The sequence below is a fragment of the Plecotus auritus genome, assembly GCF_963455305.1.
Source record: "Plecotus auritus genome assembly, chromosome: 7".
Taxonomy (NCBI): Eukaryota; Metazoa; Chordata; class Mammalia; order Chiroptera; family Vespertilionidae; genus Plecotus; species Plecotus auritus.
This window is the reverse complement of record NC_137774.1, coordinates 59,571,133-59,689,646: the sequence shown is the minus strand read 5'-3', so window position 1 is coordinate 59,689,646 and position 118,514 is coordinate 59,571,133. Positions and strand designations below refer to the sequence as shown.

Here is a 118,514-nt window from a genome sequence, read left to right as displayed (position 1 = left end):
GAGAGAAAAACAAACAAACAGCTATGACTTGTAGTATTTGCCAATTTCTGTGGTATAAATACTACTATCGTGGCTGATTTCATGCTGAGTTTTCACCCATTAGGGCCATGTCACTGAACACAGCTGGAAGAGATGTGTACATGTGACTCTGGTGAGCTGTCAGAGCCCACTTGCGCACACCACTGCCAGGAATCTCCCTTCTTATCATGAAAGGACACTCTTGACATGCTGCAGTGCACATACCTATGTTTTACATCTTGGTGTGCTGTCGGGCCTCCTTGAGTTTGAATGCAGTGGGCTTGGCAATAGTCTGACACAATATGATCCCAATTATGTAAAACAACGTGCAGATGAATAAAAAAACACGTGACCAGGCACAGGATCTAAGACAAATACAAACCAGTTACCTAGAAAATTCCCACTTTTTTCTGATATTTAGACCAGAGGGAAATCTTTCTCCTGCATCTTACCATCACCAATAGCCTTTCAGCAAGGCATGATGTGATGGAAGCAAGTTCAGTGGAGGTTTGGGAGCAGAGAAGCAGAGCGCAGCGCTAAGTGCAAAGCTTTGTGGAGGTGGGCGTGGGATGGACACCTTTACCAGACAAGGACCACATCCTCTCCACGTAAAAACAGGCCAGGGAAGCACAAAACCGCTGGACACCACCATCCTCAGGCCCTGCACGAGGACCTGTCACAGAGGGGAGGGCCTGGCGCCTGCCCAGGAGGCTTTGCACCTGGCTGGGGACAGAGAGTGAAGAAGGTGGTGCCCTGAAGTGTTGTGTGGGACGGTGGGACACGTGAAAGGCTCAGGAGGGAGCGGTTGATTATGGTCTGGTCCTGGGCGGGAAGTCAGGAAATGCTTTATAGATGAGAGGCATTTTAGGATGGCCACTCTGGTGATGTAGGAGGTGTGCAGGAAGTGAAAATTCCAGGGAAACATGAGAGTTGGGAGGTGTCCAGAGGTGAACTAGAAAGATTGGTTGGATACTCACATCTGTTTCTGGCCCACATGTACCTGAGGAACCAATACTATATTGTGCAAGACGCTTTTGGTGTACATGTCAGAGTTCTAATCGATACAGCTTAAGGGAGGGGGAGGGAGGAGCTTACCAGTTTGCTGAAGCAATAATGTGTTGCTCAGCCAAACCATAAGGGGATTAGAGTGCAGCTGGTCCTTAGGAAAACCAGGGACCGAAACATCATTGTTGTGGCTGTTTCTCTGTGTGTGTTGAATGCATTTTCTTTCCCTGGAAATTGGTTTTCTCCACATGGTAGAAAACATGGGCCTTTGTTAATTCCTAGGTTTTTCATCTTAAAACCCCTGCCACTCAAGAGCTTGACTATTTTTTTAAAAATATATTTTATTGATTTTTTACAGAGAGGAAGGGAGAGGGATAGAGAGTTAGAAACATCGATGAAAGAGAAACATCAATCAGCTGCCTCCTGCACACTCCCTACTGGGGATGTGCCCACAACCAAGGCACATGCCCTTGACCGGAATCGAACCTGGGACCCTTCAGTCCACAGGCCGACGCTCTATCCACTGAACCAAACTGGTTAGGGCTTGACTATTTTATCTGTACTCTGGAAAATTCTTGAGATGAGCTTTGGGTTGGTTTAAGGACCAATTAACAGAAGCCAGAGTAGGGGTGGTGGTTGGGAAGGAACCTGGAAGTGACCATGAAGCCATTTGGTTGAGAGGATAGGCTATTCTGAGAATGGCCTGCTGGGCAGACAGTTCCAGGTAGCAGCCTCACTTATTAAATGCTTGTTGTATACCTGTATCAGGTTCAGGAAGTGAGACAGTCCTCAATCTTCCCTTTCCGGGATGTTGTGAACGAGAAAAGCCACGAATTCCTGGACAACCTACTCCTGAATCACACTTCTCAGTGGTTCTCTCTAGTGCCTTCACCGACATTTGGGGCAGAGTCTCCCAGCCATGGTCATTTGGGATCCGGTTGGCTTTTGGAGCCTCTCCGAGGTCTTTGGATTGTGAGAGCTGACCTGTCCCGCCGGCAAGGAGCAATAGTGTTGTTTTCTGACTTGGTTCCACAGGTGCCCATGGGAGCTCTTGCTTACACTAGGAAGACAAGAAAATACATCACCACCATCGGATTGTCACCAGGTCGCTAAGGTCCCTTTGGAAGGGCCGAGATTTCTTGCAGGGATGACAAGCACCAGGGGCCTTATTATGCAGGAGACACAAGGGGCACAGGGACATGCAGATGGGACCATTAGCTGGGCCTCTAGGGAGCCTGCTCCATCCCTAGTGAGAGAGAAACTACAATAATTAGAGCTCAGCTTAGGTTCCAAAGGGGAGCGTGTGAATCATATTAACAGGGGTGGGCAAACTTTTTGACTCGAGGGCCACAATGGGTTCTTAAACTGGACCGGAGGGCCGGAACAAAAGCATGGATGGAGTGTTTGTGTGAACTAATATAAATTCAAAGTAAAGGAGCGGAGGGGAGAGCAAGAGAACCCTCTGCTCTTTCGGCTCTGCGGGCCGGATAGAACAGCCGAAAGGGCCGGATCTGGCCCGCGGGCCATAGTTTGCCCACGGCTGCATTAGAATCTACACTTAAAGCTGCTTGGTCCAAGGCGGAGAATGTTGAATCACTCCTTGGGGTCTTATGTACACACCAATCTGGAAGCTGGGAGTTAAATCCCCAGAGCCCTGTGCACTTGGAGCCAGTCCACACGATAATCACAGCTATCCTTTACAAGCACACAGTCTTCTGTAATTTCCTGGATCCCATGTGCTATTATTTTATGTAATCCTCACAAAAATCCTATGAAGTAGGCACTAGTATCATTATTTTATAAACAAGGCAATTTGAATCCCCTGAGAGTTGGATAGTTGCCTGGGGCCAAGTCCTGTTTTAATGCTCAATTCTTTCATGTACATTTTAAAGTATGTATGTATTCACACACCCATGCACACAGTGTATGCAATGAAGCCGTTTTATTTATAGCTCAGTTTGTCACAAAGGGACTCAGGGGAGCCTCTTCTGAGGGCTTCTATGTCCTGGAAGGGACATGCTGGCTCTTGGGTCCTTTGACATGACCCTGTCGGTTTCTGAAAGCTTGCTTGCTTTCCGGTGCAATCAGATGCCCCAAGCTCATCTTGCACATTTCCTGCCTAGTTTCTCCCATCAGCCTTTTCTTGTTTGAGTCCTGGTTTCCTTTAGTGAGGAACGGCATTTGGTAACCAGTTAACCAGCCACCGTTTGTGGTTGAGCTTTGCTGACATTAGGCCGACTAGTCAAGTTTGGCCTCAGTGCCGTATTAACTGGCACTTGGCCAACGGTGTGCTCTACGGAGCAACGTGCTGCACCACACCGTGAGGCGGGATGGGGTTGAACTGACCTCCCTGCTTTCGGTGAGCAGCAGCAGCAGCCGGGATCTGTCTGCATTTGGTGGAAGCTATGGTTGCTGAGGTTGCTCTGCCAGGGTCCTGGAGACACACAACCCCTCCTGGTGACTGGGTAAAGTAAAGGGTGCGGCTGCCACTGTCTTGGTTCCCCTGGGAACTGATGGCCCAGGAGCCAAGAGCTGACCATGAGTTGCAGTATTTTCCATGTGAACATTCAAGTTAAGAGTTCAGGCTGGTGTTACCACGGACTACATGCTCTGCCCCCTGGGCTGCTGGCCTGCGTGGATAACTGCCCTGGGGAGAGTCTTAGCTGCGGGCTCCCAGGGGATAAGGAAACCTTAGCTGCCAGGTGTAGTGATCAAAACAGCGACTCCACTTCTGTCTCCAGGCCAGCAGGCGGGCCTCCAGGTGCAGCCCGAAGAAGAGGAGCTGTTGTCTCCTATGAAGAGAAATAGAAAACCAGTGTTTAAGAGCTTAAGCCAGATTACTGACTAGGAGGGTAGCACCCGGATGCTGCAGGTTAGGTTGCCACACAGATGGCTTCAGACTTTACCCTAAATATGAGGCAAAAGGTAGGTTGCTGGCTTGCCAGATGTCTCACTTACTCAGCTGGGTGTTGAGCAGGAGGCGTGGAGAGTTTATACTGGTACAATGAAATGCTTTTGGAGTCATCATTATTTTCCCTCAGTGCATTGGGATATAAGCTCACAAAAGGACAAAGTTCTGTCTGTCTGTTTACTACTTTAGCTCTGGCATTTTGGGTAATGCCCGGACCAGGATAGTTTTCTCGATGTTTGTTAACTAAGTCACTGTGCTGCTCCCACGGAAACGTCCCTAGGGGAGGCTCTTCGGTGGGGGCCTTCCTTTTACCCTTGACTTGCTCACATGAGCATTTTCCTCCCAAGAGGTAACTGTGGTCTGAATGCAGGTATTCTTTAGTCTTCCATTCATCAACTGCCTTGTCAGACCCTTTATACCGAGAAAAAGTATCTGGAGGCATATTTTCCACTGACAGACTCAGAGTTTTTAATTTTTAATAGATGTATTAGCAACAAAACAAAGCACACACATGCACGCTTCGGGGCACGCGTCTTGCATGAATAGAGCTGGTGTTGTGTCATTCGTAGGAAACTCAGGGAGGGAAGGTGCCATTTGTGTCAAGATGAACGACGAACTGTGTCGGCTGTATAACCACACAGCCTTGTGATGGGTAAGCACCAGGAGTTTGCTGACCTTTTGCTCTTACCACTTGTGAGGCGGCCAACAGAGCATTGTGCGAAGGTCTGCCAGCTATGCGGAAGAGAGACCAATTCTATGCAGCTGCCTAGAAGTGACGGACACTGTTCCCACGTGGGAGTCCCCACAGATTGGCAGGACTTGCACTGGCCCCGTGCGGCTTCCAGCACTATTGAGGGTGGGAAGCTGGTAATCCCCGCACAGTTGTCACTTCACCCAGAAGTCTTAGACTCGTTCTGTGTCTGGAAGCCTTTTAACAGGACCCAGAATTTCCCTGGAGGAGTAACACCTTAAATAAAGGAATAAAATTCAGCCTGGCCGTTTAGTGACTGCAGCAGACTGGACCTTTCATGCGGCCTAGTGGGGACAGTCGGAGGCTTTTGGGATCAGAGAGCCCTGAGTTTAACTCAGGCCTGCACCTAACAGCTGTGTGGCATTATGTAGGCACTGAATCTCTCCAAGACTCGATTTTCATCTCTAAAATGGGTCTACTTCGCAGTTAGGATGAAATGGCTGCGAAGATACACGAGCTCCTGCGGGGAGGCGCCGAGCGCGGGGTGGCCCGCGGTGCAGACTCCTGGCTGGCCAGCCGGAAGATGGGCAGTCTGACGCGTCACTGACGTTACCTCCTCCCCTGGCTGTCTTGGCAGGCAATGCTGTGGTGTTCCCGGGAGGCCTGGCCATCAAGACTGCTCACAGTTTTCTGCGGGCGAATGCTCTCGAAAGAGCAGCTCTTTTGAGACGATTCCTCAGCCACCAGGTGTAGCTCTCACTGATTTTCTGTTCTGCCACAGTCTCCCACACAGAGTCTCCCACACAGTCTCCTGATGCCAGGCTCTCTGGAAGTCTTGATAGGATGGAGTCTGAACCTTGGATTCCACTGGAATCTCCAGGGAGCTTTTCAGAACACCTGTGCCGGGGGCCCACCTCGGACAACGAAGGCAGTTTCTCTGGGAGAGAGGAACCGTCATGTGGATTTTTGAAAAGCTTCTCTAGTGATGTGCCCACCCCTCCAGCTCCTCTGCCCCCACGCTTCCACCCCGGGCCCACCACACACCCGCCCCTGCCCCCCACGCGCCCGCCCCCCTGTCCCGCACATGCCTGCCCCCTGCCCCCTGCCCCCCATGCTTCTACCCCGTGCCCCCCATGCTTCCACCCTGTGCCCCCCACGTGCCCTCCCCGTGCTTCCCATGCTCCCGCTGTCTTGTGTTCCCTCAGCCTGGAGGCATCACCTCAGAGTTTTCATGTAACTGATTCTTGCTCATCAGTCTCAACTCAAATGTCACTTCTTCTAAATGTCTCTTGACCACCCCGTTCTAAACTGCTCCTCTCATCCGGCTCGATTTCCTTTCTCACACTCCCTGCTGCGTGCACTGTCTGGTTACCTTGCTTATACTGCCTGCTCCCACTCTAAAATGCACGCTACGAAAGCAGAGCTTGGTCCCATTCATTCGCTCTTGTATGCTCAGGGTTAGAATAGTGCCTGGCATGTGACAGGTATGAATAAACATTTGTTGAAGAAATTGCCAGTCACTGATATAATATATAACATAATTCTAACGCTCGTTTCTTACGATAAATTCACAAAACAATCCTTTCCTGAGAAGCCAGCCTTATGCTTCCTATTGTCTCATGTCCCTTTACAGTTTATATTGTTGTTAATCGTGAGAGGAACGAGAGGAAGCTTTATGGGTGAGTATTCACTGCTGGGACTAGCGCTGTGTCCTGTGGCTTCGCCCTCCCTGGCCTCCCTTCCCACAGACTTCCTGCTGCTGGCGGCCATTCTGAAGGTTCTCGGGTTTGGGAACGCTGAGGTTTCTTTTCCTTGAACTGCCCCCTCTCTCTGGTGATTATTAAGAAGAAGAACGTATATGGGGCTTAAAGTCCAATGTTTGGATTTGAATTCTTGAACAAGTTACAAGGGCAAACCATTTAACCGCCGAGCCTCAGTTTCCTCGTTAGTGAAGGGGGGCACTAGTAGTTCCTATCCTAAAAACTGTTGTGAAAATAAAATCAGTATGAAGGTAAACTTGCCTTGTGCTGGTGGGGATTCGGCAGGTACGCTTTAAAAGAATCGGCCATGAAAATGCCATGTGGCTTGCCATGTCCCTTGTCCCTCTTGCCATTTTTGAAGGCAGGGGCCTTCTTCCCAGTCTCCCTGCCTCCACCTCCCTCTTCTGGGCCATAGACACACTCTGGCACACTGCATGGTGGGGCAGCTGTCGTCATTGTATTTCTGCCCTTCTTAGGAACCTGGTGCCTCTGTTACTTACCATTCCAAAACCTCTTTGACTGTTTCTTAAATTCCCTTAAAGCTTCACACCTGCTTCCTTGTGGCTTATAGCACACTAGAGGCCCAGTGCATGAAATTCTTACACAGGCAGGGTCCCTAGCAGCTGCTGGCTGCCAGCCAGGGCCTTCCTTCATTCGGCACCACCCCCTGGTGGTCAGCGCATGTCATAGCAAGCGATCAAACTCCTGCCCTCCTGGTGGAACTCCCGAGGGGACACTTTGCATAGTAACCTTTTATATATATAGATGATTGCTGCCATAGCTTAGAAATAACTGGGCCTTTTCGTGTTGGATCACCTGGACTGCTGAGCTTCTGGTGAAAGAGTGTCACTGCTTTTACGGAGATGGTTCTAGGAGAGCCCCATCAGCCAAGCAAAGCCATTCTGTGCCTTCTGCTTCATCGCCCTCATCCCCACTGGAGTGGGATGCTTGCCCCTACAAGCCCCCAGTCCCTTACAGGCTGGGTCCTCTCCCATCCACTTTTGGGCTGGTCTGACTCCCACCCCGTTGTCCCTGTCTCTCCTTTTATAAGCCAGCCGAGGCTCCTGAGGCAGCAGCAACATCTAAGCAGAGCGGAACACTATTGTTCTGTTGCCCTTGTTTTGTTTTGCTGTTTTTTATGATGTCCATTTATTAATGTTAAAGACATTGACGTTCCTGATAATAGTGATAGAATGTGTCCTGTTTGCTACAATTTCTGTAATAATTTATATTTAAAGCAATGACGCTAAGCTGCCATGAGCCTGAAGGAGCTGGGGACACCATGCCAATCATGCAGGCAGCTCAGCGCAGGCCAGGGACCAGGAGAGGTGAGTTCAGTGGGGTCTGTCCCAGTCGTCCGGCCATCTCTGCTGTTGTCATCCCTGACCCCCCTGGAGAGAGGCTGATGAACTTCCTCTCTTAAATGCTCATGAGAGCCTGGCCGGCGTGGCTCAGTGGTTGAGCGTTGACCTATGGACCAGGAGGTCACGGTTCAACACTCTGAAATAAATCAATACAAATATATTTTAAAAAGTAAAAATAAAATGCTCCTGAGAGGCAACTTGGATATTCCCCCTCATAGTTCTTAAAGCCCATGCTAACAGGTAGAAGGGTGACATAGGTGAGTGACATATCCACCTCTGTTTTAGACGTTAAAAGTCTAGGTCACGAGGGATGGTTTGAGCTCATACAATCTTGAAACACAAAGTGGGATTCCAGGCCAGAAGGAGACATGAATTATTACCATTTTATCATGATCACATCATTCAGTCAAATATAGCCTCTTTTTCCTGGGATTTTCTTTATGCCTATTTGATTTATAATGCTAGTTCTCTATTTCTAAACATATGGGGATTTCTAGTTAGCTTTCTCTCGGTAACTTCTACCGTGATTACATGGCCCGAAATATGCTCTGTAATTTCATTCCTCTGAAATGTATTGAAATTTGCTTTATGGCCAAAGTAAACAGCGTTAATTGTTATAACTGTATCACGTATGCCTAAAATTAATGTGTTCCCTACAGTTAGGTAGGCGCATGGATGTAGCTATATGACTAAGATGGCTTTACACCTGCGGGTGCTCTGTGTGCTTGCTGGATGCGTTGCTGTGAGAGGTGTGAGACCTCCCCCTCTGCTGTGTTTGGTTCTTCTTGAGGTCCGGCTATCCTTTGCTCTGTATACTTCCCGGCCATCGCGCAGGGGAAACCCTGGGAGTTCAGAAGTGAAGGAGGGCCACACAGAAGTGGGGGCTGGGGGCCGGGCTGGGAAGGCCTGGAAAGCAGGGGCCTGAATGGTTCCAGGGAGGACCTGTCAGTTGGGATTGATGGGCATCGATCTAAGAATGAGATCTCGTGGAGTGTCCCCTGTGATGGACCACAGGCAAAGCCAGGCATTGGCTGAGAGGGAGTATAAAGAGCCGGGTTGCCAAGGCAGTGCCAAACAGGAGCCTCCCACTGCTTATAAGAGCCACTTCACCTGCTACTTGTCTTGCTCACCTGATGACTTTCTAACTTACTGACCTATTCACCTGCCCAAACCTTCCTCCCTCCCCTTAGGACTTGACCTGCCCCTATACTGTCCGGAACCGTTTCTCTTCTCCTCCCATCTTCCCTGCACCCCTTCCTGCCTCACCCCTCCCTAACCCATCCCCATCCCTGACCCACCCCACCCTGCCCTCTCCACCTTGTGCTGTGTCCTGCTGGTGGCCTCAGGGACCCTGGGGTGCCCAGGGCAGGGGGTGCCAAGGATCCTGCTCTGGGTCCTTCTGCCCATGTTCCTGTTACTCTGACACAAATGAGTAACATGGGCATCAGTGGTTTGTTCCCTTTTAATGGGCTCGTTCACACTGTGGTTAACAGCAGCATTTTGGGGGGCCTCAATGGGCGCTAGTCCTTCCTAAAGCCCGAGGCGGATGGCAGGTGTTCTCACTGCGGAAGGGCGCAGGCACAGGGGCGCAGCGAGGCTGGTCCTGTCGGTTCCGCCAGCCGTGGGCAAACTACGGCCCACGGGCCAAATCCGGCCCGTTTGGCTGTTCTACCCGGCCCGCGGAGCCGAAAGAGCAGAGGGTTCTCTTGCTCTCCCCTCCGCTCCTTTACTTTGAATTTATATTAGTTCACACAAACACTCCATTCATGCTTTTGTTCCGGCCCTCTGATCCAGTTTAAGAACCCATTGTGGCCCTCGAGTCAAAAAGTTTGCCCACCCCTGCGCTAGACCCAACTCAGGAGAGAAGCCTGAAACTGGCCAACTTTACAGAATCAATAGGGAAAGATTTGCTTTATTTTAATTGAAGTATAATTGACATTCAATGTTGCATTAGTTTCAGGCATACAGCATAGTGATTGGACATTTATTTACATTTATCTACATTGAGACGGCCACCATGATAGGCCCAGTCATCATCTGACCCCATGCACAGTTATTATGATATTATGGTGTTTCTGGCTGACTTATTTCACCTAGCATAATATCCTCTCGATCCATCCATATTGTCAGAGATTTTATTCATATATATATATATATATATACACATACATACATACACACACATACTGGAGGCCCAGTGCATGAAATTCATGCATGGGTGGGGTCCCTAGGCCTGGCCAGTGATCAGGGCCAATCAGGTTCCCCACCTCTCCACCTCCCCCCTCCTCCTTTCCTCACCATTGATCGACGGGGGGGGGGGGGGGGGGGGGGCTGGTGGCTCGGGGGAGGGACCATGGGAGGTTTCCATCCCCAGTTTGGAACGTGTAGGCGGCAGCCGATCAATGATTCTCCCTCATCATTGATGTTTCTCTCTTTTTCCCTCTCCGAAATCAATCAAATATACATTTTTAAAATGCAAGGTTTTTAGAGGAAGAAAGGTAGGGCAAGGGAGCTATTGCCAGGGGGGCATTTGAGAACTTGCTCACATTTCAGATAAGATAACATAAGGTGGTCCTCAGGGGGTGACAGGTGAGGAGTGGCAGTGGGTGGAGCAGGGCACTTCGGGCTGAGGAATGGGCTGTCATGACTGGGAATGTCTGTGACAGTGACACTGAGTGTGTGTTGGGGCCATTATTGGGATAATTCATCCCCAAGAGGTTTTGATTCTGGATGGGAGGAGAAACACGGAGATCAGTGGGCCTTTCTTAGCCTAGAATGTGATGCAGGTCTGTTTCCCTACAAATGTAAACACCAAGTGTTCCTTCCTCTTCATTTTTTTTTCGAGGGGTGGGGCTGGCCGGGGGGAGGGATCACAGGCAGTTGGCCAGCCTGCCCTGTGCCGATCGGGGGCAGGGCCCACCAGGGGTAGGAGCCTCAGGCAGTTGGCCAGCAGCCCCACTCCCAGTCGAACTCCCGGTCGAGGGGACAATTTGCATATTAGGCTTTTATTATGGACTAGAGGCCTGGTGCATGAAATTCATGCACTGGGGGGGGGGGGTGTCCCTCAGCCCAGCCTGCACCCTCTCCAATCTGGCACCCCTCGGACATCCCTCTCACAATCCAGGACTGCTGGCTCCCAACCGCTTGACTGTCTGCCTGCCTAACCACCCCCTAACCACTCCCCTGCCAGCCTGATTGATGCCTAACTGCTCCCCTGCAGACCTGATCACCCCCAACTGCCCTCCCCTGCTGGCCCAGTCGCCCCCGAGTGCCCTCCTCTGCCAGCCTGGTCGCCCCTAACTGCCCTCCCCTGCTGACCTGATTGCCCCCAACTGCCCTCCCCAGCAGTCTGGGTGCCCCCCAACTGCCCTCCCCTGATGGCATTCTTGTGGTGGCCATCTTTGACCACATGGGGGCGGCCATCTTGTGTGAGAGCATGAGGGTCAATTTGCATATCACTTCTTTATTATCTCTATATATAAAAGCCTAAGCGACCATCGCAACTGAATGGATGACCGAACAGGCTGTGTAGGGCGACCAGGCCAGTAGGGGGGTTAGTGAGGGGCGACCAAACGACTGAGCCCCAGGCTGCGTGGGGCAACCAGGCTGGCAGGGGGGTTAGTGAGGGGCGACCAAACGACTGAGCAGCAGGCTGCATGGAGCAACCAGGTCGGCAGGGGGCTTAGTGAAGGGCGACCAAATGACTGAGCAGCAGGCTGAGTGGGGCGACCAGGCCCACAGAGGGGACAGTTGGGGGTGACCAGGCTGGCATGGGGGGCAGTGAGGGGATACCAGGCTGGCGGGGGGAGGGGCTGTTGGGGGTGACCAGGCTGGCAGGGGGGCAGTAAGGGGCAACCAGGCCAGTGGGGTGGTGGGCAGTTAGGGGCAACCAGGCCAGCAGTGGGGGCAGTTGAGGGTGACCAGGCCAGCAAGGGGGGCAATTAGGGGCGATCAGGCAGGGAAGCAGGTGAGCAGTTAGGAGCCAGTGGTCCCGGATTGTGAGAGGAATGTCTGACTGCCAGTTTAGGTCTGATCCCCAGGATCGGTCCTAAACCAGCAGTCGGACATCCCCCAAGGGGTCCCGGATTGGAGAGGGTGCAGGCTGGGCTGAGGGGACTCCCCCCCCATGCTCAAATTTCGTGCACTGTGCCTCTAGTATAAGATAATAAAAGCCTAATGTGCAAATTGACCGAACAGTGGAAAGACCAGTCGCTATGATGCACACTGACCACCTGGGGGCAGACACTCAGTGCAGGAGCTACCCCCAGCCCGCAGGTCCCAGGCCAGCCAAGGCGGGTGCCAGCGGGGACCCCCCCCCCCCCCAATAACCCCAGCGGTTGCCCTACAGATTGGCCCTGATCTCTGGCCAGGCCTAGGGACCTTACCCATGCATGAATTTTGTGCACCGGACCTCTAGTATAGAATAGTTTTTCAGTGGTATCAGTTGTAACTTTATTTCATTTCTGATTTTATTTATTTGGACTCTTTCTCTTTTTTTGATGAGCCTGTCTAAAGGGTTTTCAAATGTGTGTATCTCTTTTAAAAAAACCACTCTTAATTTAATTGATCTTTTAAAAAATTATAGCCTCTATTTTATTTATTTCTGCTCTGATCTTTATTTTTTTCCTTGTACTAACATCAGGCTTTGTTCTCCTTTCTATGTTTTTGTCTGGTTTTCTTCTTAGTTGACTTCTAGTTTCATACTGTTGTGGCTGGAAAAGATGCCTGATATGATTTCAATCTTCTTATATTTATTGAGACTTGTTTTCTGGCCTCACATGCAGCCTGTCCTGGAGAATGTTCCATGTGCACTTGAGAAGAGTGTGTATTCTGCTGTTTTTGGATAGAATGTTCTGCATATTATCTATTAAGTCAATCTGCACTAGTATGTCATTGAAGGCCAATGATACCTTATTGATTTTCTATAGCAGTGGTTCTCAACCTTCCTAATGCCGTGACCCTTTAATACAGTTCCTCATGTTGTGGTGACCCCCAACCATAAAATTATTTTGGTTGCTACTTCATAACTGTAATTTTGCTACTGTTATGAGTCGTAATGTAAATATCTGATATGCAGGATGTCTTAGGCGACCCCTGTGAAAGGGTCGTTCGACCCCCAAAGGGGTCGCGACCCACAGGTTAAGAACCGCTGTTCTGAGCACACACTCACCCTTTCCTTCACTTGTTCTTACTCCATAGCCATGTGGCCTTAACAGTCCCATGGCCGAGGGAGGATCCAAGATGACGGCATAGATAAACACCTAAACTGCTGCCTCGCACAACAATTTCAAAACTACAACTAAAAGACAAAACGTCTATCACCCAGAACCATGGGAAAGCTGGCTGAGTGGAAGTTCTACAACTAGAAGGAAAGAGCAAACAGCATTGAGGGGTGCACAAGCGCTGAAAAGCTGAGGTACGGAGTCGCGAGAATCAGGCTGGCGACGGGCATCTGGGAGCGCTGCTTTTTTCAACCCGAAGGGAGACAAGCTCCCGATTACTCTGAACTCCAGTTTCTGGGGAGATGCGGGGGACCCAAACTCCTACAGGGAGAAGCTGGACTGTCTGCTGTGGGGTCGGAAAGTGAGGGTGGCTTGCTTGCAGGGCTGCATGCAGGAATAATTGTTTACTGTGCTGGGGCACGGGACGCGGGGTCGCGGTCGGAGATGCAGAGCTGGCTAACTGGCAGCCATCGCTGTTTGCCACGCCCTAGTCTAGTCACACCCTGAGACCCTGCCCCACACAATCTACAAACCCACCCAAGCTCCAAGCAGCGGCTTTAGCATATGAATGACCTGCCCTATCGCAGCTTAACATAGCAAACTTGCAGCCCAGGTCAGACAGCTCCAAAACCTCCAAACCCCAAGCAAAGAGGAGAAAACTGTAGTTCTCCCTGTAGCGCCTGCTGAGTGGCCTCAGACAGTAGCTGACCTGCACCCCATTGGAGATCCAGAAGCCAGTGTACCTAGTGGTCAGCGTGAGACACCAGATTTCAACTCCTCACATCCATAAGTGACACATTCAAGAGGCAGACTCAGTGAGCACCAAAGTCCCACTGAAACAAGTCCTGCACCATAAGCATGTCTCCAGCACAGCAGTTCTTCCATTATAGACACAGCGGGTCCTCACAGCCAATTGGCCTGGAGGTCAATTCCTCCCAGTGTACCAACAGCAATCAAGGCTTAACTACACCAAGACTTTGCACTCAGCCCACAAAGGGGTGTACCAAAGGCGTCCACCTCAGGTGATTGGGGAGGCTGAGCTACTGGCCCCTATAGGTCACCTACCACACAAAGCCACTCCATCAACACAGGGAAGCAGCAAAATGCGGAGACAAAGAAACATGTCACGAATGAAAGAAATGGAGGAAAGCAAACTACTGGACGACATAGCATTCAGAACCACATTTATAAGGTTACTCAAGAATCTTCTAAAAACACTGAGGAACTTAGTGAGACCTTTAAGGATCTTAATGAGAATGCCAAAAAAATGGAAAAGGACCAGTCAGAAATTAAGCATACACTGTCTGAAATAAAGAATATACAGAAACTCAACTGTAGATCAACGTACCCCAAGAATCAAACCAAAGATCTGAAATATGAGGAAACAAAAAACACCCAACCAGAAAAACAAAAAGAAAAAAGAATACAAAAATATGAAGATGGTGTAAGGAGCCTCTGGGACTTTAAGCGTACCAACATCCGAATTTTTGGGGTGCCAGAAGAGAGAGAGCAAAATATTGAAAACCTATTAGAAGAAATAATGACAGAAAACTTTCCCTACCTGGTGAAAGAAATAGACTTACAAGTTCAGGAAGCTCACAGAACCCCATACAAGAGGAATCCAAAGAGGACCACACCAAGACACATCATAATTAAAATGCCAAGGGCGGGGGAGAAACCAAGATGGCGGCATAGGTAAGCACCTAAACTGCTGCCTCACACAACAATTTCAAAACTACAACTAAAAGACAGAACGGACACCATCCAGAACCACAGGAAAGCTGGCTGAGTGAAAATTCTACAACTAGAAGGAAAGAGAAAAGCTCACAGAGAATTGGAGGTACGGCAAAGGGTCTTTGTGCGCGCAGAGAGGAAGGGCGGCTGAGAGCCTGGCTGACTTTCTCTGGCGGAAGGGGGAAGGAAGCCCCCGACCGCACTGAACCCCAGTTCTGACTGCACTGAACCCCAGTTCCGGGCGAGCCCCTGGGGACCCACGCTCTTACTGGGGGAGTCTGGACTCTCGGGCGGAGACTCGGGAGCTGGGAAAGGCAGAAATCTGAAGGCGCGCGCATGCCAGTGCGCACAAAGGCTGCGGAGGTTGCCACAGGCTTTCCCTAGTGGAAGGGAGTCAGAGGCTCCTGACTGCACTGGGCCCCAGTTCTGACTGCACTGAACCCTGGTTCCAGGGGAGCCCCTGGGGACCCACGCTCTTGTGGGGGGAATCTGGACTCTCGGGTGGAGACTCGGGAGCCGGGGAAGGCGAAGGTCTGAAGGTGCGCACGTGCCAGTGCGCACAAAGGCTGAGGAGGTTGCCACAGGCTTTCCCTAGTGGAAGGGAGTCAGAGGCTCCTGACTGCACTGAACCCCAGTTCTGACTGCACGGAACCCCAGTTCCAGGCGAGCCCCTGGGGACCCATGCTCTTGTGGGGGGGAGTCTGGACTCTCGGGCGGAGACTCGGGAGCCGGGGAAGTCAGAGGACTGAAAGTGCGCGTGTGCGCGCAAGGGCAAGGCTGACGGGAAGCCAAGACTGTCTGCTCCGCCCTGAGACTCCACCCCATCCAAGCTGAGCACAGAGGCTATTGCAATTTGGCAAGTCTAATCCTATAAGGCTGTCTCCAGCACCAAACCTCTCCCAGCATAGACACAGCTGATCCTTACAGCCAACTGGCCTGGAGGTCAATTCTTCCCAGTGATACCAACAACAATAAAGACTTAATTACAACAAGGCTGTACACACAGTCCACAAAGGGGTGCACCAAGAGTGTCCACCTCAGGTTAACTGGGGAGGCCAACCCACTGGGCCATATTGGAAACCTAGCACACAAATCTACCTTACCAACTCAGGGAAGCAGTGAAAATGTGGTGTCAAAGAATCAGATCACAAACAAAAGAAATGGAGGAAAACAAACGACTGGATATAGAATTCAAAACCACGGTTATAAGGCTTTTTAAGAATATCCTAGAAAAGGCCAGTAAATATAACGAGACCCTCGAAGATATGAAAAAGGACCAACTAGAAATTAAACATACACTGACTGAAATAAAAAACATTATACAGAGACCCAAAAACAGACAAGAGGAACACAAAAATCAAGTCAATGAATTGAAATACAAAGAAGCAAAAAACACTCAACCGAAAAAGCAAAAAGCAAAAAGCAAAAAAAAAAATCCAAAAAGTTGAAGATAGTGTAAGAAGACTCTGGGACAACTTCAAGCGTACCAACATCAGAATTATGGGGGTGCCAGAAGAAGAGAGAGAGCAAGATACTGAAAACCTATTTGAAGAAATAATGACCGAAAACTTCCCCCACCTGGTGAAAGAAATAGACTTACAAGTCCAGGAAGCGCACAGAACCCCAAACAAAAGGAATCCAAAGAAGACCACACCAAGACACGTCATAATTAAAATGCCAAGAGCAAAAGACAAAGAGAGAATATTAAAAGCAGCAAGAGAAAAACAGTTAGTTACCTACAAGGGAGCACCCATACGACTGTCAGCTGATTTCTCAACAGAAACTATGCAGGCCAGATGGGAGTGGCAAGAAATTTTCAATGTAATGAAAAGCAAGAACCTACAACCAAGATTACTCTATCCAGCAAAGCTATCATTCAGAATTGAAGGGCAGATAAAGAGCTTCACAGATAAGAAAAAGCTGAAGGAGTTCATCACCACCAAACCAGTACTATATGAAATGCTGAAAGGTATTCTTAAAGAAGAGGAAGAAGAAAAAATTAAAGAGAAAAATTATGAACAACAAATACATATCTATCAACAAGTGAACCTAAAAATCAAGTGAATTAAAAACCTGAGGAACAGAATAATCTGGTGAATATAATAGAATCAGGGGCATAGAAAGGGAGTGGACTGATAATTCTCAGGGGGGAAGGGGTTCATGAAGAGACTGGACAAAAATCATACACCTATGGATGAGGACAGTGGTGGGGAGGTAAGGGCAGAAGGTGGGGTGGGAACTGGGTGGAGGGGAGCTATGGGGGGGAAAAGGAGAAATTATTGTAATAATCTGAATAAAGATTTATTTTTAAAAAAATGCAAAGGGCAGAAGACAAAGAGAGAATCTTGAAAGCAGCAAGAGAAAAACGGTTAGTTACTTACAAGGGAGCACCCATATGACTGTCAGCTGATTTCTCAACAGAAACTATGCAGGCCAGAAGGGAGTGGCAAGAAATATTCAAAGTGATGAACACCAAGAACCTACAACCAGCAAAGCTATCATTCAGAGTTGAAGGTCAGATAAAGAGCTTCACAGACAAGGAAAAGCTAAAGGAGTTCATCACCACCAAACCAGGATTACATGAAATGCTGAAGGGTATTCTTTAAGAAGAGGAAGAAGAAGAAAAAGGTAAAGATAAAAATTATGAATAACAAAATGACATCAAATACATACCTACCAACAAGTGAATCTAAAAATCAAGTGAATAAAAAATCTGAAGAACAGAATGGACTGGTGAATATAATAGAATCAGGGACATAGAAAGGGAGTGGGCTGACAATTCTCAGGGGGAAGGGGGTGTGAGGGGTGCAGGAAGAGATTGGACAAAAATCTTACACCTATGGATGAAGACAGTAGCGGGGGGTAAGGGCATGGGGTGGGGTGGGGAATCAGGTGGAGGGGAGCTAGGGCGGGGGTGGGGGGAAAGAGGAACAACTGTAATAATCTGAACAATAAAGATTTATTTAAAAAAAAAAAAGAACCACTGTTCTATAGGATGATCTCTCCATTGCTGTATATGGGATATTAAAGTCCTCTAGTATTATTGTATGACTGCCAATTTATCTCTTTTTTAAAAATATGTTTTTATTGATTTTTAGAGAGAGAGGAAGTGAGAGGGAAAGTGAGAAAAACATCGATATGAGAGAGATACATCAATTGGCTGCCTTCTGCAGGCCCCCTACTAGGGATTGAGCCCACAACCTGAGCTTGTGCCCTGACTGGGAATTCAACCAGTGACCTCTTGGTGCACAGGAGGACACTCAATCCACTGAGCCACACCAGTCGGGCCAATTTATCTCTATATGTTTGTTAATATTTGCTTTATATATATATAGGTGTTTTATGTTGGGTACATAAATATTTGCTAGTATTATGTCCTTTTGTTGGATTGATTCGTTTATCATTACGTAGTGCCCTTGTCTCTTTTTACAATCTTTGGAAGTTAATTTTGTCTGTTATAAGTATTTCTACCCCAGCTTTCTTTTCTTTTTTTAAATATATACATATTTTTATTTTTGTTAATTCTCACCCAAGGATATATTTCCACTGATTTTTAGAGAGAGTGGAAGGGAGAAGGAGAGACAGAGAGAAACACTGATGTAAGAGAGACACATTGGTAAGTTGCCTCCTGCATGCATCCTGACCAGGGCCTAGGAACCTGCAACCTCATTACGTGCCCTTGACCTGAATCAAACCCAGGACCCTTCAGTCTGTGGGCCAACACTCTATCCACTAAGTCAAACTGGCTAGGCCTCCCCATGTCCTTTTCCCATCAGTTCTGAAATTGGAAGAGGACCAGGTGTTGTTTGAGCCCTGTCCCAAGCCAACCTAGGATGTGGGGCCATTGCAGCAAGGTGGCAAGATATAGCACCAAGGAGAAAAGCTAAGGGACTGCACACATAGGTTGCTGTATTTGTGAATATAGAACATGTGCATATAAAGGCAAGAGGGCTAATGACCTGTCCCAGGGAATTAATACCAGCTTATAGCTGGAGAGCAGAATTAGGAGTGGGCTCTGTTCTATGTTCAGGAAGATCTACGTGATGTCACTATTGTGTATTCAAGGGCAAGTTCTACATGATGTCACTATTGTGTGTTCAGGGAGAAGATCTATGTGATGTCACTATTGTGTGTTCAGGGAGAAGGCTACGTGATGTCACTATTGTGTGTTCAGGTAGAAGATCTATGTGATGTCACTACTGTGTGTTCAGGGTGAAGATCTACGTGATGTCACTATTGTGTGTTCAGGGAGAAGACTACGTGATGTCACTATTGTGTGTGCAGGAGGGAGTTCTACGTGGTATCACTGTTGTGATCACATGGAGACCACACAGCTCTGTAGCAGGTGTTAACCTGTCAATGTCAGAGCAAGGCCGGCGGGGCAAGGACCTGGGGGACAGGACAGAGCTGGCCGCTGGGCAGTGGCCGGAAGAGGGCGGCCACCCCATGGTGGCCCTGAGTTGGGCCCTGGGACCCACGAAAAGGAGCTTCTTGAGCCAACCTCTCACCCATCACAGCTGTGGGGCAGCTGTGTTGTCCAGGCTGACATTTCGCATCCCTCTTGCTGTTTGGATTTCTCTTGCCTGCCCCTCAGCTGACACTGTGAGGCAGATGCCCCAGGAGTGGTCTTGGCCTCAGTGCCAGGTGGAGAACTATGGGGACAGGAGCAGGGCTTTGCCTCTGACAGGCTGGCTCGTGTCAGCTCAGTGCCCACCACTGCATACACGATGCCTGGCATGACTCCCTCCTAACCCTGTAGCCCAGTCCTGATGGCTCCTGCCCACACTGTGTCCTCTGCATGGACAACGCACCAGCAGACATGACACAGCCCCACATCCCTGCTGGCCTGTGGTGTGTGGTTCTTGACCTCGTGTAGGAAAGTTTTCACAACGCAAGTCCAGGTGGCTTTTGAAGTGTTTACTAAAGCTGGGACAGTGAACCAAAGGGAGGGCTTAAGGTAGGAGAAGCAGAGGGAGAGGAAAAGTCAGAGGAAAGGGGGCCTTGGAGACAGGGTCAGGGGGTAGCCTGGATCGAGCTGCTCCCCTGGTTGCAAGTCTCGTGGGGTCCCTTAGAGCAGCAGTCACCAACCTTTTGGACCTCACGGACCACCAGTGGTCCACGGACCACCAGTTGGCAAGTGCTGCCTTATACAAGGCATGGGTGTGGCTCTTTTGTCTTGAGGCTTTTTATTTCTTGTGGATCTGCCAGAATCCTAGGGGAGATCTCAGGGGAGGGTCTTCATAGAATATTCATTAGCTTTTCAGGTGTGTCCTTCAATATGTTGATCCATCAAAATGGGTGTTTAGAGGGGCCAGGGGTGTTTTCTGGTTAGTTTTCATTTCAAAGCATGTCCTTGAAGAGGGACCAGCACCGAGGGCCTCCCGTCAGGGCCGTCTGGAGTGTGTAAACCATTTGCTCCTCAGTGTCCAGGACTCTCTCTAGCTTCTTACTATCCTGCCTCAAGGTCCAATCCCCAGTGTCCCGAGAGGGTCCTGCCGCTTGGGCTGAGGGCACAGCAGAGACCTGCCTGCACTGCCTTTCGGGGAGGCTCTGACCCTGGGAGGTACCCAGGGGTCCAGGAGATGGCCATGTAGGCTCAAGGCTGTAGGGTGGGTGTAGAGGTCCCTGCAGCCAGAGGGGCCTGGAAGAAGGAGAGAACAGCCTCCCCACCACAAACCCAGGGCCTCCCCAACTTGGGAGCCTCAGGGATATGAATGGTGTGGCCAGGCTGGCCCAGCTCCTGCCTCCCTGGAGACCTGATGGTCTGCTTATGCCTTGGGCCAACTGGTGGCTCTGGGCAAGGTGGGCACCTCTGTGAGCCAGAATATCCTCCTCGACAAAGTGAGGGTCCTGGCCCGGACCCACTGGCTTCAGAGGTCCCTGTGCGACTCTCCATGAATGGGCCTGGGCCATGGGGTGGAGCCCACGGCTGGCCATGGCCCAGGTCTTGTGTCTCAGACATGTCACATGTAGAGGGAAGGGCTGCTGGACTCCCTGAACCCCAGTGCCAACTTCCTAGGAAAGGTGCCTTGTGCCTGAGGGGCCTGGGCCAGATGAAGTCCCGCCTCCCCAGGGGGTCTCAGGCCACTTCCCCTTCTGGTCCTGGGCATGCCTTCCCTCTGGCTGCACAGACCCTCACACTAGGGGGACTTGCCCTGTCATCACTGTTCCTCACCTGCAATGCCCTTCCCCGTCTGACCACTACACCCCAAAGGCTTCTCCCAGTGCTGGGAGCTCTCACACCCTCTGCAGATTATCTCCCCCACCCCCTCCCCACCGCCACCATCTGATGCTTCTCACTCAGCCCCCTCCCCCAAGCCTGCACATCCCAGGGACCAGGGGCAACCGCTTGAGCTGGTAGCTGGGTGACTTTGTGATGGAAGACAGGCCAACTAACCTCACCCCCAGCACATGCCCTCCAGGTCAGCCTGCGCACACCTGGCCCTCTACGGCCCACCCTGTACTTTCCTGTCCTGCGACGTCTCTCTCTGCTGCCAGGAGCCCTGCGTGGCCTCGGCTGAGTTACAAGCATGTGGTTATGCGTGGGGGCTGCCCAGCCCCTTTGCTGCTGCAGCATCTGTCCTGCAAACAAAGTGCACTGGGTTAGCCACAGGCGATTGAAAGATCTGCTTCTTAGACTTTCCCTAACAACCTAACAATCATGCTGACAGAGGTGTTGACCCTCTGGACATTCTCGCCAGGCCACCTGGGAGCTCTGGGCCTCTGCGGGCAGTGGGGTGGCGGTGGGGTCATAAGAGGCAGCTGCCACCGCCCTCACGCCCAGCTCTGTGGCTGGACATGTGCTCTTGGGTCGCCAGGTCTACCTGGGCTGAACTCGGGGACGGACCAGACTCCAGGAGAAGGTGGAGGCGAGGTGGAGGGAACAAGGCCCACCAAGGACCCCCTTCTAGAGGGATGGCTGCGTGCAGCCAGGTGTGGGGGTGCAGACCAGGCCTCCCTGCACCCAGCCTGGCCCCCCGGGCGTGTCCACATGTCCACACAGCACCAAGGACACAGCGACACGGAGGGTGGCTATGGTGGGCAGGTGACACTTCAGGCTTCACCATGCCAGGCACATGGCCCCACTGCAGTCACCCACGATGCACATTCCTGTGCACACACACACACACACACACACACACACACACACACACGTGTGTCCCTCTTAGGTCTCCAAAGGACACTCCATTTACAAGCTCTTCCTCGCAGCTGTCTTTTCGGGCCCGTCCTCTGAAGTCCCGAGTAACAGGTTTGGCTCCTCCGATCCATCTTGGACTGGCTGCTCCCTATTCTAGGTGGACATTTTTCTCTTTTTTTGAGTGTTTTTACTTTTTTTCTTCTAAAAAAAATGCCCCTTAAACCTCACTGACTTGACATGGCTTGCCGCCTAGCCCTGGGAGAGGGGAGGCAGCCTTTATGGTCAGGGCCTGGCCAGGTGGAGTCTTCGATGCTGCCTCCATGTGAACTCTAATGTGAAAGACCCTGCGAGCGATTTTCGGGACCAGAGTACGGTGGACTCATTCTGCCTCGTGCTGTTTCCTTTGTCACTCCTCCCATGGCCCTTCCTTGGGACATTTGGGGAGAGGGTCTCAGGATGAGGGTGCGGTTGTGCGTGTACGTGCATGTGGGGGTGCAGAGGGCAGGCTGGGCTGAGGGCAGGGCCTTGGCCATAAGAACAAAGGGCAGCAGGGAGCATGTCTACGTGTCCGCCTGTCTGCCTGTCCACCCGCCCACCCGCTTACCTCACCTGCCTGACTTTACGTGCCTGCCCACACCCCACCACCCTGTAGTCCGCCACGCTGGGCTTGGCCATGGTCTGAGCACCTTCAGCCACTCCAGGAAGTGAGTCCCTGCTCTTGGCCACTGTGTGGCTGGAGGTAGAGGCGTGACTCTAGGCTGCAGCTCAGGTTCCCACCACGGGTTAGCTGAGGCAGGGACCAGATGATGTCTCGGAGCCCTATGGTAGCCATGGCAACCAGCCCCTTCAGCTACCGCCACCCCCAAGCCACTCCTGACAGCTGAGGGGGCAGGCAGCACCGCTGATGGGTCCAGACGAGGGTCCCCTCAGAGGGTCAGATAGGCCTGGCTGGATGGTGGCTGTTCCTGCACTAGCTGTTAAATGTTTTCATGTGTGTGAGAGCTTCATGGATGTCCAGATCCCTGTCCCTCTCTCGGGACATGGCACAGGCTGCTCCATGCCCTGTCTGACTCCCCCCACCCACCCCAGTGGAGGCAGAAACAGTGTCCTTACAGCCCCTGCTAAGCGGAGGACTTCAGGTTAGGCTTGCCCCAGGGGCTGAAGGCCAGACCCAGGCTCCTGAGAAAATAATGGGTGAGAGCAACAGGAGGAAGAGCAGAAGGAGCTGCCCAGCCCAGGTGGACAGAGCCAGGCTTTTGATCCACCTCTGACCCCAAAGAGCCTGCCAGCGCTATCTCTGCCTGCTAACCTCTCCCCTGACTCTCATTGGTCTGTTGATCACACAAACACAATGACACAGCCCCTCAGCCTTCAAAGGCCCCAGCATAGCTCCGTTGCCCACAGACCTTGCACTACACCTGCAGGACTCTGGGGCTTGGGCCACACTAAGCGGACACCCTCCAACCCTGTGGAAATGTGCCACACACCTGTGACCTTGCACCTGCGCTTCCCTTGACCTGCACCCTTGGTGAGGCCTCCCCAGATGTCTCAAGACCAGGACTTCTCAGCAGGGGCACTACACAGCACCCTCCTGGGTGCTGCAGGGCATGGAGCACCCAAGAGCCATCCATACCTATCTCTGAAGTCCCTGGCCGGTCCAAAGGTTCCTGGATGCACACCACCCAGTCAGGCCCCATGAAGGCCACCTGAGCGCCCAGCTTCCTGGCCCAGGCCCAGCCCACACCTGCTGAACAGAAGGTTGTGTACGGAACAGCACAGGGCTGAGGCTCAGGGGGTCATCTGGCACAGGGCTCCAGCTTGGGGGCGGTTGGCGGGTGAGAAGAGGGGTTGGAAGGGAGTCTGGAGCCAGCAAAAGGTTCAAGGGAGTGAAGGTGGAGATGGGGTCCACACACAGGCCCAGGGAAGGGCAGACGGTGCACATGGGTGGCTCCTCTGAGATCCCAGCACCTGATAGGATGCAGGGCAGGGACCAAGGTGCCCAGGCCTCACCTGCTTTCTCCACATGCACTGCCAGGCAGCCAGGGCACACCAGAGCAGGACTCGAGCGCCACCCTCAGGATGCAGAGAGGAATAGAGCCTGGACTGGCCCCACCTTCCTGGGACTCAGACACCAGAATGAGACAGTGGACATAACACGGTCCTATGGCCACTCTTTGTAAGAGGCCTCTACTGGCCCAGTCCCGCGGGACCCCTCCCCAGTCCACAGCCAGTGATGGTCCTTCCTGTGTGCACAGCTGAGCCATGGCCCTTGACAGGAAGCTCACTGGTTGGGCTGTTGTCACGTAAGCACAGGGGCTCAGCCACTCCCTGGGACACGTGGGGATCAAGAGGGCTCTGAGCCGGCTGAGGGTCTGGTGCAGCTGCTGCAGGGATAGAGGTGGGGGCAGCACAGGGCAAGTCTGGCTTCTGCAGCTTTGACCTTGGTCAGTGCAAATGACCCCCCAATCCAGGGGCCTGAGGAGCTGCAAGGCCCCCTGTAGGGGGAACTGGAGGCTCTCAGAAGAGATCCACAGAGCCTGGTGGAGGTGTGGTTGATGGGGAAGAAATGAGGAAGGCAGCTTAGGGGCCCGACCAGGGCTGGAGGGAGGAATATATGGGGTAGGGGCATGTGGCCAGATGGGCCCCCCATGGCTCAGCTCTGGGTTCCATGTGAGCACAGACAGTCCATGCCCCCTCCCCAGCCCCACTCCCGGAAGGTGGAAGAGTATGACGGGTCCAGCCTGCCAGTTGTTGTTTTATTTGTGGTGGGGGGTGACCCTGTCAATCACTGAGGGCTTCTTAACTTGACTTGACTCTTGGCTGAGTCAAGGGTATTATGAGATTTGAGGAGACAGATGGATGCTGCCCCCTCCAAGAGAGCTCATGTTTTACAGATTCAGGGCCCAGGCCACACTCAGGTGCCGCCTCAGCCCAGCCTAGGTCACGGGGGACTGAGCCACCTACCGAAGCCACGGAGCGCCACCCGCTGGCCCACAGCACAGAACCAGGGGAGCAGGCCAGACAGGACTTGGACCTCTACCCTGGCCCCCAGTGCCGACAGGGAGCCTGATGCCCACGTTCACCCCCACCCCACCAGCCCCAGGTCCCTAGCAGGAGCCCCCTCTACCTGTGGTCTTCATTAAGGTGGAAAGCAGGTTAGTGAGGGGTGACTGAGAGCCAAGGTCAATGAACTGGGACACCAGGGGTGCACACCCCTGGGGGGACCCAGGTGACAGGCTGAGGGGCTGGAAAGGCATCAGCTTGATTCAGTTCAGGGCTGATGGGGATGGTGCTGTGGACATGAGCATGGGGGGCTGGCCCATCCAGACCACCACCAATCAGGGGCTGTAACTCAGACAACTGGGCTGGGCCACCAGAGCTGGGAGGGGCAGGGGCAGGCTGGGAATTGTCAGCTTTTGGTAAAAATTTTTAAATATTAAAAACTGCTCACGAAGTAGGGACATTACATGAGAGATCACTGATGTATGGGAGGCATGAGGACACGTGGAAGAGTATGGGACTGGGACAGTGACCCCAGCTATGAACAGAGATCTCAGGGACACATCCCGGGCTCTGACCCAGGCAGGCCCTGACGCTCGATGACCTCATGAGCCGTGGGATCTCCAGAGTGACCAGCCATGCCTACTGGCCAGTGCATGCCCCGCTGGCCCCACCACCAGAACACAACCCAGCTGTCGTCGCTTCCACATCACCCTTCAGGGGAGCCCAGCAGCCCTCAGCCAGTTGTCACGACCACATCAGGGGCACCCACTGTGCTCCTAGGGACCTGAATGGGTCTCAAGGCTGGACTTCCAGATAAGGGCCAGGGAAGAGGGCCAGGGCACCCCCAAATCTCAGAGAAGGAAAGGCCTCAAGGTGGCTGGCCCCAAATCAAGTTGTGAGTCAGCTGAGGGGACATAGATCACCGGCCCTGGGGCTGTGCTGACAGCTCTGGGAGAGGCTCTGCCATCCGCAGAGCCCTGAGGGCCCCCACCTCCGAGCTGGTGGGGGTGCCCACCACACCGAAGGGCATGCCAGCAAGGACACTGGTCCCTCCCAGAGCCAGGCCATGTTCCAGACCAGCAGGAAGTGAGTGGAGAGCCAAGCGCCACCTGCAGGATCGCAGGACTCTCTCAGGTGCTCAGGGTCCTCTCCAAGAGGAGAGAAAAACACCAAGCAAGCTGCTCCACTGCTCGCCTGGGGACCACCCTCCCCGCCATGCACAGCCTCTGGGCGGGGAAGGGGGGGAAGAGGGGGAGGCACAGAACATGCAGGAGAGCTCCGGTCCTCCAAGCAAAGCAGCACCTACATGGCCTGGCTCGGACTTCACTCGTCTGCCCCCCAAATGTGGTGAACCTGCCTCAACTGGGCCTCCGCAGGCGGAGGGGGTCCCTCAGAGGCAGCAAGAAGGCCCAGGCCTCCACAGAGTCCCCCCACCCACCCAGAAGCTTCCCAGCCAGACACACAAGAATGGCTCATCCACTGCCCACAAGTGGCTCCTCCACCGCCCAGACCATGCCCACAGTGCCAGGTCCATGGTGGGCTGGAGGACACAGGGACACTGAGCCTGGCTGCTAGGCTGGGGTTGGTCCCTCTGTGGTCGCCTCCAGGGCTCTCTCTGCACCGCTGACAGCTCAGCTCTTCCACGGAGACCTTGAACAGAGGGATGGGGCCCCAGGGGGCACTCTTGGGAGGGCAGAAACCCAGCTGCCTTTGGCCAAACATCAAGAGGAACTGAGGACTGGGCCCCTCAGGTTTGGCCACAGGGTCAAGTGAGGCTGCCTGCCCCTCCGCCCCGGTCAGAAGTAGTGGCCTGTCTATGAGAGGAGCCGCTTCCCCTGGGGATGGAGAGGGAACAGGGCTGCCCGCTGCTGAGCCATGGGTGGGGCTCTCTGCCCAGCAGTTGCCACAGGCTCCACAGCCTCCTATGGCACAGACACAGGAGGTCTCAACTGGGAAGACGGGGGGGTGGAGGGGTGGTGCTAAGCGGCTAAGTAAACATTGGTGTGGAGTCCAGCCCTCATCAGCGAGTCTTTCTGTTCCTGAGCCCATGAGATGGCCGGGGTGCAGGAGAGGGCCAGGACTGAGGGAGGGAATGTGCCATGTGGGACCCACCGGACTGTGGCTGTGCTGGGAGCTGGGCAGAGGCAGCCCTTTCCCAAGCCCACCTGGCGTGCAGCCCCCTGTCCGAGGCAGTGCACTCCCCACATCCATCTGCTATCTGTTGTGCCCCAAGAGGGTAGAGCCGCTGGCACTCACAGCTCACCTCGCAGCCTCCGGATGACAAGCCCCGGGCAGGCAGACAGGGGCAGGTGGGTAGGCCAGGTCAGTCCTGGGGCCCCGGAGGAGCACAAGTTCAAGCCCAAACCCTCACCTTGTGTTTGTCATAGATGGCAGCCTCCTCTCAGGGGGTCGGGTGCAGCTGTGGGGTGCTGTGGGGCAATGGGGTGCCTCGCTCCAGGCCTCCTTCAGGGTCTGGCAGGAAGCTCTGGGGCCGGTGCTGCTGGCAGGTTCCCCCCCCCCCGCCCCCACCATCCTCCGGCAGCCTGCAGGCCAGGGCAGGAAGGAGGAGCCAAGAGAGGGGAAGGAGGAGGAGGAGGGCCCAGGTGGGCCCCAGCGGGCAACAGTGCCACCCACAGCAACACTCTCCTGTGGGCAGAAAGCACCCCTTCCTGGGGCCGCCCCGAAAGGGGCATCGTCCCTTTCCCACTCCAGTGACCCTCCACTCCGGGGACCAGCGTACCCCTCTGACGGTCAACAGACCCTCTTGCCTTCAGGGTGAAGTCAGAGCCACGGGCCTCACGCTGAGCCTGGTGCGGTCACAGGCAGATCTCCTCCTGTGGCTCCCGCACCTTTTGTCCCCTCCCCGAGGGCGAGTCTTCATGTGCCACTGCTGCTCCCAGCAGACCAGGGGGCCCGGGGTGGACTCGGGACAGACCTGGCTGCCTGCCCAGTCAGCTCCCAGCCAGCTTGGCGCCCAGACCTCGCCGAGGTGGCTGGTGTGTGATCCAGACACAATACTCACACGAGCATAACTCCATTCCCCACAGGGACCAAGGCGGCCAGGGGGCCTCCCCAGGGCTCGGCAAGCCTCCGGGTGTAGCCCACCCGGGACACCTGCCCCAGGTGAGTGCACGTGCGAGGAGGGGATGGTGGTCAGGAGGTGTCAGAGGCAGACGGTGATCCAAGGTGGCAGGTGACTGCAGACCCGCCCCCCCCCCCCACACACACACACAGCTCCCCTCCTCCACCTGACCACGCCCCGCCTCTGCGCCCGCGGCGCCACCTGCTGCCCCCTCCCTGGCACTGGGCACCTTACCTGCACGCGCCTCGAAGGGGAGGTCACCACCTGCGAGCCTCCTGGACACGGTCCCCCTTAGGCTCTGAGGCACCTCCTGAGCCAGCGCGGAGCCCAGAGCAGCAAGCCCCGGGGAAGCCTCTCACCCACCTCGTTGTGCACGGGCCTGTGGCCCAGGAGCCGCCCGTGCTGCCTAGAGCCCCGCCGGGACCCACAGGGTAGTGGCTGGGAGCAGGGCTGAGCCAGGACTGCCCCATGAGGCCTGGAGGGCGCGTCTGCGCAGTTCCAGCGAAGGTGGTGCGGGGCGGTGGGGAGAGAGGGGGGAGAGGGCGGCCAGCGGACCCCGGACTCCAGGGGCCTGACCCCAACTGCGGGCGCGACCCCCACATCGCCCGGGCTGCTCTGCGAGGTACCAACTCTGGACCGACCACCGCCGCACCCTGAGTTCCTCTGGCCCCACCGAACCCAGAGTGTGCTGCGGCCCTCCATCCTGGGCATCTCCTTTCCCCAAAGCGAGCACGACACAATGTAAAAACTCTTGCCTTGAAATATAACTGTCGAATATCAAATTCACCCTCACAGCAAAATCAGAGCTACATAAAAATAAGTTGTCTTAAAATTTTTTACCCCCCAAAATCTCCACGTTTCCCCTAGAGAATGCCAGGGGCCCCGCAGGGCGACTGCACGTGGGGGGCCACCAGGGAGGGAAGCCCCAAGGGCCCGAGCCTGGCCTCAGTGACCCCACTTCCCCCGGTCTGCTCCACTCCCGCACACAGCCACCCACTCCTGCCTGGGGAAGGGGCAAGGCCCGCTCCTGGGGCAGCCATCTCCTGGGGCTCACCTCTGGGGGGAGGAGGCTGGGCCAGTCTCTCCAGCAGCCCTCACCACACCCGGCTTGGCTGTGCAGGTCAGCCATCGCCTCACTCCCCACAGCATCAGAGGAGGCCCCCACAAGGGCCCAGGGGAAGAGAGGGGCACAGGGCTAGGCAGAGTCCACCCTGCGCTGCTGGCACCCACCCGGCCGCTCGGTGCCTCCCAGGAACTCTTCTCAGGGGCCAGCAGCTTCACAGCTCAGAACTGAAGGCAGGGAAGGCAGGGCCCCCAGCCAGAGCCAGCCTCTCGCCTGCACCACGCATGGCAGCTCTCTGGTGGCCATGGTCACCTCTGCCCAGGCCAACAGCATCAGCAGGGGGCATGCCCATGCCCAACAGACTGGTATTCAGGGGCACAGCTCCCAGCCTCAGTGGTGTTGGGGCCAGTGGGAGGTGGCTCAAGCCTCCTCTGCCTCCTTGGGTTTCACATCACAGCCTCACAGGAGAACAGTGTGATGGGCGCATCTCTCTCCACGTCTCCAGTCATGCGCAGGCCAGCAGAACAGAGCTGCCCCCCCTGCCTTTGCGGGGGGGGGGGTCCTCTCCTCGGAAGGAGGAAGCAAATGGGTGCACAGGGCAATTTTATTCCGTAGAAATCCATCCGGACAGGGCCCCTCTCCCTCGGTGCCCCCTGCTGGAGAGGCTGCCACCAGAGCTGTGCGTGTCCCTAGCTGCTGCATCACGTCACCGTGTACAGCTCCTCCCGGTGGCTCTCACAGATCTGATAGTGGCAGGCGAGCCCCTGGGAGCAGGCCCAGGGCTCAGCATGCTTGTCCCGTGGGGGCAGCAGGAAAGCGGTGCTCCCCGCCAGCAGCATGTGCCAGATGCTGTGGGTATAGTAATAGTTGTCACTGGTCATCATAGAGGTGTAGATGGCAATGGCCATGGTGGCCATGGAGATGCCAGGCAGGAGGTAGAAGGCCCAGCGCTGCCAGGAGGGCGGGTAGCAGCGCCGCTGGTGCCCGCAGCGGTACACCTGGGGAGAACCATCGCCAGAGCATTGGCACGGGGCTGCAGCTGTACCTCCCAGGGGCCCGCCCACATCTGGGTAGCAGGACAAGGACGTGCAATACTCGTCAGGGGCTCCAGGGTATAGAGACCTGAGGCGTCCTCAGGCCCGGGCCACGGGCGAAGCCACACAAGGCCCTGAGCGCCAGTGCCAGGCCTCAGCGCACATGGAGGACTCCAACTCAGGACCAGCAACATGGCCAGAATCAGTGGGCAGCTCTCTCCTCCAGATTGCGGGGGCGGGGGAGTCTGTGGGAGCTCCTTACCCACATGGTGACCATGACCATGAAGGCGAAGAGACAAGGCCCCATCATGTTCCAGGCGCCCCTGCGGTCCAGCTGCAAGGTCATGGCGAACACCAGCGTGCCCAGGAGAAGCAGAACCTGAGCAAGACAGGGACGGCACAGGATCACGACCCCAGGCCAGGGCCGTTCATAACGGCCCAAGGTCCAGCAGGAGCGTGTGGCCTGGGCGTGCTGGACATCCTGCTACCCCCCACTGCCCCCAGCACCTGCCCACCCCCTCGGAGCAGCTGGCACACTGCTCTGCTCTGATGGTAGGGAGGGAGGCGCCCTCCTCTAGTTACTGATTCATCCTGAGGCTCAACTTAGCCAGGCAGGGCTCCGGGTCACATGTCTCCATCAGCCATGCCCGGCCGTGGCAGAAAAAGCCCCAAAGTGTTCTCAGTGCCCTGGGAGAGAAATGGGCTGGGAAGGCCCTTGCCTAACCCGTCTTCCACCTTCTTTCCCCAGAACCCTCCGAGCAGCCTGCACAGTCCCTTCCAGCGCCAGAGAGAGGGTCGTTATGAAAGATGGTTTCTCACAGCAGCAGCCAAACCCGCTTTCTGGTCTCTCCCTCAGCATTCAAGGCCTCTGCTTCCTCAGAGCCCAGCCTTGGGTGTCGGGAGGTCACTCACATATTTCAGGGCGGCCTTCAGCCGCGCCATGCAGAGGATGGTGGCCCAGATGGCCACCCCAGAGCCCAGGAAGTCGCAGTACTGCAGGGTGTCGTAGCTCAGGATGCACAGCACGGCCTCCCCCGGCTGGTCGCAGGCGTGATAGAACTACAGGGTGGGGGGCAGTGAGCAGAGACATGTGTGTGGGGGGGGACAGTGAGTGGACACACAGACCACCCCACCCCCCAAGGGAGCAGTCAGCACACCGTGGAGAAGAACATGGTGTAGGCGTAGACAGAGGCCTCCACCAGGAGGCAGCGGTGCACAGAGAGGGCGATGGGAGCCAGGAACACCAGGTTGCTGAGGGTGAGTAGGAGCACGGCCGCCCTCTGCTGGGCCAAGGTCTGGGCGGTGCTGTTGTCCGTGCAGCTCCACCCACGCCAGCCTGTGGGCAGGGCAATGCTGAGCGGGCTGAGGGTGGGCAGCTGAGGCCAGGCTAATGGGGGAGGCACTTCTGAACCCACGGCCTGCAGAGAAGTCCCTTTCTCACTGAGGACCAGGCTGGGACAGGTATGTATGTATAAGTGTGGGCATGTGTGGGCGGGTATAGGCTAGTGTGGGCAGACACAGATAGCTGTGGGGCAGGCATGGGCAGGTATATGGCACATATGGGCAGGTGTGGGATAGGTATGGGGCAGGTGTGGGATAGGTGTAGGGCAGGTGTGGGATAGGTGTAGGGCAGGTGTGGGATAGGTGTGGGGCAGGTGTGGGATAGGTGTGGGGCAGGTGTGGGATAGGTGTGGGGCAGGTGTGGGATAAGTGTAGGGCAGGTGTGGGATAGGTGTGGGGCAGGTGTGGGATAGGTGTGGGGCAGGTGTGGGATAGGTGTGGGGCAGGTGTGGGATAGGTGTGGGGCAGGTGTGGGATAGGTGTAGGGCAGGTGTGGGATAGGTGTGGGGCAGGTGTGGACAGGTAAGAGGCAGGTATGGAGCAGGTGCAGGCAGATGTGAATCAGGTGTGGGACATGTCTGTGGGCAGGTGTGGGCAGAGGAGGCCAGGTCAGGAGGCAGTACCATCTCTGGGGGTGCCTTTCTGCCTGGGGGATGGGAGGTACATGGCAGGAGTGAAGAGAAGGCAGCTGCCCTTGCTCGGTGAGGGTGCTCTCAGCCTGGGCAGTGACTGGGCTCCTGGAGGAAGGCACAGGGCTGAGAAGTCAGGGACAGGAGTGTCCGGAGGCTCCGGGCTGGCCCTCACCTGCCTTGCAGCTGCAGCCTGCATACAGGTAGCCATGTCTGCGCAGCAGGAGGCACTGGCCATATGGCCCACAGTCGTTCAAGCAGGGCACCAAGGACAAGGTGGTCTCCACGAGCACCGAGGCCTCCTCACAGCCCCTGGAGGAAGGGGGCCAGGAGGCCGGGCTGCGGGGTCTGCTGGCCAGCCTCCGCCATGGCTCCAGCGGCTCCTGAGCCCAGCAGTGAGGCCCGGCCCTGCGCCCTGGGAGACAGCAGCTGGGAGACACAGAAGCCAAGAGGCCCTTCCCCTCCGCACCACACTGCACCCCTGTCTCGGGCTGTCCTGAGCCAGGCCCCTTCCCTGTGTCCTGACTCCCAGGGCTGCCTGAGGAGGGGTGCCCATTGGAGAAGGGGAGTCCTTTGTAACTTACCTTGCGGCTTGTAGGAAGCTGGGTCACTTTCAGACTCAGACGCAGGCAGCCCAATCATGGCCCTGAACGCAATGACTCAACCACCGGTGCCTCTGGTGGCCCCACCCCAGCCCCCAAGTTTACTTACTCGGGACTCTGAGGGCACACGAGCTGCAGGGAGAGGTACCAGCTGTCTGTCTCTGGGTAGGGAATGATAAGGTGGGCCTTGCGAGACACGGTGCTCAAAGACAGGGGATACCCCTGGAAGAAGGCTGCAGGGGGAGCAGGAGGCCTGGTAAGAGGGGGCCGGAGGGGCTGGCGGGGTCCTCAGCCAGATGCTACTGCCCGTACCTGTGGTGCAGTTGAGCGCAGCGTTGAAGCTGAGGAAGGGCGAGGCAGCGTTCACGCAGACCTTTACCCAGGTGTTGTTGGAAATCACACTCTACAAGGGGAGGCCGCACACATCAGCCCAAGTTCCCACTGTCTGTGGCTCCACTGGCCCAGGGCCCCCCAGGACCCTCCCCTCCAGCCCAGCAACACCCAGCCTCTGATCCCGCCCGCAGTCCCATTTCCTCAGGCACAGCCCTCAACCTGCTGACAGGGGCCTGTAAAACAGGCCTCCCTTTCTGCAAGGGGTGCCCCCTACCTGGCCCAATGCCTATTGGGGCCATTCTGTGGCCTGAAAGGCCACCCCAGTGTCCATGATAAAGTCAATGCCTGAAGGCTAAGCAGCCTCTCAGCCTGGACCTCTGAGCCCCGAGCTGCGCGGGGCCAAGCCCCACCTCGTTGGCCCACAGGGCGATGGTGAGGGAGCCCCCGCTGTCCATGCCCGTGCTCAGCTGCAGCCGTACCACCGCAGGCACGCCTGACTGCACCAGCACTGAGGCCCTGTCCGGGGGCCTGAAGTGCACAGACATCACGTCCACGTCTTCCCGCATGGCCTGGTAGCTCAGGAGGCAGAAGGGGCTGCCGCCCACACGGCTGCTCCTGCCCATGCCCCGCGAGCTAGGCCCCGGGGTCAGCAGACCGGTGGACGCGTTGCAGCTCTGGTTTGGACTGTTCTGCAGAAGATGCTGGAAGTTTATGATCAAAGGCCTGCAGGCTGTCAGGAGGACAAGGGCCCTGCTGGAGAAAGGGCTGGGGACCGAAGGCAGGGCAGAGCCACCCCCAGCCTGCCTCCCCATCAGCCCACCTGTGAGAGAAGCTACAGTGCTGAAAGCCACCAATACGTGAGGCCCTGCCAGGCTCTTGGCTGTCACTTGCAACCACCGGTCCCAGGGCGGGGAGGGCAACAGCAGGTGGCAGGCCTGGGTGGGGCCACTGCAGGTGAGCACCTTCTGGAAGTTGCTGGGCAGGGTAGCTGAGCCCACGGTGAGGCGCACGGGGCAGCCTCGGCTCCCGTTGGACACACAGCCCTGCAGCTCCAGCCGCAGTTCCTGGGTGAACTCGGGGATGAAGATTCTGTAGCCAAGGGGGTCAGATCGCTCAGGCTTTGTGGCTTCCAGTGACCTCTCCTCACTGGTCACACTCACGGTGGTTGCCCCACTTCCCAGTAAGACCCCAAGTCTCAGGACCCAGCCTCTCTCACCCGCAGGGGGAGGAAGTGGTAACACCCACCCCGTCAAACCCAGAGGCTGAGCCCCCACCAAGCCCTCACTCACTTGAGGTAGCTGGGGTGGGAGAGGAGGGTCTGTGGAAAGGGTGTGTTGGGCTCCAGGATGGAGACCTCGACTACCCGCACGACAAGCATGTCAGGCTGGAAGATGTAGGCACAGGTGGGAATAAAGCCCTAGGGAGAGAAGAAGAGGTGTGTGTGTGGCGGGGGGGGGGGGGGGGGGGGAGGGTGGAGAATTTCGTGGGCATGGGATGGGGCAGGAGCAGAGAGCCCAGATCGGGGGTGGGCTAGGTTGGGGTGGGGGAGGCCAGGCTGGAGCAGGGCCTTGGCAGGGTCTGCCCCAAGGAGGTAAATGACAGGGACCAGCCATTCCCACACAGGTGTGTCCTGCCCCTCCATCAGGAGAGCAGACCCCTCACCTTCACCTCAATCTTCTGGGATGAGGGGGGCAGGTGGGCAGCCACAAACCAGTCTCCAGGCGCTGGGTGGGAGACGTTGATGGAAGCATTGCTCTGCAGCATCTTGATGAGGAAGGAGGGCTGTACGGAGGTGTTGGCAGGGAAGCTGGTACCCAGGGGGTTGATGACGGGAGGAGCGCCATAGCGGAAGTACCTGGAGGGGGGGACAGCAGGGCAGGCATCGGATGCGGGCGCTGGGCCGGGGCGGGCGCTGGGCCGGTGGGCGGGCACCTACACGGTGATCTCCAGGTTCGCACAGGTGGGGCCGCCGCCCTGGGACACCTTCAGCAGCCAGCGCAGCAGCACGGTATCGGGGGGCACTTGGAAGCGGAAGAGTCTGGCGCTGCCGTACCAGCTGTAGAAGGACAGCTTCTGCGGGGACTGCGAGAACTGCTCAGACACCAGCCTGATGTCTGCGGGGAGAGGGCACTGTCAGCCAGACCAGGGGTGCCTCCACCTCCATGTCAGGGGGAGACAGGGGACTCAGCCCTTCTGCCCCCGCATGGCCACAGAGAGAAAGGACAAGGGGAGCCATGGTGGGTTGGGCTGGAGCCCCTGGGGTGCCAGCCCTCCAACTCTGACCTAGGCAAAGGTTACAGTTCCCCTCCAGCCCTGGCAGTTGCTTCTGGCAACTGGTCCCACTTGACAGGTGAGGGAGTTCAGGTCTGGAGGCTGGCCACCTGCTCAGGCCCATGATGACTTGGGACACAGCTGGACCGATGCCTGAGTCCCCTCACCCGGAGAGGTGGCAAGCAGAGACCTGGGGTGGAAGCCTGGCCAGCCGTGGGGACCAGGGGACAGCTGGCCCCCATTTCCTATGGCCATGTGCCCATACTGAGTGGCACAGGGATAAGGTAGGTCTATGGCAGACAGACCACCCAGGGCCTCACCCAGGCCTCAGTCCCTGCAGCAACTCTCAGCGCCCCCACCTCTCTGGCCCCAGTCCCTTGCTCCCCTCCCCTACATACTCCAAAAACTTGCCCTCACTGCTCACTCCCTATCATACCAGCTTTTCCTGGAGCAGCTTTGAGCACCTTCTGAGACTCAGCACAGAGGTCTAGGCCCCAACCGACCAGGGCACAACCTGCATGAGGGCCTGTGCCCAGGTCCCACAGTGAAATGACCTGCCCCGGGAGCGGGTGAGGGTGCCCACCCTGGCCCCGTCCTGGGCTCCACAGGATATGCACACACTGCCATCCTGTGGGTGGGAGACCAGGCCTGGGCCGGGCCACCAGATGCCCGAGCTGGGTGGCAGGGATCCTGGCCCCAGTACCAGCCTCGCGACCCGTGTGACCTTGAGTGTCCCTCCCGCCTCTGGGTCACAGTTTCCTCATGATTCAGCAAAAGTGAACAGCACCTCCCTTTGGGGGCCCCTCCCTCCAAGGTCAGTGGATGTTAAAGTGCTTCTGGAAGAAATGCACTGTGGACACAGCAGGGTGCGGCCTCACTCTCCTCCAGGCTGGGGGTGCCTCCCTCTTCCCTGCGGGGAGAGTCGCTGCTCACACAACACAGCAGCAGGCCCTGGGCCCTCAGTAAGAGAGCCAGGTGAGCAGCTCCCTTGCAAAGCCGGGTCTGAGCTCCAGAAGAGCCCAACGTGGGGGCGAGGCTCCACATAGGGCGCACGCCAGGCTTCCCTGCTGTCTGCGGGCCACCAGGTCCCACTCACCAGGCTGTGGCCCGCGGAGGCTAGGAGCCACTGAATTGCACAGACTTCTCCGGAGGCCCCTGCAGACCCTGGGGTAACATGAGGGCCAGAAACCTAAGTGCTGGGAGGTGAGGATAGCTCCCCACCCACCTCAGGGGGGACATCTGGGGGCTTAGAGAAACAGTCAGGCTTTGAGTGGGCCCCTAAGGGGAGGTCACACGCAGAGTGCAGCCCCTGACTGAGAGAGGCCAGCCTCGGGCCTGCCAGCCCTGGAGCACCAGCCTGAGGACACCTGGAGCCCAGCTGGTAGCTGGGAAGTTTCAGCAGGTGCACAAGAGATCAGAGACAGGCCCAAGGTAACCCTAAGATGCAGTGTTCCCCACTCCCGGGTCTACACAGCCCCTCCCAGCACTATCCCCCCCACCCCCCGCCAATCTCTGCAGTCCCATCTCCCTGCCCCAGATGCTCAGTTACCTTGGTGAACAAACCCGGTCATGAACACATCAGCCTGAGCCAGATGTGGAAGGCACATCTCTGATAACAGGGAGCAAGGGCCATGCACCCCGCCCTGCCCCACGGCCCTCTCCAAGGACACAGGGCTCCGGGAGGACAAAGAAAGTCCTTGAACCTGGGTGAGGGCACCCTGTCCCACACTCTCCACACCAGGACCCAGGACCCGGCACTCCCATCGTTCCCAGAAGCCAGGGCTGCACGGCTGGCTGCCCTGGAGCAGGCCTGGGAGGTGAGGGCTGCCCCAGGTTTCCATCTCCATAAATCGCCCACCAGTGACCCTTCACCCCATCCCTACCTCAGATGGAAAAAAAGGAGAAAATAAGGGTGGCAGTATCTAACGGAGCAACTTAATCAGTAGTCATCTCCAGGAAACTGCCTTGCATCTCAAGCTCAGAAACCAGAGGCGCAGTACTCAAAAAAACGGGAGCTTGGAGGAGCAAGATGTCAGGAAGGGAGGAGGGGCTGAGAGCACAAAATCCAGGGAGCTCTCCCAGGCTGTGCTGGATCTGCCGTCTAACTGCTTGGGGAGGTGGCACCTGGGCCCTGGCCGCCCTGCCAGCCTGGCCACATGGCCCCACTGGAGTCCCAGGCCATAGGCGTCAGGGGAGTTCACTCAACACCCCCAGGCCCCGGGCAGAGCCCCATGGGCCACCGTCCCGGGTCTCGGAAGGCTGGGGCCTCTCAAAGGTGCAGAAATGCAAATAGAGGGACGCAAGTTCGCCGACACAGTAAAGTGCGCTTTTCCCCAAAGCACCCTCTCCCACCCGGCTCCTGGGGCGCCTGCCAGTCCCCCGAGAAGCCGGCTGTGAAAGTGACTGCACTGGGGCTGGAGGTCACCGTGGGAGGGGTGATACCCACCTGGGCTCCTACTCCAGGGTCTATGCAACTTTCTCCCAACTCTGTCCCTTCTTCCAACCAGACGGGGGACCCCTGGCATCACACTGCCTAACCCTTCTTTTCAGCGGCCTCTCAGCTGGGTCCCCGCAGACCCCAAGGCCCAGCGAACGATCGTCATTCCGACCCGAAGGTGTTGGAGAAGGAAAAGAGAAGGGAGGGCGCCTCCCAGGGGCCCGTTTGCCCGAACCTCGCCCTGGGGACAGAGGAGGGTAGAACGCGTCCTTTACACCCCGCCCGCCCGCCCAGGCAAAGGGACTGACCTGAGCCCCCCAACCCGGAGTGGGGACCTGGGCACTGCGCCCGCGCCAGATGAGCGCACAGGTGCCCCGGGTCAGAGCATAGGTGCCCCGGTGACTCACAATCCCGGCCCCGCCCCCCGCCCCTCGCCCCTCGACCGCGCCGTGCTGGGATGGCGCCCACGCGCCCGCTCACCGCTGTGGCCGCCGTCGCCCGCCGCGGCCGGAGGGGGCCGAGCGAGCAGCAGCAGCAGCAGCGGCCCCGCCACCGCCGCCGCCCGCGCCGCGCCCCCGGTCCAGGTCCCAGCCCGGCCCATGGCTGTGCGCTCGGCCCGGCGCTACTCGGACTGTGTCCCCGACCGCCTGCCCCCGCCGCCCGGGCAGCCGCCGCCGCCACTCCGAGCCCTGCCGCCGCCCCAGGCTCCCATCGTCCCGGCCGGTCCCCGACACCACGCCTGGCACTTCCGCCCACCAGGCCCCGCCCCGCCCCGCCGGGAGCTGCAGAGGAGCCGGGGGACGCGGAGCGCGGAGCGAGGGGCGCGGGGAGCGCGCAGCGAAGGGATAGGGATGCGAAGGAGGTCGCGGGCGGGGGGTGCGACCGGGTGGGGCGGGGCGGGGTCAATGCGGGGTCAGGGGCACCGCGGGACCGGGGGCGATGTGGGGTCAGGGGCCATATGGGGTCAGGAACCATATGGGGACCAGGGGCAGCGCGGAGCGGGGCGCGATGCTGATTCTGGAGGGACTCGGGGACCCGGCGACGCGGGGCCGGTTGGGGGGTATGGGAAGGGGAAGTAAACGCGGTCCTGAGCCATTGTGGGGGTGCGTGGGCACGGGCGGGCGTGCGGAGAAAAGTGGGCCAGAAGGCGGTCGCAGATTGGGGCAGACTGGGAACCGCGCGCACAGCCTGGATGTGGCGGGAATTCTAAGCGTGAACTAGACCGCGCGAGAGGTGCCTGGCGGAAGGAAGGATTAGAGAGCCCCAAACCTTCCTGGAGGCGCTGGGTGGCCCCACGCGACGCGAGTCAGACTCGCGGGGGTATTTGGGGGGGGCGCAAAGGGGCTCTGGCGGAGACGCCCCCACTTCTGCCTCCAGTGCTGGGCCTGCATCTCCCAGGGCTGGGCCGCTGGCTGTCACTCCACAAGGGAGCTACCAGTGAGAGTAAAAAAACCCACAAAAACAAAACAAAACAAAAAAACCCCAAACACACAGATGAAGGATGAAAGGCTCCGTGGTGTCAGCTTAAGAAACATTCAAACCTGCGAAGAATATCTGTGAGTTTATTTGAGCCAAACCCTCCACAACTGCAGGAAGTAAAAGCAGATGGAGATAGTGTAAGGTCCGGGGCTGGGAAAGCAGGAACTTTCCCGATCCCAGCCCCGCTGAGTTGGACAAGCCACAGCCGTGCTGGCGCCCTGCTGGACAATAAATAACCTCCCGAGACTTCTCAAGGATGGCCAGAGTGTAGCTGTACCAGCTTCCAGCTTCATAAATCACCCACCACAAGCTACCTCAGATAAGCTACCTCGAATAAAACTGATTGGTTCAACAGCAGCATAAAGGAACTCTGCCAGGCACAGGCGGGTGTGACTCCCCCGCCTGTGCTCTTCGACTGCCGGACCTCACCGGAGAGCTTTCAATATACGCGATCTTTCGCTTTTACCCTGCTTGTGTTGGTCAACTTATTGGCTTCGGTCAGATTAAAGCTTACATCTCTGATTAAACCTTACAGATAGTGCTCCAGAGAATGGCAGGTTTGCACTTGTTTTATTAATTACATCAAAGAGGAGGCTGAACGGGTTACATGAACTCCATTGGCCATAGGTTAGTGCAGCCGTGGGCAACCTACGGCCAGCGGGCCAGATCCGGCCCATTAGGCGGTTCTATCCCACCTGCGGAGCCGAAAGAGCCGAGGGTTCTCTTGCTCTCCCCTCCGCTCCTTCACCAGCAGCAGTGTTAACATGGCAACGTCGGGAAACACGGCCGCAGCTCCTTCTTCTGAGTGGGAGGATTTATATCCGCCCATTCAGTAGAAGGAACAACCTCTCAATCTTCCAGAGGCTCCTTGTAATGCCCCCGGACGCGTGTCCGGACATCACCCTGGGAATGCGTAGACACGTTATCGTGGTGATGTAGGGAGACACGCCCCTGGAGAGCATGGTATCAGAACCTTTCTGAGGTAAGATTAAGAGCTCTACTCAAACACAATTTTTTCCTGTTCACACATTCTGTACATCACAATGACTTGTTAATAAAACAACAAAGACTTTCAGCTTTTAGGGCTTGTATCCATTGCAGTTTTTTTTTCCCACTGCGGACGCGCACAGCAGGGAAAAAGACACAAGAGGACATGTCACACTAGCCATGCTGCGGCTGCATTTTTTTGCTGATACGGATGCGGTATCAGAAACGCTACCGTGGCCACTAACCGCATGTGTTAGCGGCAAAACAAATGCATTTTGTGCTGCGTTTGCTTCTCCCCCTTGCGCCTGTAAAAATGCGTGCTACAGGGCATTTGTGTCAACATGCACCACTGCAAACATGATGGAAACCTGTGTACCCTGCATTAACCCTAGCTGCGCTGCATTGCAGTACTGCACCACACTGCAACGGCAGCACGGCTAGTGTGAACGAACCCTAATTCAGTGGGTTGAACAAAAAGATTGTATAGAAATGTGATGAACTAAAGATTTTATTACAAAATCGCTTAATTTCAGGGTTTCAGAAGTAATTGGACAAATGAAAAACTGAAAATCAAATGTTCATATCTAATACTTGGATGAAACCCTTTCCTGGTAATGACAGCCTGAAGTCTTGTACTTATGGACATCACCAGATGCTGGGTTTTCTCCTTTGTAATGCTCTGCCAGGCTGTCACAGTAGGGGTATATATATAAATATCCTGCCATTTCCAGCTTTTAATAAGAAAAACTGTTGCAATGGGCATTTAAAAGTGGCACTTGGTTGTTTTTATAGAGTCCAGTGTATGCAATCTGACATTGATAATGGGCTCTTTCACACTACACATTTTGTTCTTTTCTATTTGTTTTAGTTTTAAATTATTTTATTATATTTAAGTTTAATTTGAAAGGCTTTTGTACCTTTCCTTTGTTAGGCAATTTTATTTTGCCTTTGCCATCTTCAATATAAGGTATGTTATTGGGCTATGATTCCTCCATTTTTTGAAGTTTCAAATTATTATAATTAGTGTTTACATTCTTCTTGTTAAAATGTTTGCAATGAATAAAACTATTGAAATAAAAAAAAAGAAGACCGTACCCTTTTATGTAATGATGTTTACTTTGAATTTATATTAGTTCACACAAACACTCCATCCATGCTTTTGTTCCGGCCCTCCGGTCCAGTTTAAGAACCCATTGTGGCCCTCGAGTCAAAAAGTTTGCCCACCCCTGGGTTAGGGGGTGGGAGAAAGCAAAATGGGGGAACTCTGGGACTGGATAAAAAGTAAAATGATAGACACACACTCCTTTTACATAGGTGGGTGCAGGATAGTTAACAGGCAGCGATTACCTCAATAACAATGAGGGGATTTGTGGTCTCCGCAGAGCGCTGCCTGTGCTTTGAGGGGTCTGGAAAAAGGAAAATTACTTAGACATTCCAACGATGTGTTATCAAGGATGCAGAAAGACAATCGACTCAGTTCAGGTAAAGATGGCTCTTTGTCAGGGAAGATACAGGCCTAGGACATGACTACCAACCATAAACTTTTTTTTTTTTTAAATATATTTTATTGATATTTTACAGAGAGGAAGGGAGAGGGATAGAGAGCTAGAAACATCGATGAGAGAGAAACATCGATCAGCTGCCTCCTGCACACCTCCCACTGGGGATGTGCCCGCAACCAAGGTACATGCCCTGGACCGGAATCGAACCCGGGACCCTTCAGTCCGCAGGCTGATGCTCTATCCACTGAGCCAAACCGGTTTCGGCCCAACCATAAACTTTTAATTAAAAAGTTTTAATTTCAGACCATACCGTATGGTCACTTTAGGTCTTTGAGTTCGTAAGGCTGCCACACACGGAGCCCCTTTCATTCACAGTGGACATGTGGGAACGTCACAGTGGTGAGTGGGACTAACTCCTCGTCCTTTACACCAGGACCCCAAACACGAAGGATTTACCTGTAAACAGGAAATGCTCAGAGGCTAGAAGAAAACTTGGGTAAGAAGGGAGTCTTGGGGAAGCGAAGGCATTTCTAAATATGGCCCCAAACTCAGAAGTCTTTAGAGGCAAGACTGGAAAACTCAACTAGGTGAAAATGTTAAAAAACAAGCCATGAACCAGAGAGGATGCACTTGGCCCTGGTATTACAAAGGGCCAATCTTACTAAGATTAATAATAAAGAGCTCCTACACATCAAAGAGAAAATGCCCACCCTCCCACACAAAACCATCGAATATTCCTGGAAAGGAAATGCAAATGAACAGGAGCCGGCTCCCTTCTCCCTCCTTAGAAATTTAAATTCAAATTAAAAAGCTGCCCTTTTTTCTTTCACCTAACAAATCTGCAAAGATCAGAACCTGAAGGGTGACACTCTGAGCCTCTGAATATGTAGCCTCCCCCAGTTACCCTCTGGGGTGCCTTTTCCCTGGAGACGTTCCCAGCAGTTTACCCAGATCTTGGTCCTCAGGGTATGGTCATTTGATTCGTGAATTCCCACACCGTGACTCCAACACTGTCCTGCACAAGGAAGCTGGAAGCTCTGTGTTCTGGTTGGAAATGATCTACCCATCACTATAGCTCAGCAAAGGAAAGGGCAGAGTGTGTTCACAAAGCTACCACTTTTATAGGAAATTTAAACAAAACCAGAAGAAGCCCACACTATTTTATTTGCATGTTTCAAAGGCATGAATGATTGCAAGTGTCAGCAGTTTGCCCTGGAGGCGGGAAACCGGTGGCTAGGGATGGGGGTGGGGTGTTGCTATGCTTGTTTATACCTTTTGGACTTTATACTGGGTTTGGGGAGTGAGGGCTCACTAGAGGGGAGAAAGGAGGAGCTGACCCATCAAGCCAGAAGGGGTGGAGGATGGAGGCCTGGGGAGGGAGGAAGTCAGAGTGTTCACTACAGAGCCATTTCTCCTTGGGCATCCTGCAAGCCCCTCACCCTGGCAGCAGGGGTTGGGGTAGAGGGGGTGGGGCAGCGCTTCTGCTGCTCTGAATGTGAAGGGACGGAGGCCAGCTCCAGGTTTGGCTGTGAGTTTAGTGCACTGTGCTGACCAATCATGCTGGGGACGTTCTATCCAAGCCCACCCCTGCCCCAGGCTGAGCTCTGAGGCCCCTCACCAGCCCTTATTTCTCCTAGGGCCTCCCTGAGCGTCCCCCCTCAGTGTGAGGTCCCTATGCCCAGGTTCCCTACCAGGGAGGAGGGGAGACAGAAGATGCCCCCTACCCCCACCCCAATGCTCCATCTAGGGGGCTGGCTAACTTGTAAATGGACAAGGAGCCCTAGATTGGAGAACGGAGACCTCTGCTAAGTAACTGCATTGCCATGGCAAGAACCCTGGAACCCACCTTGAGGGGCTTTACATTCAAGATGGGCAACGGAGGCCCAGCCACAGAGGGTTCTGCCGAGAGGCATTTACTTATACACAATTCTGTATTCTGTCTCACAGCATACAGCAAAAGAAACTCCAACTAGATCAGATGGTCAACTGCCAAGAATAAAATGACTCAAATGTTTTAAAGGAGACTTAGAACACATCCCTTAGAATACAGAGATGGGAAAGAATATCTTAAGCAAGATGGGTAGGGAACTGGGCAAACTATGAAGGAAAAGTTACTTATTTGGCTACATTAAAGAAATGTTATCCTATATAATAAAAGGCTAATATGCAAATTGTCCCCTTGGGAGTTCTACCAACCAGTTGGACCGCTTGCTATGATGCACGCTAACCAGCAGAGGGCGGCACGGAACAAAGGAAGGCCCCGGGTGGCAGCTGGCAGCAAGGGGAAGGAAGGCCCCCTGATCAGCCCTGATTGCAAGCCAGGCCTAGGGACCCTACCCATGCACCAATTTAGTGCACTGGACCTCTAGTGTAAGTATAAGTATGAAAGTAAACAGCAGGATACAAGTCATCGATTAAGTCAAAAGGCAAATGGGTGAAAATATGTCCTATGCATGTGATAAAGTGATGCTGGAGGAATGGATGGGCCAGATTTCCCAGACGGGAGTGGGAATGAGGTCCTTGCCATATCTTCAGAAAATGAATGTCCTAAGATTTGCACAGGAGGATGGGATATGGAAGGAGGTCTTAATGGCGTGGAGTTACATTTCCTGGGTTCCAATGTCTTCTGCCCCTTAAGCCAGTCCTGGAAAGGGTGCACTGGGGTTTCAGCAGAGCCAGAAGCAAGGCCAGTATCCAGAGCTTCCGTCCAATGATGCAGCTGGGTGTGGTTCTGCATCCTGCTAATTAAAGTCTGTTAGTCCAGGTATGAAGTCCAGCATGGCCCTGCACCATGTGGGTACAGGAGAGCACACCCCCTGCCACAGGAGCCCAAAGAGGGAGAAGAGAGTGCAGGGTGAGTTACTTGGCAGTTTAAATATTCAGGTATTGTGCTTGCAATAGCCCCTCCATCCTGGCCATTACCTGCTCCCAGGTGTGACAGACAGGTAGGCACCTTCCCATGTCACTCAGACCTCACTGGGCATGCATCTTTTGTCCAGTCGCTTCCCCCAGTGATTAGCGGCAAACAGGCTTGGGAAGTGTTACATGCAGCTTTGGGCAAAGCTGTATAAATGACATATCTATGTTATTTGGTCTCCCCTTTCTCCTTTCCTGTTAAATATTAACCAGATTATTACAACGATATCAAAAGGATTAATATACTCTTAAGACAGAAAGGAAATTTACACACTGAAAAAAGACCCAAAAGAAAAACTGACATAGGATATATAAAGTTAGTTTACAGAAGAAAATGAGAAAAGATGCAAATGGCATGCAACATATGAAATGCTGCTCAGTTGCACGTGTCTTGATACAAATTAAAACAAGACACCTTGTCAAAAGCAGCACCTCTCACTCTGCTGGTGGGAAGGTGAACTCCCCAACTTTTGAAAGTTACTGTGGCAACATTAAAATGTAATAGAAAACACAAAGACCTAAGGGCAGACACAAGAATGTTGGCTACAGAAGTGCTTGTAGTTGTGAGACAGATTAGTGTGGGAGCCCTGTCCAGAGTACACTGGATGTTCAAGGCCACTCTGAGCATGGGAATACTAATCAGAATGTTCAAATCTACTTCGCTATACACAGGTGCAAAAGTAAGGATGCAGCAAGCTCTGCACTGCACAGGTATGCTCTTCTATAACCCAAAAGACTGAGGTCACTATTTGGCAAGAAGCCTCTTTTGTCTAAGTTAGTATAAAGTATGTTACTGACCAGCCAGTCTGGCCGGTTCCTGTATAGCTCCTATGTTGGGGGCTGCCTTGTGGAGATGTATTACTGACTAGCTGGCACTGGCTGTTTTTGCTAGGATGGCTCCTGTGTTTGCTGCTGTATTAGTAAGAGCTGCCTCTGTAAGGCTACTTTGAATAACTGCTTTGTCTAATGGTTTTTTAGCAGCAATGGCTACTTGGGCTAAAATAAAGACCCTCTTATACACCTACAACTTATATGCCTTCTCCATCCGTACCCGGCATCCAAGGAGGTCCAGTTCCTAGCAGAGGAGGACCTGTGCACCCCGACAACTAGAAATCCAGGACAAGTGGAATGGGAAAACTGAGACAGATAGTTGAACAAAGTGGCCAACAATTTACAGCAGATGCAGAAGGTCACCAGGGCAGAAAGCCCCAAGTGTCTAGCAACAGGCAAAACTGGTGCCAGACTTAGCCCCTATGGTGGCCTTCCCTCCCCTGGCACATTATGGGTGCTGCCATTCAGCCCCTCCCTGACCTGTCCTCCCTAGATAACATCTAGGCCTTAGTTGATTTTCAGCTCAAGGCCCAGAAAAGCAGCAAAACCACTCGGGAGATGAGAGAATGCCAGGACGAGCTGCAATGGCTAATGACAAGCCAACCAATCAGTAAAGACCATGGCCCTGAAGGACACACCTGGAAAAGCTGGTAAGTATTCTATTGAGATCCCCTCTAGGACCGCCCCTAAACTCCCAGCCTTTAAAACCCTCACGTGAAGGACCCAGCCTGCACTGTCCCTCCTGGGAGCACAACTTTGCCTCTCCCTCCCCCTCTTCTTTCCTCACAGGCCCACACCTCCTAAACTCTAAGAGACCCCAAGGGACTTGCAACCAGGGAGCCATGGGCAGCTCGTCCCAGGCTACTCCTTGAACCTGCCCCCAAGGCCTCCCTTTCTCTGCCTCTCCAAGGAGCTGATGGCAGCTCCACCTTGGCTCACTTCTTCCCCTCATTGCTAGAAACCAGAGCAGGCCACGTTGTCCCTCCTGTTGGGTCTTGTATCCCAGCCCCTTCCTCGTTCACTGTCCCTAGCAGCTTTAATGAAAGTCCTCTCAGAACCACCTGGGCTCCTGTTGTGACATCTTTCCTGCATGAAGCCAAGAACCCACATACCACAGGCCAGCCCGAGGCAGACCTGCTCCAGGCCTGGTCCCTGTCCAGTAACAGTTGCATGGTGGGCAGTTAGATAAACTTGAGCAGAACAGGACAATGGGCCAGATGCTGAAAGCCCCAGGTGATTAGCAATGGGCAAAACTGGAAAAACAAGGACCTTCACCCCAGAGTGACCTTTCCTCCCCTGGCATCTCACTGCACATGCAGTCTGGACTCTTCCCTGACTTTTCCTCCCCAGGCATGTCATTAGTCATGTGGTAGACCCTCTTGGAGGACAAACAAGGGCCGAAGAGTGACCTCATGTGACTCCCACGTGGGCCCTTGCACACCATGCCCTTAAGCATTAACCCATAGGGACACCATCTAGGCCTTGGCTGTGCTTCAGGCTTAGGCCCACAAAAGCAGCAAAACCAGGCAAGTGATGTCGTGGCTGACCTCAGGACCAGCTGCATTGGGCAATGAGCCTGAAAGGGCACGCCTGGAAAGCTGACAAATATTCTATTGAGATCCACCCCTGGGACAGCCCCTAAAATCCCTGCCATAAAAGCCCTTAGGATGGAGGACACAACACAGGTTCTCTCCAGGGAGCTGTTTTTCTCCACCCCCTTCTGCAGGAAGCCACCCATTGTCTTCACTATCAGAGAAATGTGTACAGGGATCCTGGAAGGCTGGTGACCCTTGAGCCCTGGCAAAGGTCAGAGCTTTGCACCAACTGTTTAGTCGAGACAATGGTAGCTGAAGCAACTTCCCTACCAGACAGTCATGTAAATCCTTACTGATAAGATAGTCTGTCTGTTACTGGAAATTGCCTGCCTAAGGGCTATAGATGTATCCCAAATTGAATAAAAGGATGGCAAGGCCAGAGCCCAAGTGGAGTCCTTCCTCTTGAGCTAGGCTCCTGCCTGGTCCCCCATTATTTCCAAATTATTGTTTCTTGTCTCTGTCTCTTTCATTTGCGTGCGGTCCCTCTTCCAGAGTCCGAATCCTGAACCACGCGGGACATGGAGGGACATTCACCCGCTTCTGTCGGAAGTCGCCCATTGTCCTCACTAGCAGAGATGTGGACAAGGAACCTGGAAGGCTGGTCAACCTTAAAGCTTTGAAAGCTTTGGTCAGAGCCAACCACTCACTGTTTAGTTGAGACAATGGTAGCTGAAGCAACTTCCACCTGTTAGTTTTATGTAAATTCTTGCTGATTGGCTATTATTGGAATTGCCTGCCTAAAGGCTATGGGTGTATCCCATAGTCTTAACAAAAGGGATAGCAAGGCCAGAGTGGGGTGTAGTCCTCTCTTGGGCTTCTGCCTGGTCCCCATTTCCCAAATTAATATTTTTCTAGTCTCTTTCATTTGTGTGCGGCCTCCTTCAGAACCCGAACCCTGAACCTGAACCCTGAACCTCGTGGGTCGTGGGGGGGACACTCGCAACTAGTGCCCAAACAGGGACATCTGGAGGGGATGATATTTTCGCCTACAGCGAAGGAAGGAAGGTTACACCAAAAAGGTGGGGAAAAGATCACCGAAAAGGTGAGGGAAATTCACTGCACGCAAAACCCAGGATCAGCTGCAGAAGTTTCAATCTGTAAGTAGGGTGGGAACGTCTTTTCAGCCAGGCTAATGGGAAAGAATTAGGTTATAAAGTAAACTTTATTATAGACTTTTGGTTTGCATGCTTAAGGAATGTGGTTTCTTGTTCAAATTAAAATCTTAATTAGTATTTGGAATCTAAAATCTGTAATAAGAAATGAAACTCTGCTGCCGAGACCACCTCTGGTATGGAGAAATTCAAAGGTGGCAGGAGAGGGCAGGGCTATCTGCTCTCCCACAATGAGATTACTTAAGGTTTTGTTTAAAAATTACAGAAGAACTCACAGGGAAATGCAAATCTTGGCCAAATTGGGTGTTAGTTATTACTTCGGAAAGCGAAAAAGAAAGAAAAAATTTAAGATCTGTCCTTGTCTATTAAGCATGAAAAAAATGCGTGGCCAGATCTGTTGCTGATGCTTCCCCCGAAGTAAGCAGATGTGGGGGAAGGGAGACACATGACAATCCAATATGGAAGGCCACTCTCCCAGTATGCTAATTTAAAGTCTCCTTTCTCACCATGAAAAAGTTTTAAAAATTTAGAAATCTGTCTGGAATTTCTGTTCTCATGGGGAGAGAAGCCCGGCTTGAAACAAATGCGCGCAACTGTCCAATGTTTGGACATATTAGATAGGGTTTTAAGTTGGAATCTCTTTACAACGGCTACAGAAATGAAAAACCCAGAACTGTTTTTTTTTCCCCTAAGAAAAATGGCGAATTTGACCCAGGGAAAGAAATTCAAGCTAGTTCCAGCAACAGGATTTGCATTTCCATAATAAAGAGTAGTTTTTAAAATGCTAATGAACCTCGGTCAAAGTTAACTTTTAAGGCCTTCAAGAAAATCGGTAAATTCTCTGTTATAAAATTTATCCAAAGTCAATCCTTAAAATAATTGGAATTGGATTTGAATCTCAGAAAATGTTGAAAAAAATATAAAGATCTAAGTAGCCCAGGTAACTGGCTACACCCTTTGTTAATGGAGGAAGAAGGGTAGTTGCCCTTCCCCCAGCAGACAGGTAATCCAGTTTCCCACCAGTAGCCATCTTTAAAGAATGTGTTAATTTGCATTTAAATGGCTACAAGTTTGCTAGCCACCCTTCCCCGAAAAAGTCAAGTGGGTAGGCCAAAAAACCTGTTTCGCTAGCCCAGTGGTGGGCAAACTCATTAGTCAACAGAGCCAAATATCAACAGTACAATGAAATTTCTTTTGAGAGCCAAATTTTTTAAAGTTAAACTATATAGGTAGGTACATTGTTATTAACTTAATTAGGGTACTCCTAAGCTGGCCTTTGCTAAAAACTCAAGGGCCAAAGAGCCGCATGTGGCTCGAGAGCCGCAGTTTGCTGACCACTGCGCTAGCCTAAAAGTTTTTCCCGCAGCGGCAAACTCTTAAATAAAAAGTGGCTCCTTTGAAATCAGCTTCCCGCCAGTAGCCATTCTTTAAGGACAATTTTGCATTTGAATACCTGCAAGTTTGCTACTCAATTTCCCCAGGCAGAGAAAAATCTAGAGGACAGAATTGAATCTATTACTTGATCATGTCTTGTATTTTTGAAATTTATTCTTAGAAATGTAAAGTGTTATTAATCTAAGAACTGCTAAATATTTGACTTGCCAGCTTTAAAAGTTCAAAGTGCAAATTAAATTGGGAGAAAATGTGGTTGTGGTAATACCTAAAGTATAAACATTTATTTTTGAGAAAATAAAATGTTGTGTTTTCTCTAATAATTAGGAATTCAAAATATGTTGTTATTGGTCTAATTAAATAAGAAGATTAATTCTGTGATCCCAACCAAAATTTTTTTTAAAAAACTTAATTGATATCTTAGGATAATTGTAGAAAGTGTTGTAATCTTTAAATCATATATGGATATATGTTTGATGATTTTTTCCATGTTAAAATTTCAAGGCTTTAACCGAGAGATGATTTTGGAGAGCTCCAAGGGCCTACAGCAGCCGTGGGCAAACTACGGCCTGCGGGCCGGATCCGGCCCGTTCCGCTGTTCTATCCGGCCCTCGGAGCCGAAAGAGCAGAGGGTTCTCTTGCTCTCCCCTCCGCTCCTTTACTTTGAATTTATATTAGTTCACACAAACACTCCATCCATGCTTTTGTTCCAGCCCTCCGGTCCAGTTTAAGAACCCACTGTGGCCCTCGAGTCAAAAAGTTTGCCCACCCCTGGCCTAGAGTAATACAATAAATTTGTACTCTCTTCTTAAAGGAAATAATTTTTGAAATTTAACCGATCTAATATACTTGAAATTGCATGGAAAGCTTTATCAAATAAAAATTAATAACTATATTTTACTTGTAAATGTTACGAAGGTTTTGGCCTCTAAGAAGGGTAAAATAAGTAGCAAAATATTTCTTAAAATCCTACAGCAGAATTTAAAATGACAAAGAGCCAGTAGCCACCTGCATTTTTAATTAGGATGGAGATAGGGCCACTTTGGCGCCTTGTGAATCAGATGTAAACGCTTACAAAATTTGCTTTGCTTTGTTTTTTAAATAAAGATACCTACTTAAATTACTTTATAAATTAGCTTTTTAAAATATAATAAAGTCTCATATAAATTATATCAAAAGACCAGAAACAGCTAGTGAAATTTCTGTTTGTCTTGCTCTTCCCTTGTTTGTTGTGAGAATAAACAAACCATCTTTTCTGTCAAAGAAGTCTAGGCAGCCACCATGATGGCCACATGGCTTGCCGCTTCCCTGGGGGCTGCCATCTTGAAACAGCAAAGGCCAACCCCTCCCTTTGAGTAAGCCAATGTCTTTGTAAGCAATTTGATTAAGTCTTCTAAGAAAGTTACTGAGACCTCCCATGATCCCTCTGTATATGCAAATTAGCCAAAGGGGATAAGATTTTTAAATGAAACTCTGTAGCCTGAAAATTATTTTGGAAGGAAATAAGAAGAGGTTTTCTTCAAACATCTGAAGAACTGTAATTAAAAGTATGTATATTTGGCCTCTTGAACTGAAGTAAATAATTTGTGTTTTTGCCTCCCTGATAAAGTTTATGTTAAAGTTATTCAAAGACTAATTGCAATTAATGTCATTTATTGTCCATAACCAAGGACAAGTAAAGTTTAAAAATAAATCTTATTTCAGATTAAATTGGCTAATTGAAATAAGTGAATATTAATAAAAACTTAATTGTACTGGACAAGAAACTGTTCCTGAAGTATTAACTAAAATTTTTATTGATAGTTCATCTCATAGTAAAATTGCCAAACATGCAATGAATCCAAAGCAGTCATATTTTTGTGCATAAAATTAAAAGTTATCAAGACTGCATTGTAAAAATTTCCAAAAGCCTCCTAATATTTAAATCAAAAAAGGGGGGATAGTAGAATAATATCCTGTAAGAAAAATACCTTGTAGGAAAATTACATCAAAAATTTTTTTACTTTGAAAATTAATTTTCATTTGTAATGTTGACAGCAAGACACCCATGAAACATCACATGGTGTTAAAATAAGCCAAAGGAAAATTGTTTGGGCAAAAATGAAAAAGGATCCCAAGTCAAATTTATAGAAAATAATTCTTTATTAATCTTTGGTGGAGAATATGTTTGTATATTTCCAGAAAAGACCATGTGGATTCCTGCAACAACGGATCCCGGAGAGGAGCTAACAGGATTGCTCCAGCCATGAAGACAAGAGGAGAAACAGTCCAGAGATGGAAGATGGTGAAGACGCCTTGCCATGCTAGCAGTCAGCAGCCGTGTGTCACTGCAGGTCGCCCAGGACCAAGCCAGAGAAGGTTGGACCTGCATTGACACCATTCGCCCACCATCCAGAACTAGCATATAATTGCTGACATGTACAAATAAGGAACTGTTGGACATTGAAATTGGGACTCAAAAAACTGTTGGCCCGGAAAGAAACTTACTACAGACTGATTCATTTGCCTATCTCATTTTTGTTCTCATATGTTTATTTCTAGTCTGCCCATGTGGAATGAAGAGTCTTAAGAGGACTCGAACCCTTCAGGCAGCATTCACCATGCAAGATTTATTAAAGAAAAGAAACGGGGGAGATGTCGGAAGCCGCCCATTGTCCTCACTAGCAGAGAGATGTGGACAAGGAACCCGGAAAGCTGGTTAACCTTGGAAGCTCTGAAAGGTCAGAGCTAATCACTCACTGTTTAGTTGAGACATTGGTAGCTGAAGCAGCCTCCACCTGTTAGTCTTATGTTAATTCTTGCTGATTGGCTATTACTGGAATTTCCTGCCTAAAGGCTATGGGTGTATCCCATAGTCTTAATAAAAGGGATAGCAAGGCCAGAGCGGGGTGTAGTCCTCTCTTGGGCTTCTGCCTGGCCCCCAATGCCCAAATTTATACTCTCTTGTCTAGTCTCTTTCATTTGTGTGAAGCCTCCTTCAGAACCCGAACCCTGAACCTGAACCCTGAACCACGTAGGTCGTGGGGGGGGGACACTCGCACCCTTCCCTAGGGCATTTCCCTTCTCTCTCTCTCTCTCTCTCTCTCTCTCTCTCTCTCTCTCTCTCTCTCTCTCTCTCTCTCTCTCTCTCCAATGGCCCTTCTTTTGCCTCTGTAACTTGTTTCCTCAGCCCATTTCTTCTATGGGTCACTTCTACCACTCTGACTTTCTAAATAAACGTACTCTTCCAGTTTGAGTCTTAACTCTGAATCCTTAGCCAGAACTCAGGGACTGAGGTTGCTGAACCCAGGTCCAGTCTGACTCCACTGGTCCAACACCTGGTGCCGTTCGGGCACCAGCCGTTGCAGGAACTTGGGAGCTCTGTTGGCGGGAGGGGGGATAATGATAGAGGTGTACCATGAGCTTTTACCCACCGTTAGAAAGGTCTATTCTGTGGGCATTCAAAAGGAACATTAATAAAGTAAAAACATCCAGTTGCTAGGTAATGTGGATACTTCCCATTTCCAGACTTGAACCTCAGATCCTCTCACCAGCTGTGAGGATGGACCAGGCAGAGAGCTGTCCACCCACCCAGAGGGGAGGGCTGTGAGAAGGAGGGGGTGGGAGGGACGTGGACTTTCCCCGAAGTCTGCATCTGGCCACAAGGTGCATTTATTTGCTTTGGATACAAATTTCAAAGGTTAACAACAGCAAAAACAAACAAATAACAATAAAAAACATCACTGTAATTCCAGGTCATCCAAATAATTGTTGGAAGAGCGGCACCCCTTGGATTTCAGGGCCTCCCTTCAAGGCCTCTCTCCCACCCAGAGGAGAAAAACGGAAAACGCTGCCCTTCCCTTCCACTGCCCTTCCCCTTCCTCCTCCCTCATCGCTTGCTCAAGTCCTCCTTCCCTCCTTCCGGTGACCCCAGGCGGTGACCCCAGGCGTGTGGTGCCACTGCCCTGCCCTAGACCCAGCCTTCCTCCCCCACTTCCCTTCCTGCTACAGGCAATTCACATGCAGCCTGCCTAGGCTCTCCTGTGGCTTCTGATCTAGGCCCTCCCTTGTCTCCGGTGTCAGCTTTAATAAATATGCTCTCAACATTTACACAAGGGTGGGGCACGCACTGTGGAAATGATTGAGGCCCCGAGGCACCCTGGTAGCCCTGGCACCCACTGTCCTCCACAGCCCACCCGGGGCCCCTCCTCCAAGTGCTTCTGTGCAAAGTCCCCAGAGGAGGCTAAACATCAAACAAACGATGTTTTTTACTGGCCTCCTGGCCTCCTCCTGCACACGCACATAAATGGGAACATGGGCCCCTTCCCATGCTCCAACTCCGGCCCCCACCCTGTGGGAATAACAGGGAATGACACAGCTGGCGTTCCTAAGGTCTGTGAGACCTTGGAGTAATATCTAGGTCTCAATTTGTTTCAGTTTTAGGCCCATACAGGCAGCAAAACCAGATAAGTGATGCCACGGGAACCTGCCAGCGACTCGTCTAAAAAAGGCCACAGAGAAACTATGTCTGGATGTGAGCCTAGATTTTAAACAGCTGGTGTCTGATCCTTGCGTGTCCCCACCCCCTGCAGGCCGTTTGCCTGTTTTCTGTCCTACAAAACCTTGTGCTGGGGAAGTCTGGGGGTGGCAAACAATAGCACCTAGCAGGTCTATAGGCAGATGGGGCTTAGTGAGGCAAGGTCACAGGTGGCAGCCAGCGTGGCAGTAACCCTCACTGGTCAGCCACCACGGGGTGCACGTAAGTCCCAATGAACCCGTCTTTCACCTTGGAATCCACGAACAATACACTGGGGCTCTCTGGGACCTCGGCACTTTGCATAACACTTGGGGTGCTGACCCCACCCCGCTGCTGCATCTACTATAACACATAGTTGGAATATCAAAGTAATTTTCCTTTTTCCAGACCCCTCAAAGCACAGGCAGCGCTCTGCAGAGTCCACAAATCCCCTCATTGTTATTGAGGTAATCGCTGCCTGTTAACTATCCTGCACCCACCTAAAAGGAGTGTGTCTAACATCTTACTTTTTACCCAGAGGTCCCCCCTTGCTTTCTCACGCCTCCCTAATCACCAAAGGATGTCATGTAACCCACTTATGTCTTCTCTTTTGATTGCCCCCTCTTTTTAAAATTACATATATTTTTAATGATTCAGAGAGGAAGAGAGAGAGAGAAACATCAGTGATGACAGAGAATCACTGATCGGCTGCCTCCTGCACACCCCCTACTGGGGATCAAGCCCCTAACCCGGGCATGTGCCCTGACTGGGAATTGAACCGTGACCTCCTGGTTCATAGGTTTACGCTCCACCACTGAGCCATGCCCACAGGGCTGGCAGATTGGTTTGTAGCTGAGTGAGGTATAATTGGCATGTGATAAACTGCGCTTATGTGAAGTGTGTAACTGGCGAGTTCTGACCTACGTCTGTACCTGTGCAGCCATCACAATGACTCTAAGGAACATACCCGTCACCTGCAAGCCATGTCCTCTAGTCCCTCGGTAATACTCCCCTGCTGCCCCCTCCTCCTTTTCTCACGTGACAGAGGGGAAGAACTGGTGAGCCATCCGGGATGACAGCTCAGGGCCTGGGAGGGCAAGACCAGCCAGAAAGGGGGTGGCCATGTGGGAGACAAGGCTCCATGGGGGAGGGGGGTGTCGATGGCATCTGGCTGAAAGGTGGGGATAGGAGGAAGAGGCACTGGGCACTCAGCTAGGTCCAGAACCCCTTTTTAGGGGCCCAGTTCAGGCTGTTTGGCCCTGCCTCCTTCCTCCCCTGGCCCCTGTCACAGGCTGTGGCAGGTCCCTCTTTCTTTCTCTAGAATAGAGCTCAGTCCCTCACCCGCTGTCCATCTGCAGGGCCGCCGAGGCCACCCCTGGTCAGCTGTCCCAAGGCCCCTGCAGGAGGCTCCACGTGACCACCGACTGGCTCAGCCCTGGGCGTTGTGCTCTGGGCACAGAGCCCTCATGGCCTCATGCTCACTGAGAGGAGGGCCTGCCACACACGCAGCTGGAACTGTCCCCTTTGGGAGAGGCTTCTTCAGACAGCACCCCCCAGAGTCTGCTCCCCAAATACCTGATCTGGGCTCCCAACACCACTCCACTTTGGACAAAAATTACTTTCAAATATTATAATAAAATGGCGGATAGAGGTCACCTGACAAACAGGTGGAGAAAGAACAGATAGTTTGGGGAAAATGTGTGCATTCAGTGAGAAAAACAAAGTATAGGTCCCCACCTTATATCACAGTGACACAGGAACTCCAAGTGCATTGAAGACGTAGCGTGAGCCCTGGCTGAGGTGCTCAGTGGGCTGGAGAGTCGTCCTGTTCACTGAAGGGCTGCCAGTTCTCTTCGGGTTTGATCCTGATGAGGGCAAGTATGGCAAGCTACTGATCTTGAAAGGGCAGGGAGACTCCATGTTCCTTTTGTTCCATGTCTTCTACCTCGTGGAGTCAGGTTCCCGCCCTAGAACCTCTCCAAGAGCCCAACCCACATTTTTGAATTAGCCAATAGAAATGCAAGGGGAAGGTAAGCCGCACCCTGCCCCCATGTGCAACCTGATCCCGACCAATCAGCGGAGGCGACACTACCTCACCCCTCCTACCTCTCCCAGGTGATGTTTCCCTCATACATCAATGTTTCTCTCTCTCTCTCTCCCCCTCCCCCTTGCCCTCGCTCTAAAATCAATAAAACATATCCCCAGCTGAGGATTTAAAAAAATCCTCATAGTGTGGAAGGGAAAACTATACTAGTAAGTACAGGACGATATTTTTGAGACTGGGTAGAGAATTTATTTACTAAATTTTAAAAGTGTTTAATTACAAAATTCCTAAAATAAGTGGACAATATTTAATAACAAGACAATAAAAAGAGATACTCATGTGTTCCCCACCAGGTTCACAAGGTCCTGATCCGCTGCCCTCTTTGCTCCCAGCCCATCTGACTTTTAAGGAAATGAATTTACAGATAGAGCTAGATTTCCCCTCTCACCCTTTCCTCTCCTGTCCCCTCAATGTGATGCCCATGCTCGTTTGGTACTTTCACGACAAATAAAGGTGCTTGGAAACAATAGATGCTGCAGGGCCGTGTGTTCCAGGGGTGGGCAAACTTTTTGACTTGAGGGCCACAATGGGTTCTTAAACTGGACCGGAGGGCCGGAACAAAAGCATGGATGGAGTGTTTGTGTGAACTAATATAAATTCAAAGTAAAGGAGTGGAGGGGAGACCAAGAGAACCGGATAGAACAGCCGGATCCGGCCCGCCGGCCGTAGTTTGCCCACGGCTGGTTTAGACTCTGCACTTGCGTTTTCTCTTGTTGTGGATGCCTGCCCTTGCAGATGTGGCAGATGTGGTTCATTCATGGACACTGCTAGATAGTATCCCATTATGTAGGCTGCACTCACCATTCATCAGTCTCTTCATGGAACTGTGAAAACTAGTGCTGCAAGAACACCCTCTCTGCTCTCCTCCTGGACCTCTGAGCACCCCTCCCCCGTCTCCTCCTGGACCTCTGAGCACCCCTCCCCCGTCTCCTCCTGGACCTCTGAGCACCCCTCCCCCGTCTCCTCCTGGACCTCTGAGCACCCCTGTCCCGTCTCCTCCTGGACCTCTGAGCACCCCTCCCCCGTCTCCTCCTGGACCTCTGAGCACCCCTCTCCCATCTCCTCCTGGACCTCTGAGCACCCCTCCCCCGTCTCCTCCTGGACCTCTGAGCACCCCTCCCCTGTCTCCTCCTGGACCTCTGAGCACCCCTCCCCTGTCTCCTCCTGGACCCGTGCATTGGAAGGCAAGAAGTGGAAGTGCTGCCCTAACTGGTTTGGCTCAGTGGATAGAGCGTCGGCCTGCGGACTCAAGGGTCCCAGGTTCGATTCCGGTCAAGGGCATGTACCTTGGTTGCAGGCACATCCCCAGTAGGGGGTGTGCAGGAGGCAGCTGATTGATGTCTCTCTCTCATTGATGTTTCTGACTCTCTGTCCCTCTCCCTTCCTCTCTATAAAAAATCAATAAAATATGTTTTTTTAAAAAAAGAAGTGGAAGTGCTGTTTTAATAATGTGAACCCCCATACTCTGCTGGGATCAGACTTAATTTTTACTCTGACTGGTGTCAAATGCTCTTTATTCATTCCCTCAGTACCAATGTGGTTCAGCATCTTTTTATGTTTATTGGCCACTTGAGCTTCCTCTGAAAGGGCGGGGAGACTCCATGTTCCTTTTGTTCTATGTCCTCCACCTCGTGGAGTCAGGTTCCTGCCCTAGAACCTCTTCAAGAGCCCAACCCACACTTTTGGATTAGCCAATAGAAATGCAAGGGGAAGGTAAGCCGCAACCTGCCCCATGTGCAACCTGATCCCGACCAATCAGCAGAGACCACACTACCTCACCCCTCCTACCTCTCCCAGGCCCCCTATAAATCAGCGCGTTTGGGGGCTGACTCTCTCTCTCTCTCCACCTCGCCGCTGCGCCGGGGTGTGTGTGTGTGACTGAGCTCGAGCTAGCTCGATTGAAAGGCTCTTTGCTTTTGAATCGGACTCGGCTCCCTCGTGGTCTTTGGGAATCACGAAATCTGGGCATAACATTTGGGGGCTCGCCCGGGATCCCCAAGAACCTCAAGGGACCCCCGATCCGGAGAGTCTGACTGGCCACGGTAGGTGTCTGTCTGTTCCTTGTCTCTTTTTTGTGTGAGCTCATTTCTGAATCTCTGGTAGTGCCCGAAGCGGTCTAGGTGGACGCACCGGAGGACCACGGGCGGGAGGAATCGGGAGACGTCCTGATCCTCCTTCAGGAGGGACGAGTATTCCCCTCAAACCTCTGGGACGAGGTGGGTCGCTCCCACCGATCGGCGTGAGGCCGTTGTCCGCACTTTCGGTTTTGTCAGTTTTTGTTCCAACGATTCGCATTGGAAAGCTTGTCTAAAGGGCCCTTTGTTTGTCTGTGTCTGTGTTTTTCTGTTTTGTTTTGTGGACTCTGTTGACGGACATCATGGGACAGACTCAAACCACTCCTTTAAGCATTATGGTTGATCATTTCAAAGAGGTTAAGGGAAGAGCTAGCAACCTCAGTGTAGAGGTCCGGAAGGGCCGGTGGCAAACTTTTTGTTCTAGGGAATGGCCGACTTTTAGTGTTGGGTGGCCGCCGGAGGGGACCTTCGACCTCCCCACCATCCACCGGGTGAGGGACATCATCTCTCAGCCCAAGAAGGGACATCCTGATCAACTCCCTTACATTATTACTTGGCAGGACCTCGTGGAAGATCCACCCTCCTGGCTTAAGCCCTTTCTGTCCCCGCGCTCCCTGGAGCTGAAACCCATACTTGCTTTGCAGGAAACGGAGAAGGTGAAGAAGAAGGACCTCATCCCGCCTTCAGCTCCCCTCTACCCTGTCTTTCAGGGGGGAACTGAAGAGGAACTAATCTTTCCTCCCTCATATCAGCCCCCTAGAAGTTCACAGGGGGGCGATGCTCCCAAGCAAAGGGGAGCGTCTGGGGGCGGAGTTCCGGAAGCGTCTGGGGGCGGAGTTCCGGAAGCGTCTGGGGGCGGAGTTCCAGAAGCAGCTGCGGTTCCAGTGGGAAGCCCGCCTCTTACTAGACAAAGGGCTCAGAGGGAACTGTCTGTCACAGCCCCTGACTCCACTATTAAAGCCCTACCTTTACGAGCCGCGGGGCCCCCAGATGCGGATGGCAATCAACTCCATCACTATTGGCCTTTTGCCACTAGTGACCTTTACAACTGGAAGGCTCAGAATCCTAAGTTCTCTGAGAAGCCAGCAGGGCTTATTGATCTGTTAGATTCTGTCCTTTTCACCCACCAGCCCACGTGGGATGACTGCCAACAGCTTTTACAGGTCCTGTTCACAACTGAGGAGAGGGAAAGAATCCTCAATGAGGCCCGGAAAGTGGTTCCAGGCGTGGACGGGAACCCAACAACCAACCCGGTCCAGATAGATGTCTCTTTTCCCTTAACTAGGCCTGAATGGGATTTCAACACGGCAGAAGGTAAGGAGAGGCTCCGGGTCTACCGCCAGACTCTAATGGGGGGTCTCCGAATGGCTGCTAGAAAGCCAACTAATTTGGCCAAGGTAGGGAGTGTTCAGCAGGAAAGGGATGAGTCTCCAGCTGTCTTTTTAGAACGGATCATGGAGGCATACCGCACCTACACCCCCATGAATCCAGAAGCTCCTGAAAACAAGGCAGCTGTGATCATAAGCTTTGTAAACCAATCGGCTGCGGATATTAAAAAGAAACTGCAAAAAGTAGATAGGCTGGGGGAGAAGAGTTTAAAGGACCTACTGGAGGTAGCCGAGAAGGTGTATAATAACAGGGAGCCCCCGGAAGAAAGGCAGGCTCACGCTGCGGCGGCTGCGAGCAGCAAACAAACCCGAGACCTAGCTAAGATCCTGCTCGCCACCACCGCGGACTCTTCCGAGGAACGGAACCGCCGTCTCCGCCAACTCGCCGGCAACCAGGAGGACGGTAAGGGGACCGCCCGGGGCGGGAGGCGGAAGCTGCAGAAAGATCAGTGTGCTTACTGTAGGGAGATAGGGCACTGGAAACAAGAGTGCCCGAGAAGGGCCAGCAAAAAGGGAGGCGAAGCAGATCGAGTGAAGGTCCTGGAGCTAGATGAACTGAGTGACTAGGGGAGTCGGGGTTCGGATCCCCTCCCCGAGCCCAGGGTAACTCTTAAAGTGGAGGGGACCCCCATTGACTTCCTTGTTGACACCGGAGCGCAACACTCGGTCCTCTGTACGCCTCAAGGAAAATTAACAAATAAGAAGTCTTGGGTACAAGGGGCAACTGGTATGAGCCAGTATTCATGGACTACCCGAAGAACGGTGGATTTAGGGACGGGCTGGGTATCCCACTCTTTTATGGTAATTCCAGAATGCCCCTACCCACTGTTAGGACGAGACTTGCTCACTAAGATTGGAGCTCAGATAACTTTCAGACAAGGGGGGGCCTCAGGTTACTGATGGCAAGGGCCACCCCATTCAGGTCCTGACCATAAGGCTGGAGGATGAGTACCGGCTTCACCAAAAAGCCTCTCCAATAGAGGGCAGCACAGACGAATGGCTGCAGGAGTTCCCCACGGCTTGGGCGGAGACAGGGGGAGTGGGGCTCGCCGCCCACAGGGCCCCAATCCTGGTAGAGTTAAAACCAGGGGAAGGCCCTGTGAGAATCAAACAGTACCCCATGCCTCAGGAAGCCCGGAAGGGAATTCAGCCACACATTCGGAGACTGAGGGGCCTAGGGGTGCTGGTCCCCTGCCAGTCTGCCTGGAACACCCCCCTCCTGCCAGTCAAGAAGCCCCACACGAATGACTACCGGCCGGTACAGGACCTCCGAGAAGTAAATAAAAGAGTTATGGACATACATCCAACGGTCCCCAACCCATACACTCTCTTAAGCTCTCTGGCACCCTCCCGTGTCTGGTATACTGTGTTAGATTTGAAGGATGCCTTTTTCAGTTTGCCGCTCGCTCCCCGTAGTCAATTCCTGTTTGCTTTCGAATGGCATGACCCGGAAGAGGGTTACAGTGGACAACTGATGTGGACTCGGTTGCCTCAGGGGTTCAAGAACTCGCCCACCATCTTCGATGAGGCCCTGCATGAGGACCTGGGTGAGTACCGGAGAGCACACCCCAACCTCACTCTCCTTCAGTATGTGGACGATATCCTGATTGCAGCAGACACAGCTGAGGACTGCAAGGAGGGGACAAGAGACCTGCTGGCCTCCTTGGGGGCCCTTGGATACCGGGCTTCTGCAAAGAAGGCTCAGATATGCAAAGAAAGGGTGAGTTACCTGGGATACATCCTGGAGGGTGGACAGCGGCGGCTGTCAGATGCCAGAAAAGAGACTGTTTTGAAAATCCCATCCCCCACCTCCCGAAGGGAAGTAAGGGAATTCCTAGGATCGGCTGGCTACTGCCGCCTCTGGATACCGGGTTTCGCAGAGATTGCCAGGCCCCTATACGAGGCAACCAAGGAGGGAAAGGCCTTTGAATGGACTGAAAGAGAGAAGGCAGCCTTTAAGCAGTTAAAGAAAGCCCTCCTAAGTGCTCCGGCCCTGGGCCTGCCAGACATCACGAAGCCCTTCCATCTCTTTGTAGATGAACACAAAGGAATAGCGAAAGGGGTCCTAACTCAGACCCTAGGCCCCTGGAGCCATCCGGTGGCTTATTTGTCCAAGAAGTTAGACCCTGTAGCTGCCCGCTGGCCACCGTGCCTAAGGATTATTGCGGCAACGGCGCTTTTAGTCAAAGACGCTGACAAACTGACCCTGGGGCAGGAAGTCTGGATCACCACCCCACATGCCATTGAGGGAGTCCTGAAGCAGCCTCCTGATAGATGGATGAGCAATGCACGTATAACCCACTATCAGAGTCTCCTTCTCAACCCTCCCAGAGTACGGTTTCATCCCAGTGCGGCCCTCAACCCTGCCACCTTGCTGCCCGACCCAGACCTAGATGCTCCCCTACATGATTGTGCAGGAATCCTAGAGCAAGTGCATGGGCTCCGGAAGGACCTGACTGACCAGCCCCTTCCAGATGCAGACGTCACCTGGTTCACCGATGGAAGCAGCTTCGTACGGGACGGGAGCAGGTATGCGGGTGCGGCTGTAGTCACTGAAACGGACACTGTATGGGCAGAGGCTCTACCCCCCGGGACGTCAGCCCAGAGAGCAGAGCTTGTGGCCCTCACCAAGGCCCTGACACTGGGAGCTGGAAAGCGGCTCAACATCTACACAGACAGCCGGTATGCATTCGCCACTGCTCATGTTCATGGGGCAATCTACCAAGAGAGAGGGCTACTAACAGCAGAGGGGCGGACTATAAAGAATAAACAGGAGATACTCGACTTACTCTCAGCCTTATGGCTCCCTGCCAAACTGGCCATCATACACTGCCAAGGACACCAGAAGGCTGACAACCCAGTGGCAAGAGGAAACCGCAGGGCTGACCAGGAGGCCAAGGCAGTAGCCATTTCTCCGATCCCCACCATGGCCTTACAGCTCCCAGACCCAGGAGACCCAGTTCTTCCAGTTCATCCAGGATATTCCCTGGAGGAGTTACAGCGTATTAGGAAGATTCCCCAAGCAAAGGAGGAGAAGGGGTGGTGGTATACACCACAAGGGGAGCTCATACTGCCAGACCAGCTTGGAGTCTCCATGATAAAACACATGCACTGGTCCACTCACCTGGGGGCACGTAAATTAAAGGACTTAATCCGACACGCCAGAATTAAGATCCACCAGCAGGACGTTAAAATAGAGCAGGTTGTATCTGCTTGCAAGACCTGTCAACTCACAAATGCGAGAATCCGGCCGAGTGAAAAAGGAACCAGGGTTCGAGGAACCAAGCCTGGGGCACAATGGGAGGTCGACTTCACTGAGGTTAAACCAGGAAAGTATGGCTATAAATATCTTTTAGTATTTGTAGATACCTTCTCCGGATGGGTAGAAGCATATCCAACTAAGCATGAAACAGCTCAGACGGTAGCTAAGAAGCTGCTAGAAGACATCTTGCCCAGGTATGGTTTTCCCGCTGAGATAGGGTCAGACAATGGACCAGCTTTTGTCTCGCAGGTAACGCAGGCAGTGGCCAAGGCCATTGGGGCAAATTGGAAATTGCATTGTGCTTATAGGCCCCAAAGCTCAGGGCAAGTAGAAAGGATGAATAGAACTCTAAAAGAGACCCTTACCAAATTGACCATGGAGACTGGCGGGGACTGGGTGGCTCTCCTTCCATATGCCCTTTACCGGGTTAGGAACTCTCCCTACACCCTGGGTTTTACTCCTTATGAGATCATGTTTGGTCGGCCACCCCCTATTATCCCTAACCTTAAAGCCGAATTTCTTACAGAATTTGAAAGTCAAGAACTGTTTCTTTCCTTGAGAGGGCTCCAGAGGGCGCACGAAGACATTTGGCCACGCCTCCGCGCTATCTACGAGACTGGCCCAGCCCCGACTCCTCATCAGCATAAGCCCGGGGACTGGGTCTATGTCAAGAGACACCGCCGGGAGACCCTTGAGCCACGATGGAAGGGTCCCTATGTCGTGGTGCTGACGACCCCCACTGCTCTCAAGGTAGACGGCGTCGCAACCTGGGTCCATCACACTCACGTCCGGTCAGCGGACCCATCTGTGATCCAGGAAGACTTCGTCACCAAATGGAGCATCGATCGAGATCAATGCAACCCGCTCAAGCTCAAGCTACAGCGTGCTCGACCTGCCTGATGCTGGAGGGGGAAGGAAGACTTGGGGACTCCGATTTTATCAGTACAGGGAATTTGGGGTGGTGTACCCTCGTGACCCAGGAATGTTGTCCAGTAGAAATACAAACCGACCCATGATTGGGCCTGTAAGTTTCAAGACAAGGGGGGAATGAAAGGGCGGGGAGACTCCATGTTCCTTTTGTTCTATGTCCTCCACCTCGTGGAGTCAGGTTCCTGCCCTAGAACCTCTTCAAGAGCCCAACCCACACTTTTGGATTAGCCAATAGAAATGCAAGGGGAAGGTAAGCCGCACCCTGCCCCATGTGCAACCTGATCCCGACCAATCAGCAGAGACCACACTACCTCACCCCTCCTACCTCTCCCAGGCCCCCTATAAATCAGCGCGTTTGGGGGCTGACTCTCTCTCTCTCTCCACCTCGCTGCTGCGCCGGTGTGTGTGTGTGTGTGTGTGTGTGTGTGTGTGTGTGTGTGTGTGTGTGTGTGTGTGTGTGTGTGTGTGTGTGTGTGTGTGGGACTGAGCTCGAGCTAGCTCGATTAAAAGGCTCTTTGCTTTTGCATCGGACTCGGCTCCCTCGTGGTCTTTGGGAATCACGAAATCTGGGCATAACACCTCCTCGGGAGCTGCTTATTCATATTCATTGCTCATTTTGTACTGAGTGGCTGTTCAGTTGCTATGGACTGAATTTTGTCCCCCAAATTCGATAGTTGAGGTCATAACCCCCAATTTGATGTTATTTGAAGATGGAGCCTTTGAGAGAAAATTAGAGTTAGTTGAGGTCATGTGAGTGGGGCCCCAATGATGGGATTAGTGACTGCAGGAAGAGGAAGAGAGAGAAATGGCTCTCTCTGTCCCGTGTGAGGGTACACCTAGAAGGAAGCCCTCACCACAAGCCAAGAAGAGAGCTCTCAACAGGAACTAATTTGCTGCCATCTTGACCTTGGATAAAATTAATTAGTTGGCTACTCAAAATTAAAGATTTCTGGCCTGGCCAGTGTAGCTCAGTGGTTGAGTGTCAACCCCATGCACCAAGAGGCCACCGGTTTGATTACCAGTTAGGGCACATTGCCAGGGTTTCCGGCTCAAGCAGAAGGCAGCCAATCGATGTTTCTTTCTCATCTATATTTCTCTCTCTCTCCCCCTCTCCCTTCCTCTCTAAAAATAATAAAAATATATATTTTTAAAAAGATTTCTGTTTAGTCTTTGCCGGAAACTGATCATTGTCAAGAACCTTCATTGCTCTGAGAGGTCAGAGCTAGTTCCCTCACTGTTTAGTTGAAACATTGTTAGCTGAAGCAGCCTCCCCCTCTGTTTGTCTTATGTAAATTTCTGTTATTGGAATTTCCTGCCTAAAGGCTATAGTCTCCATAAAAGGGATAGCAAGGCCAGAGCAGGGGGTAGTCCTCCCACTAGAGGTGGGCTCCTGCCTGGCCCCCAATATTCCCAAATTAATACTTTTCTAGTCTTTTTTCATTTGTGTGCGGCCTTCTCCAGAACCCGAACCCTTAACTGGAACCCGGAACCACGCGGGACGTGAAAAGGAGTTCCCACAAGTCTTCCCAACAAACAGAGTTCATGAAGGGAGTCACAGGTAGGGAGAAGTTATTTGCACCATCAAAAACTGGTGAGGGAGCCCTAGAGGGTTTGGCTAGGACAGGTGGCTAGAACGTAGGCCTGTGGACTGAAGGGTCTCAGGTTCGATTCCAGTCAGCACATGCCTGGGTTGCGGGCTGGGTCCCCAGTGAGGGGCATGCAGGAGGCAGCCCATCAATGATTCTCTATCTCTCTTTCTATCTCTCTTTCTCTGTTTCTATCTCTCTTTCCCTCTCCTTTCCTCTCTGAAATCAATAAAAATATATTTAAAAAAACTGATGAGGGGATTTTATCTAAAGAAGTCAGAGAATCTAATAGAAAAATAAGCAAATGCTACAACGGGGCAATTTACAGATGTGAGATCAAGTTAGTCAAGTCGGTCAAACAGCATTCAGTGAAGTTTGAATAAGAGAAGATGAGATGCCATTTTAAGTTCATCAGACTAGAAATCATATGTAATGTTTACTATAATTTTGGTGTATTTACTCCTGGTTTTAAAGCATGTATTAATAGAGTTGTGATCAAATTGAACTTTGCCTGTACTACCCGCACCCCCACCTCTGTCAGTGGCCAGATCTCACCCAGATGACGGAGAGGCCATACATTAAGGTTTCCTGACCCACTTTGCCTGCACTCCCCTGCAGGTCCCACAGGGATGTGCTGCACCCCAGGAACCTGCTGAGTCACCTTCCTACTTCCCCCACAGGCCAAAAGTCACCAGGGAAGAGGGATCAGGAGGCCCACCTGCTCAGAGAGTTCCAAGGATATGTTTATCCCAAGTAACTTCAGCAGAAAACATTCACAGAGGGAAGTTTTCACAGACATTCTCTCTGACCCAAAACCAACAGAGGAGAGCTGTACCCTATACTCCCGTCCTCGTCTGTGTACCTGACACCTGGTGGAATTAAAACGTGCACAGAGCGGGCATGGAGGAGTCAGTCAAATGGCAGCAGGGCTGTGTGTACTGATTTGGTTCATTTCATCTGGAATGGTACCCATCAAAAGGGACCCATGAGGTCTGAAGGACCCAGAATTGTCACTTTTTAAAATATATATATATATATATATATATATATATTTTTTTTTATTGATTTCAGAGAGGCAAGGAGAGAGAGATACTAGTAGAAACACCAATGATGAGAGAGAACCATTGATCAGCTGCTGCCTGTGTGCCCCACACTGGGGAAACACCTTTTTAAAAAATATATATATTTTAGCCCTGACCGGTTTGGCTTAGTGGATAAAGCATCGACCTGTGGACTCAAGGGTCCCAGGTTCGATTCCGGTCAAGGGCATGTACCTTGGTTGCTGGCACATCCCGGTAGGGGGTGTGCAGGAGGCAGCTGATCAATGTTTCTCTCTCATCGATGTTTCTGGCTCTCTATCCCTCTCCCTTCCTCTCTGTAAAAAAATCAATAAAATAATATTTTTAAATATATTTTATTGATTTTTTTACAGAGAGGAAGGGAGAGGGATAGAGAGAGAAACATCAATCAGCTGCCTTCTGCACAACCCCTACTGGGGATGTGCCCACAACCAAGGTACATGCCCTTGACTGAACCTGGGACCCTTCAGTCCGCAGGCCAACGCTCTATCCACTGAGCCAAATCAGTTAGGGCTGGGGAAACACCTTTTTCACAGGCTTAAAAAAAGATCTCCGTGTTCGACCACGAGTACCTTTGGTTAGAAGTGAGATGAACAGCATTTTCAGGGCTCTCCCAACCTCAGGAAGGTACTGTGTGGGCCAGTCCTGGCCTCTGTCGCCTGTGCACACCCTACAGGTGAAGCCTGTGATTCCTCCGCGCCCAGGGCACCAGCTGCAGGAGGGGCGGGCAGGTGCGCCGGGAGGCGGGGCGGTGCTGCAGGAGGGGCGGGCAGGTTGCCGGGAGGCGGGGCGGTGCTGCAGGGGGGGAGGGCAGGTGCGCCCGGAGGCGAGGCGGGGCGGTGCTGCGCGGAAGGGGGGGGGGGAGGGGGGAGGGGGGAGGGGGGAGGGAGGGGGGGCGGGCAGGTGCGCCGGGAGGCGGGGCCACGCGGAGGCTGCGCGCAGCGCTATGGCCTCTGCCCCGTCGCATTAGGTCGTGTTCTTTGCCATCCATTTGTGAGGCGCTTTTCCAGGGCAGGACTCGGACCTGTGTGGCGGGTGCAGTCCCCCGGGGACACCGCCTAGGCATCTGCAGCTTCTGGGGACAGACACCTCCGGCGTCCGAATGCGGGGGCGGGGCCTGGCCCTCCTTCCATAGAAGTCCGTGGGGGTGGGGGTTCGGCGGGGCGCGCTGGCCCAGGGCGGGGCCGGGGCGAGGCATCCGTTCGGGAACCGGGGTTCTCCTTCCTCCTCCCGCTTCTCTAGGCCGCCACCGCCCCTCCCCCTCCGCGCCCTCCATCGCTGCGGCTGCGGGCCGACCTGGGCGGGGCAGGAGCAGCCCGGAGCCCTGCGCCCAGAGCTCCTTTGTCTGCCGCCCGCACCGCGGCCCGGGTCGCGTCCGTGAAGATGGAGCCGGACCGGTCGGCCTCCCCCACGGGTTCCGGGGGCCTCTTACCTGCTGCCGAGTCCGGCCGCCCGCCGACCCCATCCCGACCCGATGGCAGCTGGAGGACTCGGCCGTTCTCTTGCTTGGAGGAGGGTTATGGCCCCAAGTTGTCTGGAGAGCGTCTCCGCGCGCAGGACTGAGCCAGCACCTGAGCGCGAGGTGGGCCTCCTCCCCGCCTCCGCCTCACCCTCGCCCACGCGCCGAGTGGACGCTGGACGTGGGTCCCGCGGACGCGCACGGGCCCTGGGGCTCGAGCCGAGTTCTGGACAGGAATGGGAGCCTGGCCCCGCGCGCCTCCCGGGCCCTTGCGGTCCGCTGTGGTCGGTAAAGGCACGTGAGGACCAGTGGTCCCGCGTGTTTTTTCCTCCCTCCCGCCCTCTCCTCTGGCTGGATTTCATGAACGCCCTTCTCCTCCTTTCAAGTGGTTCTGGTATAGGGAGTCCGTTTCTTTCGCTGCCTGCCCTCCCGCGCCGCGAGCTGGATGTCTCCTAGCCAGGGGAGGCAGTCCCCGCGTGGGCATGCCTAGCGGCGGAGGGCAGTGCCCCTGAAGGCAGCAGTGCCCCACGGCTCCGGAGAAGCGGGGCGAGCCCCCGTCCAAGGCCCGGACGTGAGCGAGCTTCCGGATGGCGAGGAGGCTGCGTCGGAGCGGAGGCTCCGGTGGCAAAAGCTGAATGGTGTCTGTAAGCGATGTCCTGTCCTAGGCTCTGCCCTGTCCTAGGCTCTGCCCTGTCCTAGGCTCCGGGCTGGCTTGCCCAAATCCTTTATCAGAGTGCTCTGGAGGCCGGATGCCCCAACCCAGCCAGGGGCTGGGCCCCCACTGCCTCACCGGAGTCCCAGGGCCACCAATCTGCTCTAATTAGCATATTTCGTTTTTATTATTATAGACTATCGGCCCAGTGCAGGAAATTTGTGCGGGGGTGGGGGGGTTGTCCTTCAGCCCAGCCTGCATCCTCTCCAATCTGGGACCCCTCGAGAGATGTCCGACTGCCTGTTTAGGCACAGCAGTCGGACATCCCTCTCACAATCCAGGACTGCTGGCTCCCAACTGCTCGCCTGCCTGCCTTCCTGATTGCCCCCTAACCACTCCCCTGCCAGCCTGATTGGTGCCTAACTGCTCCTCTGCCAGCCTGTTTGCCCCTAAGTGCCCTCCCCTGCAGGCCTGGTCCCCCTCAACTGTTCACCCCTGCAGGCCTGGTCCCTCACAACTGCCCTCCCCTGCTGGCCATCTTGTGGTGGCCATCTTGTGTCCACATGGGGGCAGCCATCTTGTGTGTTGGAGTGATGGTCAATTTGCATACTACTCTTTTATTAGATAGGATTATTATAGATTATAGAGGAGCAAAGAGAAGTATTCTCTGGTAGAGAAGTAGTTTAGAGAAAAGTGAAGAATTCTATCCCACGATGAATATTTTTAAACTTTCACATGAAAAGTCTTAAGCATATACAAAAGTAGAGAAGGGTCCATCAATGTCTCTCACATCCCTTCCTCCCCCCCTTCCACTCTCTCTGAAAATAAATGGAAAAAATATCTTCAGGTGAGGATTAACAACAAATGAAATGAAATGTGCTTCTCCCTTACAAAAAATAACAAACAGGAAAATACAGTCATAAAATATAAAAGAAAAAAATAACCAATAATCCAACTAGCCTAAGAAAAATACCATTAGCATTTTAGTGCAGACTCTTTTGTATATACACACACAAACACACAGACACACACATGACTGGATATAGAAGTGTACAATTGAGATCATATTAGATAGAAGCTAAATTATTTTTATAGATCTTCATTGCTTAAAACAGTGAAGGTAAATAATACCAGTAAACAATATTAGAAAATTAAGAATCACTATAATCCCACCATCTAGAAGACAGCTATTAAGTATTTAATATGTAAATTAAAATACATGCTTCATTGTACAAAATTGTATAATTCCAATCTCTGTTGTTTTGAACCTGCCTTTCGACAGTTTTTTGAAGTTGAAGATCTCTGGTGTGAAGTGTACTTTAAGGGAAGTCCGAGGTGTGCATGTCCTGGGAACACTCAGAATTGTTAGGGGTCATAGCAGTGCAGGAGGATTTAATTCCACATGGGCCACACGGACAAGGTCCTCAAGGGCACCAAGTGCACGGGTTGCTTCCCTTCCAAACACTTACTTTGTTTGAATTCTGGAAATAGGGCCGAAACAGTCGTTATAATGGAGACATCAGACAAAGGGTGAGGCATCCACCGGAGATTGTTACGTGGCCCTTAAAGTGACAGTGACAAAGTCTCCGATGTCATTTAGATTAGTGCTTCTGATTAGGTGACAGGAGCAGGATGCTAGATTGTATGTATATTATGATTATAACTATGAAAATTATCCATGTCAAAAGTCTTGAGTGAAATAGTAAAAATTTTTAGTTGTGTGAGTCATTGTGTGTATGTATTTTGGGGAGATGTAATTGTAGGAGGGCAGTGTATAGTGGGAATGGGATTTGGTTTTACTTGAGGTATTGGCCAAATTTTCTGTTACTTTACTGATTTTATTTTAATTACTAGAGGCCTGGTGCACAAATTCGTGCACGGGTGGGGTCCCTCCAGGTGGCCTGTGAGGATCGGGCCCCAGCTCATGCCCCCAACCTCACAGCTCCAGCTTGCACCCCCAGCCTTGCAGCCCCACGGCCACACCTGGCACCCCGCCTTGGCCTGGTGCTGCCCCCTCACCTGTTCCACCATCCTGCCACAGTCCCGCTCTTGTGGGGGCCCATCGGGGCCCGGCAGCACCTCCACTGCCCCCTGCTGCCAGCCATGTTCCGCATTGCCGCCTGGTGGTCAGCGCATGTCATAGTGAGTGGTCGAACTCCCAGTCAAACTCCTGGCTGAGGGGACAATTTGCATATTAGGCTTTCATTATATAGGATAGGATTTTGAAAAGTAGTGCCTGTATACAAATCACAAATTTCAACAGTATATAAAGGAATCAAGTAAAACGTTTCATTACCGTCTTTAGAAATAAAAATGTAAATAAACCTTAAAGATAAAATTTGTTCATGTTTTACTTTGATTTACTTTAGGTTTTAGATCAGTATGCAAAATCCATCTAAAGAAATTCAGATTTTCTAGTAAATTGAAGACCTTTATAGAACATTGAATTAACATGTTCAGGTGCTTATCAAAGATGGCCTGTGAATTCTTGTTGATGTTTGGAGGAGTGTACATTAGAAACTGCCTATGGTTCTGGACGGTGGGCTTCTAGATGGGCATTGTGCTTTCCTCAACACCTAACGTAAGTGTCTCTAAGAAACTCTGGTGAAAGAATTGGCCTGGCCCTGCCCAGGTGGTTCGCCTGGAGTGTGGTCCCTTCTCCAAAAGGTTATGGGTTCGATTCCCAGCCTGGGTGCATATGGGAGGCAACCAGTCGTCTTTTCTCTCCCACACTGATGTTTCTCTCTCTCCCTCTTCCTTCCTTCTTCTCTCTCTCAGATGAAAACAAAACATATCCTCAGGGTGAGGATTTAAAATAAATAATTGTATTGATTGCCCTGTAATTTTCAAAAGTTCTTGAAACTAGTGGATTAGGGTAAATGGGTTCAGTATCATGGTTAGGGAGGAAAATAAATTTTTCAGTAGGTACAGTTTTTTCTGTCCAAATATTTCATGCTTGTTTTAGGCAAGTTGGTATTACTCCGTTACAGCTTGTGTTTTTGTGTTTTTTAATAAGTTTCAAAACTAGAGGTAACATGAGCCGGGATCCTGTCTGTGTCTCTGACACAGGTTCCCTTGTCCAGGAAGACCCGGTGCTGAAGCCCTTAAAACCCTGCCTCCTGTCTCCTTGCCAGTCAACTCCCAAATAAAGCCTTTTCTTTTTTCTAAAGCCGATGCCATAGATGTACTGGCTCCTATGTGCATCAGTACTAACAAGGATGCTCAGCGACACTCTTGAGAAGAGAAACGCAAACTAAAGTCACGGAGGTAGCATTTCTCCCTCCTCCTGTTGGCAGACAGGGAGACGCAGGAGCACCTTCCTTTGAGAGGCCCCGACGAAAGAGGCACACTCTCCTATTGCTGGCGTGAAACGGCACAGCCCACAGCCTCCCTCGAGGGAAATGTGGCAGTATCTGTGAATGCACTTACCCTTTGACCTTAGAGTCCCACTTCTAGGATGTACCTCCATAAGTGCAAGCCACGGGTACACAAGATTACTCTGGCAATACCATCTGTGACCTAAAATATGGAGACAGCCCACTGACCCGCCAGGTTGAGTGAAGTACATCCACATGCCAGAGAATTGGGCAGCTGCAAAAATAAAAGAGGAAGATGCCTATGAACTGAGAGGGAGTGATTTCCAAGATCTAATGAGTGAAAAGAAAAGTAGAAATGAATATTCATGACATGTGGTGAGAAAGAATGGGTATTGCATGATTCCTCTAATAGGCAGTAGAATGGCCATTGTCAGGGAGGGGAATGGGAGTTAGTGTTCAGTTTGGGAAGATGTAAAAGTCCCGGAACTGGATAAGGGTGATGGTTGTACAACAATGTGAATGTACTTAGTGCCACAGAACTGTATACTTTAAAATGGTTTATTTCCTACAATTAAAAAGAGAAAAAGATGAGGACCTCAGGCCCAGGACCCTAAGTGAAGGACTGTAGCTCAGAGGAGGAGGAACTCACAGGTAGAATAAGAAACCTTATGATCCCCATGCCAGGCCTCTTCTCCGTGCCCTTACCCTCCCGGCTAGTAGTCAGAATCCTCAACCCACTGAGGATTCCATACTCATAGCCTCCAGGGCAGCCTGGGCCAGCAGGACCTGACTGCAAGAAAGAAAGAAAAAGAAAGAATGCGAAATAAGGAAGAGGGGGAGATGAGAATATGTATATATTTGCTGCTTGCAAAAAGACACACATATATATTATTATTGTCACAGGAAGGATAGACTAGAAACTAATTTTTTAATTTTTTGTTAATCCTCACCTGAGGATATTTTTCCATTGATTTCTAGAGAGAGTGGGAGAGAGAGGGAAAGACAGAGAGAAACATTGATGTGAGAGAAACACATCGATTTTTTACCTCCTGCATGAGACTTGACCAGGGACAGGGCCAGGGAGGAGCCTGTAACCAAGATACATGCCTTTGACTGGAATCTAACCTGGGATCCTCTCGTTGTCAGGCTGACGCTCTATACACTGAGCCGAACTGGCTAGGACTAGAAACTAATTTTAAATAACTTAAGTAGGTGGAGACAGAGTTTAAGGGATACGGATGGGAGTGAAACTTACCTGAGTATGCCTTTTTATCTTTAAATTTTTTTTTTTTTGTTAATCCTCACCCAAGAATATTTTTTTTCTAAGAGTGAAAGGGGAGCGAGGGGGAGAGAAACATCAATGTGAGAGAGACACATTGATTGGTTGCCCGCTGCATGTACCCTGACTGGGGCTGGGGATCGAACCTGGAACTGAGGTACATGTCCTTGACCAGGAAGCAAACCCAAGAGTCTTCGGTATGTGGGTTGATGCTCTAACCACTGAGAAAACTGGATAGGGCCTGAGTATGCCTTTTTATATAACTTTGACTTGAACCGTACAAATGATATTCTACATACTCAAAAAATTAAAACAACAAAGTAGAAAAAAATTCTAAAATTGAATTCAAATAGAAACAAATGAACCTAGAAAAAATATTTTAAAAACATTAAAGGTTGTTATTGGGATGATTGGGAAATTTGAATGTAGACAATATTTGATAAGATTAGTGTTAAATTTCTTGGCTATCATGATGGTGTTATAATTATGTAGAGAGTGGTCCTTGTTCCTAGGAAATACATGCTAGAAGGGTTTAGGGAGGTATCTTGATGTCTGTAGTTTACTTTTAATAGATCCACAAAAAAGTACATGTGTGTAGGAAGACATAAACAATGTGGAGGGATATGAATAATTGTTGAATCTTATATTCTTTGAATTTTACAGTGGGTTCAACATATTTCAAAATAAAATGGAAAAACACAATATGGGAAGTTCATTGATGATAACCTATATGCAATCTTGTACTATATGTTAGATTGCATGGCTTTTATCAATCTTAAAAACAAACAAAAAACCTCTTGTTCCCAAATAAGTAAAGGAAGATTACACATAGGCACACAGTTTTGTTTTGTTTTTGTTAATCTTCACCTGAGAATATTTTCCTATTGATTTTTAGAGAGAATAGTAGGGGCACACTGATTGGTTGCCTCTCACAGATACCCCGGCTGGGGATCAAACTTGCAATCCAGGTACATGCCCTTGACTGGAAATGGAACCTATGACTCTTCAGTGCTCAGGCCAACACTAACCACTGAGAACACTGGCCAGGGCAGGCTTTACTTTTTAACTCAACACCCAATCTAGAATTTTTAAAAAATATTTTTTATTGATTTCAGAGAGGGAGGGAGAGATAAAAACATAATGATGAAAGAGAATCATCCATTAGCTACCTCCCGCATGCCCCACACTGGGGACTGAACCCACAACACAGACAGTTACTCACATTGGTCTGCACCAGAGAACCTCCCAGGAGGCCTTGGACCAACACACCCAAGGGCCAGAACCATTAACATCAGAGCAAAATCCAGTGAGCACCACAAACAGCAGATTCAAAGCTTGTTTCTCTTCCTTATTTGCTTCCATATTCTCCATTTTGGTCCCCCCCCTCACCCCTGCCTCTAATCATCTTGGTCTCTTGTCATTTAGTACTCTTATTTTCTTTTCATTTCTTTCTTTTTCATTTTTAGTCTCTTGTTTGTTTCTTTTTTTGTGTGTTGTTATCCATTTGGTCTTAGTTTGTCTTTTGTTCTGTCAGCACCTGTATAACAGCTGGCACAAACTTGTTGGGGTTGAGCCTTACAGTCATCTCCTGAGGGGAGACCTACTCTCAAATGGGGCATGAGCAATCAAGACACAATTACAACAGGAGAGTCCAATTACACACACAAGGGACACTCCTAGTGCATCCAGCTCAGGAGATCAAACAGGCTCCACCACTGGGTCCCTCAAGACACTGTCTACATGAGGCCACCCCACCCTGCTTGGAGGCATAGCAGTTGTATCTAATGCATAGAACTAAATGCAAATAGATAGCTAAAACAGGGAGACAAAGAAACAAACACCAAACAAACAAACAAAAAGGAATCGCCAGAAAAAGATACAAATGAAATGGAAGCAAGCAATTTATCAGATATAGAGTTCAAAGTAATGGTTATAAGAATGCTCAAACAACTTAGTGAGAACTACAAGCAACTTAACAAAAACTGCAAGGAACTCAGTATGAACTACATCAACATGAAAAAAAGATATAGAGGCCCTGGCCAGTTTGGCTCCATGGTTAAAGTGTTGGCCTTTGGACTGAAGGGTCATGGGTTTGATTCGCAGTCAAGAGCACGAACCTCAGTTGCAGGTTCAATCCCCAGCCCAAGTTGGGGCATGTGCGGGAGGAAACCTATCAATGTATCTCACATCAATGTTTCTCTCTCTCTCTCTCCCCCACCCCATCTCACTACTCCTCCCTCTTTTCAGCTCTCTCTAAAAAACAATGGAAAAAATATCCTCACTCCTTGGGTGAGGATAAAAAATAAAAGGTTAATGCCTTAGCCAGTTTGGCTCAGTGAATAGAGTGTTGGCCTGCGGACTGAAAGGTCATGGGTTCAATTCCAGTGAAGGGCATGTACCTCAATTGCAAGATTGATCCCCGGCCCTGGTCAGGGTGTTTGCAGGAGACAACCAATCAATGTGTTTCTCTCACATTGATGTTCCCCTTCCCACTATCTCTAAAAATAAATGGGAAAATACCCTATGGCGAGAATTAACCAAAAAATAGCTAAGATGTTAAGTTTTAGCTCTGGCCATTGTGGCTAACTGGTTAAAGCATCAACCCATGCACTGAAGTCACAGGTTTGATTCCCAGTCAAGGGCATGTACTTGGGTTGCAGGTTCTATCTCTAGCCCCAGTGCTGAAGGCAACCAATTGATGTGTCTTTCTCATATCAATCTTTCTTTCTCTCACTCTGTATCCCTCTCTCCTCTACCTCCTTTATAATCTCTAAAAATCAATGGAAAAAATATCCTCAGGTGAGGATTAACAACAACAATAACAACAATGAGAAATTAAAAAACAACAACAACCATGAATAAGAACCAATTGAAAATGAAGAATGACATAGCTGACATAAAGAATACCTGGTGCGGGGGAGAGGTAAATGGGGGAAAAAAGGAGACTCATGTAATACTTTAAACAATAAAGAATAATAATAAAATAAAGAATACTTGGCAAGGAATCAACAGATTAGAAGGAGCTGAGGACTGAATCAGTGAATTAGAAGACAAGGTTGAAAATAACATCCAATCAAAGCAGTAATAAAAAGTGAATTTAAAAGCAGGAGGATAGTTAAAGGGATCTTTGGGACAGCATAAATGTAACAAAATCTACATCAGAGGGTTACCAGAAGGAGAAGAATCTGAGCAATCTGTTTGAAGAAATAATGATAGAAAACTTCCTTAACCTTGTGAAGGAAAAAGTCACATAAGTTCAGGAAACAGAGAGTCCCAATCAAGATGAACCCCAAAAGACCCATATCTATCCATGCCATAATTAAAATGGCAAACATTAAAGACAAGGAAAGAATCTTAAAGGCAGTAAGAGAGAGATAGAAAGTTACCTACAAGGGAGCTCCCATTAGACTGTTAGCTGCTTTCTCAATAGAAACACTTCCATTCATAAGGAAGAGGCATGAAGTATACAAAGCAATGAAAAGCAAAGGTCTGAATCCAAGACTACTCTATCCAGCAAGGCTATCATTTAAAATTGAAGGCAAAATAAAGAGCTTTCCAGACCAAAAAACAAGCAAACAAACAAACAAACAAAAAGACTAAAGGAGTACATTACCACCAAACCAGCATTGTAAGAAATGCTAAAGGGACTATTTTAAGAAGAAAATGAGAGAAAGAGGAAAGAAGGTATAAAGAAAAGAATGGCAACAAATAAGGGCCTATCCTATCTAATAAAGAGGGAATATACTAATTGACCCTCACACTGTTGCAAAGATGGCAGCGCCCATAGCCAATAAGGAGGGAATATGCTAATTGACTGCCCCGCCCTCAAAGATGGCTGCGCCCACAGCCAATAAGGAGGGAATATGCTAATTGACTGACACGCCTTCCAAGATGGCAGCACCCGTAGCCACAAGATGGCAGAGCCCAGTCCTCTCAGCCCTGCCCGGGCAGCAGGTGCATGGCAAAGCTGGACCCAGCCTTGTCACACACCTGCCTCCAGGGTCCCACAGTCCCCTAAGGCCCCCAGCCGCCCAGGGCCAGCCCAAGGCACAGGCAAGCCTCGAATGGCAGCTGCTCAGCCGCCCAGGGCCACCCGAGGCTCAGTTAACCAGGGCCAGCGGAGGCTTGCACTGCCAGCAGTGGCAGCAGCAGAGGTGTGATGGGGGCATCGCCTTCCCCTGATTGACGGGTCGCCTTCTGCCCCTGAGGGCTCCCGGACTGTGAGAGGGGGCAGGCCGGGCTGAGGGATCCCCCCCTCCAGTGCATGAACTTTCATGTACTGGGCCTCTAGTCCTATATAATAAAAGCCTAATATGCAAATTGACTGAACAGCAGAACAACCAATCGGCAGGGGTGGGGTCAGTAAGAGGGTGGTGCCAGTTCAGCCAAGGTGGGTGCCAGGGGGCAGAGGGAGGGGACAGTGATTGGGGGGCAGTGGCGACAGGCAGTGGCGGAGGGGAGATTGGGGGGCAGGGCCGGCCACTCACTGGCCTGCGCTGTCCCCTGATTGCCCTGCTGGTCACCTTCCACAGAGGGAGGCCACCACTGGTGGTGATGGTAGTGGGGTTGTGGGGGGTGGAGCAGGTGCTGTGGGAAATGGAGCAGGTGCTGTGGGGATGGAGCAGGTGCTGTGTGTGACGGAGCAGGTGCTGAGGAGGTTGGAGCAGGTGCTGTGGGGGATGGAGCAGGTGCTGTGGGGGATGGAGCAGGTGCTAGGGTGTTGGAGCAGGTGCTGTGGGGATGGAGCATGTGCTGTGGGGGATGTAGCTGGTGCTGAGTGTGATGGAGCAGGTGCTGTGGGGGATGGAGCAGGTGCTGAGGATGATGGAGCAGGTTCTGTGGGGGATGGAGCAGGTGCTGTGTGTGATGGAGCAGGTGCTGTGGTGTTGGAGACCGGGTGTAAGCTGACACGGTCCTTGCACCTGAAGGGACTAGCAAGGCTGGGTCCCCTACCCACACAGTTTTCCCAGGCTTGTTTGGATGGCGGTTATCAGTAGAATGAGAGCAACCTTTCATAGCTTACCAAGAAATCTGTAACTATTTACTGAGATTTGCTGTACTGAGAATTTGTCCTTCTGCTCTGTCTCTCCCTTAGAGATTAAGAGGAACAAAGAATATATTCCTCTTGACAGACCTCCTATTCAGTGTTTTGTGTGTGAAAGGCATTACGCAGTTAATAAACTTGCTGCAGTCTCTTGATGACCTGTAGTCCTCCCGATCCCACTCTCCTGTCTTTCTTTCTTTTCTCAATTCCCACCTCCCTACCTCAGCCTGGTTCAACCTGTCAGGCTGGCCCTGGCAATTGGCGCCCGAAACCAGGGACCTGAGGACTTGGGAAGCAGATGGTGAGGAACTCCTCCGGATAAAGAGTGCACTTGATAAGGTAAGGGAGGAGCAATTTTTTGATAGTCGGGAGTAAAGCATGGGACAGTTTGAATCTAGGGAAAATGCCCTATGGGCAAATGTTAAAGTCTATGCTCAACACAGTAGAGGAACTAAGGTTAGTGACAAGCAGGAAGAAAATTTTTTAAAATTCATTGAGGAGGTCTGCCTTTGGTTTCCTGAGGAAGGGACCGTTAACTTAGAAACGTGGCAGAAAGTTGGAGAACAAATGCGCAATCATTATAAAGCCCTTGGGCCAAGTAAGACCCCGGTTGATGCATTTTCCTTATGGAATTTGATACGGGATTGTTTAGATCCCAGGTATGAACATAATCAACTATCTCTTAGGCCAGGAAAAAAGGAGAAGCAGTGTGATGGCACAAAAAAGGGGTCTAAAAAAGACAGTATATTAAAAAGGAATAATGTAAATTTTGAAGATAAATTAAATCCTCAAGATGAGGAGGATCTTGAGGAAGCTGCTGCCCTTTATCATGATGATGATACAGGTGTTGTTCAGGCAAAAGAGGAGGAAGAATATTTTTCTGCTGGAACTGAAGAGGGTAGTGATATGGAGGGTGTGTTAGAACACTTTTTAGAAGCATTAAAGCTTCTTGGCAAGAAAAAGAGAACCGTGGGGATAGTTCCCGCCGCTCTCCGCTGCCTTGTGCAGCCCCAGTTCCACTTTCCCCTCTCCGGATGGCTTTGCAGGAGGCATGAAAGTGTGGTGAGGAATTGGGCATTCACGCCTTCCCCGCTATGGAACGGGTGAACCCTAACACGGGACAGCGTGAGCGTACTTATGACCTGCTTCCTTTTAAAACCCTGAAGGAGTTAAAAACAGCCTGTGCTCAGTATGGGCCCACTTCCCCTTATACTTTAACCATCTTGGAAACTATAGCCTCAGAGGCTCTCCCACCCAATGATTGGAGAGCTATTGCCAAGGCTTGTTTATCAGGAGGGGATTATCTCTTGTGGAAATCAGAATATGATGAAAAGGCTAAGGAACAAGCTGCTCGTAATCGAGCTGCCCAGATTAATATTTCTTATGAAATGCTGATAGGAGAAGGAGCCTATGCTGATACCCATAATCAAATTCAATACCCCCAGGAAGCTTATGGGCAAATTAATGGAGCTGGGACCAGAGCTTGGAAGAAGTTACCCACCTCTGGTCAGAAAACAGAGGAGCTCTCAAAAATTATTCAAGGGCCAGATGAAAAGTATCAGGATTTTGTCCCTCGGCTATTACAAGCTGTTGGCCGAGTAGTGGTGGATGGAGAGGCTGGCATGTTAATAGTCAAACAGTTGGCATATGAAAATGCCAACACTGCCTGTCAAGCTGCATTGCGGCCCTATCAAAGAAAAGGGACTCTCTCAGATTGTATCCGCATTTGCGCAGACATTGGCCCCTCAATATGCAAGGAGTCACCATTGCGGCCGCATTAAAGGGAACCACCATTGAAGGAATTCTTCAACAACAGTTTAGCACAGGGAAAAGTCAAACACACAAGTGTTTCACTTGTGGAGGAACAGGACACGTGGCAAACTCTAATAAAGGGGTTAATAAAGGAAATGGCAGAGGTCCCAAACAACCTGGACTATGCCCTAAATGTAAAAGAGGAAAAGATTGGGCAAATGAGTGTAGATCCAAGGCAGATGTCCAGAGAAATTCCTTGCCTCAGCAGCAGTCGGGAAACTCCCGAAAGGGGCCAGCCTAGCCCCGGCAAATAATAGGGGCATTGTCTGTTTACCCCCCTGTCCCTGTGCCATCTCAAGGCCAGCTGGCTGCACAACACCCGGCCTGCCCCAGGGAGCAAAACGGATACAAGAGTTATTCCGAGCAACCCCAGGAAGTGCCGGATTGGACCTTGGATCCATAGGGCGATATGTGTTAACTCCAGAATTGGGACCACAGGCCATCCTTACGGGGTGTATGGACCTACTCCTAAAGGGATGTTTGGCCTTCTACGAGGTAGAAGCAGCTTAACTATGAAAGGATTATAAGTTTTCCAGGGGTAATTGATGCGGATTATGAAGGGGAAATTAAAATTATGGCCTCTGCCCCCAGAAATATCATCACCGTCACCTCAGATATAAAAATTGCTCAATTGATTTTGCTCCCACTGCCTGCCACAGGCAATCTACTTTCCACAGAGTATCGGGGAGCCCGGGGTTTTGGCTCCTCGGACAGGGCATATTGGGTACAAGCTATTTCTCATGCAAGGCCTGAGAGAGAGAACTTTACGCATACAAGGGAAAAGATTTACAGGGATTTTAGATACAGGAGCTGATATTTCTGTCATAAGCTTAGCTCACTGGCCTAAACAATGGCCCTATAGAGAAGCTATGACACAACTTCAAGGAATAGGTCAGACCAACTCTCCTTTACAGAGTTCACAAATGTTAAAGTGGCAAGACAATGAAGGTCACTCTGGGTTATTTTGGCCATATGTCTTGCCAGGGTTCCCTATGAATTTATAGGGAAGAGACATTCTGTCTGCCCTGGGTGTTACCCTTGTTACCACCCCAGCTCAGGGAAATTTTTAGGGGGGGTCATTGTTTCTCCTATTATCCACACAGCTGACAAGATATCTTGGAAGTCAGATGACCCTGTATGGGTAGAACAGTGGCCCCTTTCCAAAGAAAAAATACAAGCTGCTCATGAGTTGGTACAGGAGCAACTCCGGCTAGGACATATAGAAGAGACTACCAGTCCTTGGAATACTCCTATTTTTATCATAAAAAAGAAATCAGGAAACTGGCGCCTTTTACAAAATCTAAGGGCGATAAACAAGACTATGGAGATTATGGGACCTTTACAGCCTGGTCTCCCTTCCTCTGTAGCAATCCCTAATGGGATGAAGCTATTAGTACTAGATTTAAAGGATTGTTTTTTCACTATTCCTCTAGACCCCTCTGATTGCAAACGCTTTGCATTCAGTGTCCCATCTACTAATTTTCAGGAACCCCTGTGCCACTATTATTGGAAGGTATTGCCTCAGGGAATGGCTAACAGCCCTACCCTGTGTCAAAAGTTTGTTAGGTAATTCGCAGAGTTCGAGAGAAACATCCACAGGCTTATATCATACACTATATAGATGACATTCTTTTAGCTCACTACACAGAATGTCAATTAGAACAAGTGTATGATGACGTGCAACAGGCTCTTCTTAAATCTGGATTAATTATTGCACCAGAAAAGGTGCAGAGACAAGACCCTTACCTATATTTTGGACATATCATAGAAGGAAGAAAAATTCGTCCTCAAAAGATTCAACTCAGGATAGACAAGCTAGAGACTTTAAATGATTTTCAAAAATTTTTAGGGGATGTCAACTGGATTAGGCCCACTTTGGGCATAACCACTAATGACCTTAAACCTTTATTTGATATTCTTCGTGGGGATAGCGATCCGCTCTGCCCTTGTCAGCTTACTCCTGTAGCTCGCAAGGCTGTCTGCCACATAGAAGCTGCCTTAAAGAAACAATTTGTACAAAAGGTTGATTACACACAACCATGGCTGTATTTAGTATTAGCTACGCCAGTATATCCTACTGGCCTCTTATGGCAACAGGGACCTTTGGAGTGGATCCATCCTCACTCCTCCCCGAAAAAGGTAGTTTATCCTTACTCAGAAGCAGTGGCAGATCTTATTTTTGTAGGACGTCTCAGATCTCTGGAACTTTTTGGTCAAGAGCCCCATACCATCGTAGTACCCTATAAGGCTCAACAATGACAATGGCTATTTCATATAGATGATAAATGGCCTCTTTCATTCCTAGGGCTAACACGGTACAGTAGACTCTCATTACCCATCTTATAAACTCATACAATTTTTTACAGAACATTCCTTCATTTTCCCCAAAGTAGTCAAGACTCAACCAATTCCTCATGCAGTTCTAGTGTTTACTGATGGTTCTAATAATGGCACAGCTGCCCTAGTTATCAATAATCAACCCTTTGTTTTTCAGACTAACCACACTTCAGCACAACGCGTAGAGCTCGAAGCAGTACATCAAGCCTTACGCAAACTTTCCACTCAATCTTTTAACCTTTACTCAGACTCTCGTTATATTGTAAATATTATGATTCACTTAGAAACTGCTAATTTACATGACACTGACCGATCCGAAGTGATTATTCTCTTACTACAGGTTCAAGCTTTACTCAGGAAACGTTCTCACCCTTGTTTCTTTGGCCATATACGAGCTCATACAGATTTACCTGGATCTCTCTCTGCAGGAAATACTTACGCTGGTCAACTTACTAAAACTGCCTATCTAGCATTATCTCCTTTAGATGCAGCCAAAGCCTCGAATTCTCTCCATCATCAAAATACCGCTAGCCTGCGCCAGCAGTTTCGAATCACAAGGGAACAGGCTCGGCAAATTGTTAAACTCTTTCCTCAATGCCCTCTAACCACATTCATTCCTCCCACAGAAGGGGTCAATCCGCCAGGCCAACTATGGCAGATGGATGTGACCCATATTCCATCTTTCGGGAAACAAGCTTATGTCCATGTTTCAATTGACACTTTTTCTGGTTTCATTTTTGCGTCCCCTCATACAGGAGAAGCCGCTAAACATGTTATTGCTCACTGTTTACAAGCCTTTACTTTCCTAGGCATCCCCCACACCATCAAGACTGACAATAGTCCAGCCTATACAAGTACGGCATTCCAAAAGTTTTGTACTACTTTTCGAATCCAGCATAAAACAGGCATCCCATACAATCCTCAAGGGCAGGGAATAGTTGAGTGAGCTCATCAGACTTTGCAAAGGCAAATTGAAAAAATAAGGAAGGGGGAGTATGTAGATACCCCTGCTAACATACTTAACAGAGCTCTTTATTCCCTTAATTTTTTAAATGGTGATGCTCAGGGCAAAACCGCAGCGGAGTGACAGTGGTCCTCACTGTCCAGATCCCACCCTTAGGTACAGTGGAAAGACTTACTTACAGGACAATGGCATGGCCCCGACCCTGTTCTGATATGGGCTTGGGGGTCTGTTTGTGTATTTCCTGAAGGGGACTCTGAGCCCCATTGGATCCCCAGCCGCTATGTCCGGCCCTTTCAAGGTCAAGATGGAGGATGAAGTGGAACAAGAACTCACTCCACCATTCAAGAGGCTACGGGTCGGTCCACTAGCGCCCGTGCCGCCACTGCCACCACGGAGATCACGGACGACTTGGAGGGCATCTCCACCAACTTGGGGACAGTTGAAGAAGCTGACAACGGAGGCTGAGGCCATGGTCGTTCTCTAAGGGGCACAACGAACTGCTGAGACTTTGTTTCTTGCCATGCTGTCAATTTTGGTTGTTCAGGTCTGTGATGCTCAGATTCCATACTGGGCATACATTCCAGATCTGCCCTTTCTCAGGGCCATTACTTGGGATGACCCCAGTGTTCCCGTTTTTGTTAATGATACAGATATCATGGGCCACCCAAGCGCAGATTATCTTACTCCTCAATGGGTGGGAGATTATAGATATGAGGGAAGGTCAACCAGAGTCCCCATATGTTTTACAGCCGTTAATTATTGGAATAACTGTCTTACTGTAGAACCTTCACCAAGGTATACCATGGCATTAGCAGAGGTGGAGATCCTGAAGAGTATGAGGGGTGGATCCGACGAGAATGGTTCCTTACTATATATGGCCTGCCTGACATCACCCGTACTGTCTCTCAGGGTATCCCGCCCAAGTTGCCTCCATGTTTGTATAATGAATACAGGCTATTTCTGAAGTATCCACCTTGGCGGTGTTGCCATCATGAGTTGGCTGTGGTACATACTCCCATTAACAATTCCTTTCAGTTACTTGATTGGTCCTATCCCAACCTGCTATCTAGCAGAAGTAGTTTTAAGGCTAGAGAGACCCCTGGAGGCTGGGTAGAAGAGATACTCACCACCTTACGGGGAGGAGTACAGCTAGAAATATTTAAGCTTATGGCCGCTTTAGGTAGCATTTCTTTGCATCATGATAACCTTACAGTGATCACAGGTCTTACCGCCTGTGTACCACCTCCTTATGGTCTCCTCATTGGAATTGTAGATATTGTACACAAGGCCAACTTGTATACAATTTCTTGTACTCATTGCAACTTGTCTAACTGTGTATCTAGATACAACTTTGGTTATGAGGTAGTTGTATTACATCAACCTTCCTTTGTCATGCTCCCAGTTAATATTACTGGACCTCGGTACAGGGATACAGGTTCCCAGGTATTAAGAGAATTGAATAATTTGCTAAGCCGCCCTAGGAGATTCATTGGAATGCTTATTACTGGCCTCATGGCTCTAGTCTCCCTCATTGCTACTGCCACTACTGCAGCCATAGCTTTAACCCAAGAAATACACACAGCTCATTTTGTAGATGGCTTAGCGAAGAACATTTCAGATGCCTTAGGACTTCAAGAGCTCATAGATAAGAAAATAGAACAAAGGCTCAATGCACTGGAAGAGGCTGTACTCCTTATAGGAGACCAAATGTATAGCTTGAAAGTACGTTCCATCCTCCGGTGTCATGCTGAGTTTAGTTGGATTTGTGTCACCCCTAAGAAATATAATGGTACTATATGGAATTGGGATCAAGTATGCAACCACCTGTTAGGAGTTTGGGATCAGAACAATTTCACTTTAGATATCAGTAGATTACATGGAGAGATTAAAGCTGTTAATGATGCAGGTTCCGCTCTGTTGCCTCCTAGCGAAGTAGCACAGAATATTTTTAATGAAATTCAAAGCCTTATGTCCTTTCATGGGTTACAGTCTTTTATTTGGTCTCTGTTAATTGTTGTTATCCTGCTCTCATTATTCTCTGTTTACTTCCAGTCTGTTTCCGAACCATCGGATCCAGCATCTGATCCCTGCAAATAGGACTACATGAACTTCCCCTAAAAAACAAGGAAGGGGGATCTGTTGGAGACCGGGTGTAAGCTGACATGGTCCTTGCACCTGAAGGGATTAGCAAGGCTGGGTCCCCTACCCACACAGTTTTCCCAGGCTTGTTTGGATGGCGGTTATCAGTAGAATGAGAGCAACCTTTCATAGCTTACCAAGAAGTCTGTAACTATTTACTGAGATTTGCTGTACTGAGAATTTGTCCTTCTGCTCTGTCTCTTCCTTAGAGATTAAGAGGAACAAAGAATACATTCCTCTTGACAGACCTCCTATTCAGTGTTTTGTGTATGAAAGGCATTACGCAGTTAATAAACTTGCTGCAGTCTCTTGATGACCTGTAGTCCTCCCGAAACCACTCTCCTGTCTTTATTTCTTTTCTCAATTCCCACCTCCCTACCTCAGCCTGGTTCAACCTGTCAGGCTGGCCCTGGCACTGGGGGGAATGGAGCAGGTGCTGTGGGGATGGAGCAGGTGCTGTGGGGGATGGAACAGGTGCTGTGGGGATGGAGCAGGTGCTGTGGGGGATGGAGCTGGTGCTGTGGGGATAGAGCAGGTGCTGTGGGGGAAGGAGCAGGTGCTGTGGGGATGGAGCAGGTGCTGTAGGGGATGGAGCAGGTGCTGTGTGTGATGGAGCAGGTGCTGTGTGTGATGGAACAGGTGCTGTTGGGGATGGAGCAGGTGCTGTGTGTGATGGAGCAGGTGCTGTGGGGGATGGAGCAGTTGCTGGGGGATGGAGCAGGTTCTGTGGGGGATGGAGCTGGTGCTGTGGGGATAGAGCAGGTGCTATGGGGGATGGAGCCGGTGCTGTGGGGGATGGAGCAGGTGCTGTGTGTGATGGAGCAGGTTCTGTGGGGGATGGAGCAGGTGCTGTGGGGATGGAGCAGGTGCTGTGGGGGATGGAGCAGGTGCTGTGGGATGGAGCAGGTGCTGTGTGTGATGGAGCAGGTGCTGTGGGGGATGGAGCAGTTGCTGGGGGATGGAGCAGGTGCTGTGTGTGATGGAGCAGGTGCTGTGTGTGATGGAGCAGGTGCTATGGGGGATGGAGCCGGTGCTGTGGGGGATGGAGCAGGTGCTGTGTGTGATGGAGCAGGTTCTGTGGGGGATGGAGCAGGTGCTGTGGGGATGGAGCAGGTGCTGTGGGAATGGAGCAGGTGCTGTGTGTGATTGAGTAGGTGCTGTGGGGGATGGAGCAGGTGCTGTGGGATGGAGCAGGTGCTGTGTGTGATGGAGCAGGTTCTGTGGGGGATGGAAGAGGTGCTGTGGGGATGGAGCATGTGCTGTGGGGGATGGAGCAGGTGCTGAGGGAATCTATATATATATAAAGAGCCAGGGTAGGAACATCTAAAATTACTGAAGGCTCGACTGAACACCAGGCTGCTTGCGCAGCAGGCGAGCGGGCTGAACTGCTGACCTCTTCGATAGTGAGAGAGGCAGGGCTGCTCAGCAGCCGCAGCGGCTGCTGGCAAGGCCCATAGAGAAAAGCAGGGTGATCAGGCCCTGCTTCTCTCTCTGGCTCTCACCAGCAGCCAAGCCTCTCACTCTCTCCCAGAGGTCAGCAGTCCAGCCCGCTTGTCAGCAGCTTGGGGCAGCTGCTGATCAGCCCCACCTGTATGATCAGGCCCAGAGATAGGCCCGGAGATGCTGACTGGCATAGAAACTGACCAATCAGAACCAAATCTGGGTGAATTGCCAGGAGCCAATGGCTGCCTAGGAGGTGGAGCTTTTGACGCTGACTGGCATAGAAACCGACCAATCAGAACCTACTCTGGGTGAACTGCGAAGGCAGAACCTAAGGTGGGGGCTGAGGAGGGGTTTTAAGGGCAACAGCTGTTTGGTGTAAGGTGTAAGAAAGTGATTCAATTTTTTAATGACTGGTTTGGCAGTACAGTATAGTGCATATGGCTGGTATCAGTCCAGATATAGGGATTATGTGTTTTTGTCTGTCAAGAGCATCTCCTCCTGCTGAAAAAAGGCTCCCCCCTCACCCCATTTAAGCAATCCTATCCTATATAATCTATCTATACTAATAAAAAGGTAATATGCTAATTAGACTGGATCGACTGGCCATCTTCCAGATGTCTGACTTCCTTCTGGACAAAGCCATGGTGGTGGGGGCCAAGGTAGAGGCAGTTAGGAGTGATCAGGCCAGCAGGAGAGGGCAGTTGGGGGCGAGATCAGCTGGCAGGTGAGGGCAGTTGAGGGCGACCAGGTTGGCAGGGAAGGGCAGTTGGGGGTGAGATCAGGCCTGCAGGGGAGGGCAGTTAGGGGTGATCAGGCAGGCAGAGGCAGTTAAGGGCAATCAGGCAGGCAGCAGAGGCAGTTAGGGGTGATCAGGCAGGCAGGCAGAGAGGTTAGGGGCAATCAGGCCGGCAGGGGGGCAAGGTAGGGGAGATCAGGCCGGCAGGCAGAGGGGTTAGGGGTGATCAGGCAGGCAGGCAGAGGGGTTAGGGGCGTTCAGGTAGCCAGGTAGAGGGGTTAGGGGTGATTAGGTAGGCAGGCAGGCAGGCAAGTGGTAAGGAGTTAGTCATCCAGGATTGCGAGAGGGATGTCCAACTATCCCCACAGGGATCAGGCCTAAACCGGCAGTCGGACATCCCCCAAGGGGTCCCAGATTGGAGAGGGTGCAGGAAGGGCTGAGGAAACCCCCCCCCCATGCATGAATTTCATGCACCAGGCCTCTAGTCCTATATAATAAAAGGCTAATATGCAAATAGACCAAATGGCGGATCAACTGAGCAACTGGTCGCTATGACGTGCGCTGAGTACCAGTGTGCGCACGCGGAACATGGTGGGCATCGGCATCAGGTGGCAGAGCGTGGAATATGGTGAGCACTGGCTGCAGTGGAATGGTGGAGCAGGTGAGCAGGGCCGCCAGACCAAGGCAGGGTGCTGGTCGCTGTCATTGGGGCGAGTCTCTGGTGGTTACTGAAAATTTTTTGCTCCTGCGCGCTGCGGTCCCCATGGTGTTCACACCCACTGCTGGCACCAGACCCGCTGCTTGCACCCACTGCCGGTGCTGGCCCCACTCGCAGGCCCCACTTGCACCTGCAGCCGGCGCCGCTGCTTGCACCTGCTGCTGGCGCCTGGTGCTGATCCCAATCACTCTGTGCCATCAGCGGGTGCGAGTAGCAGCTGCAGGCCCCGATTGCCCCTGAGGGCTTCTCCCCCTTCCCTTATTTCTGAGGGGTGATTGGGGCAGCAGCTGCTGCTCGCACCTGCTGACGGTGCTGGCCCCACTGGCACCCACTGCTGGCGCCAGCCCCAATTGCTCTGCATTGTGAGTGGGTGTGAGTGGGGCCGGCATCATCAGCAGGTGGGAGCGGTGGTGGTGGGAGCAGGGCTGTCAGCAGACAAGGGACAGGGGGCTGCAGTGGAAGGGGCCGGTCAGGGGCACGGAGGATGGGCCGATACCTGCCCCTGTGCCCACCGCAGCTTCGCTGCCCACAGTTCCTTTCAAGGTGCACGAATTTGTGCACTGGGCTCCTAGTGTAGTCAATAATACTGTAATAACTCTGTGTGGTGTCAGATGGGCACTAGACTTGTCAGAGTGATCACTTTGGAAAGCATGCAATTGAAATGTAGTTCACTGTGCTGTACACCTGAAATGAACATAATATTGTAATTGAAAAAGGAAAAAGTATTTTAAAACATTGAAAAGCAAAAAAATTACTTGTCGTACACCTGTAACTAATATAATGTTATATGTCAATAACACTTCAATTAAAAAACTGAAAATGACAACCAAGTAAATTCAAATCACTGAAAGAACAATGTGAAAATTTACTGAATGCCTACTGTGTATTTAAAAAATGAGCAGAGGACTTTAACAGACAATTCTGCAGAGAAGATGCACAAACGGCCAAGAAGAGCATGCAAAGGTGCTCAACCTCACTAGGCATTAGAAAATGCAAATCAAGACCATGATGAGGCTCTCTGCTCCTCCTGTTCGCAGGCAGACAGCCGCTCTTCCTGCGCAGTGCCCGCTGCAACCCCAAGACAGTGGAGAAGGTCAGAGTGAACGGATGTAGCCGCATTGGATGCCTGGTCACCAGCGCTGCTTTGAACTCTGGCAAAGTGGGTACTGTCACCATCAATGACCCTTCATTGACCTCACTACATGCTCTTCATATTCCAGTGTGATTTGACTCCTGGCAAGTTCAAGGTCACAGTCAAGGCTGAGAATGGGAAGCTTGTCCTCACTGGAAAGCCCATCTCCATCTTCCAGGAGTGAGATCCCATCAACATCAAATGGGGAGATGCTGGTGCTGAGTAGGCTGTGGAGTCCACCAGTGTCTTCACTGCCATGGAGTAGGCTGGGGCTCACTGGAAGGGGCAGCAAAGAGGGTCATCATTTCTGCCCCTTCTGTGGATGCCCCCATGTTTGTGATGGGTGTGAACCATGACAAGTAGGACAACTCCCTCAAGATTGTCAGCAATGCCTCCTGCACCACCAACTGCTTGGCCCCCCCAGCCAAGGTCATCCATGACAACTTAGGCATCGAGGAGGAACTCATGGCAAAGTCCATGCTATCACTGCCACCCAGAAGACCATGGATGGCCCCTCTATTAAGCTCTGGTGTGATGGCCGAGGGGCTGCCCAGACATCATCCCTGTTTCTATGGCACTGCAAGGCTGTGGGCAAGGTCATCCCTGAGCTGAATGGGAAGCTCACTGGCATGGCCTTCTGTGTCCCCACCCCCAATGTGGATCTGACCTGCCGCCTGGAGAAAGCTGCCAAATATGATTACTTCAAGAAGGGAGAGAAGCAGGCATCAGAGGACCCCCTCAAGGGCATCCTGGGCTATAGTGAGGACCAGGCTGTCTCCTGCGACTTTAACAGTGACACCCACTCTTCCACCTTCAATGCTGGCGCTGGCATTGCCCTCAGTGACCACTTTGTCAGCTCGTTTCCTGGTCTGACAATGAATTTGGCTACAGCAACAGGGTGGTGCACCTTATGGTCCCCATGGCCTTCAAGTAGTAAGAGCCCCTGGACCACCAGCCCCAGCGAGAAGAAGAGGGCCCTCAGCTGCTGGGGAGTCCTTGCCCCAGATCGATCCCCCGACACACTGAGAACCTCCCAACCTCCGCAGCTCCCATCCCAGACCCCCCTGCAGAAGGAGAGGGGCTTAGGGAGCCCTACCTTGTCGTGCACCATCAATAAAGTTCACTGTACCGCCCCCCCCCCAAATAAAAAACCACAATGAGACACCATCTCCCACCCATTAGAATGCCTATTATCAAAAACAAACAAAAAACTCCTCTCAGAATAGCAAGTGTTGGCAAAGCTGTGGAGAAATTGGATCCCTGTGTATTGTTGGTGGGAATGAAAATATTTCAGCCACTGCAGAAAACATTGTGGCAGGTCCTCAAAAAATGTAAACAATCATCATAGGACTCAGCAATTCCACTGCTGGGTATCTGGCCCAAAGAAGTGAAAGCAGAAACTTGAACAGATACTTGCACACCAGTGTTCATAGCAGCATTATTCACTTTAGCCAAAAGGTGAAAACAGTTCAAAAGCCCATCTGGAGATTAATAGATAAACAAAACGTGGTTTATGCACACGATGGAATACTATTCAGCTTTAATAGAAATGACATTTTGTTATGTGCTACATCACGGATGAACCTTGAAACCATTGTGCTAAGTGAAATAAGCCAGACACCAAAGGGCAAATGTATGATTCCACTAAACTGGCAAATTCTCACAGAAAGTACACGAGAGATTACAAAACACTGAGGTAATGGGGAAGAGGGAATTAGTGGTTAATGAAGTAAAAAGAAAAGAAGGTGGCCCTGGCTGGTTGCTCAGTGATTAGAGTGTCGGCCTGCAGACTGAAGGGACATGGGTTCAATTCTCAGCCAAGGGCACATAAAAAAAAAAATGAAAGAAAAGGGGGAAAACCCAGCAAATCTCAATGGAGAGGCACCATTCTCCTGAGAGCATGTGAAGTGGGATACATGCTTATGGGCGTATGGGAAGATACCTTCGCTAAATAAATGCCATTGCTCTGGGCCACCCCAGCTCAATTTAACCAAAATCTCTGTGGTTGAGTCCAATCACTAATATTTTTTTTAGAAAAAGCTCCCAAATGACTAACGTGCAGGCAGGGTTGAAATTCATTGATCTATATTCATGTTAGTCTTTTTTTTTTTTTGTAATTTGCTTTTGGGCCATAGTATCCCAAGAGGAGCAGCGCCCCCTGGAGGCCAGAGCGACGACAGCAGTGACACCGAGAGCCTCAGAGGGCTGTTCTTTTGGAGAAAGGAGAGGGAATATGGGATCAGTTTCAGGTGTGTCCACCCTGCAGTGCCCATCCTGGAAGCTGGCAATTCTGCTAGTGGCTGCTGCCACCCTGGGAGGACTAGATTCGTCTGGTCAGGAGTCTCAGCCTGGTGCCTTACAGCCCATCACAGGCCTCTGTATCCCTGGATTCCTCATTATGCTTTGGGGCCCAGAAGGCATGGGTTTGAATCTTAGACCTGCCATTTATCTGATGTGGGGAAAACACAGCTCTCCGGCCTGCAGGTCTTTTCTCTGTGAGGGGCATGGGGAGACCTCAGGAGGCCCGTGCAGCCAATAGATCTCTCACCCCTGTGGGTGAACCGATGGCAGGACGTGGACCCAGCTGAAGCCTGCATTCTTACCCACAGGAGCGCATCGGCCCCAGTTCGACGATTCCGAAGTCAGGCTTCTCTCTGCCCATCAGTGCCACGTGGCCTGGAGGGGACGGCCGTGGGAGCACACTGAGCTTGTGGTGAGCTGAAACAGGCTTCATGGAACTGGAGCAAAGAGGGGAGGTGTGAAGTCTCAGGGTGCACAGCGAGTCCACTCCCTTTCACTGCAGGGGGGCTCGGGCCAGGGGCGGCAGGGGGGTGCCTTTACCTCGTACAACATGAACAGGCCGGAGGGCTCGGTGGGCTTGATCCTGATGCCAAGGCTGCCTTCATGTTGGGCGGCAAGATGCTGGCCTTGTCGTCGATGCCCTGGAGCGAGAGGTCTGTGAGGCCCACCTGCAGCCTCCCAGCGCCCCTGTCCACTCCAGCGCTGCCTGGCCCATTCGTGTGACAACAGTGGGGGTCATGAGGGCGGGTCCCCATCAGAAAACAGAATAAACCTGTCAAGACTTTGAAATCAGCAAGTCATGGGTGTGTCTGTTTCTTGGTATGTGGACATCGCATGTGTCTTTAAGCTAGAAAACAGATAAGGACAAGCTAAAAGCCCGGTGGGCGGACCGAGCTGTGGGCGCGCCTCCAGGCCCTGTGAGCCCCGGTTGTGCCGCCCTGGCTGGCACGGTGAGCTGCACGTGCCCACGATGCTGAAACCTCCGGAGTCAGAGGGAAATAGGAGGAGAGGAGCAAGGACGACTCGGGCAGGGGGCACGGCTGCTTCTGCGGCCGGGGTCACACAGGGCCCCGTCCCAGCTGAGCCCCGGTGCTCCCCGACCACGCCTTTAGGGCCAAACCTGGACGTGGAAGGCAGGGATGGCTTTCCCAGGGAACCAGGCCCGACCTGCGCTGGGCCAGTGTTGGCTGCTGGGGCTGCAGGGTCCAGAGGGGGAGGCCCAGATAGGAGCAAAGGGCTGACTCGGGCTGTGGGCATGTTGTGGTGGCAGAGTACCCACTGTATGCCAGGCATGTGCCCACTTGGCACGGGACGGACGCTTACTCAGACCTAAACAGCGACAGGAGTCCTGCCTCGTCGGTCCTCGGGGCTGTGCTGAAAGCCCCTGGCTGTCCCTCTGCTTCCGCTCCCACCTGTCTGCCCTCCTGCTGACCCAGGCCCCCGTCACATTCTCTGAAATGCACACCTTTTCTAAAGCCTGGCGCCTTACAGCCCCACAGCCCAGCTGAGCCCTGGGCCTCTGTCTGAGGGGTGGGACTGCCGGCACCCCTGCTCAGGGCATGCGAGGGGGAAGCTGCAGGCCGCACCCACACCAGTGAGCTCACCTGGCCCCCAGCCGTTCTCAGTTCTCAGGCCCAGGAGTCCGCTGGCCTTTCTCCCTCCATAGGGCCCCTCATTTCTGTGGTTGCCCGCAGGACATCATACTGACTTTTGCGTGTTTCCCTCCAGAGACAACAAGCGCCTGAGCACAGGGAGGCCCCTTGGACCTGACATCTGGGACACGACCCCACATCCGTGGGGACCGCCGGCCGGGGCTTCCACACTCCCTTCTATTCCCTTGCCTCCACCGCAGGGTTGGCATTCTATTCCCATTTTGGAGACAAGAAAGTTGAGCTTCTGGAAGGTTCCGAGGTGTGCCATAGGCTGGAAGCCAGCCATTGGCAACGCGAGGCGTACTGAGGCCTGGCTCCTGGGAGAGGAAGGTCTTCCCTCTCCAGCTGCTGCTCCCACTCAGGAGGGGCAGCGCCAGGTGAGCGAGCGGGTGGGAAGGGTGGGAAGTGCTTGAGAAATGAAGCTCCGCGCAGCAAGGAGGGAGCAGTCGACGCGAAGGCACTGGGCTATGGGCAATGTGTGCTGCTCCTCGCCCCAAAATGAGCTGTGAGCCATGCAAGGCCAGGCCTGGAGTCTTCCCATTTCTCAGGCCTGGAAGCAGATCACTTAGCTGATCAAAATAATGTTTTTCCAAACCAAACCAAACAAAACAAACCACCGCAGATAAATATGTGAATTAGGACTAAAATAGCCACTTGGCTGCAGGTCCTGAGCGGGAGTGACTGCCAGCTGACGGGGCAATGGGGGGTGAGCGGCTCTGTCAGCAGCCGGGGTGAGGATGCCTGGAGCGAGGTTGGCCCTCCTCCTGCCACCGATGAAGCCAGGGAGGTCCCAGACAGTGCGTCAGGACACCCCGTGTGTGTGTGTGTGTGTGTGTGTGTGTATGTGTGTGTGTGTGTGTGGTGCCTCTGCTCCCTCCTCCCCTCCTGCTCATGCTCCACAAGCAGACATGTGGTTGCCTCACACACACCCAGTGATGTCCCTCCTGCCGGGCCCTGGGGCTTCTGCTCTAGGGAGGGAGAGTTACATGGGCAGGACTCACAGGAGGCACCTCCATTGCCATGGCTCCTCCTGGCTCCCTGGACCAGGGGATGGAGCCCCTGACCTTGGGCCCCTCTGTAAGTGCTTGTCCAACAGCTGTCAGCACACTGGTCTCCACAAGTAGATGGCGCTGTGTGTGAGCTATCTTTCTGCGAACTGATTTGGGGAAAATTAGCCTGGAACCCTGGCCCCACCTGCTGGCCGCATACAGGGGCCCGCGTGCCCGCTGGCATGAGCCAGCTTACCTGCAAGCTCGGCCGAGCACATCCCGACTGGACCAGGGGCTGTCCGCCTGCTGTTGGGACTGTCTCTACACCTGGTGGAGCAGAAGGCTGTCTGCTGTCCCCACTTTTCCTGCCCCTCAGGCAGTGGGTTGCTTGCCATGAAGCAATGCTCAGGGGAGCCTGAAGCTCACGGGAGACAGGGCATCTCGGCCCTGGGCGCCCTGACCCAGGCACACACTCACACACACACACATACACACTCACACATACTCACACACACACACTCACACACATTCACACTCACACACACACACACATTCACACTCACACACACTCACATACACATACACTCACACACACTCACTTAACACTCACATACACATACACACACACACTCTCACACACACACTCTCACACACACACTCATACACACACACTCACACACACATACACATTCACACACACACATACACACACACTCACACACTCATACACATACACTCACACACATGCACACACACTCTCTCACACACATTCACACTCACACACTCACATACACATACACACACTCACACACATACACACTCACACACACTCACATACACACATACACACTCACACTCACACACATTCACACACACACTCACACACACACACACTCACACACACTCACATACACATACACTCACACACATTCACACACACTCACATACACATACACACACAAACACACACTCACACACACTCACATACACATACACTCACACACTCATACACACACACATACACACACACTCACACTCACACACACACTCACACACACTCACATACACATACACTCATACACACACACTCACACATACACTCACACACACATACACATACACACACTCACAGACACACACACTCACACACACACACACTCTCACACACACACTCACCCACACACTCACACACACTACTTCACCCTCTGCTCCCTACCTTCCTTCTGATGAGTCATCCACTTCCTGCCAGGCCCCATGAACTCCTATGGGCAGGGGTGGGTGGTGATGAGGCTCATGGGTTCAGTTAGGGATCAAATTACATTTGGACGTTGATGTAACAAAAGGATAAAAATGTGTTGTTCCATGTTGTCGGAGCAACATTTTTATAAACTGTAGGGGTGAAGGCCAGGACGCGAGGGCATGCTGGGGGGTGGGACTGTACCCCTGCCTCGCAGGGGAGGGTGTGTGAACCGAAGGGCGAATGCAGGTTAGGGTTGGGAAGGAATTGCTCAGGGCACCAGGGAGGGTGGGCTGAGTGTTGGACAAGAGGACGGGGCACAGGTGCCAGCCCTGCAAGAAGGAAGTTTGGAGAGGACAGAAGTCTGTGTGTGCGTGTAGCAGGTGTGTTGTACACTAGGTACATCGTGTGCTGTACATGATTTCTCCTCCGTTTTCCCTGTGAAAATTCCCTGAAACAATACAAAAACAATCACACAGTCATGAGGACTCCCGGGGAGAAGTGCCGGGTCAGGCCAGCGAGCATGCTGAGCCGGGCAGCCTCCCCTTCCCACCTGTCAGCCTCCCTGTACACACAGTCAGGGGTGATGGACGGGGGCTGGTTTGTTTAAGGTGTCTTCCTCATTCGTCTGGAATGTTCTCCCAAGTAGATAAAATGAGCAGAGTCTCCAGTGGAATTAGTTACGCCCTGGTTGGAGTTTTTTCTTAATCCTCACCCGAGGATATGTTCATCGATTTTTAGAGAGGGAGGGAGAGAGAGAGAAAGACAGAGAAACATTAATGTGAGAGAGACACATAGATCAGTTGCTTCCTGCACACTCCTGACCCGGGATCAAACCTGCAACCTAGTTATGTGCCCTGACAGGGAATTGAACCTGCAACCCTTTTTTTTTTTTTTTTTTAAAGTTGCAAAGCATCTCTTACTGTAAAGAAAAAGAAAAGTCATTTTTATTCTAAAGAAAAGTCAAGAGGCTGAAATGCAAATGTAATCACAGAACATTTCCCTTGGTTCCTGACTCTGCTAGGCTCCTAGGCACCAGTAAGTCTCCACTAGCACTTCTCAGGGTTCATGGTCCTTTTAGAAATGTTGATTATGTTCAGTATTGCTTGGAAACAAAAGTCCATCTGATATTAAAACAATTAAGTTATTGTGCCTTTCTTTCACATTTCCTAGGGGGAGATCTACATATCTCAATGCTTTCACACTTTAACAGTAAAATGAGTGTCTTAACCAAACCAAAGAACTCTTCATCACAAGTTGCTGAGACAACATCTCATAACAAATGCAACATATCCAGATTTAAAGGGTTAAAAACAAAAGAATTTAGAATTTAAAACAATCTTTAGACTGATTTTTCATATTTGAAAGACTAGTTGTTTGCAGCATACAAATGGAGAGAGTAGTGCAAAATGCATCAAGTTTTATGTGATAAATATACTTTCAACCTGATGGCTGCCTCAAAGCAGAGTGAAAACTGACCACTTCTCCAAAGCAATCTAGACTGACTCACTACAGTTCACAGTTTAGAAAATCAATTGCTATTCTAGTTCCATACATGGCAAAATGATTTCAGAAACAGATTAAACATACAAATGTCTTACAAAAATAGAAATATTATTTGGGATTTTATAAAACTTTATATATAAAATATAACAATATATTTGTAAGTTCAAGATAGTTTCACACTGAAATAGACAATACTTCCATAGAAGTCTGGTCAAACCTGGTCTGTCTTGACCATTCTTACATATGATTTCTTCCAAATCTCAGCCTAGGTAGATCTGTGCTCTATCATAGGATTTTAATTTATTATAAGGATTTATAAGATTTTCTATCCTAGAAATAACATTAAAGCAAATGAATTTATACCTACAAATGTCTTACTAAAAACAGAAAGTAATGCAATATGACAATTCTATATTGGATAAATTTCAAACCAAATTCCTAAGAATGCCCTCCTTTTAATTTAAAATTTTTGACAATTATAATTTGGTACCTATAAAACAAAAACATAATCATAACTATTTTATGAAAAAATATTTATTCATATAGAATGAAGAACCTCTCAATTTAGCTATTTGTAGCTGTCAGATGACAAGTATTTTCTAATTATACTCATCCATAAACACTCATTTTATCAACCCAAAGAGCACCAGGGTGTTTTTAAAACAAACTAAAAAGTGAGAAAGTAGGGCTTATTTCATGTAACAGTGCTTTTATGATAAGGCACCACTTGATATATGAAAAAGCGAAAGTATTTCCAAATCATGTAATTTTGTTACTGGTGTCTTAACCATTAGATAGAATGGTTAGAAAAAAAGCTTATATTACTAACTAACCACATTATACTCCCTATTCCATCATTCTTTGCTTTTAGTTTTTCCTCATAACAGAACATAGAATAAACAACAATGTAGTACATGATCTGTTATGTAAACACCTGTTCCCAATCTTCCAAGAAAATAGTCTAAAATTAAACAAGAAACCAACCTTTATCTGCTATATGTGCAATAGGCTATCCCTGTAGGAGAGTGGGGAGTTGGGGCTGTGTGGGGAGTGTGGCAGTGGTGGGGTTGGGGTAATGACAACAGGACCTGTTTTCTATAGAATATATTGAAGTACATAGGTTAAAAGTTTCTCAGGCAAATGAATGGCTGGAGCAAAATTGAGAGAGAGCTCAGAATTTTATATTCTCCCCAAAGCTGGTTTCTCAGATAGTCACACCCAATTAAATATTTCAAATTATGTCTTTAGTCACTGCTGTCATCATCATCACCATCAGATACATCATTTAGGAGACATTAATGACTGACTGTAAGAGTCCGACCTAGTGGGCTGGCATGAGGCCATGCCCCGTAGAAAGCAGGTCACACGTCACATACCCGCACAGGTGTGAAGGCCTGGCGGGGAAAAAGAAACCTTTTCAGAGTGGGACCCACAGGCAGCAAAGCCGCATTCCTGGCAGCGGGGAGGGCGCTGAACAGGTGGAACCCATGCTTTCTGACAACGCACACACACAGTTGCTTCCGAGCCAGGAGCCCAGACGGCAGCATGCTCACTGCTGCGTGTCTTTCCGCTTTTGGAGAGCAAATCAGTAACACGTTTAGTCACGTGATTCATCCTTCGATCTCGCAGTGGCAGTGGCAGCACAGGCTGCAGATTTAGTTGGTGCCTTGATAAGCCATCCATTCTGCACGTCTTCCTCATCTTTGATGGAACCAATAGTGGCATTTTCCAGGGGGACAGTATGTTGTTTGTTGTATTTTTCTTCTGGATGACAATATTGCTTATACAAGAATATCATTAAATAAGAAAAACTGTCTGGCTTTGGGCTTTTTTCTGCACAACTTAGTGAACACTCCTCCTCCAATAAGAGCCCGTCCGGGTTGAGGGCTGACCAGCTGCTCCAAAGCAGGTTTCTGCTGTATTTATACGCTTGGCATTTGCTTCTCTGTTTGCCAAACGACCCACCATCTTCTGCTAATTGCCAGACCGGGCGCGGGCAGCGGGGTAGCCAAGGTCCGACCAGACTCCGGCCTCTCCAGGGGTGTGGCCGCTGGGGCTGCCTCTCCTCTGTGCAGGCTCAGGCGTGCTCGAACCCGCACCCTTTTGGTGTAGGGACAATATTCCCACCACCTGAGCCACCCAGCCAGGGCACCCTGGTTGGGTTTTTCCTGGGTTTGGACAAAATTCTTCATCTGAGGGATGTTGTAAAAAGTGGCTGTAGCTCTAGCCTGTTTGGCTCAGTGGATAGAGCATCGTCCTGTGGACCAAAGGGTCCTGGGTTGGATTCTGGTCAAGGGCACGTACCTCGGTTGCAGGTTCCTCCCCGCCGGGCCCTGATCAGAGCTCCTGCAGGAGGCAACCAATCCATGTGTTTCTCTCACATCAATGTCTCTCTCTGTCTTTCCTTCTCTCTTCCACTCTCCCTAAAAGTCAATGGAAAAATATCCTCCGGTGAGGATTAACAACAAGAAACAAACAAACAAATAAAAAAGCGGCTGTAATATGAGCTTTGAAATACAGATAGAGCTAGGATCCAGCCAGATGGAGGCTTCATGAAAAAAATCAAGCTGTATTTCAGAGTTAGCTTCGTAAGGGTAGTTGTTGAACTCCTTGATAGTTTAACTCTGTCCAAAACTTGTTAGCTCTGATTTTTTTTAAAAATATATTTTATTGATTTTTTACAGAGAGGAAGAGAGAGGGATAGAGAGTTAGAAACATCGATGAGAGAGAGACATCGATCAGCTGCCTCCTGCACGCCCCCTACTGGGGATGTGCCCGCAACCCAGGTACATGCCCTTGACCGGAATCGAACCCGGGACCCTTCAGTCCGCAGGCCGACGCTCTATCCACTGAGCCAAACCGGTTAGGGCGTTAGCTCTGATTTTTAAAGCAGCCATTTCCATTTTAGAGCAGGGGTCCGCAAACTACGGCCCGCAGGCCACATGCGGCCCGCCGAGGACATTGATCCGGCCTGCCAGGTGTTTTTGCCGCTGCTGCCTGTCCTGCTTAGCAGCCGACTCATCCTGGGCCCGCAGTGCGCATATGTGGAATGTGCGCTGCACTCTCCGACTCCCCTCCTTCTCTCTGTCTCTCGACTCCACCTCTCAGTCTCGGGTGTGATCGGACCAGTCACGAGCTTGCCTGTGCAGAGCCTGCTGCTGCCTGAGGACCGAGGTAAGAACAAGTTAGGATTTATTTTTTTTTTGAAGTTAGGAGGTCTATTTTTTTATTTTTTTTATTTTGCAGTTAGTAGGGCCTTTTTTTTGCGGTTAAGGGGGGCCTTTTTTTTCTGAAGTTAGGAGGTCCTTTTTTTTACAGATAGGGGGCGCCTTTTTTTGAAGTTAGGAGAGCCTTTTTTTTTTTAAGTTGGTTAGTTGGTTGGGGGTGGTTCTAGGGGGGTTGCATCACAGTGATAACGCTCAGTCCTAATGCAAATAGTCAGTGCTCAGAGGTAATGCAAATGGTCAGCACTCAGTGTTAATGCAAATGGTCAGCGCTCAGTATTAATGCAAATTGTCAGCGGTCAGTGTTATCGCAAATGGTCAGCGGTCAGTGTTATTGCATTGGGGGCCCCAAACTGGTAATCTGCCTAAGGCCCCATGGGAACTTAATCCGACTCTGCAGACAGCCGAGGAGTAGGAAACCCAATTTAATTGACAGTAAGTGCATTTATATTTTGATTGCTATTCAGTTGTGTATGATGTTGTATGTTGTGTGCTGTGTAAGCCCTGGTTCACACTGTTGTGATCTCTGAGCAGTGCGAGTTCAGCCATATGCTTTTATGGCTGAACTCGCATTAGATTCGGAAGAAAAAAGGCATACGTGCCTTCTTTTCTCCTGCAGTGGAATCTGATTGCATGGGTCTTCTCACCCATGCGATCAGATTCCTATGCAAGTTCACAGATCGAAGTGTGGTTCGCACAGGGCAGTGTGAACTGGAAAGGTGGTGGAGGAATCGGCTCTGTAATCGTGCCAGTTCCCGCACTGCACCAGTGTGAGCCTGAGGTAAAAGCGGAGTTCCACCAATATGGGCACTGGTGAGGCTGAAATGATGTGGACTGGCAAGGCTGCATTGATGGACACTGATCAGACTGCATTGATGGGCAGTGCAGTCTATATGTCTCTGTGTGGGCAAAGTTATTGCTGGTATATTGTTTTTGTAGCGCTGTGTATATATATTGGTATTTTACTAATAGCAATTTGGAATCCCTAGGAAACAATGATATCAAGAAAGAGAAAAATTGACTCGGAGTGTAGGATATTCAAAGAACAGTGGACTTATGATTACTTTTTCATGCAGTATAAGGAAAGAGCTGTGTGTTTGATATGCCAGAATATAGTGTCTGTGTTCAAAGAATGCAATCTGCGTCGACACTATCAAACTAAAAATAAAGATAAATATGATTGTTTGGTCGGAGAAGTGAGAAAAGATAAAATATTAAAACTGAAAAATACATTGACAACTCAGCAAAATACTTTTGTGAAGTAGAAGCAGCTAAATATTTCATCACTGTGAGCAAGTTTTCAAGTTGCCAAGCTAATAGCGTGCACTGGCAGACCATTTGTGGAGGGAGAATTTGTTAAAGAATGCCTTCTTTCTGTTGCCAAAGAGATGTGTCCAGAGAAGGCCGATTTATTTAGTACAGTGAGTCTTTCAGGACCTACAATTACACGAAGGATTGAAGAAATGGGAGACAATTTGCATCAGCATTTGCAAAACTCCGCAAAAAAACTTTCCTATTTTTCCTTGGCACTCGACGAAAGTAATGATGTTCGTGATTCTGCACAACTTCTAATTTTTATTCGTGGGACAAATGACTATTTCAAAGTCACAGAAGAGCTTGCTGCACTGCAAAGCATCAAAGGAACAACTACAGGAGAGGATATCTATGAAAAGTTTTGCCAAACTGTGAATGGTTTGGAGCTGGACTGGGCTAAACTAGCCAGTGTGACAACTGATGGTGCTCCTAGCATGGTGGGGTCTAAGAAAGGAGTAATTGCTCGCATTAACCAAGAGATGGACAAACATAAACATTCTTATCCAATAGCCATACACTGCCTCATCCACCAACAAGTGCTGTGTAGTAAATCACTGAAGTGGGACACTGTTATGAAAATTGTGGTATCTTGTGTTAACTTCATTAGAGCTAATGCACTAAACCACAGACAATTTCAGGAATTTCTGTCTGAGCTAAATGTTGCCTATGAAGATGTTCTGTACCACACAGAAGTCCATTGGCTGAGTCGAGGGAGAGTTTTGAAATATTTCTATGACTTACTTCCACAGATTACAGCTTTTCTGCTTTCAAAAAACAAAGAAGTACCAGAGCTCAATGATGCAGAATGGAAATGGCACCTTGCCTTTCTGACAGATTAACAGAGCTACTCAACAGTTTCAATGTGCAACTTCAAGGAAAGGGGAAGCTCATCTGTGATATGCAATCACATGTGAAAGCATTTGAAGTAAAATTAGGCCTCCTCATCAAACAAGTGAAGGAGGAAAATTTCTGCCATCTCCCCACAACTCAAAATCTGTTAGCAGAAAAACCATTGGTTGCATTCCCAAACAAAACATGTGTGGATTCACTGGAAAAGTTGCAAAAGGAGTTCCAATTTAGATTTAAAGAGCTTCATCTCCATGAACAGGACATACAGCTTTTCTGTAACCCATTTTCTATTGACATTGAAAATGTGGATACAATTTACCAAATGGAACTGGCTGAACTGCAGAATTGTGACTCTCTGAAAGACACATTCAAGTCAAGCAGCCTTCCTAATTTCTATGCATCTCTCCCCTCTGAGACATAGCCTAATCTCAGGAACCATGCACTCAAAATGGCAACCATCTTTGGCAGCACTTATGTCTGTGAACAGATTTTTTCCAGAATGAAACATCTGAAATCTCCAACCAGATCTAGACTAACTGATGCACACTTGCATCACTTGTTACGACTAGCAGTGACAAATTTGGAACCGGACATGGACCATCTCATTAGCCAAAAGCAGGCCCATAGTTCCCATTGAAATACTGGTAACTTTGTTGATTTAACTTTACTTGTTCTTCATTTTAAATATTATATTTGTTCCCGTTTTGTTTTTTTACTTCAAAATAAGATATGTGCAGTGTGCATAGGAATTTGTTCATAGTTTTTTTTTTAAACTATAGTCCAGCCCTCCAACCGTCTGAGGGACAGTGAACTGGCCCCCTGTTTAAAAAGTTTGAGGACCCCTAAATTAGGCTGTTTGATAATTATTACGACCAACAGTTCACACACACACACACACACACACACTACCTTCAAAGAACCAGAGTTAAAACAGGCAGACCGTAGTGCAGCAGACTCCTTAAAACCCTACGCAGGGGTGATGATGCAAGCCACTTTAGCATACCTGCTAGAGTTCTCCTGCAAAATCACCGAAACATGGAGGCCACAGCCAGGCATGGAGTGATGGGGCGCTGGAAGAATGTCTACAAGTGAGGAGGGAAAAACATTGATTTTTATGTGGGAAGCCACCGCACACCAGCACTGTCATGAGCGTGCACCAAGGCACGCGGGAGGCCGAGGCGCCTGAGTGTTGGCAGGGCTGGCGCTGGGCACCGAGTGTTTGTGTGGAGATGGCGGTGGCTCGGAGCAATCTCCTGACCTGGTAGCCTCCAAGGCAGTGTTTCCTGATCTTGTGTCCTTCACTGCCCTTTAGACGGCCTGTCTGCTGTGCCTGCTGTCCTTTGCCGAGGGGAGGATGTGCACCTGAAACTGAATAAAAGCCAGGACTCAGGGTGCCTCTTCAGGAAAGAGACTCCACCTGCCCCCACCCCTTAATAAAGTCATATTTCTTTTTTTTTTTTTAATATATTTTATTGATATTTCACAGAGAGGAAGGGAGAGAGATAGAGAGCTAGAAACATCGATGAGAGAGAAACATCGATCAGCTGCCTCCTGCACACCTCCCACCGGGGATGTGCCCGCAACCAAGGTACATGCCCTTGACCGGAATCGAACCCGGGACCTTTCAGTCCACAGGCCGACGCTCTATCCACTGAGCCAAACCGGTTTTGGCTAAAGTCATATTTCTTGTCTAGCATTTACATTTGTGCACTGGCCCCTCCTGCAGATCCTGAACCCCGCTGTGACGGTCATGGCATTTTTATAGTTAACATTAAAAATATTGGCCAATTATTAGCATTTTAATTCTGCTCTCCCCTCTCGGAAGGCCTGCTTATTCATCTAATTCTTCCAGTATACATATCTTAGATATGAATGTGTGTATGGACTGGGGGAGTAGAGTTGATGAAAAGTCAGAGACTGAAAATAAGGCAGGATAGTTAGATATTAGAGAAATTTTTGACAAATGGGAAAAGGGAAACTGACACAGATGGTTAGACAACTGGGGCCAATCTAAGCAATTTACAGCCAGCTGGTAAACTACACGATGGCTGGAGAGCAAATGGCTTACACATCTGCTCCATAACCGAGAGTAACTAGCTTAGATCACCTGGTCAGGGAGATGGGTAACAAAACCCAAGTAGTGCCATTAGTGCCAGCCATGCTGGAGGACGGATAAAGTCAGGGAATAAAGAACAAACTTAGACCCAAACAAATCCAAGACAGAGGCAGAGCGGACCAGAAAACGGCCGTGGTCTTTCTATGCACTCATTTTGGTACAACAACATATTAAAGAGCACACCGAGGAAGCTGGCGACTATTCTGCTGAAACCCGCCCATGAGGCCTCCCCTAGGACTGACTCCCTGCACACCAGAGAGAGATAAAAGCTTCAAGGCAAAAGACCCAGCATGCACTCGCTCTAGAGCACGCCACACCTTTCTTCCTTAGGTGTGTATTTCTGCTCTTTCGCCTAAACCAGTGGTCAGCAAACTGCGGCTCGCGAGCCATATGCGGCTCTTTGGCCCCTTGAGTTTTTAGCAAAGGCCAGCTTAGGAGTACCCTAATTAAGTTAATAACAATGTACCTACCTATATAGTTTAAGTTTTAAAAATTTGGCTCTCAAAAGAAATTTTAATCGTACTGTTGATATTTGGCTCTGTTGACTAATGAGTTTGACTACCACTTTCCTAAACTCTAAGGGCCCCCAGAAGACTTGCTCCAGGGGACCAGCGGGCAGCAACAGCTCACTCTGAGCTCACCCCTGAGCCTGTCCCCAGGGGCCCCTTTTCTCTGACTTCCCAGAGAGCAGACAGCAGCCCCGCCTACGCTCCCCTGTTGCTATTTCTATTCTAGGCCCTTCCTTTGTTTCACTATCACCAGCTTTAATAAACCTATTTTCAAAATCACCTGGACTTGTGAAATCTTTCCTGCACAGAGTCAAGAACCCACACACCACCCACCAGCCTGAGGCAGACCTGCTCCAGGCCCAATCCCTTTCTGGCGACAATAATTCAGAAGAGAAGGTGTAATGGATAAAGATGAGGAGCGAGGGGCTCCAATGGAAGGGCCCGGAGAAGAGCAGGCCCCACAGCGGTGTGGGCGGGCTTGGACTTGGATGTGGAGAGGCAGGTCTGCGGAAGGAAGCGAGGGTGTGGAGTGGAGACAAAGCACGTTCAGATACAGGGAAGTCATTTGAAGGGGTTTATGCAGGCACCTTCCATTGTCTCCTCGTACGCATAACAATAACAGCAACTGCTACCAATTACTGAGTGTTTTTAGGTGCAGGCCTCAGAGCTAAGCACTTTACACACTTAGCCTGTATTATCTTAATATTCCCAACAATTCTATGAGGTGGTGACTATTAAAACCCCATCTCACAGATGAGGAGACTGAGGCTCAGAGAGTTAATTACACTGCTAATATGTTAAATGTGTGAGAAGAAATTAGAACCATCTTATCTCAAGGGCTCTGTTTTTACTTCACACACACACACACTCACACACACGCATACTTCACACACACATACATACTTCACACACACACACATACTTCACACACACACACATATTTCTCTCTCTCTCTCTCTCTCTCTCACACACACACACACACACACACACACACACACACACACACACACACACACCAGCTACCTGGCCGTGGAATAGCCAGGAGACCTGAGTTTGTTCTGGTTGCTTTGATTTCTCAGGATGACTATTCTGGGTGATTCTAGTACAATGGGAGGACTGATTCGGCGCCTCACATTTTGAGGACCCAGAGCCCAGGTTATAGCACCCTCATGGACTGCTTTGTTCTGTACACTGTTCTCCACAAGGCCAGCTTTCGAGCCTGAAACACGAGTTTCCTCTGGGAGTTTGTTGCTACTGAGAGATTAGTCCTCTTACCTCTACAAGGACCTTAGGGCCAAACTGGGGTGGAAGATGGATGAAGACTGTAGATCCTGCCGTCCACGGTTCAAACAGGGTCGCCAAGCAGCCACAATGCAGCCTGCATCTGACAGGCACCAGAAGACATCACAGGCCTTCAGCTGCGGTACTTCCCTGCTGACTCCAAAATTTAGTGGCCTCGGCTTTGTAACCACGGAGGATACGATCAGGGGCTGGGGAGCCTGGTTCTCAGAGAGCGCCCATCTGGCTCACGTGGGTCCGTGGCTTTTGTGGGGCTCCAGACACTCCCAGAGGCTACCCAGCTATGTCGGAAGCATTTCTCTACCTGACTCTATGGTTACAGGGCAGCGAAGAGCCAGGGAAATTCCAGGGCAGAGGAATAGGGAGACTAAGACAAGAAAGTTAAAACAGGCCCTGGCTGGCCTGCAGACTGAAGGGTCCTGGGTTCGATTCCAGTCAAGGGCATGTACCTAGGTTGCGGGCTCGATCACCCGCCCTGGGAAAAGGGAAAAAAGAGCAGTTTTAATTAATTATTTATTTTTTACTCCCTGAACAGAGAAGCCAGCAGTCTCAGGCTTGGCAAGATAAAATTGCCAGGTGCTTCTCATGAATTCTGGGAAGGCCTCAGCAAAGTGAAAAGGGCACTTGAGAATTAATCCTATGCCAAGGTATTCAGCGAGGGAACTTTGAAACCTATAGACAGGAGGGTATACAATGCCTCGAACCCCCCACCCAACTGGCTCTTCAGATTAGGTGAGAGCCCATCGGTGTACATTATGTGGGATAGACCTGCTTGCCTTGCTTCTCTAATACATTTTCTTGCTTTAACTGCTTTAATAAATGGGCTTTATCACAACACAATCAGGGTCTCTCATTTAAGCTCATTTATATGAGAAGACAAGAACTGGGGAGGGAAGGGCCCATCCCTGCCCGCTCACCCGACTCCTGACCTCTCCCCTGGCTCTGGGGGCTGCCGGTGACTCACTGTGGTGGAGGGGGGCTGCTGGTGACTCACTGTGGTGGAGGGGCCTCTGTGTACATAACTCCTGGAGCAAAACAGCTCTCCTCTAGCAGGCGTGGCTGTAAGGAGTGTTGCTGTCAGCAGGGAGGGGCCTGGAGAGCCACGCACACCCCCTCACCCCATCTCTCTCAGGGCTGTGGCACGCACATGGGAAATTACTAGCTGGGACCCCTGTTCTGAGCTTCAGACCCAACCGCCCACTGAACATCTCTGCTGAGCTGTGTCTTGGGCACCTCAAGCCCAGTGCATCCTAGTCTCGCCCACCTCCCAGGACTCACTCTTCTCCAGCGTCTCTGGGTTTCAGCGAGTGTCCACCTGACTCCCTGCTGCCGGGAACCAATTCCAGCATGTAATAATTACAAGAGTTTTACCAAAAGGTTGGTGAAGCTTGGGCAGCTCAACAAGGGTGAGCCACATATGTAGTTTACCTGTTGGAAACGGCTAAACGGCACTTCCCCCAAACCTGAATAGGATTGTTAACTGCCAGACAGCTCAGAGCATTTTATTGCCTCCTGTTGGCCAAACATGTGAACAGCTGTAGGCTATTCCCCAATCTGACAAAACCCTTTGAAACCCTACCCTTTGAAGTGTATATCTCCACCTTGCCTTAGGACAAATTGTGTTAAATAAATAGCATGGGGTCCTTAGGCAAAAGAGTCTTCAGTTCCTTTAGCTGAAGATCCTATGACCCCCAATGCCTTTCAAAATTATCTTTTGTCCTTGGACTCTTTAATCATATACACATCAGCCCCTTTCTCCAGAATGCTGAACCCTTTGTAAGGCTGGGAAAAGAACCCCGGCATTATGGTGACCCAACCTGGGGCTGGACTTCAACCCTGGAGACACTAATGGAAAGCTTCTGGAGAGAGAATGATTTGCCGGAGCAGATGGTAAAGTTCACTGTGTGTAGAGCCCATGTCAGCTTTGGAACCCGCGGATCCGCAAGTGCGTGAGTGATACTTTGTGTTTCAGTAAGATTATAATGGGGAAAAATTTGGTCAATAGGCAAAATTATAAAGAAATTGGAATATCAAAAGGTACTTCTTTAAATCAGGCTGAAAAAAGAGTGCTGTGGTCTTCTTGTTCAAATTAAAATCTTAATTTGTATTTGGAATCTAAAATCTGTAATAAGAAATGAAACCCCACTGCCGAAACCGCCTCTGGTGTGGAGAAATTCAAAGGTGGCAGAAGAGGGCAGAGCTATAAGCTCTCCCGCAGAAAGATTACTTAAAGTTTTGTTTAAAAATTACCGAATAACATCTTATGATAACCAAATTTTGGCAAAGATAAGCTTAAGTGCTAGTTATTACTTTGGAAAGTGAAAAAAGAAAAAAAAATTAAGATCTGTCTTTATCTATTAAGCATGAAAAGATACGCAGCCAGATCTGTTACTGAAAATTTCCCCCAAAGCAAGCAGGATGTGGGGGAAGGGAGACATGTGCCAAGTCAATATGGAAGCCCACTCTCCCAGTATGCTAATTTAAAGTCTCCTTTCTCGCCATAAAAATTTAGAAATGCATCTGGGATTTCTGTGCTCATGGGGAGAGAAGCCTGGCTTAAAACAAAATGCGTGTAACTGTCTGCTTTTTGGACATTTAGGGTTTTGAGTTTGACTCTCTGCAAAAGCTACAGAAATGAAAAACCCAAGACAGTTTTTTCCTGCAAAAAGAAAGATGGCGAATTTGACCCAGGAAAGGACACAGGCTAGGTTCAAGCTGTAATAGGATTGGCATTTCCATAATAAAAAGTGGTTTTTAAAGTGCTAATGAAGCGTGTTAAAACAACTTTAAGACCTCCGAGAAAATCAGTAAATTGTCTGTGTTACAAAAATTAGCCAAAGCAAATGCCTTAAAATAATTAGAATTGGATTTGAATCTCAAAAATTGTTGAAAAATATATTATAAAGATTTAAGTGGCCCAGGTAAAGACTGGCTACACCCTTTGTTAATGGAGGAAGGAGCTGCTCGCCCTTCCCCCAGCAGAACAGGTAGACCAGTTTCCTGCCAGTAGCCATCTTTAAGGAATGCGATAATTTACATTCGAATAGACCAAATCTGCTTTTCCAGAGCCACTAGCAAATAAAAAGTAAAGTTTAAATTTGCGTTATGAAAAAAACCTAGAGGACAAAATTAAAGCTATTGATTGATTATGTCTTGTGTTTTTGAAATTTATTCTTAAAAATATAAAGTATTATTAATTAAGAAATGATAAATATTTGACTTGCCAGCTCTAAAAGCTCAAGGTTCAAATCAAATTAGGAGAAAATATAATTGTGGTAATTAAATGCCTAAAGTATAAAAATTTGTTGTTGAAAAAATGTGTTTTCTCTGATAATTAGGAATTCAAAATATGTTGTTTGTTGGTCTAATTAAATAAGAAGGATTAATTCTGTGATCCCACCTGAAATTTTTAATACAATAACTAGTTAAATTTAATTGATATCTTAAGATAATTATAAAAAGTATATAATCTTTAAATCATATATAGATATTTGTTTGATCATTTTTCCAAGTTAAATTTCAAGGCTATAACTGAAGTATGATCCTTGGAAGACTCTAAGGGCCCAGAGTAATTCAAGGAATTTATTCTCTCTTCTGAAAGGAAATATTTTTGAAATGTAACCGATTTAATATACTTGAAATCACATGGAGAGCTTTATCAAAAAAATTAATCAATATATTTTACTTATATACATATATTATAAATGTTATCAAGGTTTTGGCCTCTAAAAAGGGCAAAATAAGTAACTAAATATTTCTTAAAATCCAACAGCAGAATTTTAAGATGGAATTTAAAATGACAAAAAGCCCATAGCCGCCTGCATTTTTAGTCAGGATGGAGGTGGGGCAGCTTTTGGCGCCTTGTGAATCAGACATAAACATTTACTAAATTGCTTTGCTTTTTAATTAAAGATACATACTTAAATTACTTTATAAATTAGCTTTTGAAAAATATAATCAAGGTTTCATACAATTTCAGCTATATGAAAAGCCAATATTTTTATAAACAATTAAATTCTAATAAAGCCACCAGAAACAGCTAGTGAAATTTCTGTTTGTCTGCAATATAATTTTGACTGTCTATCTTTTAGAGATTTTGGTTTGCTCTGCTCTTGTTTATTGTGAGAATAAACAAATCATCTTTTCTGTCAAAGAACAGTTTAGACAGCTGCCATTTTGGACTGCCTGACTTGGCAGCCACCATGTTGGCCACATGGCTTGCTGCTCCCCCTGGGGCCACCATCTTGAAACAGCAAAGGCCAACCCCTCCCTTTGAATAAGCCAATGTCTTTGTAAGCAATTTGATTAAGTCTTCTAAGAAAGTTACTGAAACCTCCCATGATCCCTCTGTATATGCAAATAAGCCAAAGGGGATACTCATTAAAAATATATTCTAAATTTTAATAAAAAGGAGAAATTTGAAAATTTTGAAATCTCTTCCACTAATATTTACAATGTAAACTGAAGATTGCTAAAGTATTAAATCTGACAACAAATAGCAGTCAACCTTAATGTAAAGTTACTTGTAATATAGCTAGCTATTCGGCCGTACAAGTCACCAACAAGAAGCAGCCATGTAGATTGCTTGGTGTAAAGAAAGACAAAGATTTTTAAATGAAACTCTCTGTAGTCTGAAAATTATTCTGGAAGGAAATAAAGAGAGGTTTTCTTCAAACATCTGAAGAACTGTAATTAAAAGTCTATATATTTGGCCTCATAAATTAAAGTAAATAATTTGTGTTTTTGCTTCCCTGACAAAGTTTATGTTAAATTACTTAAAGACTAATTTGCAGAAATTTAATTAATGTCATTTATTGTCCATAACCTAGGACAAGTAAAGAAAATAAAATTTATTTCAAATTATTTAAATTGGCTAATTGAAATAAGTGAATATTCATAAAAGCTTAATTGTACTGGACAAAAAACTGTTCCTGAAGTATTAACTAAATTTTTTATTGATGGCTCATCTCATAGTAAAATTGCCAAACATGCTATGAATCCAAAGCAGTCATATTTTTGTGCAAAAAATTAAAAGTTATCAAGACTGCATTATAAAAGCCTCCTAATATTTAAATTAAAAAGGGGGGGGGGAATAGTAGAATAATATCCTGTAAAAAAAATGCCTTGTAAGAAAATTAAATCAAGAAAATTTTTACTTTGAAAATTAATTTTCATTTGTAATGCTAACAGCAAGACACCCATGAAAAATCACATGGTGTCAAAATAAGCCAAAGGAAAATTGTTTGGGCAAAAATGAAAAAGGATCCCAAGTCTAATTTATAGAAAAGATTCCTTTATTAACCTTTGATCGAGAATATGTTTGTGTATTTCCAGAAAACTCCAAGCCCCTGTGGATTCCTGCAACAATGGATCCCAGAGAGGAACTGACAGGACTGCTCCAGCACAGAGATAGCAGTGGCCCTCAAGAATAGAGAAGAATCAGTTCAGAAATGAAGATGGTGAAGATGCCTTGCCATGCTAGCATTCAACAGCTGTGCGTCGCAGCAGGTTGCCCAGTATCAAACCAGAGAGGGTCAGACCTGCATTGCCACTGTTTGTCCACCATCCAGAACTGAAACATCATTGCTGACATGTACACATAAGGAACTGTTGGACATTGAAATTGGGACTCAAAGAACTGTTGGCCCAGAAAGAAACTGACTGAGGCTGATTCCTTTAATGCCTGACAGCAATTTAAAGGGACTTGATAGAACTCTGTCCTTCCCATTGAATTAAAAAATTGTAAAACATACATTCTTGTTTAATTTAAAAAATAAAAAATGGTGAGATGCCAGGAACCAATTCCAGCATGTAATAATTACAAGAGTTTTACCAAAAGGTTGGTGAAGCTTGGGCAGCTCAACAAGGGTGAGCCACATATGTAGCTTACATGTTGGAAACGGCTAAACAGCACTTCCCCCAAACCTGAATAGGATTGTTAACTGCCAGACAGCTCAGAGCATTTTATTGCCTCCTGTTGGCCAAACACGTGAACAGCTGTAGGCTATTCCCCAATCTGACAAAACCCTTTGAAACCCTACCCTTTGAAGTGTATATCTCCACCTTGCCTTAGGACAAATTGTGTTAAATAAATAGCATGGGGTCCTTAGGCAAAAGAGTCTTCAGTTCCTTTAGCTGAAGATCCTATGACCCCCAATGCCTTTCAAAATTATCTTTCGTCCTTGGACTCTTTAATCATATACACATCAGCCCCTTTCTCCAGAATGCTGAACCCTTTGTAAGGCTGGGAAAGGAACCTGTTCCCCACATGTGGCCAGCACACCCTCCCATCCTATCTCTTAACAGCTCAACTTAACTTCCTTCATGTCCCCAGCACCTTGTCCAAGCCACCACCATCTTGCACCTAAATAATTCTGAGACCCTCTAACTAGTCTTTCTAAATGTATTCTTTTTCCAACCCATTCACCATCCTGAAGCCACAGTGATCTTTTCAAAATGCAAATCTGACCAGTTCCCCCTTACTCCCCTGCTAACAAGCTGTCACTACCTCCTGCTATTTCCCCAGTGAGCTCCAGGCTATACACTAAAGTCCCCAGGACCCTGAGTGACCTGGGCGGCACGCTCTCAGCTCCTCCTTCTGTGTCTCCCAGCGCCCTGCGCAGCAGCTCCTCTCACATCTCTGTGGTTCTGTGAGTGCCACGTTCATATCTTTGTGCCTTTACTTGAGTTATTCTGATGACACAGGAACTCCCCCTTCTCCCACCCCCATTCCTCCAGGGCTTTGCTGATCAATGTTATCATTAGCACAGGTGCCCAGTGTCCACAATAACCTTGTCTGCCCCCCCTGGCCTGGTTAAGAAGGTAGAAAATATACAGAACTTGGTCTGGTCTGAATATTGCTAGTTGGGGGAAAAGGAGGAAGGCGGGAGAAGAGGTTTGGTTTAAAATTGATTAAATCATTAACCCAAGGCTATGGCTTCAGCCTCTACAATTATTTATTTTAGGTGAAAGGCAGTGGCTTCGTTCCAGGCGTTACTTCTCCTCACGGCTCATGAGGGGAAACTCCAAGTCCACTTTGCTCATAATGAGGGAGGAAAGAGGACCTGTCACCCGTCACATTGCTGGGACATTCTGTCCTCCTCCCACCACCCTGGGACCAGTGATAGACACATGGCCTGGCCTTGGTGGGGCTTGCAGCACACCTGCTGCCTTCACCTGCATGTCCTCCACACCCAGGATGGCCCGCAGGACCCCCTTGTCCCTGGGAGGCCTCTGTCAACAAACATTGGGAGTCAGGCCTTTCCTCTTAGGCCCTCAGTGTCTGAACCGAAGGGACAGAAGGGAGAGGCAGGACAGACCCGGCTCTACTTAGAGCACCTTTCCCAGCACACACACACACACACACACACATACATGCATCACACACACACACCACATCCACATACATACCACACACAAATACACACACCACACACACATACACACAAATACACACACCACACACACCACACATATACACAAATACATGCATCACACACACACCATACACACATATACACAAATACATGCATCACACACATACATACACACACCACATACACACCACACACATACACACAACTACACACACATCACACACACACATACACACACCACACACACATACACATCACACACACAAATACACACACCACACACACATACACACCATACACACGTCATACACACACACCACACACACACCCCTACACACAAATACACACATTACACATATACACACACATATACACACATATCATACACACCACACACCACACACAAATACACACATGCACACACATACATTCACATATAAACACACACCACACACATAAACACACACCACACACAATGCACACACATGCACACACATAAACCTACATGCACATATACTCACATATATATACCACACACACACACACACACACACATACCCCTGACACCTGATTGTGACCCAGCCTCTACGCTGGTACCCTCTTTCTTACCATGAAGGGAGGGAGGGTCATAAGAACCTCCCTGGCTGTGTTTGGCCATCTTGGGAAGCGGGCGGTGACACTGGGAAAGATGGCCATTGGGCCCGTGGTCTTGACTTAATACAGGTGCGATCTGGGGGTGCTGATCCACAAAGGGATTCAACAGGAAAGGAGAGAGGTCAAGTCTCTGGCTTCCACCCTCAGGTAAGCGAAGGAGCAACAGGAGGTTGGGCTCACTGGAGGGAAACTGGTCTCTGTCTGTCATCAAATGGAGTTTGTGGGTGACTTGGAAGAGAGGACTGACATTTCCTCATTTAAAACTGGGGAAAATACAGATGATTTTAAAAAATTTAACAAACATGGAAATAGCACTTACTATGTTTCATAAAATGCTCTAAATGACTTAGAAATAAGAACTCACTCCATCTTCAGAACAATCCTGAGAGGGGAGTGTGCCCATTTTGTCATGCTCACTTTGTGGATGAAGGGATTGAGGCTCAGAGAGGTTAGGTAACTTGCCTGAAGACACACAGCCAGCAAGTGGCAGGGCCAGGGTTCAATCCCAGTGAGCATAGACTGTGCTCTCTCTCTCTCTTTAATTCTCTCCTGAGGACACGTGTCCATTGGTTTTAGAGAGAGAGGACTTTGGGGGAGGGAGGGAGAGAAACATCAGTCGGCTGCCTCGGGCACAGCTCTTGGTATACAGGACGAGCTCCTTCAGCAAAACATTCACAGAATGACCTCGACCTCGAGGCCAGTGTGCAGGCACTGAAGGACTTGAGAAAGGCGCCCCTGCAGGGGATCTTCTGCGGGCACTGGCTGCACAACCCTGGGCTGTAGCCTCCGTGAGAACTGGGCAGACCCCAAGAAGAGAAACCAAGGCGAATGTTAGCCATGTATCTTCTATAACATCACCAGTGAGGTTGACGACATCGAGAAAGGAGCTTAGATTCTCTGAGCATCAAAAAACGAAGGAAACGAGATGCAAACCTAAAACCCCCTTTCACAGCCGGTGTGGGCAGGACAAGGAGCAGGGCCCTCTTCTGAGCCCCTCAGTGACCCAGTGTGGCATTCCAGGGGCCTAGTGAGCAGTCTCCCCGGGGTGGGCGTGGTGGTGGGATTTTACTGGAAATCTTCCAGAAACAACAAATCCATGGTATACAGAAGCATATGATTCCTGAAAATGGAGACATTTGCAATCACGTTGATTCTTACCTACTGAGTTTTCTGTGCCATTTACAGCTATCCTGTTCTAGATTTTGATTCTCTTCATTATTGGCTGCTTCTCTCTTCCTCCTCCCACGACAAACTAGAATGTGAGTTCCAGGAGGAGGAATAAAGCTGTATTCTCCCAGGGAGGGCCAATGCCAGTCCCAGGAGCCACGGAACTGCTTCGTGTTGAATAAGCGAATGCAAGGCTCTGGCACCACGTGGTGAAGGCACCGGCTGCCACCCACGGCGGCTGCGCTTCGCCGTTTCCCTTTGATCCAGACACACCTCACCCTGACAATGAGCCTTGTTCGACCACTCGTTGGCCTCGCAGGCACAGGAGGCCCCACCGGTGGCCGGTGCCAGCTCTCAAGGGAGATGTGAACTTGGAAAGCAGGCCATCTGCTGCAAATAAGAAGCCCTACCGTGCGACAGGGAACTCACGCCTCGGAAGCAGCCAGAACAGCGGGGAACGTGTCATTTTCAGGAAGTTCTGAGAGGGTTCAAGTTGAGATCCGCCTTCATGCCCCATCCTTGGCTATTCCTAGACCAGCTGCTGTCCAGGGCCTCGGTGTCACTGGCTTTTGCCATCCCGTTGACCGAGACCGAGACCAGGCAGGAGGACTGGCACCTGACCCCGGGGAAGATGCAGCGCAACACCTAGGAGAGTGCCGGCTGCCTGCGTAGCGTTGCTGCAACACTGATCCACTCCCGAGGAGGACTGCGGTGATGGAGCCCCCGGAGGCTTTTCCTGCCCCCATCCCCCGGGAGATGAAGAAAGGACTGAGGGACAGTGACTGCTTTTATAGGGGCGGCCAAGGGGGAGCTCCAATGGGTGCACATGTTAGCGCGATCTTCATACCTAGGTTTTAATAACAGGGAAGGAGCAGGGGGAAGGCCACCAGTATAGGTGTGTCATCTGGGCTGCGGTGCCAGGAGGTGCAGTTTAACATGCCCTGGGGCCCACTGGTCTGTTCCCCGCAGATCCCTGGGGGAGGCCTGGGACAGGGGAGAACAGACACATGCCCAGTGAGGTCTGGGTGAACCCTGCCCAGCACTGCTGCTCTGAGCTGTTCTGAGCCCATCTCTTCTACATTCTTTCCATTCGACTATGCCAAGCACAGGGCTGGTTCTTCCTCGAACCCTGCCCTCTGTACTGACTGTTGGGAACTTAGTCCACGTTCCTCCTTTATCCTCTGCTCGCTAGTCACAGGTGTCGGGTCCGAGCCCCTCTGCCTGGGGCTGGACCTCCTAGGACGCCGGGTCTTAGACGGAGAAGCCATGAGAGATTGTGGGTGTATAAGGATGAGTCTTTATTGCAGAAGCCAGGGGCCACATAGCCATCAGACAAGACAATCCTATATAGCCAAGTCTCATATAGGCAGGCAGCAGACACTGGCTGGTGAACATGTACATCTTTCCCACACAGCAGCATCCGTCCCTGTACCCACAGCTGTTACCTGAGCAGCCGCACGCTGCCCCTAGACTCACCGCCTCACATCGTAGTGGCACCTAAGCTCTGCCTCTGCAGCTTCTGCCTCCCTGCCCAGCACACTGGCTAGGTAACCTGGTAGCTATAGCTGAGCTCTCTATCTTAGCCTCACATAGTAGCAGTCCCAGCTCTCAGCTCCGTCTCTCCTGCACACATAGGAGCTGCATTCTCTGTGCCTACCGCCTCTGCTTCTTCACACTCCTCTGCCCACCCCACTGGCTGCTCTCTCACTTGTTTATTACTCCTTAGACAAAGAAGGCTTCGTGCCAACAGTGACAGCAATCATGTGGCTACAGAAGGGCACAGTGTCCTTGCACCTGCTCATGGTGTCTTGGCCTTGGGCACCCCGATTAGGCTCATGCTCAGAGCGGCCTTGGCCATTCTGTGTACTGACAACAAGGCCTCTTGCTCCCATTGGCTTTGACTATCTGGGGACCCTAGTGTGGTTCCCACAGTGACTCAGGGAGGGCACTGTCTGTCAGCCACACCTGGGAACAGGTCATTGGCCGGAGTGAGCATGGTCACTGTGAGCGGAAGGTTGGAGATACTCAAGTTCCTGAGCAAAGGCGCTCGTTCTCGTGTGCTCATGCTCTCGTGGTTGTTCCTGGTTCTCTTGGGACTTGGTGCAGGGGGCGCTCTCTTGGCTCCCCCGCTGCTGCCCACATGGCCCACGGCCAGGCAGTGCCCACACATAGTGGACTGATGGACCGCCACCAGCCTGATGCCGCACTGGGCCTGGCTCCACCACGGAACAGACGCTGGCACTGGCTCTGCCTCTAGCTCTGCTGACCCCCAGGTCTCCTGCTCCCACGACTGGACAGAGGGAAATGGGACCTGGGAACTCAGGGACGTAATTCCATGCAAATAAAAATCACTCGTTCTCCCATGTGAGTCTCAGAAAATTCTTTTTCTTGAGATACTGTAGGGACTCCACCCCCAGCACCCAGGGAAAGGGACACCCCACTTCCACTGGTAACAACCTGAACAAGGAGGGAAAAACCAACGAAGCTCTCTCTTCAAATACTCCTCAGCTATCTTTGAAAGGATTCACACACACACACACACACACACACACACACACACACACACACACACACACACAGGCATTCGTTATTTTCCTCTAGGGAGTGAGGGTGATGGGGTGGTTTTCCATGGTCCCTTTAACGGTTTTCAGAACATCTTTGGTGTTACCCATTTGCAACGTATAAACGATAAGAGGAAATAGCAAAGGTTCCTCCAGGGAGGCCCTCTGGAGGCCCTTTCCGCCGGTTTCGCATTCTTTTATGTCACCAGGGCACTTGCTGGGGAATGGGAATTTCCCAACCAGTTGCAGGGGGCGCTCTCGATTCAGCCCAGAGCCCCAAGTATCTGTCTCTCTGACTCAGGGCCCTCTTCTTTCTAGAGTGCCGAGAGAGAGGAAGGAGGGCGATGGAATGGCACT

At 50.5% G+C, this 118,514-nt stretch overlaps 1 protein-coding gene and 1 pseudogene across 7 annotated transcripts; both read right to left on the bottom strand.

Annotated features, from left to right (window-relative positions):
• Nucleotides 1-28,681: 28,681 nt before the first annotated feature.
• Nucleotides 28,682-67,966, bottom strand: LOC308253268 (post-GPI attachment to proteins factor 6-like). 6 transcript variants are annotated; one of them, XM_080678634.1, is made up of 14 exons: nt 67,804-67,931; nt 55,685-55,812; nt 34,593-34,785; nt 34,220-34,347; nt 33,751-34,019; nt 33,341-33,660; nt 32,910-33,000; nt 32,707-32,830; nt 32,580-32,641; nt 32,171-32,410; nt 31,183-31,361; nt 30,938-31,084; nt 30,288-30,404; nt 28,753-29,989 (listed from the first exon to the last, which is right to left on the bottom strand). In XM_080678634.1, exons 2-14 carry the CDS (start codon nt 55,717-55,719, stop codon nt 29,693-29,695), a joined length of 2,202 nt encoding a protein of 733 aa, XP_080534760.1. In that variant the 5' UTR covers nt 55,720-55,812; nt 67,804-67,931; the 3' UTR covers nt 28,753-29,692. The 6 variants fall into 6 exon arrangements, with proteins under 6 accessions (XP_080534761.1, XP_080534759.1, XP_080534760.1 ...); XM_080678630.1 differs by lacking the exons at nt 55,685-55,812; nt 67,804-67,931 and adding exons at nt 34,867-35,044; nt 38,119-38,356; XM_080678631.1 differs by lacking the exons at nt 55,685-55,812; nt 67,804-67,931 and adding exons at nt 34,867-35,044; nt 37,648-37,825.
• A 30,366-nt stretch (nt 67,967-98,332) lies between these two features.
• Nucleotides 98,333-99,056, bottom strand: LOC308252648 (pleckstrin homology domain-containing family F member 2-like; annotated as a pseudogene). The gene has a single exon. The product of its transcript is annotated as a pleckstrin homology domain-containing family F member 2-like (transcript).
• Nucleotides 99,057-118,514: the final 19,458 nt, after the last annotated feature.

Coding starts and splice junctions, on each gene's coding strand:
- LOC308253268 (XM_080678630.1), bottom strand. CDS start 38,239: ATGGGCCGGGCTGGGACCTGGACCGGGGGCGCGGCGCGGGCGGCGGCG. Junction 35,045..38,118: donor GGGCGACGGCGGCCACAGCG/GTGAGCGGGCGC, acceptor CTCTCCCCGCAG/ACATCAGGCTGGTGTCTGAG. Junction 31,085..31,182: donor ACACCATGTTCTTCTCCACG/GTGTGCTGACTG, acceptor CCCACCCTGTAG/TTCTATCACGCCTGCGACCA.